Genomic DNA, 127,798 nt, shown 5'->3' with positions numbered 1-127,798 from the left:
GTTGAAACCATACATGTCACAGTGAAATGTTTGTCAAATGGTGTTAATGTGATTGAACCAGTGTGTCAGACTGAAGTGTACATTTATACTTGTGGCATAGTAACAGTATCTTCATTAAGACATGGGCGCACTGGGCTTTGACACTGAATATATGATACAGGTGAGCTGCTATGTGCCAGTTTTTGTATGGTTATATGTCATATTGTATTATTTAATTGCTATTGAATTATCTTCTGCCAAAACAGTTTGGTTTAATGTGGGAAGTGGAGAAGCAGCACCTGAGTTTGGTTTCTGTTTTATAATAAAATGATAATAAAAGGCATCCCGCTTCTGAAGATCATCTTGAGTGTTTTCATTTTTATTACAGGAATAACTACACGAGTCATCTGATATTTTACATATAAAATATCATCAAAACTACATCTTTTAAATTAAAGTTGTTATTTCACCCACTGTGCGACCACTACAATAAAAACGAATCCTTTCTGTCTGCAGATTCTGAAACTGACGATTATAACTACAAACTGTAAACATGAAATAGCTTTATGGCCTCTAAAACTGAAAAAGTTTTACAGAGTAATGACAGACCTGATAACAACACCAGTGATCATTATAAACAGGAATTATGATTAGATCTAACCACAGGATGAGTCCAACAATTTCCAAAATTATTTTGCCACCTCCACGGGACAAGAAACGGCAGTCCAAAGGACAAAGGTCACTCTTTCGAGGATGCCAATGTTCACATTTTGGACAGAGAGGACAGATGGTTTGAAAGAGGAGTGAAAGAAGCCATCTATGTCCACTGTGAGCGACCATCTTTGAACAGAGGTGTTGGTTTAAGACAACAACTGTCTGCCATCTATAATCCAGTTTTGAGTTCCCTCCCCAGACGCCTTAACACCCACTCACATCCTGGGCCATCTGACCTCAGGAAATCACATGATAGGGTGGGGCCAGGTTTCACAATGAACACACCTGAAACTCTGGCTGATTGTGACCTACACCCAGTTTCCCACCTTGGCTCAGGCGATTAGAGGATCATGAGGGGGTCCTTTTGTCCCTCTGTGGGGGGTTACTCCCACTAGGTTTATATCTGGGACTCTCCACCATTTGACCTTAGAACTGAAGAAGCTTCTCGGATGAGAGGTGAAACGTCTTCAAGCAACTTAAAGAAGTCCAGACGCTTTTCTTTGCAAGCTCCTGTGACCTACACCCATTTTCACACCTTGGCTCATGTGATTAGGTAGAGGATCATTAGGGGGGCCTTTGTCCCTCTCAGTGGGAAACTCCCACTAGGGCTTAAATCTGGGACTCTCCACCATTTGACCTTAGAACTGAAGAAGCTTCTCGGATGAGAGGTGAAACGTCTTCAAGCGACTTACAGAAGTCCAGACGCTTTTCTTTCCAAGCTCCTTAGATCATACTGTGATGTTACTTATCATGTTTTTTCATTGGTCCATGATCATCGCTTATGGGTTTAAGTCATTTGCAAATCTTTTTTATTATTCTTGTTTACTCGGTTCTATTAATAATTTTATTTGTGTCCACTATGTTGTTTTTTGTCTTCTGTCCTAACTTTACTCTTTGACACTAATGTCCATCTTTCTGTTTAAATGTAGTATTTGTATTTGCTTGGTTGTCAAAACACTTTGCACCCAGTGTTTTTAAAGATTTTTAGATAAGTAGAGTAAATTATAGTAAGTTACTTTTATTAGTTTCATTATTGTCTTGTGATGGTCTCCATGTCTCCCTGGCTGACCTAGTTTCAGTCCATGTGTTTGTGTTGCTGTCTCTCCCTCTCTTCTGTCTGCCTGGCCCGAGCTCATCTTGGCAGTTCTCACCTCCCGCCCGTGGCCCAGGCACCTGGCCTCATCAACCACCTGCCGTTGATCTGTCTGATTGCCCGAGCCGCTATTTAAGATGGCGGCTCAGTGTTCCTTGTTGTCGTTTTGTCAACTAAAGCTCATTAATATCCTCCAGCACATCAAGCAGTGCTGATGTCATTAGTCAAATGTAATCACAGAGGGAGTGATGTCTGCATGCTCAATGAAAACATTCCCTTATGCAATCACTTGTAGCTCTTTTCAATCACATATTTGATTGTCACATTCTACAAATATCCTGTCACTGTAAACTAACATGAGATAATATCATTTGGTCGAAATAGTCCCACCTCGTTCAGAGTTATATGAGGTTAAATCATGACTCAACTTCCTCAAAGACGAATGATGTAATGATCTAGCCATTAAACTAAACCAATGAGGTGGTAATATTAATTTTAATAGAGAATCATTTTGGATATTCAGTTTTACGAGTCTGCACCCTAAAGGTATGAATGAGGATTTTTCTATCAATGAGTTTTTGTGAACTGTACCCTTTTTTTATTCTTTTTTACCAGTTACTTTGCTCTGTCAATCATTCTCACACGGGTAATGTTTGTCTATTTATCTATTTCTATTTATTTTTTCAGTAAAAGAGGGAGTAACATTCTAGATGTCTCGTTTTAAGTCTGAATTTGAGAGACATAAATGAGGACCTTTCCACAAATGTTTATCCATGTGATGATGTCCTCTTGTTTTTAAATCTAACTGCTGCACTGACTTCTTTTTTGAATTAAATGTTTTTCTTTGTTATCATTTTTTGTATATTTGTAATATTCCTTTTATGTATTTCATGCATGTATTTTAAGACAGGTGTGGATTATGTCTCCTCACCCCGTCTTCATCATTAATGACTTAGTCCAGTATTTACTTGGGCGTGACTTAACCAATTAACCAATACTAACCCGGTATATGTCAGCTGGTTCAAACCTTGAAAGTAGGTGAAGTTGTGCCAGAAATGTTTGCTGTGGTTAACTCATAACTCAAGTATTTGAGGGTGTGATTTGAGAATGAGGAAGTGATGGAGTAGAAAAAGATGGTGGTGGTGATTAAAATAGCTGTGGTTTTAAAAGAAGCACATATAAGCTGTCCCATGACCAAACACACAACCTTTGAAAGTAAAGACAGAACATTTGTACACTTTCAAGACACAAAAATGATAGAAAGTGTGCGTTTATATCTGTTTACAATCTTTGTTTAGTGACTTTGTGCGGAACAGCTCACTTGTCTCACAAAAGTATTCATGTTGTACCATCTGTCTGACCCTCTCTTTGTGTTCATTATCAAAGCCAATTCATTAAAATTCAAGAACTGAATTATGAATCACATTTAATACACACAAACAGCTGGAAGAAATAAACACAACTCGATCTGCTGTTTGTCAAACCAGGATGACACTAATCTCGCATATTAACTCTTACAGACAAATCAAGCACATTAACAGTTTTCTCCAATATTTCTGCACCAGGGGAGAAAATTTGAAAGTAAAGACTAAAAACCATCACCAGGTTTGATCGTTTCCCTTATTTGGTTTGAGATTTCATCTTGAGTGTGGATGTACAAGTGTGTGTCAGAGTGTGGTCACAGTGGTTAGCACTGCCTCCTCACAACAAACTATATATCATCAAGTATACGAAACTAATTGTTGTCTACATTTATGGTTAAAATGTGTCTTAGTACTTAGAATGGTCGGTCAGACTAGTTTGCCTTTGGCTGTTTGTCTCTCGGGTGTTTGGCGTCCAGTGTTGTTTCTTGATTGTTTCTCTTCTCTGACCTAAAACTTTGTTCCCTCATCTCTCTCTGTCCTTCCCTTTTAAGTTTATTTTCTCACCAACCTTATTGCTTCTTGTTGATAAAGAGGAAATAAGTGGTTTAAGTATAAATAACAGGAAGTGTGTGGCACAGTGTGACAGAAATAGACGTTTAGTACTTTCATAGAAAATTCTTTTATTGCGAGGAGAATCAGTTGAGTCTACACCGTTCTCACATGCAGCCTGAAACTCTGACTTCCACAGAGACATGATGCAATTGATGACAAAAAGATAATAATGACACATCCCCCACAGTCTGTATTTATTTCCCAACTTTACATCATTAACAGCACTGTAAAAACAAACTGGTGCAACTGCTGATGATCTCAATCCTGAAAAGCTGGTTTGTGTGTCAAACTCACAACATCACTTTTGATTGTTTTCATGTTATGTGGGACTGCTGACCAGTTCACTCCCTGAGTAACCGCCCACTATTCTGACTGGTAGAGAACGGTGGATCGACCTGTCCATGTGGTGACACAGTTAGCTTCGTAAGTATTTGTGCATCACGTTTTTTGTACTTTTGTCTCTGTAAACCATCACATTCAACTGTAAATATAACAACAATTAAGATGTGATTGAAGAGCAGACTTTAATTTGACGAAATTTCCCCGTGTGCCTCATTTCCATTTTAGTATCAGCTTAAATTCACCTCCACTAACTGTGCTCTGAACTGGTTTAAACTCTGCATTGGGCTGAATGAACTGTGTTCAACTCTGTGCATGATACCACAGCATGGTATAACACATTATCTCAGGTCCATTGAGACACAATGCATTTCACTGCTGATGTGAACCGGTAGATAATCTGGCAGAAGTCTAAGACCCCCGAACAGACGAATACTGTCACAAAAATGTGAGACTTTCATCTAAATAGCTTGGTTTAAATCCCGAAACCCAAAAGTAATCACATGATTCCTTGCTAATTTTTAACAATTTTACAACAAACATGTTCCTCACAGAGCTGATCTTTTTTTCATTTTCATTTTGCCTGATAAGTGGAGGATCTACTTCACCAGTCTGTGTGGTTCGGTCACGGTCAGGTCGTCTGGACACTTGCTGAACTTCACAGCAGAATACTCACAGGCAGAGGAGCTGGGTTGGAGTATCACACTGCCAGCTTTTTCAGACCTCACTTGAAAGTTGATGGCAGCGTAATGTGGCGAGGCAGTGTGGTTTATGGGATTATTGGCACTGATGGAAATCGAGTTCACTGCATTTTCTGGGTTCTGGAGGTTCTCCTGTCTCTCGTCACAGATACAGTCCTTCAACAATAAGCAGAAAATGAGTTTATGTCTAAACACTATCCATAAAAATTGTTCCTATGTTGCCAGAAACAAAAAATATGCTTTTTTTTTTACAATTTTTTTCTACTATTCAGCCTTGAATAACCATCAGCTGACATTTTTTTGTCTTGTCGTGAAGTCTGAAATGATTCCAAAATTGACGTTTTGCAGACATTGGAGAGTTTACATTGTTGTCTAGACTCACGTCTTTATATTATGTTTATAATGAAAAAATAAAACAAACAGTTACAAGAAGAGTGAGAGATTATTGAAAGCTAAATCACTGGGGAGACTGAATCTCACAACCTTTTTCCACTACAACCTATTCCACTGACCTAACAGCACAGCAATTATAGGATTATAGTGTAACATGATGACTTGGAAAGTCCAAGTAAGCAAAGTTCACCATGTAATAAATAAGAATTTACAATAAACCTGCAGAAATGTCACAAACATTAAGAAACAACTTTAACATCCGTCTGTCGACTGTGTAGTTCTTGCTTCATAAGGAAGATGACAGAGCCTTTAGCTGTCAGGCCCCTCTTCTGTGAAACCAGATGAGGGCTGGATTAGGTGACCCTCAATCCTCTCCCAGTTATGCTGCAGTAGGTGTAGGCTGTGGGGGTGATTCCCATCATGCATTGAGTGTTTCTCCTTCAGTCAGCTTTCTCACTCACTATGTGTTTATACACTTCTTTGCACTGAATCATTACTTATTATTACTACTCATTGTAGTTCTCTTCCACAGCATGTCTTTTGTCCTGTCTCCCTCCCCTCACCCCCAACCAGCTGTAGCAGATGATCTCCTCTCCCTGACCATGGTTCTACTGGAAGTTTCTTCCTGTTAAAAGGGAGTTTGTCTTTCCTACTGTCGCCAAAGCGCTTGCTTATAAGGGGCCATCTCATTGTTGGGGTTTTCTCTCCATTACTGTAGGGCTTTATTTTAATATAAAGTGCCCTGTGGTGACTGCTGTTGTGATTTTCAATTCAACTCAGTTTTGATAAATAAAAGTAAAAAAAGAAATAATTTCATCACGAACCTCTTTGACATGACGTCCTGCTGCACCATTTCCTAAAATAGCAACCAAGCAGAATTATTTATTAGTAGTTCATAGTTTGGTTTTAATGTAAATCTGGTTTAACTACGAATTGCCAAAGACCATTAATTTAATGAAATAAAAAAGATATCTTGAAACTGCGAACATTCTTACGTTTGTAGATGAGGATCAGTGCTATCAGAAACAGCAGGAGCACAGCTACAGACACAGTAACACTGATGATAACCTCTAAGCCATCTGTAAAATAAAAGAAAGACCAAAGAGAAAATATTAACCCACAGGTTTGTTTTTTTTAACCATCCAGAAGGTCTCTGTTGAGGAATTTTACAAAAATAAAGTTTGAAAATATTAATAATGTAAAATACTCTAAAAAAAAATATTGAAAACACTGAAAACATTTCAGAGTGATACATTAAAAAAACAACATTTTTTCACAGCTTTTTATAAACTGGACCTCGACAAAATACTTAAAACATGTCTTACTTTATCCTTTAACGTCACAATAAAGTTATTTTAAAATGATCTTCAAATGTTTCTATTAAAAGAAAAATGTTTTGTTGCAAACATATTTATAATTTCTAGCATTCTAGCATGAGTGGAAAGGGGCTGTAGTTACTCCAGTCTTTAAAGGAGGCGAGCGTGACTTGATATGTAATTATCGTCCAGTTTCCATACTCTCTGTTCTTTCAAATGTGCTTGAGAAGGCTGTGGCAGCACAGTTAATTGATTACTTAGAGACTAATCAACTGCTTCATCCAATGCAGTTTGGTTTTAGACCAAAATTTTCCACAGAAATGGCAAATTGCTATTTTGTTGAAAATATTAAGTGTAATCTGGATAATGGTAAAGTTGTGGGTGCAGTGTTCCTTGACCAAAAATAGGCTTTTGACACTGTCAGCCACGACATACTTCTTTCCAAGTTGATAAAATTTGACTTTGCAAAGCAAGCAGTTGATTGGTTTGAGTCCTATCTTCACAAAAGAGAGCAGTGTGTGAGGGTTGATAAAGAAAAGTCATCCATGTTGGAAAACAGAATGGGTATTGTGATCCCAATGATCTGTACTTGGCCCATTGCTATTTAATCAATCAATCAATCAAAGCTTTATTTGCCACATGCAGGTTGTCCTGCAGTGAAATGCCCCCCCCCCCCCCCCCCCCCCCCCGACCTTACACAACACAGACATCACATGGGGATACAAGTCGGAGATCGGTAGCATTACAGAAAAACACTGAAATGTACACTACAATGGGAAAGTACAAGAGGGAAAAAAAGAGACCTCTACTCATGCTGTGCTTCCATGGTAGGACAGCACGAGAACAGGAAACAAAAAAACTCCTCTGCACAAAAAGCACATAATTGTCCACAGCACAACATTGTGAAAGACATGACAAGCCACAGGGGTGGGTGGGGGGTGAGGAGTAATCCGAAGCGAACACAGCAGCCGCCCTGCACAGCGCTACCATTCCAGCGCGGCACACAGCCCCGCCGTGTTCCCCCGCAGGAATCAAGCATCAAAGGCGTTTGGAAAGGGAGGGGGATGAGTGTGTGCTTATCAGTGTAAGTGTATGTGTGCATGTCCATAGTTCAGCTGAGACAGTGTCCTTCGCCCTGCCAGGCTAAGTAAACAGTCTACCAGCCAACCCAGGTGGCCTGCATGGAATGGGAAGGAACAAACTAAACACGGGGCCGACCGTGGCTCAGGGGGTTGGGAAGCGCATCTGTAACCGGAAGGGCGCTGGTTCGATCCCTGGGCTCTCTGTCCTGGTCGTTGTGTCCTTGGGCAAGACACTTTACCCTACCTCCTACTGGTGTTGGCCAGAGGGGCCGATGGCGCGATATGGCAGCCTTGGAGAGCCGCGAGCTTCGCCATACTTGCGTTCTGTGATGTTGTCATTTCTTGTGCTCAAGGAGCCGATTTCTGAGAACTCACGGCAGTGTGCCTCCCCGAGATGTCATCCAATTTGCGCCCAGAGATGTTATTCTGGGCTAGCCCTTTCGAGATGTATCCAGTCTGCAGTCAGAGATCTTATTCTGAGTATTCACAGCAGCCGTAGCCTCTCCAAGATCTTATCCGTGCTGCACTCAATGAGCCCATTTTGAGAAACTCATGCCTCTTCCCATCGTTCCAATCCCAGCGGGCAGCCCTGTGGGGGTTTGAACAGCCGGTTCCGCTTTCTTAATTCTTCGATAAGTCAGGGCCAAGCCAGCTCCGATCAGCAAGAACCCTGTTATCATGGTTCCGAACAGGTAGATATCTTCAGCACTCAGGCTCACCCGAGCCCAAACTTCTCGTTGAGAAAGGGGTGTCAATTGCATTTAGGGAGCAGTTGATCCAATCCATAATTCCTCTTTTAGGTTTTAGAGAACAGACTGTGAGAGAATGTTCCAGGGAAAAGTAGTAAAAAACACGAGACAAGACAAGGACATAAGCAGGGAAGATAAGGGAGAGGAGAGGAGAAAAGTGCGACCGCCTTCGCTGAGAGCCAAACGAGAAAGTTTGTTTATAAATGATTTGCCTGCCAGTTGTCCAAAAGCTAGCTGCCAACTTTATGCAGATGATGCAGTTATACACGTACCAGCTAAGTCACCTGGTGAAGCAGCAGACACCTTATCGACACATCTAAATGATGTCCAACAATGGCTGGAACATAATCATCTTGTATTGAATAAAGAAAAAAACAGTTTCTATGTGTTTTTCTATTAGGAAACTAAGTTCATCTGATGATTTTAAAATCAAGTTAAGGAACAAAGAAATAAAAAAGGTCAAAGATTTTAAGTTTCTGGGAATAATTTTAGATTCACATCTTAAATTTGACAAGCATGTAAAGAAGATTTCTAAGACGGTCAACGCTAATCTGAATTGTTTTAAGTTGATTCGGCACTATATACCTAGTTCAGAGGCTCAGTTATTTATGCATTCTATGATATTCTCTCATTTTTCATATTGTATGACAGTTTGGACCCAGGCAACACCATCTATAATTCAGCCTGTGGTGTCCTTATATAACCAATCTTTAAAAATAATGGATAAAAACTCTGTTCGGTGGCATCACTGTCACATTTTAAAGAAATATAATCTACTTAGTTTTAGGAGTTTTAATCATTTATGTTTTCTTAAATTAGTCTTTAAATGTATAAATAGGATGGATACATCCAGAGACAAGATAGTAATCGCAAGGTGAACGGCAACTGCAAGCTATTATATTGCAATATATTTACAGATAAAACCAGCAAGTGAAATAGACTGATTGACATTGTGTACAACACAGAGAGCCTCATTCTGACACTGTTGTGTCTCCCTTCCCAATTGAATGGCAAATGCAAGAGGGGATTCAAAGGATAAAACATGGACTAATATAAGATCTATTTGGTCAGTCAGCTTTTTCCATAAAGGCGTTGCCATCTGTGGAACACACTTCCAACCAAAATCAAATTGATTACAGACATCAGATCCTTTACATTGAAGGTTAAAGTTTGGTTAAAAGGAAATCAGAGATGTAGCCATTTTAACTAATTTTAATATTATTTTTAATTTATTGTCTATTAACTGTAATTGTATTTATGATGTCATTTGGTTTTATGAAAGTGTATGCTTTATTGTAAAATGTATCTATTTTGATTGTAAGCCCAACAAGGGACAATTGTTGACAATTAGCAATAGCTATAAACTTATGTGCGTTACATCAGCTTCATGTTTGTACTTGGACTATGTTAAACTGCACTGTCCCTTTTAAATAAATAAATTCAAATTCAAGTTCATTTTTGCAGTATCGGGAGTAAAGTCCCTGCCTTCTGTGTTCTTATCGTAAAGCTCTTCAGTAACATGGAACTTCTTCATTTACATCTGCACTATAACATGTAGTATTTTAGTCATGCCCTGATATAAAATTGAAACATAAGAGGGTGAAGATGTGAATTACTCACCTTTAACCTCTAGATGTATTTGTTGAAGAGAAAACTCTTTGTCACCTGATTTCACTCCACACCAGTAGACTCCAGCATCCTGTGAGGACACATGACTGATGGAAATGCTGCTGCTGGTGTTTGTTGACATGATTCTCCAGTTTGGCTGCGGAGAAGGGCTTTTTGGTAAAACGTTCTGACAAGTGGAGTTATCCTCTTTGCAGAAAAAAGCGGGCTTGTATTTTCCATCAGGAGAATCACAGGTGATGGTGGTGTTATTATTTCTGTATGCAGTTTGATTAAATGGTTTGGGGCACCCATCTTTATCTAAAGGGAAAAAAGAAAACCAAGATAAAACACAGTAAAGTGTGTATCAGATATTTTACTCTTCATTACATTTATCTTATTTAACATTGCAAATAAAGTTTCTTTTATGGGACCAAAAAACCCACAACTTCGTACCAACTTCAAATTCTGTGTCTTTGGATTGTTTTCCGTTGCTGTCGGCATTATTAAGCTCCTTGACGATCAACTTGCCAGGGTTTATTTTGTTTTTTTGAGGAAGATTAACAACTTTTTCCATTTGAAATCTTCCATTTGTTTTTTGATTGAAGATGAATTTAACCCACTCTCCTTCGCAGGGTGCTGCTTCTGACATCCGCTCACAACCTAAAGACAAATATTCACATCATGTCAGATGTCAAAAGTCACACACAGTTATTTATTTTAATGTCTCTTATTACATTTGTTTTAAATGGCCAGTTTGATCTAAATTAGTTAGATTAATATGAATGCATAATTATGGTGTATGACAAAACATACAAGTGTTTTATTTCTTCTTGTTCAGTTTCATTCTTTGTGAACAATTTTGAAATGTTGTGTTTTTGTGTTGTAGCCGTGCCTTTTAGCTCGATATATAACAAATGAATTGCAAAATGTCTGTCAAGGTTCTCAGTCATCCAGGTCATTGTAGTATAAGGAGTTTGGAAAGAAAAGCGTCTGGACTTTTCTTGAAGATGTTTCATCCGAGAAGCTTCTTCAGTTCTAAGCCAAGCTTCATTTGAAAGCCTGATGCTTAGCCTCGTCCACCCCAGCTGTAAAACTCAGAAACCAGTCTTACTTGTTATCATCTATCGTCCACCTGGGCCTAACGCAGAGTTTCTGTCTGATTTCTCAGACTTTTTATCTGATTTAGTTCTGAGCTCAGATAAAATAATTATTGTGGGTGATTTCAACATCCATGTAGATGCAAAAAATGACAGCCTCAACATGGCAACATTTGGTTTCTCTTCATTGGCTTCCTGTTAAATCCAGAATTGAATTCAAAATCCTGCTCCTCACATACAAGGTCTTAAATAATCAGACCCCATCTTATCTTAATGACCTTGTAGTACCATATCACCCTATTAGAGCACTTCGCTCTCGCTCTGCAGGCCTACTTGTTGTTCCTAGAGTATTTAAAAGTAGAATGGGAGGCAGAGCCTTCAGTTTTCAGGCCCCTCTTCTGTGGAACCAGCTTCCAGTTTGGATTCTGGAGACAGACACTATCTCTACTTTTAAGATTAGGCTTCAAACTTTCCTTTTTGCTAAAGCATATAGTTAGGGCTGGACCAGGTGACCCTGAATCCTCCCTTAGTTATGCTGCAATAGACATAGGCTGCTGGGGATTCCCATGATGCATTGAGTTTTTCCTTTCCAGTCACCTTTCTCACTCACTGTGTGTTAACAGACCTCTCTGCATTGAATCATATCTGTTATTAACCTCTGTCTCTCTTCCACAGCATGTCTTTATCCTGTCTTCCTTCTCTCACTCCAGCCGGTCACAGCAGATGGCCCCGCCCCTCCCAGAGCCTGGTTCTGCCGGAGGTTTCTTCCTGTTAAAAGGGAGTTTTTCCTTCCCACTGTCGCCAAAGTGCTTGCTCATAGGGGGTCATATGATTGTTGGGTTTTTCTCTGTATCTATTATTATAGGATATACTGTACAATATAAATATATATTTGAGGCGATTGTTGTTGTGATTTGGTATAAATAAATTTGAATTGAATTGAATTGAGTTCTAAGAGCAAATGGTGGAGTCCCAGATTTTAAGCCCTATGGGAGTGTCCGCAAGGAGGTCATGGACACCTTATTGATCCTCTACCTAATCACGTGAGCCATGGTGTGAAAATGAGTGTGGGTCAAACTCCAGACGCTTTTCTTTCTAAGCTTCTTAGACTATTCTCTGCAAAATGATTTAATAAATTAATTTATGATACTGAAAATTTGCTTTGAAGATTCACAGTTACTGTTTTATATTTCCGAAAAAAAGCACAATAATAAAAGTTTTATTGTCTAACACATAAAAACAACTGAACTGTCTCTTTACTGAGAGGGATTTTATTCTCTCAGTATTTTAATCTGTCTGCATGAACGCATGCTTCTGTAAACTCATATAGTTATCAGTTATAAACACAGTACAGAAGCACATCACTGAAACTGTACTGACTATATAGAAAACTGTACTGGAGGCAAAAATGTATGTTGTAATAAATGTTTCTATAACATGATGTCATAACAGTATAGCAGCGACTAGCATGTAATACCAGATATGATGTGGTAGAAACCTTTTACCTGCCATCAGTGAGAGGATGAATAGCAACAACTTCATCTGTTGTTTTTGGATGCTCATCTTCAAATCTTGATTGTCTCCTGAGCTCGACTGATGTTAGTGAATTTCTGTCTGTCCTCACCGTGTTTTACTTTTAAAAAGAACTCCTCCCACCTTCATATCTCATTACTTTGCGTCAGTAAACTAGATGTGGTTTGAGTTTAAATTAACAGGAAGTCCACAAAACAGGAATAGCAGTTCAGAAAATGACTTTATGAGTTGTAACATGAAGTAAAGGCTTTTTTTGTTTGTTTTGGGGGATTTTTTTAGTTGAAATCTTTATTTAGTTTTTAACTGATACAGTTTTTACTGGGGCGTGGGAGAAATGAAGACAGTGGTGGTGATGACTAAATAGAAATTAGGAAAAGAAGCTGACTCATGCTTCGCTGTCTTTATATATTTTTAATAGTGTTGCATCATCAATTTAAAATAACAGGATATGACTCACATGATTTTGCAGTACAGTCTATACTAGAATGACTCTGAAATATTTGTGTTGTAAATATGCTTTTAAAAACAGAATTCAGTGATTTTCACAGCTGTTTAAAACCTGTGTTGCATCACATCTTTTCATGTTCAGCAGGCAGGATAGGACCCAAACACAAGAGGGGAAAACTGAGAGAGGCAACTTTACTGCTGTAGGTATTTCAACACTAAAAAAATCAGAAAGCATAACCAAAAACTAGGAACAGACTCTGAACTAGCATTGAGAAAACACACACAGCATACGTGTTGGGAATAACGCCGTTACTTTTTTCAGTAATGAGTAATCTAACTAATTACTATTCCTATCATTACAACGCCGTTACCGTTACTAACAAGAAAATGCGGTCGCGTTACTATTGTGATCAGTTTACGGCACCTTATATCAGATGTAGCTGTAAGTAATCTGGGCGCTACAGCTTTAAGCAGCTGTGCGCGCTCCGGATGGCAATCACTTTCTGGCAGGGATCTCTTTTTGGCACAACACCTGGAGCTAAGAGGGCAAAACAATCACATGAGTGCTGCTGCTTGGCTGAGGAAGAATAAAGTAGTCAGTGTAGTTCATGTGTTGTCTTGTGTAATTAGTGTGTAGTGTTGTGGATAGTTTTGTGTTGTGTGTCCGAACAATGAGGCGACTGCTGTCTCCAGGTAGAAACAGGAATGATAGATCTGCAGGTATCAGGCTGTGATGTTCTCCTTTAGTGGACATAAATTTTTGGAGTGGCACAAATAATTTGTGTGGCATCTTATTGAATGTAGAACAGCTGATTGTTATGTAAATAGTTTGAAATGGTTATAAAAAAAAGGGTAAAAGGTAAATGGCTGCAAATAACTTTGTGGTTTGCAAAACTTGTGCATATGATTTTAAAATTGACCATTTATATTTGCATTTAAAGTTATGAAATGTGATTCATTAAACATGTTTGTGGTTGTTACAGTAAAAAATATAAGTTTCTACTCTGATTTTTTATGGCAGCAGCTACTAAGTTTTAATATTACTCTTATTACTCTTTTTGTGTCACAAAATAAACTTTTAAGATATTTTCAGGCAAGAATGCAGCTGTGTAAACTTCAAATATCTTCTCGGTTTATCAAGATATCACATATTTGCAAAAGTGCTCCGAAGTTCTCCTTGATAGCTAGCCGGGAGCTCGAGGGTCACTAGAGCTGTAGGGAACAGCAAACTCCCTGCACATCGTTTTCAGGCCCCACGCGGTCTTTCGCTACTCAGTGTTTCCCCCTCTTGGTGTCCTCTGCCTTGTTTAGTTATGAACCAGTAGTTTTGCCCTTCTGCATTCTGTTGTGTCTGAAATAAGTCAAATCACCAAATACATTAATTATTTTGTCTCAATAAACAATGTTCAGTTCTTCCAAGCGATCTCTTTTTTTTTTTTGAAGTGTATATAGTCTTGTCTCCCCTTTGACCTCCTGTTAGACTCTAATGTTGATTTCATTGCTGGGATCTCTAAAACCTGCTTTATGGAATTGCTTGTTTTTCTGTTTTGCCACAGATTTTTAGGTTGTGTTTTCTGAGGCAACCAAGAGCTCAATGCTGCCATCTACTGTATCCGCTGCTCATTAAAAACCTGATTAAAAGGAGAATAGTAACAAACTGACAAATTGATTCTAATATCACAGACAGAATACTCGTGCAGTTCGTGTTTTCTTAATGAAATGTATGACAAATATAAAACTGACAAACAGTTGTTGAATAAACATGATAAATTATCCCCCCGATTAAAACTGGTCACATTATAACTCATAAAACTGCACCGTAGACAGACGGACAGCTTCCAGGCGGTTTCTATGTACAGCAGGGGTAAATTATCTCTTACAAAGCAAAAACACTGATGTAAACAATATGTCCGATACACACAGCACCGTGGATATATTTAAGCATGAAAATATTGAAGTCAAGCAAACTGTTTAACTACTACTGCACACATTTTCGTGGTACATGCTGGAAATGATTTAACATCATTTACTGACTGATACAAAAAATGTATTCCAGACAACCTCTTCAAGATATTTTTCATTGCTTAGAGGAAACATTGTGCAACAACAGTATATATATAAACATAACTCATAGATCATAACACAACTGAAAGCAATAAAAACAATAGAAAGTGTTGAAGAGAGAGTTCTGTGCTGTAAAACAGAGGTGCACATTGCACTTCAGACACATCACTTTTTTGTTTCTGTGCACACAGGAATCCTCATCTTTACTCTTGATTCAATTCACTTTGACTTTTATAGTCCAAGGGCGTAGATTTGGTTTTGGCATTGGTGGGGACGGATGATTCAACCACCAAACCCTGCCCTGTTTGTTCTTTTTTTCCCCTTTCTGTCTTTGCTTCTTGATAACAAAAGGAGAAATATACTTGCCTACATATGCTATTCTATATACTTTTAAACCATTTAAAATTACAATTCATAGTTTTGGTTACATGGTTACAGACGATCTTAGACTGAAGTGGGACAAAGAACATAGGAGTGGTATATACATACATGCATATATATATATATCTGTGTGTGTGTGTGTGTGTGTGTGTGTGTGTGTGTGTGTGTGTGTGTGTGTGTGTGTGTGTATTACATATGGCTCCCTTAAAAAGTTCCCTTTATCACACAAGGGCAATGGAAAGAAGGAAAAAACATTTTTTTTAACATTCAAAATGAAAACACAGCATGAAACATGAAAAAAAAACCCTCTATATCTTCTTACACTCACATGTACTCTTTTATTTACAGTTTGTCATTTTAATTACACTTACAATGGCAGCTTCACACATCATCTGGTCCTGTGACCATGTGTCAGAACAGGATGCCCCACCGTACTAATACTGCTCGACAGTGACTCGAACATCTTATAGGACTGAAATTTGATACTTTTTCCAACACTCTGATTGGTTGGCTCAGTTCATTTCACCTGTACTGGGCATGTTGTTGCCCAGCAGCAATGCTGTGCTGTAGAGAGTTAAGTTATAAATAACAGCTAATTCTTTTGATATATTATTATTCAATCCAGATGCTTAGGATACTTTCACATTCATTGTGGTTAAAGTCAGTGGCTCTAAGTGTGGATGTTGTGTATCGTACCACAGTGTGGTACAAAAGCACTTGACCTCTTTGTTGGCTTCTCCTCCTGTGAAAGAGGCAGGTCCGTATCTTCCTGATAGGCTTTAATAATAATAATAATGGATTGGATTTATATAGCGCTTTTCAAGGCACCCAAAGCGCTTTGCAATACCACTATTCATTCACTCTCACATTCATACACTAGTGGAGGCAAGCTACAGTTGTAGCCACAGCTGCCCTGGGGCAGACTGACAGAAGCGAGGCTGCCATATCGCGCCAATTATCTTCACGGGGAAATAAAATCTAAGATCTCAGAACAGATCAGCACCAAAACACCATCACAAAATCACTGTGACTCAAACACTAAATACATTATTTTTATTCATAAATCTGTTATATTCTTTAAATAAATGATCTCATTTTCTTAGCTTGTTGACTGTTGAGTAGAGCGGCTCCTCGGTCGGCGGGTACAGTTGGGTGTCACTCGAGTCAGTTCGACATTTGGGAAACTTCACAGTAGAATATTCACAGGCAGAGTAGCCGAGTCTGACTGTCTCAGCAGCAGCTTTATCGGAGTTTTGAAAGTTAATGGTAGCATAATGTGTTGAGGGCACAGGGTTTGGAGAGCTGACGGTGGCATAAATTGTGTTTGTTGCATTTTCTGAGTCTGGCAGCTGGAGGCGCTCCTGTATCTCCTCATAGGTACAGTCCTTCACGGGAAGAATGAGAAATTATTATTTTTTTAAAGCAGTGTATTTGATTTCTTTACTGAAGTAATATGATCATTATTTTTGGTCATGTGAGAGAACTCTGACTACACAACTGTTGTGTGTGGAAATAACATTTACATGTCTGTTTATGGTGAAGTCTTTGCTTTCTTTAAATCCATAAACTTCATTTCACTTCTCAAATATCACGTTGTGTGTCTCCTATATGATATATTTAACTGACATTTGTTATTGTAACAACCATCGATTTATACAGGAAAACAATGACTATTAACAAGGTTGCCCAAACTTTTGCATCCCACTGTAGATTTCGGGACATGTATTCTGTAATCTGTAGTGGAATACATTTTAAAAGTAACCTTCCCAACACTGGTTATGCTGAGTTGGTTATGTCTAAGGTAAGACAGTAAACTAAAAACTAATGACCATGAGCTGTGATTGCAGATGAAAGAACGAGGTTAAAACTGTTCCTGATCAGTGACATGCTGCCAACAGCGCCTCCTTCATGTGAACATGCTGACACCTAGACTGGGAAAGTGAAACCAGATAAAGAAAAGAGATCCTGTGCACGGTGAACTTCGGATGAACACACTGGGAAGAAAACGAGGTTTTGATCTTGTTTGCCGCAGAAGTGTTGCACAGTAAAAAAAAGCAACATTTCCACACAAACCTCTTTGGTACGGCATGCTGCTGCACCATTTCCTGTGTTTTTTGAACGTGAAAATCCTGTTAAACAGAAAACAAAGACAGCAAAACATAAATGAGCAGTTTATGTTTTGGATTTAAGTGGACATTTACAAAGATTATCAGCTTTAATGAAGTAATGTCAGGATACTTTTGCTGCTGTGTTTTTAGACAGTGTGAGATAAGGAAGTACATGAATGTGGTTTGTGGGTACAAATTAGCATATCTAGTAATGTTGTGCAAACAAACAGTAACTTACGTTTATAGATTAGGATCATCAGTATCACAAAAAGCAGCACAGCCACACAGACGATCACAGAAATGATGGCCTCAGAGACGCCTCACAAATAAAACGGAAACATATTCAGCATCAGTTAAAAAGAAAACGTTTGTGACGCACACATTTCTATGCTGAGGAATTTAAAGTGAATTTTACTTAAATGAAAAAGTAAAAACTAAAACAAACTAAAAGTCCTCTCTCACCACGTGTCCCAGCAGCTGCAGCTGCAGCTGTAGTCGTCGCTGTAGTCGTCGCTGTAGTTGATGAAATGGTAGACGTGGATGTTGTTGGTGATCCTGAAAGAAAAATGAAGGTCAAGGAAGTTGTAATTATGAAAATGTTTGAAATTTTTATTGATTTTTATTTTAATTAATTTGATAAATAAGACAAAATGTGTCGGTTTAAAAAGTTTATTTTCTTCTTTTTTGATCCTTCTGTTAAAACAAGGACCTTAATAATACATTCTAATCCCAAATTTGTGTCAGTAGTTATTAAAATTGACCTGATCCAACTTTTACCTATGGTTTATTGTCACAGAGACAAAAACACACAATTAATGCAGCAGAAATTAACTGCATGAAAAAACCCGATTAATGCTGCATTTATTTGAATTTAGCATCCTGCTAATGTTCATAGCTTGACATCACGCTTTCATAGCTCATTGGGACACTTAGAACCGTTGATAATGATTCTTCACACTTGTGTAAATGTCTATCTTTCCTTTAAGCCCTGATCTCGAAGCTGGAACCGCAGATTTTTAGCTTTGGTTGATAATTTTCAGACATCACAACTCAAAGGGAGGAGCAGGAAATGAAAACAAATGCAGCAGCATTGCTGTAGGTACTCTGTATGCTTGGTAGTCTGTTTTAGAGTAATGGGACTGACTTCTAAAAGTGGCTGATGAAACCATACAGAGCCTGTTAAACTGATTCTTTCGCAGCATATACAGGACTCACTGCAGGTCTCACAGGTCTGCAATCAGAGCAGACTGAAAGTTGTGGAAGCACACAGATTTAAGATTCTGTGTAGTTATTTTAAAGTTAATGTTAAATCATTTTAGTTGTACAATCTCAGTCCTTAATGACACTAAAGGTTATCAGCTGAACACGCCCACGTTACTGTCTTAAAGCTGTTTCTGTATCAAACCACTTCCTCTCATGTAACGTTTTCCTGGTTTGCTTCTTTACATAAAATTAAAGGGTTTATTGAGTTTTTATTATCAGATATCAGAAGTCTTCACTTTAGAAGACTTTTTATTGGCTGAAATTTAACAGGACAAACGTATGTTGTTATTATAGATAAAGTTTATGTGAATTATTACTGCTCTGTAATATCCTGTACATTGTGAACATGTCAGATAACACCCACAGAATAAAACAGCGTGACTCACCTACAGTCAGGATCAGTCTGTTGCAGATTTGTTGGTTGTCGTTTTTCGCTCGACACCAGTATGTCCCGCTGTCATCTGCTGTTACATTTCTTATTGTAACAGTAATATTTGTCCTGTCTTTATCATTTATGTAAAACTTCTTGTTCTTATCAGGCTCATTGGTCGTTACTAGAGTTTGACATATAGATGGATCGTCTCCCTTACAGATTGATTTTGAAGGTGAGGCCTTCTCTTTGCATTTACACCAGTATGAGAAGTTCTGACCAGCAGCTGGTGATCTTGTGAAATTAGTAATATCTGTAGAAAACAGAAGAACGCAAGTACTTGAAAACACTGTATTTAGGCATGCCTTTAAATAAAATGGAAACTGCAACTGAGAGGGATGTGTCCTCTCGCCACTGCTCTACTCCCTCTGCACTTCAGACTGTGTGGCCACCCATGGCTCCAACACCATTGTGAAGTTTGCTGACGACACAGTGGTGTTGGGTGCCATCTCCAACAACGATGAGGCGGCCTACATGGATGACGTGAAGAATCTGGCATCGTGGTGCCAGGACAACCACCTCCAGCTGAACGTCAGCAAGACCAAGGAGCTGGTGGTGGACTTCAGAAGGAGTCAGCACAGAGACTACAAGCCCATTATCATCAATGGAGCTCCAGTGGAGAGGGTGCAGTCCTTCAAGTATCTCGGTGTCCACATCTCCTCAGACCTGACATGGGCTGCCCACATTCAGGTCCAGACCAAAAAGGCTAGGCAGCGCCTGTATCACCTACGACAACTGAGGAAGTTCAGGGTCTCTCCAAAGATCCTCAGGATTTTCTATACAGGCGCTGTGGAGAGCATCCTCACACAGAACATGACATCGTGGTTTGGGAACAGCTGTGTGAAGGACCAAAAAGCTCTCCAGAGAGTGATCCGTACAGCAGAACGCTGCTGCCGGATTGCTCTCCCCCCGCTTCAGGACACCTACACCAGGAGATGCCGGACTAGAGCAGCGCAGATACTGAAGGACCCGTCCCATCCTGGCAACAAACTCTTCCAACTTCTGCAATCTGGTAGAAGGTTCCGCATCTTCCGGGCAAGGACAGAGAGACTCAAGGGGAGCTTCTATCCCCAAGCCATCCGGGCCCTAAACTCACACACCCGCCCTCTCACATCATCTATAATTGACTGAGACAGGACTCTCTTCCAGACACTAAACCAAGGCACAATGTACATTTCAATTCCTTTAATTTTAAATATGTTTATATTGTCTATCCTGTAAAATAGTCAGATGTCTATTCATATTAATGTACAGAATTCACCTGCTTGCTGCTACTACTGCACATTCACCCAGTGTATATACTATATGTATGTATATATATATATATATAATGTTCTTCCCCCCCCCACACACATTTTTGCACATGTCGAGGAGCGTGTCAGGCTGCATTTCACTGTGTTATACTTGTATAACTATGCATGTGACAAATAAAGAACCTTGAACCTTGAACAACTGGAAGACATTACGAGAGTTACTCACGTTCCACATCCAGTTGTATTTTCTGGAGCACGACCTCTTTTTTAAATTTCACTCCACACCAGTAGACACCTTCATCCTGTGAGGACACGTTACTGATGGACAGGATGAAGTTTCTGTTTGTCTTTGTGAAAGTGAATCTGCTGTTTGACTGTTGAGGAGATAATACCATGTTCTCACAGACAGAGTTATTGTCTTTGCAGAAAAAAAATGGTTTGTTGTCTCCTTCATAATCACATTTGATCGTGGTTTTAGTTGTTCTGTACGCAATTTGATTAAATTGCTTCAGGCATACGCTTTTCACTACAAAGGAAAAAAGGTAGATTGAGCAAATAATCAAATGAAATACATTAAGGTGTATGTCATATGAATTATCCAAATTATTGTATTTGAAGTTGTAAATCATTTAATTTTCATTAAATTTGCCTTTTACTGTTAAATGCAACTTTAACTTATTAAAAATGAAGACTTGGAGGAGAAAATCATTTAGTAATTAGACTTGTTAGACTTTTGCTTTCAGGCTGGAGAAAAAAAGTAAAACTAAACTAATTTTGTGTGTTTCTTACATTTGACATTTTTAAATTAAAATAAGCAAAACTTCAGATATAAGATGACTGGATTTTCAAAAATGAAATTCTTACCAGACGGTTTCTCTTTGCCAGATGAATTCTTGCACATTTTCTTATAGGATTCCTCACTTTTAAGTTCCCTGAAGACCGCCTTTGGGATTTGGTTGCTTTCATACTTTACATAATGTGTTTCTTTAGTTTTTAGTGTCTTGCAGGTGACTTCAACCCATGTTCTGCATTCATTCTGTTGTGACATCTCACAGGCTGAGGACAGATATTTACTTCACCTCAGTCACTTAAAATAAATCAGGTTCAAACAAAACTCTAAAGACACGTTCTAACACAGTCTGTCTGCATTAGTACATCAATAAGATTAATTAATACCATATTATTTGATATTATCATATATCAATAATAAAAACAATAAATCTGAACTTTGGCAACTGTATTTGGACTTATTCCATCTTTTTCTATAATTGTGATGAGGCCAAACATGTCTGATGTGACTTTTATTGCATATTTTTAATTAGCTGGATAATTCAAACCTCCAGGAGCGTCACTCACTTTTAATTTTACTTTCACTCCTGCATTACAATAAAGTGCAGAAAATCATAACGTATTATCTGGTTATAGCTTATGTTTGTTAAGTTGAAAAATGTGCCGTGGTTAAAAAAGTGGAGCAGTGAGTCTGTTAAGCTCATGTTCAAGATATTCAAAGAGAGCTGTAGCCATACGAGCTGACAGGATGTACTGATTCAAGCTACTTGCTTAAGATGCAGTAACAGATCTCTCTGTCTCTAATATCAGTAATAAAGCCATAGTTATAGTTTTTACCTGTCAGCAGGAACATAATGAGCAGGAAACTGCTTTTCATGTTGTTGGTCCTGAATGCTGAAGTCATCTTTAAGAAATTGAAACTCTGAGTTCTTCTTTTCATGTCTGGGGTGATGTGGTTGTGTGCACAGCCGTGTTTCCTCAGTTTATATTTTGGGCAAACTAAAAGTAACCCTGCCCCCATCTTCCTCTTCCTCGCCGTGTTTCTGCCTCAACCTAACACTCTCCACGAACTCCTGATTACTCCTCACCTGCTACTGTTGACCAGACTGCATGAAAGACAAACTGCTTGAGTGCTGTAGTTTTATGTCATGATACGCTGTGTGTGGCAGGCAAAGACACACACAGCTAGAGCGAGATCACAAAAAAGTTAAAAATGTGAAGACATGAAGACAACGCACATTATTCTAACAGACAGGAAGCAGCAGGTGTGGCTGGTGTTAATCAGCACTTCCCCTTTCAGGGGTGTGACCTCTCGTCTGCTCTTCTCCCTCTACACAAACGACTGCAGTTCAGTTTGCAGCCGTGACATGACAGTTATCTGACTCATTAGCAATGAGTTTGCATACAGTCGTGGGTTGAACAGCTGGCCTTGTGGTGCAGTTAGAGATGATTATGCTCAGAACTCGAAGAGAGATGACAGGAGGAGCCGTTGTCCCCCATGAAGTTACTTAACAGCACTGTCTGCTGTGGAAACCTTCAGGTTTCTGGGATCCACAGTGTCCTAGTAAAATATACTGCAATAATCCAGTCTGCTCGTCCATCACTGCATAATTTGGATCAGCCATAAAACAGGACAGTGAGCTCTATAGAAAGAAATTATTGAAGCAGACTTGCCCTCAATTCAAATCCAGTCAGGAAACAGGCAGGCAAAATCATCGCAGAGCCCTCACACCAGGTTCTGTCCAACTCCTCTGCTCTGGCAGGTGCTACGCCAAAACCAGCAGACTTCTGTATGGGTCCTTGCACCATTCCATCATAACTATACTATACGTTCATTGTTTATAAAATTAAGTGCAGGATTGGCATATTTGATAAGGCTGATGCAGTCTGATTAAGCGTCACAGGTTTTACAGCAGCTGGGGGAAGGAGACACAGGTGGGCACGTTCAGACAGTGAGACAGGGTAAGAAGCCAAACGCAGAATGAGAAGAAGTTTTAACAAATAACCATTAATGACATTGGAAAACATGAAACATGAATTTAATTAAATAAATAAGAAAATAAAGCCCAAAGTAAACAAAGAGAAAACATCTAATAATAAGCAAGAATGCAAAGCTCCAAAGAACTAAAAACCAGGGACGACAGCAGACGTGGAGAGAGTTTTTATTACAAAAAATGTGTTTTTCAGGACAAGCAGGGTCATGGTGTCCTACTGTATTTATAAATCTTAAACAACAATTAAACTAAAATTGTTGTTTATAGATTTCAGTCTGACAGCACCATCCTCTGTAAATATGTTGTATTGTATGTTAAGTCTTGATGTATTCAGATGCATTGGTGCAAACACTAAATATTGTTTTTTAGTCTTTAAACACATACAATTTGTAATAAACTGAGAAGACCACACGAGATGCAAATGCAAAACTTTTTTAATAGCATCATCAGAAGCTTTTTTAAATTTTCCAAATCAACTACAATACAAACTGTAACTGAGAAAGAAAAGAACAAAATAAAAAGGTACAATCATTAATATGACGATGAAGAAGAATTGCTTAATTAAAAACATGAATGGTTTCATCCTGGGAGGAAACACATCCCATGGGGGTTGTGTCAGGATGGGGATAAAAAAAAAATGGCAACCTACTTTGGAAACCCTTTGTAACAAAGGAGCAGCTGAAAGTAGCATCGACTGAACCTGACGTCATGGCGACCATCCACAAAAAACAGAAACAAAGGTAAAAAAAAAAAAAGCTGCGAACAGGCAAGTAAAAGTGCACATTTGGGAAGTAACAAATGAATAATAATTTTAAAAATAGCATAAAAAGGTTCCTGGTGCAGCTCTAATTGTCACGGTTCTGGGTCATTGTGACCCAGCTTTTTCTGTTTTTCTAAATATATGATTTGTTTGGGTTTTTGAGTTGTGCTGGTTTGATTTGGTATTAAGGGTTATTCTTAGTTTTGTTCTCTTTACTTTATTTGGTGTTCTGGCCTCCAGTTTAAGTCACTGTCTTCTCTGTTTTGTGTCATATTCTTCATGTCTCTCTCAGTGTCAAGTTTGGGTCCTTTTTTCCTGCCTGCCTGCCACACAGCCAACCATGACACTAAGGCTACGTTCACACTGCAGGCGAAAGCGCATCACGATACATATCCGATGTTTTAGGAAGCGACTGCTGTTTGACGGTCATGTCGCATTAAATCCGTCTTTTACGTCACTGACACAAGACAGACGCTAATTATCAGCCCCGGAGAAGACACCGCGAACGCTTCCTGGCCATCCAGTGTAGATGTCAGTGAAACTGTTGGGAAGACAACGTGAACATTTTCTTTGTACTGTATAATCTGCAGATTCTGACAGAAATCTGCAGCTATCCTTTGAAGCAGCGCTCCTCTAAAACAGAAATAAGGATCATTATTAGGTTATTTACATTATTATGTAAATAACAAAATAACTTAAAGTAAAAATTGGGAAATGTAAAGTCCGAAGTCTTTATATTAAGGCCATCAGTCAAACAATATTGTTTGCTCTGGGTCTAACCAGAGCGCGTTGTGTGTGACGTCTTCTTTTGCGCATGCGGCCGCTTTGAGCGTTCACACTAGAGCGCGTTTGCTGTCGCATTTTATTTGTAGTGTGAACAAGCAGACAAAAAAATCGGATTTGATCAAAAAATCGGAATTGAGCATCAAGACCTGCAGTTTGAACGTAGCCTAATATCTTTCAGTAGATTTGCTGGTTTGGATCAACAGTGGGGGGCAGATGCCTGCTCTGTCCTTGCTTGTCCAGGTAACTGTGGGTGGCAAACACACCATGTCTTCCCTTTTCTGGCCTATAATAGGCTTGCATTTTTTAATATAGTGCTGTGAACAAGTATTCTGCCATCTTTCTGATTTTTCTTTCTATTCTTTTAATGTTTTTTTGCATATTTTTTACATCTTACATTTTTCAGATCATCATTTTAAACAATGGCTTTTTTATTAAGAATATTTCCTTCATACATATAAACAAATAGAGAAGAGAAGGATTACAAAAGTGAAATAAAGGAAAAAAATATAAACGTAAATAACATAGGATCTGGCAAAATAATCACATTCATTCCCACCCAGGTCACTGCCCTAGATCTGTACAGCTGAAAAGTTCTTATAGATTTTGGATGCATCAAGAAAAGGTTTGAAATTTCCCAGATCATCAAATTTTAATAGCTAGAAAGCAAGCAGTAAATAGAGGAGCAGTCAGGACTTAACCCTTCTCAGTGCCGCAGTGGCATTGCAACGACAGGGAGTAGAAATTGTCAATTGAAACTCTGGATGGATGATTTGCTGTAGACTTCGTATCATGCTGGCCTGGTTTCCACTGACTACAATCTGTATCAGAGTCAGCCTCACCAGAGATGTTTTAAACCTTGACTTTGGATTCATGCATGAAGAAAGCTGGGTTTGTGGGGAAGTTGGTAGTGGCATAAACTGTTTTCATTGCAGGTCTTGTGACGGACTTCTGGGAAGACTCGTGTATTGCCTCATAGATATTATCCTAAAAAATGACAAACACAAAAAAGGTTTATATCCAATCTTAATAGTAAGCATTACATGTACTAAAGACCTTAAAAAATGGAATTGCTCTCTATCACTAAAACCTGCTAATTACTGCCCAGGTGCAAATCCAGCTCAGGGGCTTTCAGGAGCACTGCAGTTGAAACCGGCATCACTGTAAACATAACCAGCACCCCATTCTCTACGACCTGCTGGAGCGGGGGGGCTAGGAGGAGGAGTTGGCCGTCCGACTGCGGTCTGGAGTGTGGGGCCTTCCTGCTGCTGCAGAGTCGGGGCGGTCTGCCTCCCCCCACCGCAGGGAAAAGGGTAACACCACCTGGGTCTGGGTGCAGTTCCCCCCTCCAGGGGCGGGGGCACCTAGACCCGGTTTGTAGAGTACGCTTGGGGAGTGTGATCGTGTGTACAGCGTCTCTTTATGTCTGTCTCCACGTTGGTTGAGTGTGGAGTAAGTGCATATGAGAGCATGAGGGTGGGAATGGATGTTTGTGTCTGTGTGTGCCTGTATGTCTGTGTCTATATGTCAGGTTGGGTGTCAGGCGCCACCTCTCTGGGGACATCTCAGGCCCTTCAAGGTTTGGAGGCCTATCTCCCCCTACCACCACTTCCCCTGCCAGTGGCAGACGCCCTCAGACATCGGTGCGTTGGTGGTTCTTTGTGTCCGGGGATGGGCGTCCAGGTACACACCGGCTCACTCCTTGGCGGCCGCTTATCGGGGCCTGGAGCCTGGGGCTCGCTCGGGCCACTTCGGAGGTGGGGTGCCCCCGGCCTCTCGGCCTGGGGCTCGGTCACTCAGGCACGGCTGGCTGCCGGCGGAGCTCACGGGCGCGTCACTGCAACTCCCCCTGGCTTCTGCTCCGCGGCTGCTGAGTGAGCCCTCATCTGGGACTCTCCTCAGCTCTTTCTGGGACAGTGGCGCGGCTGCCCCTCTGTTGGTCTTCCTTGGTCTGTTGTGTTCTGGGGGCCTCTGGATGTCTGGAGTTTTGATCTCCTCCATACCTGCTTCACGCCCTGGAGGACGGGGCTGTGGCCCCCCCCCACACCCTCTAGCAGATCATTACATGAAGGAACCTTTTAAAAAAACAAAAAACAAGCACGTCCATGCTCACAGGTGTACACACGGGTGACCACACCCACAAACTACACCCTTTTTGGCTCCTACCTCAAAGCACACTGTGTTCTGTTGATCTTATGTGCTGCACAATAACGTTTAATATTTAGTATTTACTGTCATATTCCCATATATCATTGTGATGCTGTTTATTCTATTACTCTTGTTCTCTTCTGCTTGCTTTCTTTTTTCTTTCTCAGCAGGTGATCCAGGTGATTGATATATGCTTTTTTTTTTTCTCTGCCCGTTCTGTTAGTTTTTGTCTTTTGCCCTTCTCCCCCGTCCCTCTTCTCAGCTGTTTCTCTTTCCCTCTTTCTTTCTCCCCTTCTTTCCTCCAGTCAAGTCTGTCCCGTATTCAGCAAGTGAAAATAAAATAAACAATAAAAGGTGAATCAAATGGACCATTACGGCAAGGCTGGGATGGTCAGTTTGGTAAAGTAAATCCGTTGGGCATCTTTCTTTGCCTTTAGACAACAATTCTGATGCAAAAGAGCCAAACGGGACAGGCAAAAAAAAAAAAAAAACATAACCAGCAGCAGCCAGAGACAACAACATGTATGTAAACTTGATTTTATATTTGAGTTTCTTGCAAACAGGTTTTCACTAAAGTGCACACACTGTTCTGTTAAATGCCGTATGTGTAAACCTGATTTAGACTGGTTATGAAATTTTACTGAAAAACAGTTTTTACACGGGAAAACAATATATGTAATAATAAAGTAATATATATATATTTATTGTAATAATATTGTAATATATATATTACAATATTATTACAATATATGTAATAATATTGTAATAAATATATGTATATATGTATATATATATATATATATATATATATATATTAAGGGTGCAAAAATACTCGTATCGATATATCGATACAGTGCTTTCGGTTCGGTACGCATATGTATCGAACAATACAAAATTATTTATTTATTTTATCAACTTTTCTTCTGACGATGCTGTCTGTGTTGAGCGCTCAGTGGATCTGCGTTCCACTACTCCGCCTAGGCTACACTCTCGAGCGCAGATCCACTGAGCGCAGTGCAAGCTAGAGACAGAAGCTAAGCTTGTTGCAACATGGCAACTGCCCCAACGCTACCCGAAATTGAACTTCCCCCATCCTCATTTAAATGTGGCGTTTGGAACTATCTTGGTTTTCATGTGAAGTATGACCCTGAAGGTAAGCACGTCATGGACAAAAGTAAAACAGTATGTTGGATGTGCCATGCAATGCTCAATTACATGGGTGGGAACTACTGCATTAGCGCCGTTTGCTCATTAGCGTGTTGACGCCGTCTAGCCCCACGCACGGGGCGATCCGCGGTAACTTGTTAACGGAGATTTGCCGCGTTATGGCGTTAACGTCATTTCAACGAGATTAAAGCTGACAGCACTAGTGGGAACACAACGAATATGACTGCACATTTACACCGACATCATTCTAGTTAGGGTTGCCAACCGTCCCTTAAAAACGGAATCGTCCCGTATTTAGAAACAAAAGTACACGTCCCGTATTGAGCTAATAAGGGACGCACTTTGTCCCATATTGAGCTAATAAGGGACGCACTTTGTCCCGTAATACAGTGAGAATCAAAAGTAGTCTATAAATGTTAATGGAATTAACGGTTTGTTTGAAAACATAATTCCCAGCCCCTCTCCTGCTTTGTGACCAATGAGCTGACAGCACACTTATGACAATTCGAGTATGACAATTCAGATTACCGCTCATCTCATTGGTCGAGGAAAGGTCGCTTGCGGAGAAAATACCGGAAGACAACAGATGACCACAACAAGAAGCATGGCCAACAGGGAAACAAACGCCGACACTGCGGTGCACGTCTCGGACGACAGTACACCTAAAGCTGGGCAGACACTGCGATTTTTTCAGTCACGTTATTCAGCTCCTGCTCAAACTGCACAATTGACTCGCAGGGGTTAGAAGTTGGTAGGTCACGATGCAGGTCTCACACTATACGGCCCGATGCTCTGATGCGACCTGAGTGCTCACACTGTGCCTCCATAACATGAAGGTTATAACAGAAATTCTGTCGCTCTCTCTCTCTGTCTTTCACTCACACAGACACACCACCACCATCAACTTTGCTAAATTGCTAATGAAAAACATGATCAGGCAGCTGTGATTGAGCAGCAGTGTAAATCCAACTATTTTCACGGTTGTTGTGGTCGTGATAATTTTGTGATGCCACATCGAAAAGGCTCGGATGAGCTTTCCAAAGTTCTACAAGTTGTGCCTCCATCGCTTGTGTCCAGATCACACGCCGCACAGCCGAGCTGCTCCGTCTTTTTCACCGACGTTTACCTGTTTGCACGTGAGCAGTGTGAGCGGCTGTGGTGACACCCTCACGAGCGATTGATGATCGGGAGCTGCTCGAGTTGTTAATCGCTTCTCGTTACCCCACGTATACTACACGATGCACGATGAAGGCCAAAATCGGGCCGATCACCAAATCGGTCGCACGACTCAAAAATCGTCTCAAAATGGGCCAAAAATCGCACAGTGTGAGCCCAGCATTAGAGCAACAATGTTTGTTCCCCTCAGAGAAAGAAAAAAAAGGCTGCAAAAGTACAGGGAGGAATGGGAAAAGGAAAACACCTGGCTGGAAAAGTGCACGATAACACCTATAAAGCGCACTTCACTGTGTGCCGGCGCACTTTTTCCATAGGCATGCTTCTAATGGTGGGCACATGAAGAACATGAGAGGCGTGAAAGCTCGGGGAACCCTTAACCAATTTTTTGTCCACCAGGCCACGGCAGAAGCAGATATGGTATGTAAACATTGGGGTTATTATGGGCATGTGCAGTGAATATCAGCGCTATGTGGCCAGAAGTGTGATAATATAATTTATTTTGTGTAATAAACGACTGCAAGGATAGATGATTACAACAAATAGATGACTAATACATAAAAGTAATACATAGATGAATAATGATGATGAGTTAAGATGTGTAATCATGGGAACAAGTGGGTTTACAAACAGGAGCAGCTGATTAGCATTAGAAAAGCTGAAATAATACCTCAACTGAAGCCAATTGTACTAAATGCACTATATGTGCACAGTTACAAGAATATTTTTCGTTCTATTGCTTTCTATTAATTTATATAATTTTAAGTTAAGCAGGACAGAGTTCTTTTAAAGAAAGATTTACTTATATTCTCCAAAGTTAAGCATGACAGGCTTCTGTATAAGAAAGAGACCTGTTTTATTCTGTTAATGTTGTCATTTTGAGCTAAAAATAAATGGCTAAATGATCATTTGTTTCCCATATGGTCATATCACAAAGAATATGCATCTGCTTAAATCAAATTCAAGTCAAATGGTTAAAAAATAATTTCACACACAAAAAAAAGAGCTACCACACTGGGAAGGGTGAAGACAACTGGGTTGCCCGGCCCTGGCCACGAGGTGTCCCTTATTTATTTTTCAAGGAGTTGGCAACCCTAATTCTAGTGCAAAGACAAGTGGAAGCAGAAAAAAACAACAAGCACGCAGGCTACAAACTAAACTTTGTTTAATATGCTGCTGAGAATATAGCCCAGGAGAAGCGTATAGTATAGATTTTATTTTGGAAAGAGACATTTCTCTGTAATAAACTCTCTTTTCCAAAGATGAGTGATTTCTCGATCAGATAGATTTTTTTTAATCATTATTATTTTGTTGTTTTAGCAACATTAAATTTAAAAACTGTACTAAAATATATTATATTAAAATATATATTTCTAATTTTAATAAATGACAAATTAAAAAGGCATGAACCTTTTTTGTATCGAAAAAATATCGAACAGTTACACCAAAGTATCGAACCGAACCGAACCGTGAATTTTGTGTATCGTTGCACCCCTAAGAGATATATATATATATATACAGTGGGGCAAAAAAGTATTTAGTCAGCCACCGATTGTGCAAGTTCCCCCACCTAAAATGATGACAGAGGTCAGTAATTTGCACCAGAGGTACACTTCAACTGTGAGATACAGAATGTGGAAAAAAAATCCATGAAACCACATGGTAGGATTTGTAAAGAATTTATTCGTAAATCAGGGTGGAAAATAAGTATTTGGTCAATAACAAAAATACAACTCATGTTTTGGGGCTGTCGCCGAGCAACACGGACTTTCAACTCCCGCCACAGATTTTCTATGGGGTTGAGGTCTGGAGACTGGCTAGGCCACTCCAGGACTTTCAAATGCTTCTTACGGAGCCACTCCTTTGTTGCCCGGGCGGTGTGTTTTGGATCATTGTCATGTTGGAAGACCCAGCCTCGTTTCATCTTCAAAGTTCTCACTGATGGAAGGAGGTTTTGGCTCAAAATCTCACGATACATGGCCCCAATCATTCTGTCCTTAACACGGATCAGTCGTCCTGTCCCCTTGGCAGAAAAACAGCCCCATAGCATGATGTTTCCACCCCCATGCTTCACAGTAGGTATGGTGTTCTTGGGATGCAACTCAGTATTCTTCTTCCTCCAAACACGACGAGTTGAGTTTATACCAAAAAGTTCTACTTTGGTTTCATCTGACCACATGACATTCTCCCAATCCTCTGCTGTATCATCCATGTGCTCTCTGGCAAACTTCAGACGGGCCTGGACATGCACTGGCTTCAGCAGCGGAACACGTCTGGCACTGCGGGATTTGATTCCCTGCCGTTGTAGTGTGTTACTGATGGTGACCTTTGTTACTTTGGTCCCAGCTCTCTGCAAGTAATTCACCAGGTCCCCCGTGTGGTTCTGGGATCTTTGCTCACCGTTCTCATGATCATTTTGACCCCACGGGATGAGATCTTGCGTGGAGCCCCAGATCGTGGGAGATTATCAGTGGTCTTGTATGTCTTCCATTTTCTGATGATTGCTCCCATAGTTGATTTTTTCACACCAAGCTGCTTGCCTATTGTAGATTCACTCTTCCCAGTCTGGTGCAGGTCTACAATACTTTTCCTGGTGTCCTTCGAAAGCTCTTTGGTCTTGGCCATGGCGGAGTTTGGAGTCTGACTGTTTGAGGCTGTGGACAGGTGTCTTTTATACAGATGATGAGTTCAAACAGGTGCCATTCATACAGGTAACGAGTGGGGGACAGAAAAGCTTCTTACAGAAGACGTTACAGGTCTGTGAGAGTCAGAGATTTTCCTTGTTTGAGGTGACCAAATACTTATTTTCCACCCTAATTTACGAATAAATTCTTTACAAATCCTACCATGTGAATTCATGGATTTTTTTTTCACATTCTGTCTCTCACAGTTGAAGTGTACCTCTGGTGCAAATTACTGACCTCTGTCATCATTTTAAGTGGGGGAACTTGCACAATCGGTGGCTGACTAAATACTTTTTTGCCCCACTGTATATATATATATGCGCGCGCACACACACACACACAGACATGTATACATACTTCTTTGTTCTGTGCCTCTCCATTCTTTCTGTGTTTTGACCATGAAAAACCTGACAGAGAAAAATAAGAAAGCATAAAGAAGTGAAAAACATTTTTCTTTACCTAACAAAAAACTGTCCAAACTGACAGACTTACATTTGTTTCTTTTAATTTAATTGACTAATATATGAACCGCTAAATGTGTCTGACTACTGAAAAGTAAATATATTTTAGATACTTTATACATGACTATGTTAGAATGGGCATTTTAAATTTATATTTTACCTACATTTGTAGGTGAAAACCGCAATAACCACAAGTAGCAGGAGAGCAACGAGGACAGCCGCAGTGATGACCACAGTTAAAGGAGAACCAGCTGTAAGACAAAAATCAGAAAGAAATATCACAATAGAGCTGTAAACACAGACATGTCTGCTAGAACTGTCAGTTTAATAGAATTCACATAAATATGCTGACAGACTCTTTTAATCTATCAATAAGAGCACTTTCTCACAGGGACCTGTCACAGGAGGTGTCTGGGTTGTAGAATTGGTGGCTGGAGATGAAGGATTCAATGATGTAGTGGAGGATGTAGTGGAGGGGTCTGGGTACACAAAAGTATGTAAGTTGTGCATTGAAACAATAGTAAATTAACAAGCTGCCATTATTACAGATAAATTAACAATATTTAGTGAATTTAAAAAAAGTTCATTATTTGGAAACATCGCTGCCAAGTTTAGTTTCTTTTTTCATGAGACATAATATATAAAATACAATGAAATGATTGTACCATTTTTTTACTGCCTGTATTTATTTCAAATGTATTAGATGACCATAATAGGGATATCATCTCTGAGTTACTCTCATTACTTATAGATCAAACATTAGAAAAAGGTAGAGGATTTTGAAGCACGAATTTTTGTCTCACATAGATTATTTGTTCACATTTGGCCATTTATAATGAGCTTTCAATAGCAAAGAATAGTCCGAAAACAAAGGTTGTGTGTCTGAAATGTCCTGTTTCACTCTTTGTTTAAAGATTCTAAATAACATTTAATTTGTATTCTTCTATCAAATATACTATATGTTCCTCTTTCTTCAACATTTGTACACAAAACTGTTAGATTGTCAAGAACGTCAACAAAAGAGAACCAATGCACTCATTGCACACACTGTGTGTGTGTGTGTGTGTGTGTGTGTGTGTGTGTGTGTGTGTGTGTGTAAAAAGAGATGTGCTGTCAAAAAGAGAAGGCAAAGAAATGAAACAAATAAATGTTAAAAATGTAAATAAAAGACTAAATCATTCCCTGCAAATAATTAGAAACTAGTCAAACCCTTTGACCAGATTATGCAAAAAAACCCCCAAAAAAACCCAACCCTCTACCTCGTACTGTAGGAGTTTGACTATGACTGATGTGCATTTTAATACATGAGCAAGACATGAAAACATGTGGAGCACATAAATAGAAACACACATACTAGATTATTTTTCTCACCTTCAACCTCCAGTTTTATTTGTTTGAGTGAAACTCTGTAGCTTCCATCCTTTGATTCCACTCCACACCAGTAGACACCAGCGTCCTGTGAGGAAACACCACTGATGGACACGTTGAAGCCTCTGTTGGTGTTTGTGAGTCTGAATTTCCCGTTTAACCTCTGACCTTTTGTTGACAAAATATCCTTACAGGTGAAATTCTCCCCTCTGCAGAAAAACTGGACCCCGGACTTGAAATCAACATCTGGATAATGACACTTGATGTTAGCTCCTCTGGTCACAGTTTGAGTAAATGGCTGCTGGCAGTTTTCTGTATAAAAATAAAGACAAACCCCCCAAAGCAGGACGATAAAGTATTTGAATGTCATTCATTATATCACAACATGTAACTTGTACTTTGTCACACACTACTTTAACATTTTTAACTTTCTCGTGTGCTGACAAAGGTGTGAAACAGATGAAGACACGAGCAAACTGTGAAATTTCCTTTCAAAAGTCTGAGATGTAAAGTAACTTCTGAGATTAAAAAACAAACAAAGTAATGTAAACATGCGTTTAACCTGTAATCTGTAATAAATCTTTACATTTCCAAACTATGATTTATGTTGTGTGATAGAAACAAACTATATAATACCAAAATACAGGTGAGGAAATCTGATTTTAGTTATTAATTTCTTGTGTTGTACTAATAACATCAACAACAACAATAATAATCACATTTCTTACCATAATCCAATTCCTTTTTGACAGGAGATCTGTTTGAGCCTTGATCAAATTCACATCTGTACGTCCCAAAGTCTGCTTGTTTAAGATCTCTGATGCCCACCATCAGAGTTTTATGTTTTGTATCATGGTACAGAGAAAATCTGCCTTTATTGTCCCAAACATCCTTCAGAGAGCTTCGTAAGCTTGTTCTATTGGGAAAAACTACATTGACGTGGTCATATTTTTTATTTGCTCCAGGATATTTGCAGATGAATTGAACCCATCCTTGTTTGCATGCCTCCACTTCATCTTCATCATCACCATCGGCACCACGACCTGCAGATCAAAGACAAAAAGTTGTTTTGAATATTTTTAGTATTTCTGATTTGAGAGAGATGATGTTGCTACACAGTCGTCACTATGAGTAAACTGCATGTTGAACTTTTCCAACAGGTTTGTGATTTTTGCTTTTTGAAAATTGGTCAAAACCTCTTCTCTCAAAACAATAGAAGATGGGACGGTCTCTACATCAGAGGTGGGCGAACTCCAGGCCTTAAGGGCCGGTGTCCTGCAGGTTTTAGTTGTGTCATTGATCCAACACAGCTGATTTAAATGGCAAAAAATACCTCCTTAACATGTCTTGAAGTTCTCCAGAGGTCTGGTGATGGACCAATCATTTGATTCAGGTGTGTTAAACCAAGGTGATATGTAAAACCTACAGGACAGCGGCCCTTGAGGCCCGGAGTCCCCCACCCCCCCTGTACATATTAGAGACCAAACCTCTGCCCTGATGGAAGAACCTGATTCAATCATTAGTCTGATCTTTTCGTATTTTTGGTCTATCAGGAAGGCTTTCATTTCATGTAGATGCTCAAGGTCGTTAAGAGTGGCACCACTACTCTCACAGCACAGTTCAACTTTTTTCCAATTTGCTCATTTTTCTGATTATAAGACTTCTAAACCTCCAAGTCAGAGAAATGTTTGAAAAAATGAATCAACAAATGAAGAAGAAAACATTTAAATTAATGTCCAGTTTTTGCAGATGACCTTGGTATAAAGGTGTTGGGATATTCACCTCTGAGAAGATTGGCAGCTCTCTTGGGTGTTTTCCACTCATGAATAATCACTCTAAATTTTGAATGATGGACTTCAAATTGTATGACTTGAAATAGTCTTACAAACCCTTCACAAATTGATGGGCAGCAGCAGTTGCTTCTCTAAGATCACTGCTGATGTCTTCTCTGAAATGACGTCATGTAATAAATCATGTGTCGTTGTTCATCTAAGGCTGTTTATACCTAATATTAAGACCTTTCATTATGTTGTGACATGTTAACCCTTAGGATTTACAGAATCTAAAATTTAAAGCTTACTTTGTTTTTATCATGACTGTAAATGGCAACAATTTCTGGTCATCATATACATGAAATTATTATAATAATGAATGTGTAATATTACTAATCAGTAGTCTTACCTGTCATCAGCGTGAGGATGAGCAGCAGGAGCTTCATTATTTTGGTCGTCTCTTTGAGTCCAAACAGTGCGCTTGTTCAAGCGTCTCCGCGATGTCGTCTAAAACTTTATAGTGCCACTTTGTTTCCAGAAAAAAGAGGAAACTGCTAACGTCATGATTATCTAAAAAAGGATATGAAATATGTAGTTCTTCCTCAGTGTCTATATGGTTTTTACAGAATTACATAATCTAGTTTAAAGTTAGACTATGGAAAGAAAACAGGATGTGACTCACTTTAACTCACTGCCCATTGCACAAAAACACAAAACCACAGCTTGTTTCATCAGCTGTTATTTTCAAAAGTGTGGTACGAGTGGCAGCTGAGTGCAGTCTCACTTTGATTACGTGTCCACACACAAACTGAGCTAAAGAACCCGCTTTATGGATAATAACAATAATAACAACAACTGCATACAAACATAGCAAAGCATCGTTTCGACCTTCTGTTTTTGTGACAATACTTTTTAGAAAATGAAAAAGTTGACCTACTACTTGACCCAGTTCTCTAAACTCGTCATTAGTCATTGTTAAATCATGATTACTGTTATCGCAGCAGCACAACTCACAAAAGATGATCCACAAAACACTTTACACTATATCACAGGGCCAGGCTATGAAACTAAGTGCTAAGTTTAGACCACGACTAGTAGACCTCCCAAGAATACATGTAAAGGGTTTGTTTACTCATACTAAGCTCATTCAATTAAATAATAATAATAATTAAAAAAAAACGATGCTGGGTCTAGTATGTTACTATTATTACTTTTTTGGAGAATGCAGTAATTTAACAGCTTACTAAGTCAGTAATACACTACAATTACAATTATTTTGCTACTTCTATTACAGGGTACTTCAATTAGCTCCACATGGGCAGATAAAAAGGAAGAAGAAAGACATCAGTCGTGCTTTCTTCTTCCTGTGTAGTTAAGGTACAATTAGCTGACTTCAATTTGTAGCATGTGTGTGTGTGTCTGAGATGTGACAGTGGCAGGACCTCCTGCTGTTGGATCTCTGGCTGACACACCTGTGATCCATCAGTTTATCTTCCTGTTGTGCACTTATGGACGAGCGCTCTGTCAAGAGCATCATCAAATACTTCCTGAGATTCATCTCTGCAAAGAAAACTCACCAGCCTGATCTACCCACTCCATAACTCAACCTCCACCATTTAAGTGGCTTTTTAACTTTTGCAGTAAATCCTTAAACTTGAATGATGCGTTTACTTCCACCTGCTGCACCAGCCTGGGAACCAACAGAAAATTGTACTGACACAGAAATGGAGATAAATGAACAACGATTGAGTGAAGAGGGAGAAAGTTTGATCAGACTAGAAATGGACTGTAACAATATGTTACTAGCGTGTGTGAATGTTTGAAACTGGGCATTACTGGAGTTTAATGAGTGAATAGCATCTGTTGCACAAGACACCATTAAAGAAGCATCCTACAGGGATGCGCGGACCAAACAGTCCTCATACGAACTCCACAATCACCAGCAGATCGTGTAGATTGTGTTGAAACCTACAATTTAAACCCATCTGTCATAACTAATACTACGCATAATTTTTCCTGACAATCCTCAGCGGGTATCTTGGCTGTGTGGACTAGGAGGGACACCCCCTTTTTTCATGCAGCACTAATGGCTTTTGGCCCATGTCATGGTTTTGGAGTCTGATAACATACATCATCTGCTCCAAGGGAAACATGGAACAATGGCTGAGTGTGTATTTATGGTTTACGAGTGTGTTTGCAACCTGTGTGACTGCCAGCCAATCTGGAAAGAAAACATAGATAAGATAAGAGATTTTATATGGTTTGGGGTCCTCAGAGCCAAGTGCTGTACTACACACACATGCAGAGCTGATTGGTTTATAAAGACTCTGGCTGTGATTTATTGGTTATTTATGATCTGCTGGTGAGAAGAACAATTACAAGGGATGTCTGTTAGAGTGATGAACAACAGGCTATAAAGAGGCAAGCAAGTGCATGCATGATGATATGTTTGTTTTGTTTCTATTTTTTGTTCCTGTTACTATTTGGCAGTAAAGTTTCTGAGTTTATTATGTGCTAAAGCCAGTCCTGACATTAATAAATCAACATTCAAACACTTGTTTTATTAACCTTTAGGTGCTGTCAGCATGTCCTAAAATTTGCAAAGTGTAAATGTACATGAGTATTTTCAGGCCATGCACATCGGTCTTTGATAGTCCCTAAACTAATTCCTTTCTGTTGAATCATGGTAACGGCCTCCTTTTTGAGAATAATAAGTACCTGGAAAGTAGGTCTGTCATTAAGCTGGGATCTTCTACACACTTGAAACATCACCAGACTGAATGGCTGTTATCAGTGGTTATCACTCTCATACAAATTACCAGTGGGCACTCCTGTTAACTCGTATGGGACTGACAACCTTCTTGCAGATTGTTATAATCCATATATCCATCCATATAATCAAAGCCTACTTTTTCCTAACCCTGTACTTTTTTGTCAAAACCTAGTGCAGTACTTTTGGCCTAAATCTTTACAGCTTACAGTTAGGTGTGGCTCAGGTGACTCTAAACCTTTGCTGCTATAGGTCGACACTGCTGTGGGACTTTTCATGATGCACTGAGCACCTCTCCTCTATTCTCTTGCTATTCATTAACTTTTCTTTACTCTCTCCTCTTGTTTGTGTTTTGTCCTGTTTGTTGCAGCTGTTTCATACCATGAAAGCTAATTAAGTATTTCTAAGGTCTAAACCTAAAGCAACAGTCTCAATAAAGTAAACTGTGGTTGGAGACTACAACAATAACATTATTAAGACAGCATGCAGCGAACAGGGACTCTTGTTGCATTTAAAAGTTTTGCTGCTTCAAAGACAGGGATCAGGTCTGTGACCACTCACAGTCAGTCACCATCTTAACATGCAACAATGCTACGATGACAAATCGTCAGTATATTACGCAGCCCCTCTCGCTCAGTTTTTGCATTTGCGCTCGCTCACAATGTGTTGCTCGCGCTCTCAACATTTCTGCCCGTGCGCGCTCAACTCTTTGTGTACGCCGTTATAGTTGTGCCACAAAACCAGCCAATCACAGACTTGGATGCAAAAAAATCTGATTGGCTGTTTTGGTCTCCAATCAGCTCGAAATGACGAAATGCAATATCCCAGAATCCATTTCGTCCAAAACTCAAACGAGGCAGTGGTGGAGGAACACAGAGTGGCGGAGTTTGAAATATTACTCTTTCTGGGTCAAAAAATAAACTTTTAAGATATTTTCATGCGAGAATGGTGCTGTGTAAACTTCTAATACCTGCTCGATTCATCAAGACATCACATAAGTGCTCTAACGTTTTCGGAGATGCCTGTTACCCACCAGTTGACCGGGTGGTCACTCGGGTTAAACATAATATAAAAGGCTGAACTGACAGAAAAATCACCGACTACACCACCAGGTATTACAGGAAAAACCTTAATAAAGCCTTTGAACTAAAACAAACGCTGTTGCAACAGTGATGTTGATTTGTATCACCTTCATGTTTCCAAACCGATATCATGAGCAGCAGCTTTCTGTGGCTCCAGCAAACATCAGCTGATACTAGAAATTAATTTTAAATAAATTCTAACAACAGCTGATCAAACTTGAACGTGCTGCTGTTGTTTAGCGCGACATCCGCTGGTTTCCTGTTTCTGGCGCAAAGTGGGAGATAAACAAACAAGAGAGATGATCAGCTGATCATTGATCAGTTTCATGATTGAAGTAGCAACAGGAGAGGGAGGGGGAGAGAATGAGAGAAGAAGAGGCAGCTGAGCAACGTAAGGACAGAATAACTCCAGCTTTGTGTCTTTTTTTCATTCTAGCTGAACTACAGGACGAATCGCGTTCCTTTTCCTCTCAATACAGATGTATTTTAATTGGTCCAGCCCAGAGTTGATCATGACCAATTGGCTAATCCACCACCTTTCATTGTTAATACCATTACAAAGACAAACAAACATAAAAATGAAAAATCACCATCAGTCCACCAGGCAAATGCCCGGTATGCCCAATGGCCAGTCCAGCTATGCGGTCAACTGGTGGGTAACAGGCATCTCCGAAAACGTTAGAGCAATTATGGAAATATGTGATGTCTTGATGAATCGAGCAGATATTAGAAGTTTACACAGCACCATTCTCGCATGAAAATATCTTAAAAGTTTATTTTGTGACCCAGAAAAAGTAATATTTCAAACTCCGCCACTCTGTGTTCCTCCACCACTGCCTCGTTTGAGTTTTGGACAAAATGGATTCTGCGATATTGCATTTCGAGCTGATTGGAGACCAAAACAGCCAATCAGATATTTTTGCATCCAAGTCTGTGATTGGCTGGTTTTGTGGCACAAATATAATGGTGTACAGAAAGTATTGAGCGCGCACGGGCAGAAATGTTGAGAGCGCGAGCAACACATTGCGAGTGAGAGCAAATGCAAAAACTGAGCGAGAGGGGCTGCTGTTGTGTGTGTGGATAATAGCAAACACTGAAATACATTTTTTGCACACAGGAAATTCACTCAAATTCAGCTTTTCTTCACTCAAAATAAATTTCTCCTCAAAATGCAACACTTGCACCTGCAAACCTTTTTTACGTGCGCTCAGAATAGTGGCACAAAAATAACGCCATACTAATGGCGACTAAACCGTTTATGATAATACAGTGTTTAACTTTGATAAATCAAAGTTGCAAATACAAAGTTGCTGCAGAACTGCAATTTAACTGAAAATACCACTCACTATGTGCTCAGCTGTCTTCTTTTATATAGGAATATAACCAGAATACAACCAGAATATAAACAGCTGAGTCCCGTCCCCTACTACAACGAGACATGCCACAGACAAAAAGCCTTGATTACTGCAGACTGATTCAGATTGATTGCAACATGTTCGGCAATTAACACACCTTGTTCATCTGAACTACTTGCAATTGATCACAAAGCAGAAAAATATTTTTTCTCAAAGAGACTGACATCCTAGTTTTACTCTGTTGTGACTGAGCCATAAACAAGTACATTTGGTTCCTGAAGCTAATCAACCAGTGAAAAATGAAAATGAAAACAGTTAATTTTGTAATTTTGAAGGTTGACAGAATTAACAACATCCAAAAAGTAACAACAAAATTAAGATCGGCAAATTAAGACAACTATTAAACGGATAAAAAGCATGAGAAAATAATAAAACCAGTTCATCAAACAGTTCAGGCTTTTCCACTATAGTACAGTTACTATACATCTTCAGGCTTTTTTCAACACTAATTGTGAAAGAAAATGTGCAGAAGAATGATTTACAACAGCATTAACCTTTAGGTTTCTTTATGATTGAAGAGCAAATGTCTATGTGCTAAGATTGTAGCATGAAGCACTGCGATGTGTTGAGAGTGTGTGGTGAAGTTTGATTGATGAGGGTTAATGTTACCCTGCAGTTTGGGGAGCTGTAGTGTGTTTACACAAGGATTTAAAAGCCTGTCAGGAACCACCGGCTGCAGGTTGACCTCCTACAAATTCCTCTCTATAACTGTCAAACATACATTTACCCTGCCCACATGTCTAAGCCCAGCCACTGACTGGCCACAGAGCCAGACACTCTGAAAACGAGGATGTGTTAAATTCTTTATTAATAATCCACCAACATCTTTCCAATTATAGAGATTTAATTAGTGAATTACCACCAGTCGCTTTAAAACTCCTTTTTAAAACATTTTCCTGAATAATTAATTCGCTAAGTGACCTCGTTAATCTTCATAGCTGCTGTTATCACACATTAAATAACTTCTATGATACAGTTAGAATGAAGCAGATAATGCTGTATAAACATGATTATCCCAGTGGTGGGAAATCTTCCTCAGTTTATGACAAGTTTTTAGACTCTAAAAGGTTTTTCTGAGGATGTAACTGCAGTAAATTCCACTTTTTAAAGGAAAGATATGCTTTTACTCCCTCACTGAAAGCATTCCTGTCAGAAACACTGACGGTAGGAGATATCATAATTTACATGCTACTGTACGTTAACAATGAGACTGCTTCATAAAATATCACATTATTATCTCTTTAAAGCTAAACAGAAAACACCCCAGGGCAGTTTTATTTTACATTTTGAATTTTCTGTACCACATAACTTAAAAAAAAACAGACCATTGAAATGATACCTGCTCATGGTCAGCGGTGTTCAGTTGGTAACAATACAATGTTTTTTGAGAATCATACTGATGTTTGGTTAACTCTGGGCTGAAGTGGACCAAATTTGTAGGTTGGATCATTTTTTCATTGAAGATGAAACAGATTTTCGGTCTCCTGTTGATCTTCATATTGAAATTGCATCTTATCAATCTCTTTAAGCTTGATTTTAACTTTGGCACTTCCTTGAATGTAGACCTCAGTTTTCTCTGCAACTTCAAGGCCAAAACACTAGTTGTCAGTGGAGTTTCTCTCTTCAAGCTAATCAGTTCTCCTCCAATTGATTCAAAAATTGGTTGAAGAAAAAAAAAAGTCCTTTGGAAATATACAAGATAAAACAAGAGCACTGAACAGGAAAGCCGCGGTCAATGTGGGCTGTGCTGATGCAACATGTAGTTGATTCAAGCGAGGTACACGTCAGCTTACGGCGCAAGTTACAGTTTGGGATTTTAAAAGTTGCAGTTAAAGCGTATCACAGCGGCAAATGTAAATCTGTTGTTAGTTCTTGGCTATTTTCTGTTATAGACTCACACAGTCAAGTCGTCGTTCCTTTGAAGTTAGCTTGACGTCCTTGTAGTTGGTGTATTATAATGTAAAGCACTTAATTAGTGAGCAGTTATTGTGTGATTGAGTGTATGAGTAAAATGTGTCAACCAGCTAAAACTGAATATTCACATAATCTGTTTGATTTTCTTGATTAAACGGTGCAAACATCAGATATGTCTGGATATGGATTAAATACACTGTGTATCATCATGCTAACTATCATGCTAACCTTCTAATGATGAAATTTAAATCACTGGGACTCAAGCGGACTTGTGGATATGAAAAGCATAATCCCTATTTTAATGATTATATATTTCTCCTACCCTTTATTTACAATAACTTAATTCAATCAATAATAAACTGAATTAACTGACGAAGAACAGTTCCCATAGGCAAATATAATTAGTGATATGTGAGAATGTTCTTCTGCTACATATTCAAAGACGGCTCCTATTTCTCACCTCTTTGCTCTATGACAGAAAATCAAACTGTCATGGCGGCTGTGTGGCTGGCAGAGGTAGGACCTAAACGCAGGACTTGGAAGAGAGGGAGTAAACGAATATGTAGTTTTATTAAACTAAAGAACAAAATAACAAAAAAAAAAACTAGGAAGAATCAAACCTTTAAGACAAGAAGGAAAAAATATGGGAAGAATATAACAGAAAACAAAGGACAATGCAGACAATTTATACACAAGGAGGATAACGAGGGAACAGGCCAAGGGTGGGATCACAGCTGACACTAATCCAGAGAAATTAGACATGGGAAGCAAAAGCAACAGAATACACAGGAGACCATCGAGTAAAACAAGAAGTAACACACACTTGAAAAAACAAACTAAGACACACAAGCTTGACACTGAGACCAAGGAGAAACAGACATGGAGACATGACCGGGGAGACTGAAGGAATAACAAAACACAGAGAAGAGACTAGGACAGACCAGAAATCCACAACTATAAATACAAACTCAGAGTCACTGGAAAATGACGTGTTCAGAAACTAGAAGATGATTAACTCATACTTTCAAAGAAGCAAACAACAAATGAATTCAAATTCAAATTCAAATTTTTATTTGTCACGTACACAGTCATACACAGTACGATATGCAGTGAAATGCTTGGACAACTGCTCGTGACCTAAAGAGAACAAAAAAGGAAAAGGCTATGAATAAGATAGGAAATAAATATGAAAAATTAAAAAGGGTAAATTTAACTAGGAAGGAATAAAATATAAATTAAGGTTAAAAATGAAATAACTGTACAACACAAATTAGAATGAAGGGTAAATTTAACTGGGAAGAATAAGATAAAATATATAAATTAAAGTTGAAAATAAAATAACTGTACAACAAAATACACAATATAGAACTATATAAGAATGTATGAAGAAATCTAAATATAAATAAATATATACACAATAACAGCAACTGTACAAGTATTAACCGGAAATGAAGAATATAGTGACCAGTGTTGTGCAAAACCAAAGTCCAGAAAGTCCAGTGTGTGTGTAAGAACCATATGTGTGGGTCAGTACTGTGTGGTGGTGTGATTGAGAGACCGTATCGCCTGCGGGAAGAAGCTCCTCCTCAGTCTCTCTGTGTTGGTCTTCAGGGAGCGGAATCGCTTTCCTGACCTCAACAGAGAGAACAGTCTGTTGTTGGGATGGCTGAGGTCCTTCACCATCTTCCTGGCCTTGGTCCAGCACCGCCTGCTGTAGATTGAGTGCAGGTCAGGGAGCTCGGAGCGGATGGTGCGCTCAGCTGACCGCACAACCCTCTCTAGAGCTCGTCTGTCCTGCATGGTGCTGTTCCCGAACCAGGTTAAGATGTTTCCCGCCAGGATGCTCTCTATGGTGCACGAGTAAAAGTTCCTGAGCACCTTGGAGGGCAGTTGGAAGTCTCTCAAGCGTCTGAGGTGGTAGAGACGCTGTCGGGCCTTTTTCACCACGGTGTTGATGTGACAGGACCACGACAGGTCCTGCGTGATGTGAACTCCGAGGTATTTGAAGCTGTCCACTCTCTCCACTGGGCACTCGTTGATGACGGGGGTCTGGTAGTTCCTCTCCTGCTTAGTGCTGAAGTCCACTATCAGCTCCTTTGTCTTACTGACGTTTAGAAGGAGGTTGTTCCTCTGGCACCAGTTCTCCAGATTCCTAATCTCCTTCACGTAGGCCGTCTCGTTGTTATCAGAGATCAGGCCCACCACGACGGTGTCGTCAGCAAACTTGATGATGGTGGTGGAGCTGGTAGTGGCCACACAGTCATATGTGTACAAAGAGTACAGCAGGGGGCTCAGAACACACCCCTGGGGGGCTCCAGTGCTGAGAGTGGTGGAGGCTGAGAAACAACTGAAACAGGTCAAAGACCCTGGACCATGACAGAAACAGTTCATAATGCTTACATGTAAACAAATATAAGACACAACAATACAGCAGCTTAAAGCATATACATTTTACTGCAGTGTCACACACAGATCGACAGACGGATTGGTGCTGCAGCCGCAGTGATGTGGATGCTGCACCGGTCCGTCGTGATGAAGGAGAGAGCTGAGCATAAAAGCGAAGCTCTCAATTTACCGATTGATCTACGTCCCTACCCTTGCCTATGGTCATGAGCTGTGGGTAGTCACCAAAAGAACGAGATACAAGCGGCGGAAATGAGCTTCCTCCGAAGGGTGGCTGGCCTCTTCCTTAGAGGTAGGGTGAGAAGTTCAGTCGATTGGGAGGGGCTCAGAGTGGAGCCGCTGCTCCTCCACATCGAAAGGAGCCAGTTGGGGAGTTTCGGGCATCTGACAAGGATGCCTCCTGGGCGCCTCCTGGGTGAGGTGTTCTGGGCATGTCCCAGAAGGAGGAGGCCCCGGGACAGACCCAAGACACGCTGGAGAGATTATATCTCTTGGCTGGCCTGGGAACGTCTTGGTGTTCCCCCAGATAAGCAAGAGGAGGTGGCTGGGGAGAGGGAGGTCTGGGCTTCTCTGCTTAGGCTGCTGCCCCTGCGCCGGCCTCGGATAAAGTGGAAGAAGATGGATGGATGGCATAAAAATGAGCTAGGGTCCATAAAACATCATGAGGCGGCTGCTGTGATTTGGCTGTTATGGGTAACGCTGTGTGGCGAGTTACCCAGAAGAGGGGCTCCGGAAGCAAAGAGTGAAAATAATAAATAGGTTTATTGCTGAAACTCATAAATCACCAGAATAGGAAGACTAAACTATATGAATCAGAATCATAGCATGAGGGACGCTAGGGCTGTTCGATATAACAATATGTATCAGATGATGATATAAAAACATCTATCGTTTGTTTCATGGTGTCACAAAATAAACTGTTTACGGCAATATTTTTTCTTCACGCAAGTCGAGCTGCCCGAGATTCACAGAATTTACAGAAAATGTTAAATTTTTGTGATTTATATCATTATCGGACAATAAATGTCTTATATCGGGATATGAGATTTTGTTCACATCGCACAACCCTAAGGGATGCGCATCCTTCCTCATGCAACAACAAACAGCAGGAGATGGACACAATATACACACTTAGCAGGTAACAAGCAGAAAAGACACAGTGAGGATAAAACCTGGAACATCACAGATGATGAGACAAGTAGAACTAAACACAAGACAAGAGAGTGACAAAATAAGACAGGAAGGTCTAAACACAGAGATGCAAACCTGACTAAGACACAGAGACCAGACCGACTACATACATGGGACATTAGAGAGGATACAGAGAGATGAGACAAAGACTAACAAACATGGAGACACGACTTCAAAGAGACACAAACGAACAAAACACGGGGAGATGACAAACGGAACAGGAAGGGAGCTAATAAACCTCAAGTCATTTATTATTAAATTAGAGACATAAACTAATACAACAGGAAACTAAAAGCAATCAGGAAAAACCTCATAAACGCCAAGGAAACCAAAACATAATAATAATAGACTAGAAACAAAAGCAGTGAAATTTTAAAAACTCTAAATAGTGGGCCCTAAACCCAAGACCGTGCCACTAGTGCGATCTAAATAAAACTGAATTGGATCGAAAGATTTTTTTGTAATGAATTTATCGTAGCAAAGAAGACACAAACTATCCATTCATCCTGTCATCAATCCATTCTTCCATCCAGTTTGCATGTGTAAAACCTTCCCTCTGTTATTTCCTTTAATGAGTCAAAGCTTCTCAGGTTGCAGCCTGTCACTGTTTTTGCAGGTGCTGACTGTTAGAAAGTGTGCAGAGGATCATCACCTCGTCCATCACAGCATCATAGTACCAGCAGGTTCAGACATTATTCCACACCCTGCTGACTGTGCCCGCCAGTCACTGTGTGGACACACGGTATTACACATGCTGCAGTGCACAGTGATAGAGCTCCAGACATACTGTTACTCTTTTTATATGTACCGTTCCCCTGTCCTTACTTTAGGATTAGTCTTGTGTTTCAGTATCAGTTATGTTTTTGGTTATTTCCTGTTTTACTACAAGACTATTTGTGTCCTGCATCTTGTTGTGTATGCAGGTGTATCCTTCTACCTTCAGAATATAAAAAACAGTCATGGGACAAAGCTTTAATAGAAAATCAGTGGGCATTACTCTTTGAACAACTCCTCCTTGTAATCCAAAAGTTGCTTTAATTAAAACTGACCTTAAAGATAAGAATATTGTGATCTTTGTTAGATTGTTACAGATGTTACATTTGTTAGATTTGCTACATTTGTTACATTTGACATCAAGTGTTGGGCTGTAACAAAAACCTTTTGTGGTGCAGCTTTTTAATTGGCATCACTTTAAAATGAAGATGCAAGGAATCATGTGTCATGTTTTGTGTTTTGTCCCCTTTACCTCATCTCCTTTCACATCACATCCTTTCCTCACCTCCTCCGCTCACATCTCCGATGGCATGGACATTTGATATTTATTTGCTTACTTTTAATGTTGTCACTTTACCTCCCTCTTTCTAGCACCTTTTCGGGGGTGAACTGGTTCTACAAGAGAAGAAAAGCCTGAGGATTACATGGATTACTTGTTACATGTTTAATATGATCATCCTCTAACTGTATGGCTATATAACAGAAAATAAGCAAAGATATAATGCATTCTCTTCAAACAATTTCACTTCATCTAAGTAAGGACTTAGTCTTTGATTCAAACAAACACTCTGAAGTGCAGCTTTTTCTTCCATTTAAACTTTTCTTCGTGTTTTTGGTGTAAGCGAACACGTCTCCATCCTCTGGTGCGGTCTGTTGTTATTTGGCATTGAGTGCTGGATGTGGTAAAAGTGCCCTGCTGTTGTTTAGGTTTGTGTTCAGCTTTCCTGGCTCGAACATAAAATCTTTGGCTGTGTGCTGTCTCTGGTACCATTACACTGTGTGCCATGTTTGCCTTAACAACCAACATCATCTGGACTTGTTGTTTTGTGCCTTTGAGACCTTGGCCTCCCTCCAGTTCATCGTGCCATGTAGCACAAAGGACCAAACCCCGTTAAATGTGGTGCTGGCAGAAACGTCTGAATGTCCATCACCTGGTTATTAGACAGCAGCAGGTGGAGCTGCTACAGTAAACTTAAATGCAGTGTTGTCACAGCTGGTAGCAACAGCTTTAATTGAGTTCTGTTTAGATTCAACCTTTCCAAGCAATGTGAGAAAAGCCATGTGTTTGTTCATCTGCAGTGATTACAAGTGTGTTTTTTTCTCACACAGTAGAAACAGCAAAGATTGGCACTGAAGGGCTGGATTTTGTGTGCTAATGTTTGTGTCAAAAATAATCAGATATATGTTTTACATTTTGAAATGTACACTTATGAACCTGATGTAGACTTTAAACATTTATATATCCTGTCTATAATGCTTGTCTATTTTTTTTATATTTATACTTGATACTTTACAAAGTTCACCTAAAGTGTGAAACATCATGTTGGATTTTTATGGATTTTATCCCTTATTGTCAGCTAAAACGATGAATTCTGTAGAAACACATAGAAGATGAAGGTGTTTAATTTCACATGAATTCAGTGCAAGTTAAAAATTTTCTACTTGTTTTTTTAAATAAAATATCTTAAAATGTATCTGGATAGTTAACTTTAACCAAGGATACAGTACTATAACACATTACTGTAATAAATTTAGCTGTTATATTACGGTACTAATCAATGAATAAACAATTATTCCTTTGACAGTTGGATAGAAAAGGAGGATCTTTAAACATGCCTTCAGTAATAATCATTTGAGCTTAAATCGTGTGATGTGCAGAGAGATCTATGACTTTTGAGAAGTGAAAACAACGTGATGCAAAGAACAAACTGTACTCAATCCTGAAAGAACAATCTACACCTGTAAATATGACATTAAAGCTTGAGAGACACCTACGAATGCAAACAATTCTACAATCTATGATGCTAATAGAAAGCTAGCAGTGAGGTGGAGCGTGTGCCAACTCCAATTGAAGCTTGTCTATAAACAGGTGACAGAGAGGCTCAAATTCACTTTATTTTCTACTCTGACTGAGCAGTCGCAGCATTTTATTTTTGAATAAACATTTAAATCACACACACATACAGATGAATGCATCTGGGGTTCAAATGCTTGTTGGTGTTGTTGTGTATTTGTTGAATAATCCAAAAGTGGATGATCTGATATCCTCGTGTTGGTGTTGTTCCCAGACCATCATGAAAATGTTGTTCCAGGTTCAACATTGTAAGTGACCAATCACATTGTTGTGACGTTATTCCTTTGCGCGCCAAGCCATTCGTGCATTTATGAAATTCCAATGTTGCAAGGACAACATCAATTCTGCTTACTGTTTATTAAAGGGTTACGGTTAGGGTTAGGGTCAGGGTCCGTTGATCGTTGATATATCAGATCAACCTCCAAAAGTAGTCCAAAGAGCAAAGCAAATTAAAGTAAAGTATAGCAATGCACGGCGTGTAAAAAAGCAAAGAATTATATCTCAAACATGTACGAGTATCACTGAGTCACATTGAATGACCACTCTAGTGACCAGTGGTCAACTACAAAAACAATCATCAACAAGTTCAATTCAATTCAATTGTATTTATATAGCACCAAAACACAACAACAGTTCAAGGCACAAGTGAATCAGGTTATAACCAGACGGAGCTCCTGATGTCAGAGACTTGGAGTCTAACTGTATTAATTGGAAGTTAACTTTGTGCCTCATCTTTGAATTCTTTGGCTGTTAAACATGCAGAAATACACAGAATATTTAATCATTCAGTGCAAATGTGAAATGCACGTCATATTTGTCTGTTCTCTTCTCTGTTGGGCAGTGAATGATCCTCCAGATCGTAGTAAAACTTCACAAGCGGCAGGATGCCTATTCTCTCACAGACTCATCGTCTGAAACCTCGAGACAGGAAATCCTCCGCTCTCCTTCTTTTCTGTCTCTGTTTGCCTGAATCTGTGTTTCAATGAATCTTTTTGTCTCCACGGCTCTCCTTATTTTGTCCAGTTTTCATTTGCCCCTCTGTCGCTTTATCTCTAGTAATCTTTTCTGGCTCGATAAATGGATGGGAAATAACATAACTAAATGATGTGAGATATTTAAAAGTACATCAAGTAAAATCAAAACAAAGCATTAAACGTGTGATGCGACTGAGTTCATGGTGAAGAAGTCAAACTACATTAGACAAAAATAAAGATTATCGCTGTTTCTTCTCAAACATGTAATGGAAACAGCATTATGGTTTTGTCCCAATATAGATTAGATACACAAAGTCTTCATTTTTGGCCCAATCGGTCTCTGACAAACATCATCAGAGAGTCGGAAACACTCAGTCATGAAAGCTGCGACAACATGACTAAACTACCAAACTTCATGCATCCAATAACACGAAAGGTCAGAGAAGAAAGAAGCCAGACCAACAAATAAAGATAAACATGAAGTTTATAAAAGGGACAAAAAGGAGACTGGAAAGATCTCATTTCTCCATCCGTCCCCACAGAGAGAAGGTGAAAGGGCTGGTTCATGACTCATGTGCCCTCTGCTGCCTCTGATATCAGCCTGAAAAAAGTCCAGACGAGTAAAAGCACGACCCAGAGTTGGACAGGACAGGAGTATCTTATAGCATGTTGTTCCAATCTTCTCCCCAAGATTTACTGGCTCCACAAAAGTTCCCTGTATGAGATATGATCTGATTTCAGTAACTTGACAAATTTTCCACTGACAGTGAGGAACAACCTTCCAAGCTGACTCATCAAATTTAGTTTACTTATTCACCGAGGGAGGCTTTGTAGTTGCGTCATGACATCCATGTCTACTTCTTTAACGTTGTTAAAATAATGAGAAACAGTTTTTCCAGAACAAAAGATGCATAAAGTAACCTTTGTTTAATCCGAAAGTTTTGTATTGACTGCTGTCCTTTCATTTCCTGTTTTATTTTGTAATCTTTGGTTCTCAAGTTTCCTGTTTAGTTTTAGTTCTTCTCAACTTTTTTCTAATTCCTACAGGGTAAGCTTTGTAGACACTTCCCCTTGGAAGTTTTCCCCTGCTCACAGAATAAGCTGCTGATTTTGGAAGGCTCAGAAAAGCAGCTTGGCTTTCTGAATCAGTAAAAATGCCCAAGCCTATTGTTCAGCGTGAAGCTGAAGAGATCAGGGGAGGAAGTTTAGCAGAGTAGTAGCTCAAACACGCTGGTGAATTTTCAAAATAAAAGACCATGTACAGACTGATTTCTCTGGTTCTAAGGCTCTTCCACCGTGATTTGAAGCAAAGGAGGAAACAAAACCACACTGGAGATCTTATATTTACAATGGCTCCTAAACATAAAGACATAACGACACAGTCAGGGTGGATTGGGACACTGTCATTTTAAAGAAGAAAAGCTGCCATTGCTGCCTTCACCATCTGAATATGGAACTTCTCAAACTGGAGGTTATTAGAACGTTGGGCATATGACTGGATTTACTGTACCTGAGGGAGCTGGGGCATGCCCTGGTCATACCACACACAAAAAGGAGAGCTGGAGAGATTTTACCTTTGCATCTGAATCATAAACATGAAGCCTGGCTGCTCTGCATGTAACATGCCACCATGTCACCGAGTATTGCATGAGGTAAACTGGATGCTATAATTGACTGTTGTGTCTGATTATCTCAGTTGTTTTCAGTCAGTTCTGTTCCGTGTACGGCCACAGTGAGAGCTTAGTTTACACCGCTGGTAATAAGTCAGTCTGGGCAGACGGGGCTGCCCTCTGTCACCGACTCTAGTCACAATATTTATGGGCAGAGTTTCTAGGCTCAGCCAAGGTTTGGAGGGTTCAGTGGTCTCAGGGTCTTATCTCTGCTTTTTTTTGCAAATGATGGCTGTGTTGGCTTCATCAAAAGACGACCTCCAACTTGCAGTGGGGTGGTTTGCAACTGAGTATCAAATGGCTGGGATGAGAAATGGTCCTCAGCTGGAAAAGGATGGAGTGCCCACTTCTGTTCAGGGATGAGTCGTTTCCCCAAGTTTCTGAGTTTAAGTACTTGCTTAAGTGCCTGTTTAAGGTCTTGCACCCAAGTGAAGGGAGAGTGGAGTGAGAGATTGACAGATGGATTGGTGTAGCATCTACAGTAACATGAACACTGTACCGGTGTGCTGGTGAAGACAGAGCTGATCACAAAGATTTTATGATCTCCAGGTAGTGATTGAAAAAATAGTGCCCTCTCTCACTGTCCCTCTCCCCTTCTGTTTTTCTTTTCCTTCATCTTTCTTTCTCCCTTTCCTATCCCTCAGTCATGTCTGTCCCGTCTGTAACAACTGAAAATAAAATAAAATAAATAATAACAACAAAGGTCGATCAAATGGACTAATACGGCATGGCCGTGATGATCCATTTGGCAAAGTAAATCCATTGGGTATCCTTGTTGGTCTTCAGACAACAATTCTGACGGCTAAAGAACCAAATGGGACAGGCAAAAAAAAAAAAAGAAAAGAAAGAGATAAGGTGAGGAGTTTGGTCATTTGGGAGGGACGAAGCCAAAGAAGCCAGCCGAGGGGACGAGAAAGCCTTCAGGGTGAAACGTTTTGGACAGGGGCAGCGGGAGGAGGTAAGGAGGTGGGGAGACCCCAGGGCAGACCCAGGACATGCGGGAGAGATTAGATCTCTGGGCTGTCTGGTTGTGTGTTTGTTTCAGTTATTTTATACTGTGGTTAAAATGACCCGTGAACAGGTTTCATCAAATAACTCCAACAAATAATGTTTACTTGAAATTTCTGCAAACTAAGAGTCAAAGTTTAAGTAATAAAATGGACTGTAGATGGGATAGAAGCTGCAAATTGTATTATAGAAAAGTTTAGATTATAATTTTATGATATATGCAAATGAATAGTAACTTTGTAATAATAATAATAATAATGAAAGATGGCATTACATAACTTTAAGAAAAAATGAGATGTGCTATCATTTTTATTTTTCTATCATGATTGTGTCTCACAGTCAATTATTCTTGGGGTCCTGAGTAAACCCAGTCTGTGGTCCAGTATGTATGTAAAATATGTCAATAATAATAATAATAATGGATTGGATTTATATAGCGCTTTTCAAGGCACCCAAAGCGCTTTACAATGCCACTATTCATTCACTCTCACATAGGATGAGGGTTAAGTAAAGATCAGTGTCCACAGTGTTTACATTGATTAAAAGATCTAATCAGTATGTGATAAGACGTACTGTTTGGAGCAGATAGTGAGACAGAAAATCAGTTAGCAAGTGTAGCACCAAACTCTGATCAATACAAGTGACACGAAAGAAAAAAACAATCAGGGTTGTGCAGATGTGCTAATTCTCAGATTTGCATGCTCTGAATAAACCGCCACAGTACTTCCTCTCTAATAACTTAGTTTATTATTTAATATTAAACTGAAAGCAAGAGCAATTTAGGGGCAGGACAGTATGTATCTCTATTATTTTTCACTGACTGCGATCACACCACATATTGAGGATAATATAAGGATTATATGAAACATCATGCTTTTCAGGGGTATTCATCAACCATTAGCATTTTTTAAAGCTTTGTTTGGGTCAGAGTTCATCACAAATAAACAAAATCTGTCCATGAATAAATGAGAACGTAACAAAAACCTGTACCATACATGAGCAGACAGAAAAGCAGATGAAATAAAAGAATGAGAATAAGTGAGACCGAAACAATCCCACAATAAAAAACATTTTCCTCTTAAAACATAAACAGAAATGATGCAATTAGAGGACTCTTCTATGTTGTGCAGCTCTGTGCACCAGGCTCAGGGTCAGGCCGGGCTGAAAATAGGACTGCTTTATGTCAAAATAAATAACTTGTCAGTGGTAAGATGTTGGGAGCAGCTCTTCATCTTTGCAGAAACACAGTCTTCAAAACAGAATCATTCAATCTTTGATCGCCTAACGCTGAGCTGCCATTCTAAACCTGTTTTGGAGGCTTCATTCTCTCGTAGAAATCTGTTTGTCTCGTGGCTCGTATCAAAGAATTTTATCTGCGTTCTGCAAAACAGTTTGTCACTGTGCAAATAAACTCTGTAACTGACAGCGCACATTGTCCCGCCACATGTAGAGCTTGTGTTTCATCATCCGGGGACAAAGCCATCAGTCTGGAACTAATCTTTGTATGTGGTTCCATGTGGACAGATGAGAGGCGTTGAGGAGGTACATCCTGCGACTGAGAGAGCGTTTCAGCTTTAAGTACGTAGACTGCGTGGGTTTCCTTGGCCTCCTGATGTCCCACGATGCCCCTGAGCATGGTTGTGTTTAGTGGACAAAGTGAAATGTCTCTGGCTGCCAGCTCCGTTTGAATGACCATACAAGGCATCAGGATTTTCTTCAGAACTGAGAGATCAGTCAGGAAAGAAGATTACAGGAGCCTCTTTTAGATCTCTCTTTCTTCTTCTATCACGTTCTTTCTCAGTGTCTTTTCTCTGTCTGTCAGCAGTTAAGTTTCTTTTCAAACTTTGTCTTTCTCAGCATTTGTATTCCTTATCTGACTCTTTTTCACTCCCTTAATCTTCACATTTCTTCTTCTTTTCTGGCTACTTCTCACTCTTTCCTCCCTTCCTCCTTTCATTTCGTCTCAGCCCACTAACAGAGAGAGGGTACTCTAACAGACCTCCCTCAGGTCTCCTGTCCGTCCACTCCTCCCTCTCCTCCTCCGTCCTTTCTCTCTCTCCCCCCTCCTCTCTCCCCTCTTCTCTCTCTCATTCCTCCTCTTCTCAGCCAGCGCAGATAAGAAGGGGGCAGAGGCAATTCCCTTCAGCCACTTCTAAAACTGGAGCCACCAGAGGAAGAGTGGGAGTACAAAGATATTTAGCTCTTCAGCTTCACAGACTGTTTGGACACAACTGCTCATCATCTTCACATTACTTCTGCTTTTAAATTTGTAGCTTTGGGTTCTTCCATTTTTTTTGCAGAGTGGATCTGGATCTGCACCTGATACCTTAAGGAAAAAACATGCAACAGCTGATCAGTTGAGCTAATATATGAGCCCTAAAAAGTCTTTATTACCTTGAAGAACCCGGCCTCAGAAAACACGATTACGACCAAACAACGAAGACAGAGGAGGGAGGAATCCTTGGACATCGTCACCATAAATGAAGGAGACCATTCAGTGTGAGGCCAGAGATGCTTTCGGCTTTCTTTTCCAAAAACTGTGATTGAAACAGAGGAGATCAAACTAACGACAGACTGTGCTGACACTCTTGTTCATATCCTGCACACAGACGTTTTCCTAAACTTAATCGGGGTCAGAGTGTGAATGAGCTTCCTTTGACCCTCTTCTGCACTGAGAAATAAACAATTTCATATAATTAAAGAGAGTGTCATGAAAGGCTTAAGTCTCAGCCGGGGGTTGCTGGTCCTTCTGCTCCTTTGGACTTTGTCAGCTGTCATTGATGCAGGCAGCGCAGAACGAGGAGTATCTGGAAGAAGGAGAGGAGGAAGTGGTGGCGGCGCCGGCGAGAAAAGGAGGAAGTTGCACCGCATCCAGCACGGCCAGTGCAGCTACACCTTCATCCTGCCAGAGCTGGACGGATGCCCCGGTGGAGGGTCGCCATCACAGACGCAACACTATGGTGGCTTTCAGGGCGGGCCGGGTGTCGTTCAGAGAGACTCGCCGCCTGCTGACAGCGAATGGTCGGCTCAGAAACTGCAACACCTGGAGAGCACGATGGAGAACAACACACAGTGGCTGCAGAAGGTAAGACACAAACTGGCTTCTTATCTTTCCATTAAAGGTCACGTCAACATAAAGTTACAGATTTATAACAGATGTTGAGAAAGGGAAAAGAAAACTGTGTTTACGATCCTGATTAACTCGGGAGAAATGAAAGTATTCACCAGAAAACATCTGTAAAACTATACAGGAACTTTCTTTTCTTGTGTTTTCCCACAAATACCACAACATAATACCAATGGGTACATTCATAACAGTGGAATCAAAATAACACGGTGATTAGAGACTGCAAGTATCAAGAGAATGTGTGTGTGTATTTGTGTTACCACATATGATGATGGGTGTGTTATCATGGAGCACTGAACTCTTTGATAGGAAGAAAAGCATGAAAACCATCCAGTGAGTGGTAATGTCAGAGCAACTCGGGATTCCTCCAACACACACCGCTCGAGCTCCAGCAGCTGTGTGATTTTCAGCAGAAACCGTTTAGGTTTTGGTGTGTGGTGATCTGTGGGCCAGAGATCAAAGTTCCAGGTAATCACTCTGGGACATGTGGTGTCTGCTTCCAATCAGGAGAAAAACAATGAGCGTGTTCCCTTCTGTTGTCCTTACAAACTACAATTCTGTCTAATCTAATCTACTTTCAGCTGAGCTTTGGTTGCGCAGTCAGCGCTGTAATTGAGCACTTGTAATGCCATTGTTCCTCCATTACCTCACGTTTGTGCTGCAGGATTGATGCAGAAATCCTTGAAGTATGATGAAATTAAGCATTCATCCATTACATTTCTTATCATGTTACCACTTTCCCAGTTTTTCTTTCATCACAGATCATAGCTTTGGTCTTTTTCAAAGTACGGGCTGCTGACTGAATCATCCTTCTGAATCATAGGACGCAAAAAGTAACTTTACATCAATACATCATAAAATTACAAAGTCAACAATACAAATCAAGAGAGAGAAAAAAGTGAAATCTTTAAATCCCGTGGTAAAGTGAGGGTAACATAGGAGGATCTACAGGAGGGAATACTGATGTGCACATCAGAGGTAATGAAGAGGCTTCAAAATCAGAAGCAGAATCTTAAAATGAAGCAATATTTTGCAGGCTTCCAATCAAACTGCTGGAGCACAGCAGTTATATGTTCAAGAAATGGCATAAACAGTTTCGAACAATTTGAAGTCTATGGAGACTTTTGTGCAGTAAAGCAGAGAGGACAGAATTACAATAATCAATCTAAGATGTAACCAGCACATGTACAAGAATAGCAGTACTGCTAGCTGTGAGGGACGGACACAACCGACTGATATTACATAAGCAGAAATATCCAGGCTGTGATTATTGATATGTGTTTCAAAATTTAAGGTGGTATCGAAAACTCGACTGACATCTTAACCTGGGATGAAGGAGAGATCAGAGAACTGATGATACAAAGAGAATTACCCAACCAATCGTTTACAAAAAGACTTTTAGTTACAACAAGAAGAGTCTCTGTCTTCTCACTCTTTAATTTAATATGCTTCTTACTTTGGTGTTGGTTCCTAATCTGCAGCCAACAACATTCAGATCAGTGTTTGTGCCAAAACTGTTGGAAGCATCAACACTGGTAGCCACAGGAGGGCGGACCACAAGAAATCCACCTCTGCATGCTGCTGATTCTCAGACCTTAACGTGTGGATTGGTTTTCTACAGTTGCCGTCACAGCACCACTTTGGTGGAAAAGAGGATTAAGACCAACTGTGCTCAGTGGAAGGTCAGCCTGTTCTCACTTGGGCGACCGTGGCTCAGGGGGTTGGGAATCGCATCTGTAACCGGAAGGTCGCCGGTTCGATCCCTGGGCTCTCTGTCCTGGTCGTTGTGTCCCTGGGCAAGACACTTTACCCTACTTGCCTACTGGTGTTGGCCAGAGGGGCCGATGGCGCGATATGACAGCCTCGCTTCTGTCAGTCTGCCCCAGGGCAGCTGTGGCTACAACTGTAGCTCCCTCCACCAGTGTATGAATGTGAGAGGGAATGAATAGTGGCGTTGTAAAGCGCTTTGGGTGCCTTGAAAAGCGCTATATAAATCCAATCCATTATTATTATTATTATTACTCGCAGATTTGACGCCCTGCGATACTCACAAGGTGCTTTTTGGCGTTGAAGCTGTGATGTCATAGTGAGAAAAGTCTTGTTTCTAGTATCTTGAACGGGTTCTGCGGTCGTCATACGATTACTTTGCAGGTTGCGTGTTGTAGCCGTGTACTCGCTGCAGTGTGCTTTTTTATCGTGGTGTTGTTGTTCCTTCAGCCTGCTGCAGAGTACAGTGAACTTCACACTGAAGTGAAACTGAGTGTTTAAAAACCGTGAAACGTGTTTACTGCTGACACTTATTTTTAGCTTTGTTTTTTCCCCATACTTCCCCCAATTTGTAAACTCTGCTGTTCCTCTCTTTCCTGTTCTGCCCCTCTTTTCAACCAATCAGCTTTTATCCGACACACCCAGGTCGAGCTGCATGGTGTTGGGTTTTTGGGGCGACTGCATTTAAGCATTTTAGAATCGGTTGCGTCCCCGTTTGTGTAGGTTTTATGCTCTATACTGAAACTATGTTAAATGCATCATCTCTTTCAGATAAAATGTAATAAAGAAATCAAAAGTAAAAGTGAAACAACACAAAGCTCTCAAACTGGAAATGAACTGCAAACTCTTGGTTGCACAACACTGATGAACTGATACGGAGAATGGATGACTGAAGAAGTTTCCTTTGGTTCCCTTATTCAAATATACCAATCAAATCAATTTCATGTACTTACACAGTTTGTATTTAAATCTGAGCTGTAAATTTTTTCATCAATCTTCTACCCAAATATGAACTGGATCCCTTTAAAGACAGACCACACAGCATCTTCCTGGGTTTACCTCTCTCCTCCATCACCTCCCCACAGTTAAACCTCCAGTCAGTCGCCTGCTGATGTGCAGATTGAAGTGATTTGGCTGCAGCAGGAGATGTTGATCCATTAAATAAGATTAGCTAAAGAAAACATTTCTAAAGGGATCTGCGTGCAGGGAGTTCCCATTCATCATCATTAGAATCATTTAAAGCTTTCGTAGAATGACAGCAGCTGCATGAATAACGCTGCTGTCTTGGCAGATTTATTTAACTTTCTGAAGACGTTGGCTGCATCCGTCACGGCCACCGCAAAGATGAAATGTGCTGCTAATTCTGTGGAGAGAAGAAAAATCTGCGACTTCCTTAATGTATCACAATTCACATAATTTTCAAACAGGCTGGTATCCTAATAAATTTAGGAAGTGACTAAAGAGCCTTAAACTTTGGCCTGCTTAAAAAAAGTTGTTTCAGCTGGCTGTTAGTTAGCATGCTGATGTGTCAGACGCAAAACCAAAGTGAGGTGGTGCAAATGGTCTCGAGGAAAGAGCCGCAGAGAAATGGAGGTGAAATTGAGGTAAGTAGTTTAGTGAAAAGAGGATTTTTGTTTGGAAAACTCAAACAAAGGTAGACTGTCTGGTTCCCAGTAGCAGATCTTTGAGTTCCAGTCTTTTACCAGAACCACCATCCTGCTGTACTTCCAGAGTAATCCTTAATATTCTGCACTTTAACATATGTCATAATTTCACCTTTATTACTATTTATTGATGTGAGAAAGTTAAGCAAAAATGTTATTTAGCACCAAATTACTGACGTCAGTTGTTGATTTATAACTAGACTGTCAGATTTCAGTCTTTGATACGTAGCAATGATCAGATGCCTTACCATCACCTTGGCTAAGAATTTAACTTTGGTGGAGTAAGTACTCGTGGCTTTGACAATGGTTGCTCCATGTACACTGACAGCATTGGTTATTTCCTTATTTGACAGAAGCCGGTGCTTTATCATGTTATTTCTAATCATTTCAGAGTAATTTTATCTATTTTAATTTATGCTTCAAACATTTTTAGGGATGCAAAGAAACTCATTTCAGAGGAAAACCCCTAAATATTACTGGAAAAGGTTTATCAAGCCCACGCACATGTTAGCAGGTTTTTCCCGTTCAAACAGAGCACATGGCTGAACTCTCAATGACTTTATCTCCACTAAATCTGCTTAAATCATGTCAGTGACTCCACTGATCTTTCCTCAGTAGATCATTTCCCAATATCAGAACCCTGACTGCCAAAACTAGCCGAGCCTCTGAAACAGACTAAAGTCCCGTGCATGTGCTATTAAGACTTAACGGGAGACGCTGCTTTGTAGCTGCCAGCTGATCGCTGCGTACACTTTAGCAGTGGTATTACAAACTGTTTAATGTTTTCAGAACGTTTGCTGCACCTGTTTTTAGTGAACAAATGTAAAATGTACTAGTGCCAGTGTATTTTACAGTTGCATGGTTGGGCTTTTTTTATTGGCGCTTTATTATTAATATTAGTGTTATTCTTTTAAAAACGGTTAAATCCATTTTTCAAAGCCAGCTGAACAAAAAGAAATAATTGGAAGAAAATGAGTAAAAGTGCCTGTGCTGAAGAAAATGCCTCTTTTTAGAAGCAGGGATGTGGAAAGATCATTTCTCTGTCAGTTTTTTCATAAATTGTTTGGGGTTTTTTTGGTGGGGGGGGGGGGGGGGGTGTCACCTGTGTTGTGCACTCTTTACGTGTCTTTAATGGTGGTCACGTGATCAAAATTTGCACCTTTGCAACCTGCTGGAATACCAAGGGGTCTTTGAATCAGATTTCCTCATTGTAACAGTTTAAAGCAGATCTGCTGCGATTACAGTGGATACATTAAATTGTGGCTTTAGATACATTCCGGTGTAAATGGAGCGACTAAGAGTTTTATCGTTTCTGCTGCCCACCATAGTTGAGTGTTTCTTTTTTGTTTTCGTGGTAGCTGTTGGAGGGATGGAATTGCTTTCTGGAAGGCTGTTAATCTGACTGTAAATTCAGTGTTTCGTTGGATTAACCCTCTGAGAGTTTTCCAACGTCTTCAACGAGGCTTGTGTGTGAGCATGTGTGTGTTTGCCACCCACAATGTTAAAGCCCGGAGGAGACTCGGGTCAAGTCCACAGCTGAGGTCTGCAGCACCCCGACAGGAGATCAACAGTGACCTTTAACCTTAGGGGTGGAGTTAGGGTCAGCTGTTGGGATCTAATCGGTGTCTCACTTAAGAACATCGGTGCAAGCTGTCACCTTCACCTCATCTGAGCTTTAATTCAGTTCAGTTAAAAGATAATGTCTCCACTTTCTTTCTTCTTTGCTGACTTTGTCTCCGTTTCTTGTCCTCCCTTCAGAAAGATAAACCATCAAAGCATCAACGAGTCAAAGGTTCAGAGTTAAAGTAAATTTCCTAATCATAAATTAATCCTTTGAACAAACAGATTTTTATGTTGTGCATTGAAACCAAGACTTTGAAGTTGGTGTTAATTAGAAACCAATACCCATTCAAAAGTATTTAAAGTCTCCTGCAGAAGAAAACACTAAATCAGGTTTCAAGAGAACAGATAATTAAGTGCACAGCAATAACGTTTAAGTTTTTATCTACAGAAAGTACAGGCAAAAAAACAAAAACAAAACACTGTCATGAGTAGAAAAGGAGGCACATTAGCTAAAACACAACCTAAAGTGTCTTAGCCCTGCACAGGAGCAGCGTCCGTCCTCCTCGGCGTTGATGTTCTGGGCCACATGGACCTTATTGCTGACTTCCAAACTATATAATTTTATTTTTGAATGATGGTGGTGATGGCTGCTCACTGAGTCCAGTGATGGTCACTCTGCTTTGGACTAACAGCTGAATATAAATGATGGCCATTGCTGCTGTGAAGTGCATCCATCCAAATGCTGATATTTTTCTTTTAATTTGTCACCTTCCTGTAATAACATCAGTGTTAAGTTGCATACAGCCGAGGTTTCTACTGAACCACAGCTGTGTTGCTTCTAAATCACAGAGCTCGGTCGAAGCACAGAGAAGTATCTAATTCCCCCAACCCTCTTAACTGACGCACAGTGGACTCACTCTATTTGTTCAACTCCTTCTCAGTATTTGTGTATTCAAAACTCCTCTCTCGGGGCTCAGGAAGTCACAAATCAAAACCTTAAAGCTGTGGTCTGTAACGTTGGTTAGATCCAGACTGCAGAAGAGGCAGCTGCTCATGCAGTGTTGCAAGAAGATGAAATGGCATCAGTGAACAGCTGTGAGCCAACAAACCTGACTTCACCATGCCACAGCAGTGGGTCATTGAATCTGTTAGGTAGTCTACTGTTCTGTTATAACAGCCACACCACAAACAGAAACTGATTTAATTACAATTTCTCGACCAAACGGCAACTAACTGGTAAACGTAGTTGTGACCATTATCATTAGCATTTCCACTGGCTAGCTTTAATGGTATAAATGAAGAATAGAGATAAATAGTCTTGCTGTTTTGGTCCTCTATATCTTTTAGACGTCTCATCCTGTAGCCAGACTGACTCCAACTCTGTAGTCTCGGACTAGACTGGGACAATCGTGGCTCAAGAGTTGGGAGTTCGGCTTGTAATCGGAAGGTTGCCGGTTCGAGCCCCGGCTTGGACAGTCTCGGTCGTTGTGTCCTTGGGCAAGACACTTCACCCGTTGCCTACTGGTGGTGGTCAGAGGGCCCGGTGGCGCCAGTGTCCGGCAGCCTCGCCTCTGTCAGTGCGCCCCAGGGTGGCTGTGGCTACAATGTAGCTGCCATCACCAGTGTGTGAATGTGTGGATGACTGGATGTGTAAAGCGCTTTGGGGTCCGTAGGGACTAGTAAACTCAGGGCACTCACTAGTGATTGTGTTGGAAATGCTGCACAGAGCTCTGGCACCTTCGCTCTGGACCTGGCTCTGTTTTCTGTTTCCGTCCTGGCAGAAATTATGGATCAATCCTGAAGAAATATTAATGTAGGACCTTCAACTTAAGCTATCAACAGCACTAATTATAATCAGTTTGAATGAGCAAACTGACCCAGACAGAGCAGACTCTGACACAACAGCTCTGGTTTGAAGTTTACTAACGTGGTCTCGAAAAGCAAATTCAGGTTGCTTCTGCAGGTTGCTTATGAAAAGTTAACTTTTATATTTTATTACTGTTTTATATTTCTGTGAAACAATAAAGAACAATAAAATATTTCTTGAATCAGGTATTGTACCTAAAAATTCTTCTTATGGCTTTTATTTATTCTTTAATCTTTTCTATATGAATAAAATAATGCACACTTTTCTTTACCGGCAACAGTAAACTGCAAATGTGTTTATCTCAAGTGTTACCACTCACTCAGACGCTGTTTGGCCTCTGCAGCCGTTTGGTGGTTTTCTCAAAATCTGGTCTGTAAACAGAAGTAAGTGAGGTAGTTAACAGGGGGCTTGTTTAGTTTTCTGCCAAATGACTGACTTCAAATGAAGCCGTGCCTGAGAGACGAAGAGAACGAAACAGGAAAGCCACTGTGGTTAGATCACAGCACGGTTATCAACTGCTGCCACTACCATGCCATGCTTTGATGTGGTCAAAGGTTCTGCTGATGATAACCCTCTGCAGAGAGACTAAGCCAGAGCAGCAGCAGCTATGAAAAATGTGGTGGGATAAGACGGAGAAAGTTTGATTTTATAGCAAAGGATAAATATTTTATTAGTCATGCTTCACTATATGAGCCTGAGGATTGTCCTGGAGCATAAAATTATGTTTATTAAGTCAGCATGACATCAAATGTTATTTCAAAATACTCTGCATTTATGGAAAATATGAATTTTTTATTGAGAAATTGGCTCAAATTAAAATACTTCATATGGCCTCCATTATGAGCTGTTTTACAGGCCAGTTTATGATACATGTCTGGAGCACGTAGCTAGTGAATGTTTCCATTAAATTTAAATAAATTATTAGAAACATTTTATCAACAGCAGCACACATCTTTGCAGAGTGCTCAAATACTTCAAAGTTGGGAAAACAAACTCTTTATATGCGTATAAGTATGTAAATGTGCAAATAAAGACAAAAACAAAAAGTTGTGTCAATTAGTTTCCAGATATTTTATCCCGTCATGAACACCTTTAAAAGAATATCTGCATAGTTGTTTATGTTTGTTGGTAAATATTTAGCCTTTATTCATAAAAATAAAATAAAATCACAGCTTTTGAATTACTTTAACAATAAGTCAAGATTTGACTCACAAGTAAAAATCCAAAGAGAAAATCCAACCTGGAACTGTGAGCTGATACATGATCAGATCATTGATCATGATCAGATCATTGATCATGTAGCACGTGGCACCCTGAGCTATGGTACCAGTGAGATGGGTTTCCAGCCCAAATCCGACATTCTCAGTGTGAAGTGTGCAGTGTGGGCACTGTTACTCAAAAACAGTAACATATTACACATTCCGCATTACTTTTCTGTACTGCAGTGCGTTACCTAATTACTATCCAAAGAAAGTAGTTTGTTACACTACTCTGTAACTTACTTTACTTTTTATGGCATTACTCAATAAAATAGCCTGAAACGCACTGTCAGATAATGACACTATTAAGAACCTAATACAAGTAATAACATTATTGTTATTGTGATGTCATTACTCAAGCCAGTATAGTTACATTACTACTGAAACATGTACAGTAATGTGTTACTTTGGGAGACATTATACCTGACAGTGCTGCTGTGGAAGGCCAGATTAAACCCAACCAGTCTGATAAACCTGACACACCCACCCACTTTTGTCCCAGTATGGACTTTTTGGCCCCGAGCACAGTGACGCTATCTATCAGTGACCAAAGGAGACCTGGTGTGTGACTAGACCCACACAGGCAGAATCTGATGGTTATCTGACGCCACGGGAAGAAACGCGCCACACTCAGTGACTCTTTGTCGTGCTTCATTGAACAACATGTCTGTACAGTTTAAAGTGTTTTCTGAACTCAAAACATGTCCTGGACGCACAGCCAGCGGGGTAATAACAAACTACACTGAGGAGCTTTCACGAGTACTTTTTGATCTTCGCTCAGAGAAACACCTGGTCTTTGAGCTACTGCCCTGTGCTCCATCATCCTTCACAGCCACACATCAAACAGCTCTGAGCAGACCCCACTGACAGCAATAATAACAGCGTAATGACCCCCATTATCTCCCAGTCAGCCTCCTTCAGTCTAAACACAACTGCTGACAATTCGGCTCTTATTGAGCTGCTACTTGTTCCTAAATACATCGTTAACATTACAGCGATGTTGAAAGACTCTTATCTGATCTTTTAGAGGACGCAATAACAAATATCTCAGAGGAAGTAAACGTTGCTGATAATCGATCGATGATTCTGTGCTTTAACGTCATAGTTTCAGTTTGTGGTTTTAATCTGAGTAATAGATGAGACATCAAAGACTTTGTGAGGAGATTAACCCTCCTGCCATCCTTTAAAAAACTCACACCCATCACCCTAGGGACCATTCTCAGCCACGCCATAAAAAGACCATATATCCATATTTTATTCCACTTTAAATTAGCCAACCTTGTAAAACTACTTCTCCCTGAAATATTCATGTAAAGTTTTAATTATATTTTCGTTGTTTTAACCCTTCAAATCCCAGTGTTATTACATGAGCGCCCTGTGTTATAAGCCCCAAAAACCAAAAAACGAAACTAAATATTTCCACAAAAAACCAGTTGAAGTAATATGTGATTGTCATTATAAGTAGGCCTTTAGATGGACCAAAGATTGGCACCAACATACATTTTGACCTGCCATTATTTTTTTTGCATTTTTTTGGCAATTTAAAAATTAAAACTTCAAGGCCCTGAGTCTTCATTGACATCCAAGAAAAGAAGAAAAAATAAAATCATATGATGATAATTTGGGGTTGAAAAATAGCGTTTATAATGGAAGTCAATGGGCAGAAAATGGTCCCCAGGGTGATGGGTGTGGGGATTTCTGCTGCTCAGCCATTTTAGGCTGATTTAAGGAATTCACACTGGAATATTAACATTGACAGGTAAAAACTATCCTGTGGCAAGTTTGGTTATATTCCACTGAACACAGTGGAAATGGCAGCCATTTAACACATAGCAGTGGCACAAAAAGGTCCCAAGAAGGCAGGAAGGTTAAGTTAGAATATTCAGCAGCAATGGAGTTTTTTTATGACCTCACTATTATTGGATTTGTATGACCAATATAGCATATTTGTACGAGGGCTGCAAGAGTATCAAATTTTCACTTCATTGTATTGTAGCTGATAGAACTAAGAACATGAATACTTTAAAGATTTCTATACAAAATGTGAATCATATTAACAATTTGACCGTTGCTTGTTTTGTCCATCAGTCCATTTTCTTCGTGTTGTCCAATTCAGGGTTACGCTCAGCTGGAGCCTGTCACAGTTGCCATAGGACAAGGATGCTAACTGATCACAGCAAGACAGACAACCACACACCTACAGCCAGCTTAGAATCAGTAATAAGATAAGATAAGATAAGATAAGATAAGATAAGATAAGATAGAACTTTATTAATCCCTCGGGTGGGTTCCTCTGGGAAATTCGACTTCCAAAAAGCACAGCAACGACCGAAGTTACAATTAATTATATATTAATTAATTAATTATATTATATAATAATTAACCTTACATGTATGACTCTGAGCTCACACATGGGGAGAACATGCCAACTCCAAGCAGAAAGACCACAGCTGACCAGTGGACTCAAACCCACGACCCTCTTGCTGTGAGGTGATGACGCTGACCACTGCACTACCGCAAAGTCTTGTGGTTTGTCTTTTCTGGCAAATGAATAATTCTTGAAATGCGAGTGGAAGGGAGTGGAGGGAAACCCTTTAACTAAAACTGTTCAGATGTTTACGGAAACAACAATGTCTCGATTATTTATGATATTATCATGTGTGCTATGAAAACAAGAGCGCTCAGAGAGAATAACTTCCCCTGAAGGGTGAAGGCTATACTCAAACTGTTTTATGCTGTCGTCAGCAGAAAAGATGTCAATATTAAAATCCCCGATAATGTGCGTTATTTTCCTAGACCATTACTGCTGATGTCAGCAATGTTACATGGATATCTAATGTGGTATATTCATATTTTTGTGTCATTGTCATTGTCATTTTAAGACATGGACACGTGTTGTCAGGCTCAGGAGAGACTCGGAGGCAGACCGTCTTAAAGTTTCACAATTTATTTACACACAGACACTAAGTGCAGATATATACAGGTGAGGGGGTACGGGAAGAGGGTCTCCGGGGAACACTGGCACAGGAAGGGGACACACGGGGCTATGTACACAATCCTTCGCTGATGCTCAGGTTAGCTCGGACTCCGGCTTTAGCTCACCAAACAGCGGTCCTCAGGCTGACGAGAAATCTGGCACAGGGAGGAAGAACAGGTAAGCTGCGGCACGAAAGAAACTCGTGGAAAAGCTCAGACTTGCAATGACACTGACGAGTGTTACACAATAATCCAGCGAAGAAGCGTTCTCGGCAGCCGCCTTAAGAAGTGAGCGTGGTGATGAGACGATTGCTTGCAGGTGTCTGAGCCAGGGGCTGGAGTCGTCATGACTACGCCCCAGTAGAGCGAGAGACGCAACACAACAGAAACACTTGTAGCCATACAGAGTCAGCCGAGAAGGCACAGGGTCATGACACGTGTTGTGTTTTTGGGGAAACTTTATGGTGTCATTGTGACATCATAGAGTGATGTATTGAAAAAGTAAAACGCAGGTTGTACAGCTCTATCCATGCTCTTCCATATGATATGTTAATCTATATGGTTTCTTGAAATGTATCATTTAAGGTCAACTTTCTCCTTGGGTGGTAACAGTGAAGGTCAAATGTTTATCCAACCTAGGTACTGGTGTCTCCCGTGGCCTAGTATTTGGAGACAAAGTATCTGAATTTCAGGAGCGGGATCACGCCTCCAAACACGCTCCTTTTGGTTTTTATCTATACGTCCCGCCAGTTCTACAAGCTGTTTGTTCAGGTTTATGTGCTCCACCCTCCCTCCCCTTTTCAATTCTTTAACTTCTTCACTTCACTTATTTAATACATGTGGATCTACCAGGCCTGGGAACCACCGCCAACCCCCCTCCAGGCTTTCCCCAAACCGCAGCTCAATTCATGTCCAAGCCCTTTATCGACTAAAATGCTCTGTTGTTGGTGTCGACCATCACACAAAACAAACTGACTAAATGACATACACCTTTCCTTCAGGAGGAAAAAGAAATCTCTAAGGATGACATCTGGGACCTTGAGTTTGCAGAATACGATGTTATTTTGTCAGATCACTTCTGTGTCTCATGATTATGCACAGGGTTTCCTCTGGTCTTGTTGTTTCAGTTGCGTTTTGGTGTCTCAGTGATAATAACCGTTTTAGAGAGCAGCACTAACATCAGGAGGATGGAGCGGTGAGTGTGGCCTGAGCCCAATTAGTGACTATTTGAAATCTTGCCGTGGTGTTCTGCCGTCTGTCTTCACATCTGTGCGAAGGCCTCAGATTAACAACTTTGGGTTCTTGTTTCCGACTTTGCTCCCCTGTTGAGAATAATTGGGAAATGATTTTTGTAGAATTGGCTGCAGTGATGGGAATCTTTGGGAATGCTTTTACCACAATGATGTATTTGATTATGCTTTATGGAGATCTGCAGCAGGGAGGCGGGATTGTGTTTGGGTCTTTCTAAACCAGTTAATAAAAAGATCTGACTGCTGTGCGCTGGCTGAAGCGCTCGTGGTTCATGATCTGATAGTGTAAAGGCCAGAGTCTCAGAGCAAAGGGCCTCTGTTATACACTTCTGTGTTTGTGACATCGACACCAGGATCTCGACAGTTTAATAACAGCAATCACCAAACCTAAGAACAAAATATATCGTTACTTTTTTTTTCTTTCTAAAGTTTCATCTTATTGAGTTTATGGGATGTAAATCAAATGAAAAGAGACAGAGTTGCACAATGTAGTAAAACAAGGGCCAGAATAGCTATTAAAGTAGAAATTAGAAACATAAAAAGTGGTAACAGTGCAGGAAATGCACTCACAGGGGATGAGGCTGTGGTCATGAGTGGGAGAGTGTGTGTTTCTACTTGTGGGTGTGTGGATTGTTTATTGGCATGAGAGTCTGACATCAAGAGAGGCATCATTCAGAGTGACTGCTACACTGAGCTTAAAAACTATGACATAGTGATACATGGTCCCTCCTGAATTTTGCAACATACTGCTTGTTCTTACTACTTGTCATATATAGTGACATGAATCACAAAGGCAGGTAAACAAGGGTATGGGTTTTCACTGGAACACAAAATTGGCAGTTTGGAGTTCGTCAGTTTGTCAAAATTGAATCATTTTTGTTGCATCGCCTGGTACTTTGCACAGTATTTGTTACATGCCTACGGTTAAATGAAAGAGGAAAAGTTGAACAGAAGGCAGGGGGCTGTGCTGTTCAACACGAACAACTTCAGAACTAAATTCTGCAGATGTCCAAACTCTTCTGGAGCAACGAATGCCATTCTTTCCACCCTACACATGATCGTCCACAATTTCAAACTTGATGTAATTTCAGACTTTCCACACCTGCACTGTTAACGTTAAAGCCGGTTATTTAATATCGATCATCTGATAACAATAACTTAAAGCAGCAAATTAGAAGGAAGAGAAAAAAAAGCACACAGGATGAAATGTGGACTAAAATACTTTTGTGAAAACACAACAGTCATTGGCCAGTTTACTGCAGAGCCCAGGTAAGGTGCAGACGTTCTTTCCTGTCAGACAGTTTAAAAACAATATGCTGAAATTATGTTGTTTCCGTGCACTGACGCATATCCACGTTGCCCACTGCAGCTTTAAATAAGAGGATGACTCAGTCTGTTAAAACCCCAGTGATGTGTTTCCTATAGAAACTATTCTGCAGCTGAATGCCATCAGCAGTTACTTAGTACGGCAGCAGGAGAGGGAAAAATAAACCTTGAGCATGTTATTAATAACATAATATTGTTTGGTACTTCTTGAAAATGTCTGCAAGTCTGACACCTGTGAATATACCGTCTGAGCCTCTGTCAGAAATTGTTTGATTTCATTACACAAATGTACCTGGAGAGAATTTCTGAATATTTTGGTGCTGATATTATGTTGGAAATTGTGCAATCCTTTTAAATGTTGCTCAGCATTCTGTAGTTAGCCTCCAGGGACTTTCTCTTGAACGCTCTCTGGTACATCTTGCTGTTGTTGTCTGATACCTTTACTGTGTATTACAATTTGTGCATCTATGAGTATATGAGAAGCATAAATTCAAACTTCACATGTTGAATCGCAGGTGACCCACAGTGCAGTTTTCTGGGTTAATGTCTGTAATTCCTGCATAGGCCTCACTAGAATGAATTTGGTTGCAAAGCAGCGCTTCACCTAAATCCCCCATATGACTGATTTGGTCACAGTCACTGCTAATTTGCATGCGAGACATCAACCTGTCTGTCTGAAGTCAGACAGGTAGTGACACTGTGGAATGAGTGACGCAAACAGAAAACAAAACCTTTTCATACCTATTCCTGGTAAATTTCACTGTTAAACGATCTGCATTGATTCTCTGTAGAGAAATACACAAACAAATGGAACCATGCTTATGTAAAGCATGCACTGGCTTCCATCCACTGTTGAAGTTACTGTCTGCAATATGACATTAAATTTAACTAGTAGAGTGCAACAATGGTTGCTACAGCTATTGTGGCTCAGAAGCAGGCCCTTGTGTTGTGTTTTACCAATTTTTGCATTGACATGATTATAAAATCTAAAGTAAGTCATTACATGCAACATGTGGCTGCTACTGCACATATCTGTTGTCATGTTTTCAACGGCAGCAGGTCAAAATAATCGCAGCTGCTTTGTGACCACATGTGGCCCATTTTCAGACCTGGTTACAGACGACTTTAACCGCCCCGTGAAGAAGGAAAGGATGAAACAGACTCACTCGGGGGTTTCTTTTTAGTGGGAGCCAATTCGGACATCTGTATCACTCCCACTGATTGTCGTACTGTTATCGACACAGTGAATCTTACTGGCTGCCGGAGACACACTTCAAACAAGCTGGCAGAGATGCAGAGGGAAGGGAAGAAAAAGAAAATCGTTCATTCAAAGGATTCGAGTAACAGTGGCAAGTTTGTTTGTTCTCTTCAGAAGAAAAAACACATTTTTTTAATCACAGAATGAAAACTCGCAGCTGAGTAGTTCCTGAACATTTTACCATCTTTAAGAGTTTACAAAGTTTACAAAGTAATACTTCCCTTTCAAAAACATTAGTAAACCTCATCCTGTTTCAACAAAGAAACCACAAAAGCAAGATGTCATCAAAATGCTGTTAAATTATTTTTACAAGATTTCGCTTTTTTGAGCTTTTAAATAATTTGTGCACAGTTCAAAGACCATATTTTCATGGATAATCGTTACTTTGCTGTTTTGAGCGAAGCATGAATGCGTACCTCAGCTGGAAAACTGTGGGAGGAACTGAAATCATTTGTCACCGGAAACCAAAGATAAAAATAAATAAAATACATCCATCTGTCTTTGTCATGTCTACTTTGAGTTTTTGAGCAGGTGACATTTTGCCCCCCTTCAGACTTTTAGAAATAAAATCGGTTTTAGAGTTATCAGAGTGAGGATGCATTTGTCAGTGGATGTCATCACAAAGATGGCAAAGCAATCATGAGAATATGTTTGCGCCTCTGAAATACTGACCATGAAGGATGTATTTTAATCAAAATATAAGTACTACTCATCCAAATCAACACCCCACTTGCTCGTGCCCCAGCAGCACTGTGGTTCTGTGGTTCTCGAGACAGAACAGATGGACATGATTTCTTGAATTATTAGTAAAATATGCATTCAATATTTCCCTGACCTCCTACATAATGCTGTTCTTATTCGTTCTTCATAACAGCAGCTCTTCTCGTCATGTGTTTCACGTACACATGCTGTCATGAGTAATAACAGTTCATATAGAAACCAGACTGAAAGGCAGAAAGCAGCTACTTCCTAATGAGACTGAGATGATGACATTAATAGATGAGCTAAAGGAGGAAGTCCGTGCTGTTATAATGTCCAACACAGGCCTTTGCTCGCTGTGGAATTCGGATTTGACTTAATGGCGTCTTGATTCAGCTCGTTGTCATGATAAAACACTACAGTTTAAAAGTTGGAAGAGACAAAGTGGATTAAAAGGAGGGTAAGTGCTTAAAAGAAACAGAGACAGCGAGGAAACAAGGGAGGGGGAACTGAAGAGGAGGACATAGTTCAGCACTTTCAGACATGTCGCCTATTAACTCATGAATCACAACAGTGAAGCCAAGCAAGCACGCTGGGGGGGGGGGGGGGGGGGGGGGGGGGGGTGACGAAGATACAGTCAGCAGAGATAAATGTAAGGAGGGGGAGGGAGGTGAGAGGAACTGTGAGACAGAAACAGCGAGAGGGAGGAAAAATGCAAATACATTAATACAGAGTTGCAAAACCAATTTTAGGTCAATATTTTTCTGAGAATGTGGAATAAAAGATGTAGTTGTTCTATATTTAAAGATTAGATGCTTATGATTTCAGGGCCTTAGGTAATGTTTTATTGATAGTTCTCAAGAATACAATAAAGTCTAGAGAGAAAGAGTTCTCAGTCTTCAGTCAGGGTCAATAAATAAAGGTAACCATTTAGTATCAAGTGTCTGTGTCTGTGGATTTCACCCAGACAGTTTACAGCACGGTAACTACTCCACCATTTGCTCTAATTATGGCCACATCTAACTCCAGAAAATATAGGTGGGGGTCCTAAAGTGGAGGATTCTCAGAATCCAGAGATGACTGGGAAACATCGCGGTTGCAGTTCATTCTATCTTTTATATACAGTCTATGGCTACTCATGCATTGGATTTGTGATAAGTGTTTTTTAAATTAGAATAAAGTGTTTTGAGGCACTCATGACTTCTTTATACTTTTCCCCCAAAGAATTCGACCTTCTTTCTACACAAAACAGGAAACCTATAAGAATTAATTTCTTCTTTGAAACTGTCGGTGCAAAGAAGTGTTGGCTGCTGGAGACACACTTCTAACAAACCTGCAGAGATACAGACTGAAGAAGAGGAAGAGAGGAAAATCATTTATTTAAAGAATTATAGTAATAGTGGCAAAATGTTTTCTTTTTGGGAAAAAAAAACACATTTTTTAAATCGATTCAATTCAATTTTATTTACACAGCACCAAATCACAACAGCAGTCGCCTCAAGGCGCTTTATATTGTACAGTAGATCGTACAATAATAGATGCAGAGAAAAACCCAACAATCATATGACCCCCTATGAGCAAGCACTTTGGCGACAGTGGGAAGGAAAAACTTCCTTTTAACGGGAAGAAACCTCTGACAGAACCAGGCTCAGCGAGGGGCGGGGCCATCTGCTGCGACCGGTTGGGGTGAGAGAAGGAAGACAGGATAAAGACATGCTGTGGAAGAGAGACAGAGATTAATACCAGATATGATTCAATGCAGAGAGCAAATTGCAAAATTTAAACTCAAAGCTTCAGTTTCTGGAAACTTTGCTGACACCAAACTCAAATGCAGCTCAGTATCTTTAAGAGATACTGGACTGGATGTCTGGACTAGCATGACTTGTAAACTAGATGGCGTTTTGCATATTCTTTAAAGGCCTGCTTTAGACTTGATTTTAGGGATAAAATTAGAGTTAGGTTAAGGCAAGTTTTAGGAACTTAGTTTTGAAGGTTAAAATTTGGGGGTAAGAGGCTAAGGAATGCAATTATGTCATTATTGTGTCTTTAGGAACTTTGTTACTAGCATCCATCCATCCATCCATCCATCTTCTTCCGCTTTATCCGGGGCCGGGTCGCGGGGGCAGCAGCCCAAGCAGAGAAGCCCAGACCTCCCTCTCCCCAGCCACCTCCTCCAGCTTATCCGGGGGAAGACCAAGGCATTCCCAGGCCACCTGCGAGATATAATCTCTCTAGCATGTTCTGGGTCTGCCCCGGGGCCTCCTCCCAGTGGGACATGCCTGGAACACCTCACCCAGGAGGCGCCCAGGGGGCATCCTTGTCAGATGCCTGAACCACCTCAGCTGGCTCCTTTCGATGTGGAGCAGCAGCTGCTCTACTCTGAGCCCCTCCCGGATGGCCGAACTTCTCACCCTATCTCTAAGGGAGAGGCCAGCCACCCTTCGGAGGAACCCATTTTCTGCTGCTTGTATCCGCGATCTCGTTCTTTCGGTCACTACCCACAGCTCATGACCATAGGTGAGGGTAGGGACGTAAAAAAAATTGAGAGCTTCACTTTTACGCTCATCTCTCTCTTCACCACAAGGGAAGCATCCGCATTACTGCAGCCGCAGCACCAATCCGTCTGTCGATCTCCTGCTCCCTTCTCCCATCACTCGCAAACAAGACCCCGAGATACTTGAACTCCTCCACTTGGTCTTGTCCCTGACAAGACCAAGTGGGAACTCTACCCTTTTCCGGCTGAGGACCATGGCCTCAGATTTGGAGGTGCTGATTCCCACCGCTTCACACTCAACTGCGAACAGTTCCAAGGCAAGTTGGAGGCCATCACCTGATGAAGCCAACAGGCCCACATCATCTGCGAAAAGCAAATGAGATTCTGAGACCACCAAAGTGAAAGCCTTCCGCAACTTGGCTATGCCTAGAAATTCTGTCCATAAAAATTATGAACAGAATCGTGACAAAGGGCAGCCCTGGCGGAGCCCATCACCCACCGGGAACGAGTCTGACTTATTGTCGGCTATGCTCTTGCAATGGTCGTATAAGGACTGAATGGCCCGTAGCAATGGGCCAGACACTCCGTACTCCTGGAGCATCCCGGTCGAATACCTTCTCCGAGTCCACAAAACACACGTAGACTGGTTGAGCAAACTCCCATGCACCCTCAAGCTTCCTCGAGAGGATAAAGAGCTGGTCCAGTGTTCCACGACCAGGATGGAAACCGCATTGTTCCTCCTGTATCCGAGGTTCAACTAACGGACGAACTCTCCTCTCCAGAGGAGAGGTTACTAGCCTCCAATTGCAAAAACACCCCATTTGTTCCCATTTCCTTAGTTGAATCGATGAAAAATGCCAAAGACAACACAGTTTGACAGCCTAAAATTTTATTTTTTTAGTAGTAACGTGATCCCAAAGAGCTATTAGCTGAAAACTAATCTCAAGATGGTATGCAGTGTGTGCTTAAAAAATTAATACAAGTGGAGACAAATCAAGAAGAAGATGAACAGAAACTGAAGTCATGTCCTTAAAAAATAGGGAAAAGTTCAAGCAAAGGCTGACAGATTCATCTGACAATGGCCTTCCTTGAAAGGCCATTGTCAGTGAAGACTGAGGTACACAAGAAATGGACAGAAAATCAGTGGTTCAAGTCATTGTCAATATGTACAGATGAAGCCAGAAGAGAAGTAGAACAGAGAGCGTATAAAGCCATCTGTAAAACATTGCAGAGGCTCTGGCATATACCATCTGGAAAACCTCTGATTGATTATCAGTCTTAGATTGGAGCCCAGATCGCAGCTTTATTGAAGCAGTGTGGGACCGTCCTGACACAGAACGGACCAAAAGGCAGAAACATTGAAAGAAAAAACAGCTTTGAATGTCCTTCAAGAAGCTTGGAGAACTATTACTGAAGACTGGCTCAGAGAGTTAAGATTAAAGGTGGTCAAACCAAATGACTTTCAAGCTCGTTGTAATATAACAAAGTTTACTGTATTTCTGTTTGTATGTTTCAGTAAATCCCTACACCTGTTTCCAAGAATTGAGGTGAAAGACTTGAAACTTTTCCACAATCCTTCCGATAGAGGTTTGGTCTTGTTGGAGGCAAAGTCAAGATGGCCGATTGGTGTCATGCCTGGGTGTAGATGGACTTTCACTGCATTCTGTGTTTTGTTTAAAGAACCAGAAAACGTTTTCCTCTCCAACTCCAAAATCTCACTTCTCTGTTTAGTTTTGACACCCTTTTTTCACATGTCATGTTTGGATCATTGAGATTTGTGAACAGTTTTGTTTTAAATAGACTGATGAGCTTTAGAAGCTCATCATTCATTTCTGTTAGGGCAGGATAAACATTCCTGCCTGATCTAATACTTCACAAGTTATCTGAAAAGGAGTGATGGCAGAAAATCAAAACGATTTATTCTCATTTAAAACTTCTTGTGTATCATCACTAACATGTGTATCAGAGTGAAGAATTCTTTTGAAGATTACACATAAATGTGAGTTTTACGTTATAATCTAATTCATGTAAAAGGAAAAATATTTAATATTTAATATGTAATTCTCCCTATCAAATCTTGGAAAGTGTGTTGTGCCATAAGATGTATTAACTATATATCAATAAATAAATCAGAAAATCCAATAAAAAAAATGTCTATGTTGCGATGAGAATATACAGGGTTTCTTCTCTATCAGTTTTTCAGACAGGCAGTGATAGCAGCACTTTACTGCAGAGCATCACTTCAGCCGCAGCCTCTTCGTCTGCTGCACACCAGCTGCTTCACGTCTCAGTTCAGAGCCGAGACAGAGCTTTTATTTCCTTGGAAGTCAATCTCAAACTACAAGTATCCACAACACCTTTTTTTAAAACCATCTTTCTCTGCTTCAGATCAAACTCGATGTCGCTGCTATGCAGACAGACAGCTCGCATTACCTTCTAATTTAATGCTGTCAACGCAAAGCCATAAATTTCCCTAAAAGACAGTTTGATGAGTTCAGTCAATCAGGAGGACTGACTGAGAAAACCCACTGCTGCTCCATATCGAAAGGAGCCAGTTGAGGCATGCACCTCAAGGATAAGGTCTTCTGGGGTATCCCACCAAGAGGATGGCCCAGAGTAGAGATCAAATCTATTGGCTGGACTGGGAACGCCTCAAGGTTTCCCTGGATGAGCTCAAGGAGGTCTGCGCTTCCCTGACTTAAGACCCAACCTGACTTCAGATAAGCAGGAAAAAATAAAATAAAAATGTTTTAGATATTAATTTGTCATAACATAATAATAAGGGGACTTTAGTAGTAATGTTTTCATATCATATCTGAGTGTTTCTTGGTTGTAGACTTGTTGGTTAGATGGTAACTTTTTTGGGGGTTTCATTGACTAAGAAATTAGTGGCCAGGAGCATCCCTAATATTAATATTTCAATACAAGATCTCCTTAGAAGTGTTTTTTTATCTAACAGTACTTCTGTCAATAATCTCAAGTGTTACACTTACAATTTACTTGGATCTATTTTATCAGTTATATTTTATTATAATTTTGTTATCATCTCAGAGACAAACGCCATCTAAGAGTGAATCTTCTCTTCTCTTTTGTAGAGTGCTATCCAGTTAAACATGGCTCTTCTTCTCTTGTGTTTTCGCTAAAAAGTATCCAAGTAATTAATGTGATTATTGTGACTCTAGCTCTACACGCTTGGTCTGCAGATGGTGGCAGCAGTCCCTGTTCCTGGTGGGCTAATCCAGAACCTGCACCAGATGTAGCGTTGGTTCTCTTCAGGGCAGAACAAACAGACAGTTCAAAGTATCTGCAGAGAATAATCTTCGTTACGGTATTTAATAATAATGACTCCAATGCTTTCAGCCAAATAACTGGAGCGTTATTGTGAAATATAACCAATAACTAGGGCAGCCTAACCACCACAGAGTCAGCATCACAAACACAAAACCTATAAATGAAACTGTCATTCTTATCAGGTCACAGTCAGACTGACCTGCAACAGTAGGAGTAGATCTGCTGGATGGTCACCAGTTTCATTTCTCGAGCAAAAATGGGAGCTGTTCTTGTTCGTGCTTGAAACTATAAACTATGAAGACTTTCCACTGTCGCCATTCTGCCTTTCTCACTTGTGTTTTTCTTTTTCTGTGCATCCCCATTACTTCTGGTTTATGAATGACCATAAATCCTGCATAAAAAATGTTGCCACTGACTTAGCTTATAGTAGCTGCGGGGCACGTGCAGTATGGATGTTTAATCATACAGGCAACACGGAGGACTTTCTTTTGGGGACAAAAAGCATGCTTTGCACAAATCGTTACATTTTAGGGTGGCAGCTAGATTTAGGATCGGGGTTAGTGATTACTTGGTAATTATGGATAGTTTCCAAGAAATTACTCTACTGTAAAGTCAATATAATGTACTCTGAATTGAGGGGAACACAACTTTGTGAGTGTGTGTTGTTGTTGTAACACAGTGAGTTCACAAGCAAATCCATAGCATAATTCTAGATAATTTCTCCGTGTTATGATCCGCAGCTGCTTTTCGTTTCACTGATTTTTACAAAAGCTCTGAGACTTTTTAATAGCACTTAAGTAAACCCAGATACCAAGATAAGTTGCAAAAACACACACACTTTTCTTCTAATCAGCTGATCTGTTGCACAATGAAGTACTCTGATTACGTGCATGTATGAAAACAAAGTGAAAATGCACCAATGTACGGTCTCAGTCTCTCACACAGACATGCAAATGTGTTGACAGATGAAGCAGGTTCATAAGAAACATACACAAACAGTAATATAAAAGAATAAGAACGGAAAAGGTTACACAAAAATGCTGCACGGATCACACGCATGGACACACACAGCTCTCATCAGCTGCTGTGATTCCCTTTGGATGTCCTTTTTTCTGACGTTATTTGTCAGTTGGCTTTTCCCAGAGAAAAGCTGCTGCCAGCACAACAGCTGGAAAACAAACAAACCAACAGTCAGCAACTTTCCCATTACTGCTTCCCATTAGATCTGTGTGCCTGTCCGTGTGTGTGTGTGTGTGTGTGTTAGATGAACAGGGGTATCATTAAAAAACATTTAATCTGATCCATACAGTGTTTATGTGTGGCATTTGTCCTAAATTATTTATGGGGCGATCGTGGCTCAAGAGTTGGGAGTTCCCTTGTAATTGGAAGGTTGCCAGTTTGAGCCCGGCTCGGACAGTCTCGGTCGTTGTGTCCTTGGGCAAGACACTTCACCCGTTGCTTACTGGTGGTGGTCAGAGGGCCCGGTGGCGCCAGTGTCCGGCAGCCTCGCCTCTGTCAGTGCGCCCCAGGGTGGCTGTGGCTACAATGTAGCTGCCATCACCAGTGTGTGAATGTGTGGATGACGGGATATGTAAAGCGCTATATAAATACAGGCCATGTACCATGTCCTGTAAGTTAAACAGTGTTAACATACTGGCTGTGTTTGTAGTGCACCGGTCCATCCTGAACTTTATGCAAGTGTTACATTTGTGTGATTTATTTACTTACTCTACACACTTTTATTTACAGTTGCATTTCTAGTTGGCACCTGTTGTGCTGATAGTGTTGAAAATTGAATGTACATTGTTGGCACTTGCGTGGATCATCTGCGGCCAAACAATCTCTCTATACCAGACATGAATTGAGTACTTGGATCAGGAAGGATGTCTGGATCCCATTAGTCTTTGATATTTTCTTGAGAAGCTCAAGATGATGTCTTTTTAATTTTATTAGAATTTGTTAAGGTATGACTCAAAATGTCCAATTTTGCTCTGCTTCATTATGGTAAAAAAAAAACAATTTTTCCAAAAATTCCTGGATCCAGATCTGGATTGACCTCAAAAGTTAATCATGTCTGGAGGAGGTTGGGCCAAGCCATACCTCCTGTAGGATTTCCATGCAAATCATCCATAACTTTTTGTGGAATTCTACTAACAAAGAAAGAAAGAAACTCAACCTCTGTGGAGGATGTAAAAAAGAGGTGGTGAGTGACGGCAGCAGGGTGGTTTAATTAAGCGACAATAATTTCATGTAGTAAGACGGTGCTGTAACAGTGAGTGGGCCATGTGTAGGGATGGGTACCGGTATCCGGTGCCATTATGGCAGACCGAAAAGCAGCGCACATTTCGGTGCTTTATTTCGGTGCTTTTTCTTCCTGAGATGTCACACACTTTGGATTCTAGCCAATCATTTTACGTTTCCGAGGATAGTAGGCAGGGCCAGGTACGTACGGTCTTTCAGAGCAGAGCTACAGAATGCCCAAGGCGAAGCAGTCAAAGTCTGGCTGTACTTCACAGCAAAACATGCAAACTCAGCAGCCTGCAACAAGTGCTTTAAGGCGATACTATGATACTGTGCAAAGGAGTTAACACCTCGAATCTGATGAAACACCTGGCGACGTATAGCATTTTGTTAAAAGCCGAGAAATGCGCCGTATTTGATAGCTTGCTGCGAGATCTCACACCGTGCACGTCTACTGCGCGTGGGTTGCCTGTTATCAGACCCGGAGTTAGCACCATCCCCCAATAACGTCTGTGAAGGTTCTCAGTCATCCAGGTCATCGTAGTCAAAGGAGCTTGCAAAGAAAAGCGTCTGGACTTCTTTAAGTTGCTTGAAGACGTTTCACCTCTCATCCGAGAAGCTTCTTCAGTTCTAAGGTCAAATGGTGGAGAGTCCCAGATATAAACCTAGTGGGAGTGACCCCCCACAGAGGGACAAAAGGAAGGGACAAAAGGACCCCCTGATGATTAGAGGCTTAAGGTTGTTTGTGTGTAATTTACGTTGAGTAGGCTAACCACGTTATTACATTAATGCATGTAAGGTGAACTAGCAAACATCATCATAGCTACATGCGGCTGTCTTCTTGTTTGATGGCAGATACTCCCTTCACCCTGGCCAAAAAGGCTAAAATGACCAAAGAAAAAGTGGAAAACAGTTAAACATGAGAGGTTTTGGACAAAGTTTGTGTTTTTTCCATTGTTTAAGCACTGCTTCCAGTCAAGAGTGATGCCATAAATCACCTATAGCTGCAGAAAAGGCTAACATTGTTATCTTTTTACAAAAAAACAGCTAAACATGAGAGGTTTTTGGACCAATTTTGTGTTCTCCATTCTTTAAGCACCAGTTTGAGCACCGTTTAAGCACCATCACCGTTTCAAAAGTACTGGTTTGGTACTGGTATCGGATAAAACCTAAACGATACCCATCCCTAGCCATGTGACAATCCTTCAGTTCGCTCTGTGAGACAAACAGCTGCTGTCTGACTGTTCATCCATGTCAGCATTCATTCACTATGGAGGTAAATACTGAGAGACTCCAGTCACATTTAACATGTTGACCAGGCGCCTCTCATACCTCTCATAGACTTTTGCATGTTGTATCTTGTGACATTGGCTCCTTATGTGCCCACAACAGCAATGATCTGAGTTATTGGTCCTCTTAAAAGACCTCCCAGCCCATTGTTCCTTCAGTGGGCTGGTTTCAGTCATAATGCAAATGTACTGTTTATAAGATTGGGGAAACCTGCAGTCAGCTGAGACTGAAGAAGTCACTTGGTTGAGTAACGAAACGTTTCTCCCACAAAACGCTACGTCCAGATGAACAGAATCCACTTTTTGGAGAGGTCCTCTTAAAAGGACTTAAAAAAGTAGGTTTAGAAGTTGGAGGTTTGGAGGCTGGAAAAGGCTGCAGATCATCTACTGTTCAGTTCACTGAGTGTTGTAATTTCCTTTATATTTACTCACAGAGTTTTTTCTTCGTATTGACTTTTAGGTTTCTCTTTCACTCAGCAGTTAAGTTTAGACCTCAAGAGTACTTGGCTAAATTTAACCAAACATCGTGGTTTGTGTTGAAATTTGTGGCTTCACAACGCTGAATGCTACATAATGACCGTTGACCAGTGCGTGTAAATGTGATGACAGGGGGTCCATGTACGAGTGTCAGAGAGATGCCTGCTTGGTACACTTGGGCTTAACAAAAAGAGGAAAAGGTAGAGCTACTCTGTGCAATTTTTAAATTTTGAAACATGAAATTGTACCGCTAACTGTAATGGGTCATTCACATGGTCCATTTGTCTTAACGGACATTTAATCTAAATCGATCGGTGCAGTTGCAGTGAGCGGTTCACCACATCTTTATTTCGGAATATTTTCATGATTACAACTTTAGTTGTTTTTGCTACTGAACATAAAAACTGTGGAAATGTTCTGTTACTCTGTTAATTATAATACTGACATGATGGACTGTTTTAAAAGTCACAGAAAAGTTTCGTTTGTGTTATATGAACAATGTGAAGTGAGATTGTTTGATTAGGTGTCAACTGTCTCTCTAATGTAAATTTGTTTGCACTTTCTTAGAGGCCTTTTTCATCTGTGCACAGGACTCGCTGATGTTACAGGATAAAATAATGTTTGTTTTATTTTCTGTTCGTTTATTTGCGGCATTTGAAGCTGAAATGCTGACATTTAAAGTCACAGTTAAATCTTTCAGTTTAATTTCAAATTGGCACAAACTCTCTCTCTGAGGCTCAGACAGGTGGCCAAGTTAAACAAGAAAACGATGCTGTATTTAATCAAGATTTAGAGCAGTGCTGTGGGTGAAAGTGATTTTATTTGAAGCCGCCGGCCAAATATGTGTTTAAATGAGTGAATATCAGTCACTCTGTGTAATAATGCACAAACAAAACGCTATCAAACACACACAGCCTGCCAGCTCTCGAGATGGACACCGATATTTCATCGCTGACGTCTTTTGGAGTGTTTGTGTTGTTGGAGTAATACAGTACGTGCCATTTGTGTTTGTAATGATTATTCAACCTGTCACTGAGCACTTAAGCTACTGCAATTAATTCAGTCCACTTAGAGCTACGTGCTGTGTGACAGTGCCAGCTGCAGCAGCAGCGAGCTCTTTATTCGTCTTTCATTAAGTCCAATTATCTAAATCGTAGATAATGATATCGAAAAGATAAGACTAATTTTACAGGTTCCCAAAGGTGACCTGGGGAGATTGAAGTAGAGGTGGAGGCTGGTGAACAACGAGAAAAACTTACTAAAGGCTTTAAATTAAATGCAAACAGGTGGTTTGGCAATCACTGACAAGTAACGTAATTCTATAAGACATTATTTTCTTAGTAAACTTAGGAGGGAATAGCTGATTAAGTTCTGCTGGGAGCATAAAACTCTTCCATGCAGCTCCAGGGCGTCTGCACAGATTCTGTCTGCAGGACTCCATTTTTTGTCCCACGTACATATCAGACAAAAGCAAAAACACTCAGTAGTGCGAAGCGCAGCTCGGGCCAAGATGATGGGAAGTCAAAAGGCTGCATAGCTGAACTTTGGAAGGATCAACAGTTTCCCTCTGAGTCTTTAGGCAGCGGGTTACCCAGGTCTAGCTGGCTGCCACCATTCACTCTCCACTGCTTGGATGACTCTTCGTTCCTGCGGCAGGTCAGACCTTGTCAGCCGTCTTTAGGAGACAGACGTTGTTTTTAAAAACACTCTGACTCCTTAGAAGATTACTCCAGCTCCCCCTGAAACCTCCAAGTGCTGCTCAGATGTTTGTTTGATTTTTATTTGAGTTGTATTTAAAGTTTATGGAAATCCGCTGAAAAAAAAAAAGCACAGCTTTTGTTAAATTAGTGAAAAATCGTGGGATTAAATTTTGAACTATAATAAATTATTGGCTCAGGGGGTCTCCACCTGTTCTCATAACAGGGCGTCAGATACTGTCAGACATGGTCCTGGTGCCTCGACGCACCAACGTGGAGCGAAAAAGGCTCACATCGGGGTGTTGCATAGGAGGCGATTTAGGAGGTCCGATGTTTGTCAGTCATCATGGTCATCAAAAATAATATTTCTTGTGTTATTTATTCTTTAACATTGTTCAAGTTTTAAAAATTTGCCAAACCAATTTTAAAAATGTTTATTGATTAATTTAAAAAAATATTATTTTTCTGTTTAATTATTTACTTTGATTTGATTTTTGCAGAACAGTTTTACAATATTTGCATCATTTTTCTTACTCTGTGAAGGACTTGAGGCTGATATATGAATATGGTGAATGGACTGATTCTTATATAGCAGTTTTCTACTCTCCTGGAGTACTCAAAGCCACATTCACCCATTCACACAAGCACTGTGTCTATGCTTTAAAGTGCTTTCTAACTACCATTCACACACATTCATGCTCCAATGGATGCATCAGAGAGCAACTTGGGGTTAATATTTTGCCCAAGGATATTTAGCATGCAGACTGGGGGGAGCCAGGGATCAGTAGATGACCTGCTCTAGAGCTCTAGAGGTAGAGCAGGTAGAGCAAATAAACCTCAGTTGAACATTTGTGTTACTGTTGAATCTAATGAACTATATGTTAAATATTCAATCCCCTGATCTAATATTTGATGCATACTGGTAATGAACACTGGATCACATCTCAGCAGCTGTTCCATCGGTCCTTCTGCATGTTCCTCGCACTTTAAAACATCTCATCAGAAAATAATGAGTGAACATGCACATACTTAGAAAGATGTGCATGTTCACACCAACTGTGCTCTCATAATCACACAGACATCCAAGGACACTGTGGTGGGACTGAAAAACCATTAATTTGCCATTACTCTGGTTTTCTCAGGGGGTCTTTTCATAAACATTCACTGCTTTCAAAATGTCTTCACCTCCCTGATCCAAAGAAAATGTTCTGTTGAGTTGAGAAGAGACAGAGCGCAAAGTGCACCACACATTTAATCACGTGCAAATAAATATTTGTGAGATTTTCAAGACTGCGAGTGTATAATGTATAACATAGTTAGTTCAGTTTATCATGGGGGAGTATATATAATTAGATGATTTAATGTTAAAGTGGATCAAACAGTGTTGACATCATGTGGCGTAACACTTCCAGGAACAGGCGTTATTTCGACTGTACATCTAACCGACTCTAATCAGAGTTTAATCAAACACAGTTAGACGGGGCGTGTGTTTATTCCAGCACAAACACTACACACACACTTTAGGCTGAGATTTACTGTCCTTGACTTTGATGTGACCCCACCCCACCATGTTCACTTAACTCATTCATGTTGTTTTAGGGGAAGGTTCAGTGTTGCATGGTCCAACGACTTTAGTGCTGATTCCCTCCACTGCCCCAGACGTAGGCTAATACTGTACATAATATTTATATGAGGGTAAATCACACAGGTTTCCATTTCAAAGGCTCATTTGGATTCACGACATAATCTGCTGCCACAGATGGGCAGTTTAATTGCACTCAGCAGGTTCCCATCAAGCTAAAGCTTTGGTTGAAACTTCACCATTATGGAAGTGACTAAAAACTGCTGTTCTTCATGTGGCCACTTGAGGCTAGCTAAAAAAAACCCTCAAATCTCATAGATTCCCATGATAAACACGTTTATATTGTGGTACATAAAATGATTTTGATGATTTACTCCTGCTAATTTGCTGCTCTATGACAGCTGCACAGACTGTTTTTAGTCTATTTGTTTGGATTTTGTCAAGTTAGGTGTGTGGATGCCATTGTTTGCTGTGTGCCAGCACAGGAAGCACAGGAATTGTTTGCTGTAGTAAGTGGACTGAACTGGTAAACTGGAGCTCTAGACTGTGTGTTAACCCTTTTCCACTGAGATGTTTTCACACATTTACATCAATATGTAAAACTCCAAAACTGCTGACCCAAAATTGTGGTTGTGGGAGTTACAGGCAGATGTGGCCTACAGATTTACCAGCATGACTTTCTTCTAATTAATATTGCCCTGACTTGTATTAGATAAAACTAAAGAATATTTGGTTCTTAAATCGGTTGAAATGGTTGTAGTTGGTTCTCAAAAGGCACCAAGGCAAAACTGACTCAGCATAGAGACGCATAGAAGTAAATGTTTACAATGGAGTACACCAGAACTGCATCAGTAGGTAAGAAGTATTTGGGGTCTTGGTGTGTTTTGGAGCATTGTTAATGCTAATATGATGTTTGAGTTTGGAACTAAAATGTTTTTATTTTGGTTTTAGGCAGTGAAATTCTAGTGTGTCCGTCTGGTATTTAGTACTTTTTAGCAGACATCTCCTTCTGTACATAGGCTGTGAATGCAACTTGATAACCAAGGTTGCTATCATTCATTGATAACTTAGCACTCCACCCTGCATAGACCACAATCATAAGATTCTCCCAAAAAGTTGATTCTGCAGTGGGAGACTAAGAAGAGTACTTCTCCCTACAAGACATGGTGGTGTCCAAAACACAAAACCTCAAAGCTTCCAAACTGGGGTCTAAAACCAGTTCAGTTAAGTCCATCCATCCATCCATCCATGCATCCATGCATCCATCCATCCATCCTCTCCTGCTTATCCTTGTCAGGGTTGTGTCTAGGTGGGAGTCTATCCCAGCTACCATACAGCAAGGGGCGGGGAATGGAGAGCACAGGAAGAGAGTACAAAACACAAACTGAGGGAGCAAGAGGACAAAAATGCAATGGCATGGTGCAGGTATAGAAACATGTGTGGAGTGAAAAGAGGTGAGTGGAGAAGAATTTCTCACAGCGTATCACGATAAGACCTGCAGCAATCTGAGCCTATAGCAGCACAACTAAGGAATGGTTCAGGGTCACCTGATCCAGCCCTGAAAACTAATGGATGATATCATGGTGGCTACCTCCATTTTTTATATGCAGCCTGTAAATTACATGGATATGATTGTAAGTGTTTCATAAACCCAGTTAGATGCTGTTCCTGGTAGAAGCCAGATTACTGTAGCAGACCTGTAACCTGGTTCGGTCTCGCAGGGTCAAGCTGGACTCGTTGCCCTATGCTTGACCGAGTCCAAAAAGCCCTCTGCTGTATTCCTAAACTCGACCGGGAGTTGATGTAAAGCTTGTTAAATACTTGATTACTCTGGTCAAACAAGCCAAATGGTCCCTTTGGCTCTCAGATGTCCTCCTACGCATCTGTGTTTGGCTGTGTCCTGCCTGACTTGGCTGAATATAACAGGGATCCAACAGGCCTGCAGTGATCACTGGTTTATCAGGTTTTTGGCCTCAAAGGCCAGTTTTTCTGTTATTAATGTTGTAGTGCAAGCTGTGCACACATAGTAGAGCTTTATTGTTGAGATATTAAACGTTTTATACAGATGTCTTCGTTATAATATTCAGAAGGTTAAAAAGAGTCACATTCCCTACTTAATGGCAAACAGAGAAATGAAATCAGCTGTAATTACAAAGACATTTGTTCCAGTGAAACCCAGAGACTGCACATTGTCAGCTAGAGTGTTTATTTTTACAGTTTAACTCACAGAGACCATTATAGCATCACAAACAAGCAATGTGGCACCCAATGACCGAGCAGGACTCGGGATCCACGCTGAGTGAAACATTTGACCACACAGCTGATTCACAATGAAACATGCTGTATGAATGACATTTAGCATGCAGGGCATTTGAATGCTTAAACCATATTTAAATAAGTTATAATCCGTGATTGTGAGGGTGTATAAAGGCTTTTATGTAAACTGTTAGTCGCAGACTGCACGGACTGTGATGTTTCTTTATTAGTGAGACACAAACCAGCTCAAACCGACATCCAACAAATCCGGGGGATGAAGAATATTTCGGTTCATGTGTCATGTACAGCTCAGTTTGATTTCAAATGTGGTCGGAGCAGTGAAATCATTGCATACTAACCTGTAATCAAAACCCAAACGCCTCAGATTTCTTTTCTTCTTCCCGTATGAAGATGTACAAATACGTGTCCGCTTTCAAATCAGATTTAGTGAGAAATATGCGCTTCAAACAACACATCTCAGTTTTTCCACACGCAGCCTTTTGTGAATCAATAAAACATGTCATGATAGCTCCTCTGTGCTTTCATCGCCGTGCTCTGGTGTGGTGTGGAAGGCTGTAAGACCGAGATGATTCAGACCTCTGGCTCAGATGAAATTAACAGTGCAGACCGCTCTCTGTCATGGTGCTGGGTTTTGTGTAAAGTTTGAGTCTTTGTTCCTGTTTTCAGTTCATTTAATATTCTTTGTTGTGTTTCTGGGTGTTTACCTTTTTCCCAGCATCCCCTGTGTTTGCGTCTCTCGTGTTTCTCTGTAGTCGTTTCCTGTTTCAGTTGTCCTACCTTTGTCTTCTCATCGCTGCTCTTCTCTAATTGATTGCACCTGTGTCTTCTTCTTCCTTCCCCTGCAGCCCTCAGCACAGATCTAATCCTGTCTCTGCTTCCATAATCTTTCACCCTCCCGTGTCCATTAGTGTCATTGCTCACCTCCTGTGTGTTCTCCTTTCTATTCCCTTTTTTGTCTTTTTTCCACCTGTCACCTTCCTATTTGGCTACATTGTTTAAATAAATTATTAAATAACTTATTTGTCCAGAAGTGCAGTTGCAGCCTCTGAGATTTTAAAAACACTCACAATGATTCATTCTTTGCACTATAAAGCTTCTTGCTGCAGAATTTGGGGAAACAAGCTACTTCCTCCTTTTCTACTTTTTTCACAGTTTCATCAGTGGGCTGGATTTGACCTTTACGTGAAGCAGTTCACTGTCTGACCAATCAATCAAATGTCAGACTAAAACTAGGAACTTTTGTTATTAACATCAAATTCTGAAATCAGCTTCCTCCTCACTCTCTCTCATACACAACTGCACAGTCACGATGATTCTTGTTGGGGCTTTTGGGACTAAACGGCCACATATTTTAAGCTTGCGTTGAGTCATTTTTTTAGTTAAGGTGGTCTGATGCAATTGATGTGAACGTGATTCCCTTTACATAAGCCACACTAACAGAAGGCCTGCCTATCCAGTACAGCAGCCTGTACATTAACATATATGCGTGTATATTACTGAAAAGGCTGGTAACTGACTTTTAATAAGTGTTTTTGATGAGCAACAACATGACTGAGGTGGCATTACTTCTGTATTATCAGTACTTTGGCTCTTTTGCTGTGCTGTTGGCCAGTCACTGTTTGTTTATGTGAGCCTGAGAGAGGAATCTCAGCCTTTGGCCCGCCGCTGCTCTTTCCCTCTGAGCAGCCGGGTCAAAGCACTCAGGCCCAGTTTGGGGGAAGCCAGCACCATCTGAATTGCAAAGAAAACATCAAATCTACTTGAGGCTCAGTCCTGACTTTATGATAACACATAATTAATCGACTGGAATCTTCTGGCGCAATCAGCTGTGGCCTTAACCCTGCACCTCTGTGTAATTACAAGCTAAGGATGGAGAATATGAAGTGTGTTCTGGGGGGGAAATTGTTTTACTCAGAGTTGCTCCACATGAACAAACAACTGGGAGGAAGTGTTTACAGCACGTCTGGGTAGAACGTTTTGTGTGTTGAATCTCTGTGCGTACTGCAGGATACTCCGTTTGTTGATTTGCTTATGGCACTTTCTGGAATGAAAGCGTTTGTCTAGAGGGAAAACAAATACTGCAGAGAGGTTCTGTGTCTGTGTTTCAATTTGTGAGGCTCTCTGGGGAGGTAGCGTCTGGACATCAAGTGGACATTCAGCCCACAGCAAAGCGTCAGGAAGCCTCACTGCAGGATTAAAGGATTAGTTCGTCCAATCATAGCAAATGCAGGTTTTCATGATGTCAAACCATCACGGATTATGAGACGGATGCTAAAGTCAAAGAGGACAGAGTCTAAAAAGATCAAATTGAATTATAAATATTATCTGTTTTATGTGACAGTAGGTCAGGTTTTACAAAATGGGTTCCTGTGGGTACTATGAGAGTACCATCAGAAGGTTGGTGGTTGATGGTTCGATCCCAGGCTTCAGTATTTAACATTGAGCAGGTAGAAACAGAGACATTGTGAGATGTAGCGCTAACGAGTCCTGAATGAACAAAGCATCACGGTTGCTGCTCGGTTGCATGCTCACAGTCAAGGTTCATAACATTTTCACTTGTTTGTGTTAGGTCTTTCTAATCGATGTCACAGTACAGGTGTAGGTCTCATGACTTCATATTAGCATCATGATGACCAAGTTCCCTTGTGGAAAATTAACAGGTTTATGAAGCCATGAACTACTGAATGAATTTTGTTTTGTTTGTTTTAACACAGACTTGGTTTGTCATTCCAGACAAGCAGTTTTTCTGTCCTGGTGATCACTAAAATGAAACTATTCTCTTTATTTATTAAAAATGGGCTTCAGTATATGTGCCAATTTCCAAGAGAGCTGGCAAGTGCTTAAACCTCTTGTTATTCTTATCCTGTTGAGACAGATACCCATCTGACTGATGAAATTGTTCTTACTTTTGCAAGTGTATGACTCCATGGAGCGTAAAAATTTTCCATCCACCCATTCTGCTTGTCCAGGTTGCAGGATGGCTGGAGCCTATGCCAGCTGTCTTAGAGTGAAAGGCAGGGTACACCCTGGACAGGTCGCCAGTCTGTCACAGGGCTAACACACAGAGCCCTCACATCACCAATTAACCTGTGGGAGGAAGCCAGAGTGTCCAGAGAGAAAAAGCACAGGGGACATGCCTGACGGTGGAAAGGACCTTCTTGCTGTGAGGCAGTCTCAGGCACAAGACTCTGGTTATAAAAGTATGAGGCTTGAAAACAGCAGAATGGCTCCTCTCTAACATGATGAAGTTTACTTTCTCTCTTTTTACATAAAATAAGGTTGATGAGAACCAATTGCTTCATTTTTTCTGGCTGCAGTGCTGCTTCGTGGTGTTTGGGATACATAACCAAACATTCAGTTAATTTTTCCTGTGGACACAGCGATGTTTGTAACTGAGATGGTTACGTTTAGTGGACTAAGGCTGCAGCGTCTCAGTTCCTGCAGGTCAGCAGTACAGGTGTATTTCCTCCACCTTAATTTCCTTCCTGCAGTTTTAATGAACTGTGTGTTTGTTGTCTGATGTTATCGAGATCCTGCGAGCAGGTGAGGACTTGAGATTGTCATCCTTTCATAAAGTAAACACAGTTGCTTTTCCATGGACCAAACGACCACCAACATCTTAGGAATAAAAAGAATAAACAAGATATCTAGGCATAAACAAGCATATGAGACGTCAGCACAGTGAACACAGGGATGCACCAGTACTTCCTGCAGTGTTATAATACACTGAGATCCTTTTTCAACTCAGCTCTGATAGGCCAGCGGAAGCTAACTGAGGACTTTTTCTTTCTGAACCATTTTTGAAATCACAGCCGTTTAGTATAAGAAAATGAATTTTACTTCTAATAAAATTATACTTTAAGTCATACTGTGTTTATATCAAATCGGTCGCACATTATTCCCAATCTGTAGTCCGTAAGAGTAGCATTAATTTGAACTATTCTCTGAACAGATTTGAAGTCCAATATCAACACAGGAACCTTGCAGAAACAGTCTTTACTTGTAGAGTGGTGAAAGGAAACGGGACGCAGCTCGTGGTGATGAATGATCCTCGTTTTGTATGTCAGCAAAGCTTCTCCATATGAAATGGTATCAAGGGAATTATTGGATACCTGTTATATTATAAAATGCATCTTTGGTGTTTTTCTATGAGCTCTGTGTGAAATTCTTAGTTTTCTTTTTTAGTTTTTTTTTTTTTAGGCTGCTAAGTTTTGCTATTTCAATAGAAACGAGGGGACGTGCAAGTACTGCCCTTTCTGTGTACAAACATGGTAGCAGAAGTAAACAGTCTGAGACTGCAAACCTTCACCTTCAGCCTTAAAATTCACTCCACGCCATGCACAAGGACATAAAACGGATCAAATGACTTTTTCTTGAATTATTCTTCAATTATCGATATGATGTTTTTCATCGTTTCTCGTACCAATTTGTTAGAGTTGATATTTGTGAAAACATAGTGCAACGGAACCATTTTTGTTTTAAATTACAAATGTTAAAGAATAATTCTGGTTTGGATTAATTCCAAAAAATAAATCATCTCAAAGCCGAGCCGGGCCCCACTGCTAGTGGAATTTTTTAAGCAAATCCAGCCAACAAATGGACAAACCAAACTGGTCACATGACCTCCTCTGTAGCTGTAGATTACTAAGAGAACTGCCCCCTCATAGTCATAAAGGGCTGTGGTCATTTGAGGTTGCATTTTTTCATGTATTGCTACCTAAATAATAATCTGTCCCGCTTTTTCCTGTCTTAAAATGCTGTTATGTGCAGTACAATTTATTAGCATTGAGCTTTTGGGGGTTACATTCGTACGTGTACTGACTCTACAGCCTCTTATCTTCTGTAGCATGGGCTGTTATCTCACACTTTAAATTCATGTTCGGTTAATGCAGTGCACAGACATGCGTCCGTGTTTTCTTCGTATATAAATTCCTCGACCTTTTGGCTGTGACAGTAATACACAATACTTCTGAACTTCTGGATATGAGGCAACATTTCCTCCTGTGGATCATTTCCTCTTCCTTTCACAAGATGCTTTCTGCCCCAGAATCTGATTTATCACAGCCTCACCTCATGCGTCCTGCAGAGAAACCTTCCTCATGCTGTGGATTGTAAATACACGAGTCTTGTTTAACATCCAGAGTGGATCAACATATGTCCAGTGTTGCATTTAAGAGCACACTTCAGGCTCCCAAACTGTGCATAAATCTGCTGCTGTTAGAGAGTTTGAGTGCTTTATAAGCATCAGCCACACTCAGATAGCAGCTTATACAGAAGAAATATTGAACACACATGAGTGGCTGTGTGGGTTGCGGTCTGCCTCTAGAAACTTCCGACCTCACATGATTATACGTGCAGCTGTCAAAAAGATTTGTTCAATTTAGGAAAAAAAAGTTGTAAAAACAGAGTGAAAACTTCTCTCACGTGAAGCTGAAATAGCGTTCCTCTTTTATTGATCCCTGAGAGTTTCATGATTCTGATTTCAGTTGATGGTTTTATTTTTTGTTTTTCCACTTTGTGTGAAGGAAATTTGACCCAGCAGGACGCCGACATATGACAAAACCATCAGTGAGCTCTGTGGGGTCTGAGCAGACGTACTCACATCTTCTAAAGAGAAAATCAACTAAATACAAATTCCAGTGTTAGTCAAGAAGCTTTGTTCAATTATTTAAAAATCAAAGGCATAAAATGACAATGTGTTAAAAAAAAGTATTTCATTTCATTTCACTGAGCTAAAAACAATGTTTTTAGTTTAAACATCACCAGGAGAAATCACTGCAATAACATGTTTGTTGTTCTGAAGTTATGAGACCATGACCTGCATCGCATGACTGAAATCACACAGGTCTGTATTACCATAAGTCAGTGAGAGCAAATCATTCAGTCTTGATGTTTTACCTGTAACTTTGCACCATAAAACGTTCCATAAAACTAGACTGCATTTTCAATTATCTTACAAGGGAAGTGTATCTTCTGACAACAAAAAAAAGTCTTTGGCGTAGGTTAAACGTGAGAAGGCTGAAGCTTGAGCCCCATGTGAGACGTGGGATCAGACTGGAGGTGAACAGAGGTGGGAGGGCTGTTTTCCAGCCTGGCTGGACGATCATGGTGATGATCGTGGTTATTATAAACAGAAGTTAAACGACAAAATTACAACAATAACTAAGAGATAAAGCATGTAGCTGGTCTTCCTACCTACAGTATGCAGAGATGAGTTTCTGGATATCCACTGCATTTCGTTTACAATATGCCACATGAGCAAAGTCAGACCAGTATATAAAACCTACAAATGCATTTATAACATTTATTCAGACGAAGGTTTGAGAACAGCTTTTGCGAGTTTCCTACAGTAGAATTTGAAATTGGCAGGTAGAAGGAAATGTCCTCAAATCAAGGAAAAGGTAAAGTGGGACTGTTGCAGGTACGCTGTTCAGTTAGGCCAAGAAACCCAAACTTCTTGGACAAGATCAGGTATATATTTAGGTTGTGTTATATCACACGACATGATTCTGAAACGCTGAACTTACCTGACGCACCTCACCGAGGAGGTTTGAAAAAGGCATCTTTTCTCAAAAGCTAACATCGTCTGCATGGAAAGTCGTGTTTTAGGAGACAATGGCATTGTGGGTAAAACAAGACTGTGTAGTCAGCATGAGCAAAGCAATATGCGAACAAAGAGCCCCAGCGATTAGGTTGTGACGGGCATTTGATCTCCACAAAGTGCTGTTCCAGCACATGAAGCGCATCACAGGGCAAAACAAACAGGCTCAGGTGTCTGCCTCAGCTCCAGTTTTGAGCTGCTGACTTTAAACATCCCTGTTCAGCGTCTCTAGGAGACGTTTTTGTGGCGCAGAGCCAGAACTTGAGACCCGGTGCTTTATGTGACAAATAGGCAAGAGGAGGAAAGCGAGCGAGAGAAAGACTGTAAGTGAGATTTATGGTCTGTTCAAAAGGCCACCAAATTTGTTAGTGCAGCAGACGGGCTTTTATCAGCTGGACGGGGATAAAGTATTGTGTGTGTGTCCCACTAAGAGATTGGGAGTGAGTGGTGGTTCCTTTTGTTTTCAAATCCCAGTTTAAAAAGTCATTAGTCACCGTACAGCTGAGAGCTGCCATAGTGAGCGTTGCCGTGGAAGTCGGCGAGCCGAGGGCAAAGGGAGGACAGACGAACAGAAGAGATGAAGAAGGAGGAAGAAAAGGATTAAAACAGGCACGATTACTGTGAAGTTTGGGGCAGAATGATGGAGAGAATCAGGGTGGTAGATGTGTGAAAGAGCATAAAGATGGGGAGTGTGACTGAACGGGGCTGAAAGAAGAAGTAGAAAGAGGGGGAGTAAGAGAGGGAGAGATTCCCAGTGACTCGTGGCTGAGCGCCAAGCTGACCACAACCACGCAGGGCTTCTTGGAAAATCTCTTCTTGTTCCCTCTCACTCCGGCTCTCTCTTTCTCTGATTTTCACTGAGCAACCAGAAGCACACTAACTGCACACACACACACACACACACACACGCACGCACACACACACACGTATACACACACACACACACACACACACGCACGCACACACACATATACACACACACACACGCACGCACACACACACTTGTATTTCTGTCTTTGTGAGGACCATTGTTAACATACTGCATCCCCAGCTGCTTATACTAACTTACTGAAAACATGATTTTTAATGGTGGAGATCTCTGTCCCTCTGTATAACGGGGTCATTAACTCTCCCTGATGAATACTGTAAATCAGCTAAAAAGCTGATAAACTGCACCTCAGGATGAACGTATGCTGTGTGTGTCGAACCATCCCAAAGTACACAAAAGGATTCGTCACTGAAATGCAATTCATCGCACAATAAAGAAGACCTCGCGCACATCAAGCACATCAGGTAGACCTTTTTTGGTGTAAATCACTAAAGTACGACAAATACCTCGCACTGAGAGGGGGTCCTGCTGCTGCTTTCCTTGCCTCAGGCTTCCCATGTAAGGCAGGGAGGTCCCAGAACAGAGAGCCATCACCAAATAAGAATCACTGCTGATGGAAATCGCCATCGTCTGCTCACTGCAGTGTTAACTAAATTATAGATGGGCTGTTAAAATCCTTTTTTGGTGTTTCGAACTTGTTCCTTGTTTGTTTCATTTCATACGTCGCTCTCTCTGTTTGTCTTTGCATAAATCCACAGATTTTCTTTCTCACTAAAATCATTAAAAACTTGGCTCACTCCCACTGTCGCTTTGTGAGGAGGGAAAGGGAGCTTTGTGAAACAAATTATATCACCCATATTCTCTATAATGCATGCAAATGTCAGGCAGTTTGGTTTAGTGTAGCCGTTGTGTTGCTTAGTGTTTTTGTAGGTGTTTCATATGTGACTTGTTTTGCACCGAAAAATAGGAGAAAGAATTTGGCTCTTGTGTATTTTGCAGTTCGTATTAAAGGGTTAGAGACGTGTGTCACATTTGTTCTTTTATTTCATTGTTATAAATGCTAATAATAAAGAAAAACAGGATGATTAAACGTTGCTAAAGCTTCGGTGAAATTTGACCAGAACATGATCCGAATCCATCTGAGAGCAGCAGAAATTCACAAACGATGACTGAAAGCTCCTGTTCCCAACAGAGAAAGCAGAAAGTGTCCTAAAGCTTATCCACAAGTGTGACTCTGCACTGCGTTACACTCACAGAGGTCAGTCATGGAGTAGGAGGGTGATGGAACAGAATGGGAGTCTTCTTCTCTTATTCCTTTCCTATTTACTTTGTTTCTGAAACGCATGAGGCAACGCTGCTCCATCAGTTAGAAACATTGGCCGCATCCACTGGATTAGCATGCGTAACCATAAACATTTGTTACACTACACAAACCTGAGCAATAAAACTACGTCTGCATTCTTATATAGTTCTTGGAGGATCAGCCAGAATCCTCTGAAAATGTTCACACTCCCCAGATCTCAAATGGTCCCTCCAAAGACAGATGATCAAGTACACAGCTGGCCTGTTTCCAAGCATCACAACCACTCACAGGCTGAAACATTCCTTTTTTATTGCCCTACAAATGAGTGAACACAAATTTTTATCTGCTCTCCTTCCACGGTTCTTAGGGGACAGCAGGTAGTCAAAACCAAAGCCCCGATCGTAATCAGACGTATGAAAGTTTTTAGGACGTGTGGGAGTACATTTTGCTTTCTTCTTTCATAGTCAGACTGCGAGGACAAACAGGAAGGATAGGAGAGCGTGAGGGAGAGGGCATGAAAGACAAAAGTCTTGGATCAGATTCAAACCCACAACGTCTCAGTTACATGATTAGCACAGCAGACCCCCGAAGGCCAAATTCTGAGCCCTTATTTGCAATTCAGTCCTGTCATTTATAAACTCGTAAGTCAGCAGCTGTTATCGCCAACAACTCAGCCCCACATCCTCAGGTTCTCTGCATTTCCCATTTCTGCAAACCACACTTTGATTTCACACTTGTAAACTTTTATTCAGCATGTGTTCACAGTCCCAGGTAGACTGTAACGTGCTGTTGTGGCCAAACAACAAATGCAAACTTCAGCTGCTCCAGAATTTTGCAGCAATTTCAGAATCCAGTAAAATGTAATTAATTTAAAGCATTCATGGGATTGGTTCCTGATTGCATCCCCAAAATCCCCCAGATCCCTTTATGAGCCCTAACGCAACCTTCAGCAGATTTCCTCGGTCATTTCCTAACCGGAGCCAGAGCTATGAAGCCCCTCTAGGGTCAGCTGAGAAAAAGAGAGGCATTTATGACTCTTGGTTTATAAACTGTGCTTTTGGTTTTGTAATTCATGCCCACAGATTTGCAATCAGAGGCCACAAAGACAGATCATATTTCTTCTCTATCTTACTATGTGCATGCATTTATATACTGGAGTCCATTAGCTTTTGTTTTCTCTCTCGTGTCGACCATCTTGGCTCTGCTGGAAGTTTCTCCCTGTTAAAGGGAGTTCTTCCTCCCCACTGTCATAAGTGCAGCACACCGCTATCATCGGGTCATTAAACAACTTGTCTAAAGGTTAGTGGTTGTCAGTCGGTGCAGTACGAATAAAGCTGTGGTGCAGTGGTTAGCACTGTTGCCTCACAGGACTCAAATCCATGTTTCTGTGTGGAGTCTGCATGTTCTCCCAGTGTCTGTGTGGGTTCACTCTGAGGCACAGTCCAAGCACATGCATGTGGTTAGGTTAACTTAACTTAATTCTTAACTGGTGTACTCTTCTCTCAGCCTGTGGTTGGATAAGGATGTGCTGTAAGGATGTGTTGAAAAGCTCCGTTCATTGTTCTGTCCAGAAAGAGATCATGTTCAAATGTGTGTGCGCTGATTATTCACATGAAGATGTGATTTATGAACCAAAAGTTTACTTGCTGTCTACAAAATATTTACTGTTTTGGAGCTGATCATATAGATAGAAAAGGGGATAGAAACACCACACTATGTTTTGTGAATTTATTTCTGTTTTATTTGTGATTTTAATTTTAGGTTTATCTGAGATTCTCCTGATTTTGTGTCACTGGTTGAAAAACTAAAGATTTTTGTAGTATTTCTTGTACTGTTCCTTGAGTTAATAAAGATAAAACTCCAGCTACATGCAGCACAATCTGATCTCTGAAGAGTCAATTTTGCCCTTCAGCCATGGCCAAGATTTTTTTAGAAAACCCTACAAATCAGGTGAACGTGATGCAGATCGCCCCGTGGGTGGGGCTTCACGGCGTCAATGCATTAGCGCGGTTAGCTCGTTAACGCATTAGCGCCGTCCAGCCCCACGCACGGGGCGATCCGCGTTAACTTGCTAATGGGGATTTGCCGCATTACTGCGGTTGTGGTGCTAACGTCACTTTAACGAGATTAACGCTGCCAGCACTTTTGAAAACCTGAAAATTATTGGTGTTTTTCTACGTTTCAACTGTAAAAATACTTTAAACTTGCCAGATATTTCCACTGTGGTGTTTTACTGACGAGAACAGAGCGACGTTCGGCTGCTCACTTGTCACAAGGCATATTTGAATTTTCAGAGTTTTAAGACTGGATGCCTAACCCGATGCAAACAGGAAGGGTTTGTGTCTCTGCCTGAAACCGAATGACGAACAATTTGCCTGCCAAGACATTATGTAAATCACTACACTATAGGACAGACATACACAAGAATATCAGCGTACTTCAATAGAAACCCTGCAATAGTTACTGACTTCAGACTTACAGCCATTAAAGAGGCCCAAACTGGACCCTTCAATGGGCCTGCTGGGGCTCCTGGGCCACATGTTTGACACCCTTGTCCTGAGAGGACAAAACCTCTGCGACCACAGATCAGCTCTCTGACTCTTTCCACCATTGTTTGCCGTCTCCACCGAGGATTGCAACATCCACAACCGCAATCACTTTTCTTCTTGCTCTACCAAACTAACATCAGCCACGCCGTCTATCATCCAGCAATAAGTCCGTCATCGAGTGGCGCCCATCCAGCACCATCTGTTCATACAGGCTGACGGTGACAACACTGGTCATTAATATTAAACACTGACTTTATTTGTTGTGATAGTAAATAGATTAGGACATGCAGGTAATGTTACAGACGTGCCTTTCAGCGCCTCAGATGTCCATCTTGTCCGTGCAGTTTAGCTAATGTTCAGCACGGTGAGTGCGGAAATAACAGCTGCTGTCGCTCATTTATTTTCCTACACCTTACCTGCAGCCATCACAGCCTGGGCTCAACTATAACTATATTCTATGTTTGCATTCTTCTGCTGCTTTTGAAACCCTCTATTTTACATCAGAGCATTAACCCCTGTGGGCTGTCTTTATATATGAACCAGACAGTCACGCAGCAGGACAGGTTCTGGCCTCGAAGCGGAGCAGCAAAATCCTCTTTCCCAACCCGTTGTTTCTCCCCCTGCTGTGTCTTTGCCCTCTGACGGGCCTGGCAGATTCTTGTGCTTCATGAAGCCTCTACAGAGTCCACAGCCATGCTTGCTGAGGCTCTACTGTCCCCTCGCACTTTAAAAACTAACATCTGCACAACTTCACACTCACACATGCGCACACACATCACTGTGTTGACTTAGCCCATCTGGTCCAGATTGTGTTGAGATGATTGAGATATTTGTCGTAGCTCGTTTGCGGGGGTGTAGCGGTGACCCGGTAGGCTAACTGAGACGCACGGTCATGTGTGTATATGTTGTAGATGGATTTACTTACATGCACCCACTCGCTCGTTCACTTTGCACACGCAAGCATTCAGACATATTTTCAGTGCTGTGGATGTAACACACAGCAGACAGTTAAAAGGTCATTAAACTCTAATATTTAGGTTAGTGACACAGTGGAGGGTTTCATTACACAGACACAGAGAGCTGTGATGCACTGCGTGTCAAACAGGAAGCTTTTCTTTTGTTTTCTTTTTTATTATCTTATCTTTTCTTATCTATTCCTGTCATGTGGGTGTTTGTTTTGCAGCTGGAGTCATCAGTGAGTTATCCTGGCTGCGATTTGATCTCCAATGACAAAAATTCCAAGTAACCGGTGGTCTGTTTCTAAGAAAAGTTACTAATGCTGGAATTTTTTGCTGTATTTAAAGTGTGTGTCATGGTCCTGGGTCGTTTTGACCCAGCGTTTTGTGTTTCCTTGAAGTTCATTTTTGTGCTTTGTGTTTATTCTGATTTTGTATTGGTTTAGGGTTGAACCTGTAGTTTGGTGTGTGTATTCAGCCCTACCTGTGTCTGTCCTTGGTGCTCTGTTCATGTCCCCGTGTTGTGTTGTAAATCAGTCTGTGTGTTCCTGCTTTACTTTGAAGGCTCATGTTCTGGATTTCCTATTCTATTTTGAAGGTCTGTGTCTGTTGTCATTGTGTTCAGCTTGTGTCCTCCGGTCCTCATGTGTATTAGGTTCAGCTGTTCTTCCCTCCTGTGTGTGATTACCTGATTACCTTGTGTGTGTGTGTATATTTAGTGGGTGTCGGTCTGTGTTCATTGTCGGCTCGTCTGCGTTCTATGGTGTTCCTGTCTCTGCGTCTCTCTGCCCCGCACCCCTTTTGTATGGTCTCAGGTTTGTCATTTAGTTCTCCCAGTTTAGGTTTCTTCAGTTGTTTTGTCATGCCTCACTGCCTGTTTCTGCCATTGTCACTTTGTAAATAAACATCACTCGTATCATCAGTCACTGCTGCATTTTGGGTCCTCCCTTTCCTCCACACCACACGGCTCACTCCGCCAGCCGTGACAGTGTGGCTATTGAGACATCTGCCCGTTCAGACTAAAACACTGCCATGAAATTTAGCACAGACGGGAACGTTGTAGTCACAGTGAATGGCATCATTTCTGGCTTCTGACAAATATCATTTTTGTATGAATCACATACCTTTATGTGCCATGCAGCCCTGCTGTCCACCAGCCTGCTGACTACAGGATGTTTTTGTAAACGTTGATCTCAGAAGAACCCACAGTTCAGAGTCTCGGCTGAGACGCTACCACATCGTGCAAACGTCTTCAGCTCGGATGGATGTGTATTTGACGGTTTACAGTTTTGCATGCAGTTTTGAAAACTTGGGTTTGAACACACCTTTATTCTTGTTTTGTTGCATGACTGCACGATGGTGCTCATCATCTGCTTGGACATCTGTGCTGCTAGTTTAAGAACACTCCTGTTCAGAGCACCTTGCTCTTGCTTATCTTTGGTGCATGTAGGATCCTCTAACTCGTGCCAAAATGGTGACCCTTTATCTTGAATTGTATAAGAAGTTGTAGAAGTCAAAGTCATGGGGACGAACTCCTGTAGAGTAGAGCAGTCAGGATTGGATGCAGCAGTAAAAGCCTGTGGTGAGAGTCTCTCACATCCCCGGTTTGTTCCTTCCAGCAAATTACATGAGCTCTAAACCTGTGATGATTCACAACATGAACATGTTGAGTCAGTGTGACACAGAATGTGTTTTTGGGCAACTTTGAGGTCCGTGGTGAAGCACAGCCGAGCTGAAAGCAGGTCAGAGATGCTCAAAGAGCTGAACATGAAGGGGGAAAGTTGTAAACTTGTTTCTGGTGAAACATATATGTGTGTAAGAAATTGGTCCATGAGATGACAGTGGTCTTTTTTGGGGTGTTTGACATTGAAGAAAAACATTTGCATAAATAATCCTCGCATAGAAAATGGTTCCAACTGTAGCCTAAAGCCATTACTGGGCATCACTGCACCAGGATCTGTGCTGTTTGTGTTTGTCCCATGCCTGGTGCAGTCTTTCTGTTGGTGTCCTGTGGGAACAAGATTCAAAATAACTAATCTGGCCCCACATCACCACTTTCCCACTCCTACCTCTTTCATAATTTTAGACTTCCCATAAAAAGGATTAAAAGACACTCAGGCTTGAGTAGAGAAAATGAAAGTTAAAAATGCATCTGTTTTTCATTCAGTTTTCTTCTCTACAAACTGAGCGCTGGAACATGAACTGTGTGTTGAGCACATCCATAAATGTCTGCTCTAACAAAGATGTCAGTGCAACAGAAGAGTCGCTTAAAGACATTGTTGGACAAAGTTTGAGTGATTTAAAAACTGCTGACAATCACATCAAACACATTTAGACACTTGTGGCTTGCATACATTCCCTCCATGAGATTTTTGAAGGCCTGACAAATTTTGCAGACAGTCAACACAAACACATAACAGTTTGTTAAAAAGGGCTCAAGTGAATTGTCATCCCCTGGAGATTTTTCCATTGCACTCTTTGCCTGGTACCAAAGCAACTGTGAGGTCCACGCCAGATTTAAAAGAAACCACAGTGACCCTGATGGATGAGAGGAATGAATATACGCTCTCATTCTTAGTAACTTAGCTGTAAATCCACCTTTTCCCCTCCTGTAGTCACCTGGGCCTGGACTATGAAGTATGATTAGCAGGGTATTCAGGTCCCTTTAGACTTAATCTCTCATTTTTACCTGTGATAAAAGTTCACTTTAGATGCTCGAGGATATCACTCATACAGATGCTATAAAGACATTAACAGAATAGTTTGGTGTTTCCAGGTGTGTCTGCAAACAGAAGTACTGACTTGAAAATGACAGCATCATTTGCATCCCACCTGATTACACAACAAATCTTGACTTTAACTAGAGATAAAGCTGAAGCACATGAGGAGTCCCACCTTGGATATGTACGTGGCCAGAAATCTCGGAGTGCTCAGACGTGCTTTAGAGATCATTTCATTTTTTTGCAATAAAGTATCTGAATTTCAGGAGCGGGACCACGCCTCAAAACCTCCGGTTCTTATTTATATGTCGCACACTTGGACGAAACGACACTTCCAGGCGTGCATGAGATTGGAATCATTTCTCTTTACTTGTTCATTTGCTCTGCAAATACACAAACACAAGCACTTTGGTTCATCGTGGCTGCACTCTGCAGGCTGTCTCTGCACTAAAACACACAGGACCCCCAAGCTGTCCCATCCAGCGCCTGCATGAGCGTCACTCATGGGAATCATCATTAACTAAATTATTCTAGCTGGAATGCCAGTGAGCACAATACGTGTCAGAAATACAGTAATAAAGACCTGAATGCACCCAGTAACAACGATAAGCACCCCAAACACATAACATTCACATACACCAGTTCCCCCAGTTCTACAAGCTTCTTGTTTTCATGCCCCACCCTTCCTCCCCTTTTTCAATCATTTCACTTCTTCACTTCTCATTAGTACATGGGGCTGTGTCAGGCCCATCCGAGGCTTTTTCCCAAACTGGAGCTCAATTCATGTCTAATTCCTTCACCTTTGTCTACTAAAAACACTGTTGAACCTAAAAATGAGTTCAGCTGGTGAACTACATGATTCCAAACTCAGACTCATTTGTTCCTCAGATGTGACACATCAGAGGCGTGTTCTTGCTCGTTGTCTTTTTATCCTCAGCTGTTCTTTGGTGGTGGTTTGTTTTGCAGCATACAAAGTTATTGTTGCAAACAGGACTAAGGCAGCCTGGTTGAAAAACCTGTGAACCACCCTCATTCCTCCGTCTTCCTAACACAGACCTTTTCAGTCTCAAAAAGAGGACCGTTATCTCCCAGGGACCAACAACAAATACCAAAAAGGCTCTTAGGGATGAAGAAGATGTCCTAAATGAAGTATGTGGAGGTTTGCAGACATTTTAAAACATTTTTATGTTTTTTTATTTTGCTTTCGTGTCAGTGTAGAATGTGAATGTGGAGACCTGAAGTGAAGTATTGGCGTATAAAGGTCAGGAGCTGTTATCAGGAAGTGTAGGTGCAGGGATGAAAGTGGAGCAATGAACTGGTCTGTGAAGTCTGGATGAACTGCAAGATTCAAATCAGGGGTCAGATGTATTTTTAAATTTGTATCAGGGACGTGGTGAAGTTACAACTTCATGTTAAGGGGCTCTTCAAATTATTAAGTCCAATTGTAAAAGTAACACTTTATAACCTACCACTCCTGTAATCGTGAGGGTGTTATTGTATATTCCCTTAGAGGACCATGTGCAAAGCATCTTCTTGCTGCTCTGGTGTTTTTGAAAGCACCTGTCAGGAGATGTGCTAAAGATGGAACATATGAGGCGTGGGGAATGAAAACAGCACACTGTGGTTTTTACAGCTTCGGACAGGTGAAAAAACACGACAGCACTTACAGATGATTAGCAACTGACAGGAAGACGGGAATGCCTTAAAGTGCGTGTGGTTAGTGGGACACACGGGGCATATGAATTCAATGGAAAACACATTAATGAGGCAAGTATGGAGTCTGAAGGTTTCATCGTGTGGTAGCTTTCACAGCTCCGCTTTTACAAGAACACGACTCAAAATGTGCCTTTAGGGGGTGACAGCAATAATCACCAGGGGTCCACGTACAGTAAAGTCAAGTCTGTTATTTATATCGCACATTTAAAAGTAATAGGAGCTGACTGAAAGCAGTTTCCAGTCTGGGTACATGAGCTGACTGACACATGGGTGGTGTAAATGAGAAATACAGCGAGAGAATAATAAAACATGACAACTGCAACCTCAGACTGAGCTACAAGAAAGAAAAGGAAAAGAGGTGCATGTGAAAAAATTAAAAGATGCCAAACTGAATAAATATAAAGTAAATAAAAGAATGCATTATTTTATTATTTCCTGGAATAATTTCCAACTATTCATCAGTTTTCTTATCCACTTCAGGGTTATGAGGGGAGGCTGGTGTCTAAGCTAATGACAACAAGGAATACTTGATTTATCCTAAAAGCTGGGAATGGGGCTGTTAGAGTGAGAGGTGGGGTCATCATGGTCACCAGTACATCAGGAAGACCAGCACAGACCAATTACACTCAATTTACAATGTAAAATCTCCAGATAACCTAACACGCGTGTCTTTGGACTGTGGGAGGCAGAACAGAGAACCCGGACGAATCCCACGCAGACACGGGAATCCGAGCACAGACTCCAGACTCAAACTGAAGTGACGGTGCGGCACAGAGCCAGCCAACGCCTCATAAACAAAGACATGATTTTACTTTTACACACAAACCCTCTTGCAGAGTTTGATGAGATGTTTTAAGGTTTTTTTGGTTTAAATGTGGCTGTTTTGGGAAGCAGTGACATGCGTGTGTCCTCTCATGTGCTCCTCGCTGTCCTCTCATACACATTATATATTTATTAATTATTGAACAGCAGCAATTTTCCGTTGAGCTTGTGGGAAGCAGCTGTTGTTAAGGAAGCATCGGGCTCTTTGTTTGGGAAGCTCGTGTTGGAAGTGTTCGTCTTTATGGGTCGGATGTTCTCAGGCACAGTATGGACTGACAGTGACCTCTTAAATTGGAAAGTATGTTATTATTACTGTCACATCATTTTCACATGTGCATTTGTGTAAAAATAAAACTACAATGTCGTAGTGCAAAGTAGAAGTATTTGAATAGTTTATATTGCAGCTACCTCAGAGGTCTGCAGAAGATCCTGACTGGCTGTTCTGTTTTACTTTTAGTGACTAAATAAGAATATTTATCAGATTTTATAGTATTCAGTTGTTTGATGGTGCGAGGTTCTGGAAAGGCAACGAAACACATTGAATAGAGCTATCTTGACCAAATGTCTCTTTGCGTTGATGGCTTTCATGCTGAAGGCTTGGAGGTAAAGCAAATATGGTCCATAAATTGTGTTTTTAATCTCAGGTTGAATATTGCTGTTAAACTGTCAACTTTTGCCGCACGTGCAGGAAAAACTTGGTTTCCTCTTAACAGCAATTACGGTTTTTAACTTTGTCATGTAACTATATTTTTAAATTCTTTGCTTTGCCCCCACTAAGCCTAATCTGATTTTTTGTGCTTATTTGCGTTGTGTCACGACACTGTGGAGCTTCATAAGGAAATGAAATTCTGTCCAGACTACCTTTAGGGATTCCTGTCTGTATCAGAAAGACCAGCATTAGCAGGTGTCACACCTCAGGCACAACCACTGAAAAAACTTCACTCAGCAGCTCATCACTGCACAGATCTTCACAAATAAAGAGAGTTTATTTAAATTTATAAATGTTATGCAGTTATCTAAACAAAAAGTGATGAAGTATCCGGATTATGATCCTCTGCACGTGAGACCCTGGAGTCAAGTTCATGCATGAGGCATGCACAGAGAGCACAGAGGGGAAAGAACAAAAGTTGGCGAGTGCACAAAAAGAGGAGAGAGCAAAGGTCGGGTACCACGCAGGCAGATATATTTGCCTACAGTGCAGCAGTGCTCAGAAATGAAGCCTGAGGCTGTTGGCTCGTTCTGCCGGTTTATAAAGTTCTGATTTTCAGCCAAAACATCTGGCCGCTCTAATACTTACAGGCACGCTGCAATAATATAACACGATCTGCAAGTGTGCCTTTCTTATCTCCTGTTCAGCTGGATCGAACTCAGCATGTTTGTCCAAGTCAAAATATATCATTATGTAGGCTAATAGCTGGGAAGGTCTGAATTAGAAGAGCCATCTACGCTGCAGTCGTGGATGACAAACAAACACTAAAGTTAAATATCTAAATGTCTTCTGTTGCTTTTTGTGTGTGTGTGTCTATGTTTGCACAGGGTTTACAGTCACTTCTATAGAAAACTTTTAATCTTTTCCTGTACTCGTGAATTTCTGTGCTCACATGCTGGTAATATTTCCACATTTACACTTGGTAATATCGTCATTTTGCTACCCACTGGCACCTGCAGTCTTATTTAGCTTTCAGGCTGGTCAGCACAGCTTTCCATCCGTGACCTCAAACAAAAATTCTGCTTTGCAAAGAAAATCTTCCTCCTTATAAACAGAAACCAGCGGGCGATGTCAACTAAACACCTTGACTGGACATTCAAGCAATCATTCAATGTCAAATATTTGCTTAACAGAAGTTTTTTCGGGGTTATTAGGTGAATCACTCAAGCTTAAAACGATTGTGGTCATGGGGAAAGGAACTGTTGAGAAACAGGACTTAAACCCTCGTTTTTGATGCCGAGCTGACCTCCAAACTTCACATTTCACTGCACTCAAACGTCACACTGCTTCCTTACTCGGCACTAAAGATAAACACAGAGCTGATTTTAGCTGTTTGAGCAGAGGGGCGGCGGCAGCCATGTTTCAGTCCCTCAGCGCACCTTCGCATCCTCAGCTGCCAACTCAGACCCCGACACACTCCAGCGACGCACGGTGCACTTGTTACCCCAGATCGCTATCGGTGCTACTTGCCTGTGCTTCAGTGTAATCGAGGCTGTTTGGCGACCCCACCCCAGCGCCCCCCCCCCACCCACTCTTCTCCCCTCTGTCCCCTGTGAAGTCACCCAGAGGGCCAGATCACAGCAAAGCCAACATGTGGTTTGAGTTAGCGTCTCAGAAACCAGCCCTCCATACGTGGGGTTGTGTGCGTAATCCCAGGGCTCGCTGGTCAGGCTCTGCTTGTGTAGTGTGCAATTGTGAGCGCAGAGCTAATTGTGTTTGTGTGTGTGACTCTTTTTATAAATATATGCCAGGTTTTGTGAGTCTTAAAAGGAAGTACTATTTTGCGTGTGGTTGTATCCTCACACAGGAAGTCAGCATGCTCTGTCTCTGGGGACTGAACAAAACCAAGAACTAATTTTAAATCTCAAGAGTATTTAGTCGCGCTCTCACACATAAGCCGCATATTTCTGTCCATACTGTGTCTGTTTCGGCCTCTCTGGCTCTGCTGGTTGGACTGCGCAGCAGCCAGGTGGAGGTTTTGGCTTTCATCAAACTTTTATCTGCACGACATCTCAGGAAGCAGAGCAGGAGGGAGAAATGAACCGGCTCGTTCCAGCTATTTTCTCCTTTGCTGATTATTTGATTAAGTTCTCGCTGAGACAAAGCATCAGATTTTTCCCCTCTCTCTTTAGTCCAGGTTAGCTCGATTTACTCTCTCACACTAAAGTCCCTAAGAAAGGCCATTCGAATTTGTGACCGCTCCGATAGGCATCTCCCCACTTGTAAAATCATTTTCTGATTGAACAGAGCGATGCTTGTTCAATCTGAATCCGAATTGAAGCAGACTAAACATAATAGCACTGGAATCACTTTAATTGGTTAGTGAAAATGAGTAATAGTGGCGTCAGCATGCGTGAAGAATGATGAACATGATAAGGTCAATCAACCAGGATAACATCGGCAGCTGATGGGAATAAAAGCATGAAAACATTGCTGAAAATCAGGCGGTACTTATCAAAAATGAATCACCTGTCAGTGTTTAGCAGTCATAACAAGTGAGTTAAAGCCAGAGTCTGAAGCACTTTTTACACATGAACTCGTTGGCAGCATCAGGAAGGAACAATTTTCCATTATGGAGAGTATTTAAAATGAAAGAAAATTTATTATTGACACATAATCAGGGGCATAGTCCGGGTTATCAAAGGTGGGGAGGGATCCATAGGAAATCATAAGATTTGTCATATATGCATACACATGTTTTAATGAAAAGGGGTGATGCAAATATTAAAATGTTGATACGAAAGGTCTGATAATAGGTAACTAAAGCTTTAAGATAAACAGCATGGAGTGCAATAATAATAATAATGGATTGCATTTATATAGCACTTTTCGGGGCCCTCAAAGCGCTTTACATTTCCACTATTCATTCACTCTCACATTCACACACTGGTGGAGGCAGCTACAGTTGTAGCCACAGCTGCCCTGGGGCAGACTGACAGAAGCGAAGCTGCCATATCGCGCCATCAGCCCCTCTGGCCAACACCAGTAGGCGGTAGGTAAAGTGTCTTGCCCAAGGACACAACGACCGAGACTGTCTGAGCCGGGGCTCTTTGAGCCACGATCGCCCCCAATATTTATGAAATACTGTGGAACAGATGAAGAAAATAGCACAAATACTTAAATAAATTACATTAAACTGATTTCAGGAAAGTCTTTAAGGAAATGTAATCACTTACACTACAGTCCTATCCATGCTCTGCCTGGTGATACTGGTCTCTTTTTAAGATTAATAGTACTTTAGCCAATGGAACTGGTGTCTCCAACTTGTCTTTTGTTGGCATTTGTTTATCATTATATCAAAAACTAGTTAATTTAGTTTGATCTAAAGTCTAATTTTGATCAGGGTTCATGTTTTTTTAATCATTTCTTGAAATCCTGGCATTGCTTAAACCCATGTTCATAGATTTTGTCCATGTGCTCGACCCAATCACCTGCACACGATGCTCATGTATGCTGATGTATTGACTTGAGCACATGAGATTATCCCTGCGATTCATTTCTTGATTTTTTAGGGAAATACAGACATTCATGTGCTTTTCAAGATGAAGCATCAAGCTGATTTTCAGTTTAGGCAAAGTAAATCTGTTTTCTCTCCAAACACGTTTTTTAAAAATATCTGTGCAAAAATGTGATAATGAAACACAAAAGAAACAATGATGCCAAACCACAACTAACTTTAAACACTAGTTAAACCTTTGAAAAATGTCACTATTGGGAATAACAAATTAGGTTTTGCAACGAGACCCCTGCAAGAAAAGTGATCTACACCAGAGCCAAATGTGCTCTGGGCACTCTGGCCTGAACTTTGCTCCGCTGGTTACTGGCCGTCCCACTGGGACCAATCTGTTTGTTGGTCCAGCGGTATATTTATCAACTCCTTCTTCTCAGTGGCACTGACATCCTGAGGACGTGGAGACTGAGGCACGAATGGATGGCTGGATGGATAGATTATTTATTTGTCGGGGTTGAAGATTACAGCATGGCAGTGCGAGCTGGCACGGGTTGATATTCCCAGAGATGGAGAGTCCTGCGTCTTTATATACCAGACCCCCTGACATGTTTTATTAACATGTTTGATTTGGTGAACTTGATACACTGAGTGGGTGGCTTTCCAGAATAAAACAACTCACTGCTGAACTGTGGAAAGACTCAGCACAAGTCATTTTATTTTAGCTGTGACGTCAAACTTACTCATTAGCTTTTCATCACATACTCGTCTTTTCTGTTTTATTGGCTCTGTGTCTTTTTACCCATGCATTGCCCTGCACCTGTACGAACACTCGTGGGTTCCAGATGATGAATCCCAGTGATTGCAGCTGAGACAGACACTCAGCAAATACTGAATAGTATACTGGGATAACACCAAAAATGGCAGTTTCTCCATCAGTGTCCCCAAAGAGCAAATCAACAGCAAAAATGAACAAGTCGTCCACGACTAAGTCCAAGTTAGTCCAGTTCAGGCTGTTAAAGTCTTTAATCCAGCAGAAATGTTGTGAAAAGACAAAAGTGAAGCGTTTATGGGAGGACACTCGCCAACATCGTGAATGTTTTCTGGGCATTATAAAGGACTAAAAGTGGATCACGCCAAGTAATAAAAACAAAGGCTCTTAAACTGTTACCCTCACAGATAATAATAATATCGGATCCTTTTCTTAAATAAACAAAAAGTCCAATATTTTAATTTCCTTTCATTAGTTGCTTTTGTCCTTTTCTAGGACGTCTAGGACTAAAATCTGATGGTGCTGCGTTCATATTTATGCAGAAATTTGCAATATTTCAGCTGCTCTGGATCCTGTGGGTTGAACATTGGTTCCTCATTGGGTTGGCTCATCCTACAGGGTTTCAGCCTCAGTCCTGAGTCACTGGCTTGAATACTGTGTGCTGTTTTTCTTAAAGCTGTTAGCATGCTGATTACCACTACAAACTTGAAATACTGGAAGGGTTTGTGGTTGGAGGGTAGGGGTTTATAGAGCGTGCAGGATAGAGGACATGTTGTTCTCTTGCTGTATGATCCACAATATTCTAATTTCACTGTACTATTGTACGAAGTATGACTGTGCAATAAAGAGTTATCTTATGCTCCCGAGTTTGGGCTCACTGATCTCATGTTTCTGGCCAAGAAGCTTGTTTTAATGCATCCAACTAACAGCTCCGTGTTTTATTGGTGGGATGCAGTTTTATGTTGGAATGCTGTGTTTTTCCTCCAAACACTTCTCATTCCAAATCAGAAACTTTTAATCTAATTTAAACACAAAACATTGTTCAGCCTTGTTCACATGACTTCAGCAAACTGCAGAAAGGCACCAGTGATCTTTTTAGAGAGCAGAGGCTTTTCATCTTGATGCTCAGTGTCGTCTTGGTTCTGAGAGACTCATTTTAGATGCTACAAGTTACTCCAGGGCAGGCTTGGCCAACTCCAGGCCTCGAGGGCCGGTGTCCTGCAGGTTTTAGATCTCACCCTACACACCTGAATCAAATGATTAGTTCATTCCCAGGCCTCTGGAGAACTTGACATGTTGAGGAGGTCATTTAGCCATTTAAATGAGCTGTGATGGATCAAGGACACATCTAAAGCCTGCAGGACACCGGCTCTCGAGGCCTGGGTTTGGACACCACTGCTCTAGGGTCAGCTGTACTATAACACACCTCATTCTTGAAGGGATCTCTGTTGTCATTAAAATCGTTTAGTTTGAAGTCAGTCTGTTTGATTCTGGGTGGATGACTCCGCTGTGATGACTGGATGTGCACTGGATGGATTTCTTTGTGTCTCTTGTTTTACTTCTCATCTTCCTCTCATATAACAGACTCTGACACCTTGTGTTTCCCTTTCGTTGAGTGCAGTTGGAGAACTTCCTTCAGAAGAACAACAGGCGTGACGTTGCCAACATGCAGTCGCATGTCGTTCACAACCAAACGGCCACGATGCTGGAAATCGGCACGAACCTGCTCACGCACACAGCAGAGCAGACACGCAAGCTCCATGTGGTCGAAGCAAAGGTAAGGAGCTGCCAGTGAACCTGTCATCTGAAAACAGACTTTTGTGAGTTTATTCTCTGTTTTTGTGTCTCATCAGGTCCTAAACCACACATCTCAGATAGAGATAAAGCTTCTGGAGAATTCTCTGTCCACCAACAAGCTGGAAAAGGAACTGTTACTGCAAACTTCAGAGATCAGCCGGCTGCGAGATAAGAACAGGTGGGAAATGGTTTTGTTCTGTCAGCGTCTGCGTAGGTGGAAATGAATCATAAAACCAATTTAAAATCACTCTGAGTAAAGACAACAGCTAAAAGGACTACTTTTTCTACAATCGAATGCTTGTACCGAATGCTTGTACACGGTTTGTTCTGACTCAGAATTGGCCTTTGGGGGACATTTGATTAACAAAAACATCTGCTGTCAGTTAATCGAGTTAATAAAACCTCGGTTAACAAAACTGGTTAAGAAACAAGAATAATACAGGAAGGGATTGAAGCCTCTTGGAGTGAGGCAGGATTTCTTTTTTCTGTAGAAGAACAACTCGGCAATAGTGAAGTTAGCACATCACAACCTTTAAAAGCAGCCAAGTGATCATGTGAGACTGACATCATACGCTTCTACGACAGAGACATGTCGCAAAGTAGCCGAACCTCATATAACCTCCTTTCTAACACTAATAAAGAGCACAGCTTGCAAAAGGAACATCATATTGTATTCATTAAGACTCCAGCTAGCAGCTGACCCTATAAAGTCACTGAGGTCATAGATCAGGTTAGCCTGAGGGTAGTTTTCCCATGCACTTTTATAAAACTAGACTTCTTTTGGCGTCAGAGAAATGAATCTGGGTTTGAGGCACTTCAGCACTGACTTTACTCTCAGAACTGGAGACTATGTTTATCTTTTATATACTATGACCTCATCAGGATCCCAATGTTATATTTTGTCAAAACATAATGAAACTGATTGGATAATATGTGTATGACTGATGAGCTTTTCTAGTAGCTATTAATACATTTTTCGTTGCCCTCATAAAAATAAAGCCATTTTTTAATGAAAATGTAGCTGAAATATATCGAATCAAATGTTCATTTATGAAAATGATCATTAAGAAAAAATAGGTTTGCTGTAAACTGAATGTATACCAATCAAGTAAATTTAATTTTATCAGATTACATTAAATTTTATATTTTACATTCTACTTCTGTTATAAATTACATATAAAAATGTAAATTTTTTAAAAAGCAAAAGTCAGTATTTTGGGTGTAAATCTTTGTTTCAAGTGTTCCTGAAATCAAACAAACAAAAATATTCTGACTGAAGGTTTTACTTGTTTTATGACAAGTTTGGGTAAAAAGGTGGATTTATTTTGCTATTTTCTTAGTATAGTTAGTAGAGGTTTTGACAGACGTCAAACACATTGTGTGTTCTTGTATTTATTACAGGTGGTCTAATACATTTAATAAGCACTGTATATATAAGCACTGTATATTCACCTGTTTGCAGTTTTATGTATTTGGAAGTCAAGTATTTATTTTTTCATGTTCAGATGATGTCGTTGGATCAGGCTTTGTGTGCTCGGTGCTGCATCCCCCCGTGGGCTCCTGCACTGGGGCTCCTGCACTGTGCTTGCTGGGTCTTTCTTTCTTTTTTTCTTTTCCCTCCCCCTGGTCTTGTCCGTTATGGTTGTAATGATCCAAAATAAAAAAAATACCAATAAAATTCTAATAAAATGTGACTGTCAAGTGCACCATTATAACAAATGCCGTAATGCTCCACTTGTGAAAGTAAATCTGTTTGGCATTCAGAAAACAGTTCTGATTGCTACACTGCCGGACACGACAGCGAGAAAAAAAAAGACTGGAGAAGGCTTATATACATTATTTTTTGCAGTGCACACGAGGTAGCTGACAGATTTAGCATTCCTGCTACATACTGGATCTGCTTCTAGACATGATGTCAAAATGTTGCTTCTTCAACAGCGTGCGTCCATGATCAGCCTCTTTAATAGTGGCATATTTCTGAGATTTCCCCCGAGACAGATCAACATCTAAAACATATTCTGTTGCAGTCTGACAGGGAAAAAAGACGAGCAGCTTATCAGTGACAACATCTGAAATACAAGCAAATCATCGCAGCGACGTAAATATGTCCTCAGCTGTTACTGCAAGACGCAGAAATATTTGGAGACACAATATTTTTGTCATTTTTCATTGTGAGGTGAACTTGGACCGTGCACTGTGCAGTAAAACATGCAGAGCAATTATCGAGCATGTTTACAGTAACAGACAAACAGAGTGCGAGTGTGTGAGACTGTGGTGCAAGGGGACCATTCGCTGATGATCAGCCACAACATCAAAAGCACAAAGAAGTCGATAACAAATCAGTAACATTGATCATCTCGTTATCGTGAGATGTTCTGCTGGGAGCCCATCGTCCTGGCTTTCATGTGGATTTTACTTTGACACGTATGAAGGAAATAAGGCGATGAGACCTTTCTAAACAAATGTAGGTGTCATGTTTGGTCCAGATACAGAAAATGGGAAACCAAACCAGTCTGACAATGCAATCAAAGAAGAGCTGATAACATGTCAGATGACATGATACAGATCTGAAATCTGTTAAAGTCCCAAGTTGGACTTTATCCAGCTTCATCTTCAAACTGAAGCCAAAGTAGATTGCATCACTGAACACATTATTAGCAACCGTGTCTAAGTTTGTGTCAACAAAACTGACGTCTTTGTGTCTTTTGTGCCCGATTGCTCCTGATTTCTAGGAGTAGAGACTTCTAGAATCCTGAAACCATAAACACCCACACAATACATTTTTGGCTCGCATACTTTTGAGACCTCAGTAAAACAGCTGTCTGAATCTACAAGAGTACATAAACTTTGCACACACATTTTAACACACACATTCACAAACACCACTTCACTCATGCTGCACAAACCACAGCGATCAGTGGCTCCCCATCAGTCCACACCACATTAGCGTTTCCCCGTTCATGTGCGGGTCAGCATGTTGAAGTGATCAGAAGCAGAAGCTGATAGCGTGTTTCAGCTCCTAATGTGACCAAAGTCTCACCTGCTAATGTAGAATAACATCAGTCATCGCTGTAAACGAGCTGCATGATACAGCATGATGGTGGTTCACGTCTGACTTATGTCAGCTACACCTCTCAGAAAGTGGACGTGTGGTTGTAAGATTCATATTCACGTATTACAGAACTACAGCAGAGTATTGAAGCCTAAATCTTTTGATATCAGTTTACTTATTTATGTAGAAAGTGTGTAAGAAATAAGTGTTTACTGTATACTACTGTATACTAAATTAAATTCTATTCTATTTTATTTATACAGTACCAATCACAGCAGCAGTCGCCTCAAGGCGCTTTATATTGTAAGGTCGACTCTCCAATAATACACAGAGAAAAACCCAACAATCATATGACTCCCTATGAAATACCACTTTGGCGACAGTGGGAAGGAAAAACCCTTTTAACAGGAAGAAACCTCCGGCAGAACCAGGCTCAGGGAGGGGCGGGGCCATCTGCTGTGATTGGTTGGGGTGAGAGAAGGAAGACAGGATAAAGACACGCTGTGGAAGAGAGACAGAGATTATTAACAATGTTAAATGACATTATGTGTCAAATTTTTAATCTTAAAATCTAAAAAACTGCAGAATTAATGGTCCTTTGAATCAGCCTCAAGAGACTGTATGGTTGGCTACTTAGCATGCTAACACGCTAATCTCTGACGGTAAAGACACGAAATCTTATTGTGGAGCATTTAGCTGAGTGTTTTGTTAAAAAAACAGATGTTATGAGTGAGGCGTGGATCTGACAAAGACACTACATCAGGGGTGGGCAACTCCAGGCCTCGAGGGCCGGTGTCCTGCAGGTTTTAGATGTATCCTTGATCCAACACAGCTGATTCAAATTACTATATTTAAAAGAAGTGTTCTGATAATGGCTGCCAGCAGTTAGTGTGTATTCAGCATATTTTCACCACATAAGTCACTTAGATGGAGCTTATTTGTAGAAACATTTAAAAGAAGATAACATTTTTCCACTGGACTCCTGCAGACCAACGCACTCTTAGCGAGTTTGAACTAGAAGTTCAGCCACTTCGAGTGTCCCACGTTCCCCTCTGAAACTCCTGCCACTCCTTCATCGGGTTTCATTCATTTGGCTCATACTTTGTTGACCCAACTGTGGGCTGGAGTCTATTTTCAGCAGCTCTACTGCTGGTTCAGCTGCACAGATAACGAGAACTGTAGTCTGATCTGGCACCAGAAATGATGGTCGCAATATTAATCTTTATTTCGCTGCTGCAGCTTCGCTAATGAGACGGAGTAATTCGGGAGGTAAAGACTCCGCTCCATCAAAAACAGAATAGAATATAGTCTTTCAGACCACCTTAATGTTTTTATCAAGATTTTGCTGCTCCTGCTCTTCACTTGGATGTAATTTGAATTTCTCAGGAAAGCCTTCATTTCTTCCTCTGTCCTATGCTGCTTGTTTGCATGCATGTAAAGCTATTACAAGGGTAGAAATCGTGACTGAATAAAGTGAGCTGTTCCAGAACCCTTCTAGTTTACATTTTGGTTTTGTAAGTGTGGAATCTCCTGGGCCCTTTTCCATTATTTCTTTACAAGTGTTTGTGTAACACCAGGCCTGCAGCACTAGAAAGGCAGCTTTTCTCTTTGCATCTGAAAAAGAAAGAAAAAAACAACCTGCACAAAAACTTGATCTCCCAAAAAATAATATTAGTCCTCAGGTTTTAAAAGACTCATACAGACAGTGGAATTTGTGCGATCTTGCAAATATCACAGAACAATTACTGACTCACATCTGAACTGTGAGGCAAACTGCGAAACCGCGTGCAGCGAAGGACACCAGCATCTCTTATGTTTAAGGAAGCTTCTTATTTCTGTTGTGATGATATTACTGAGTCTCATTTTTCCTAGTACAACAAAAAATAGTGTGACAGCAGAGTTTATAACAGAAAGCCTTTGTATTCACATTTCCAGATATGAAAAATTTAAATCTAAGTGCAACGTATAAGAAAAAATATAGCAGAGGAGCAGAATGAGAAGCATGAAGTGATGGACTCTGTATGCAAACCCAGTTAGGATTTTCAGCCTGTGCATCACCCAAAACCCTCCATCACCACAGTTCAACATGACTCTTGATAAAACTATTAAAACGTCACCATTACTCTCGTCCTCTGACGGGATGACTGAGACTGTTATTCATTCAAGAATAAAGAAAATAAACTTTTGTCTAAAGTGAAGTCTCGTTTTATTTCCTGAGATTTTCTTCTGTTTTTCTTTTTGTTGCTTTGTTTTGCACTTTAGGGCCACCGCAGTCTAACCTGGTTAAAAGCAAACAGCATGCATAGAGCTGATAACACACATGAGTCAGAAAACTCACAGCAGAGCATTTTATTAACTTTGTTGGTTGTATCATCAAAACACAAAGATCTACTTTGTCTTTGACTTGTGTAAATTATGCAATCAAAGCATTTTTGCAGTTTCTTTCGTTTACTTTATGGGAAAAAGCTCTGAAACAAAAACTGTGCTGCTGTGAGCTGAGTTGTTTTTTTCTTTTGTTTCAGTCATTTGGAGAGCAAAGTTCAGATGTTGGAGTCTAAGCAGAGAGGAGAGCTGGAGGACATGAGGCAGGAGAAGAATAGACTTCAAGTTAGTAAACCTTTGTAATTTTATATATCACCATCAGAAACATTTTTAAGTTTATGAAATCAAATATCAACATGGATTTTTGCCTCACATGATATTTGTAAGCCCAAGTGGTTTAAAAACCACAAGCTTCTAAACTTGAGTGATAAATGTTAATTATAGAGTTTTAAGCACGTAGATGATGATTTCACTGCTGTAATCTGGGCTGTCTTGGTGAGGGAAAGTCAAACATTACAAGAAATGTTAAAATCTGTAAAACTGTTAAATCATTAAAAGTAAAAAGTCAAAGTAAAGAACAAAAAAGTACATTTTCAAGTCTGTGGGGATGTAGAACCAAAAAGCAGAAAATGCTTAAACAGCAGTGAAACTTTTTTCTGGCTCAGTCCGTCATCAGGACTCAGATGGCGGCCATCGAGTCTTTAGAGAGGCGGCTGAGAGTCGCCAGCACCAACAACACCGCCCTGCAGAGACAACAGACGCAGCTGATGGAGTCTGTCCACACGCTCCTTAACATGGTGGCTAGTACTACAGGTACACACACACACACAGGTACACATGTAGTATTTTTCACACAGTACATTTATATTTCTCACAATCTTCTGGCGTTTTGATGTAGCAGCTCCTCCCAGGAGCCAGATGTGGAGGGACTGTGCAGATGCTTACAAGGCCGGTCACTATGTGAGCGGCCTGTATCACATCTACATCGGCAACAGGACTGAACCTGTGCAGGTAACGCCTCAACAGCAAACATGTGCAGTGTTGCAAAGGGCGACTCAAATGGCAGCAAGTCAGAATTTTTTTTTGTACATTAAAATGTTTATAAAATGGCTTTAACAGGAGTTTTCTTATCAAACTCCTTTTTTGTCATGTTTCCTGCTAGCTAACAACTGCCCTTAATAATCAGCTTCAACGATTATGTTTAAATGACCTCAAAATGTTCAACAGAAAGAGAAACTGTCTTTATATTCAAGTGTCTTTGTATTTAGAATAATGTGATTCTAATAGTTACAGTTAATATAATTTAAATCATCATTGGTAGTTAATGATCAGTCATTTCTGTTTCTCCCCCTGAAGGTTTACTGTGACATGGAGACGAGTGGTGGAGGCTGGACAGTCTTCCAGAGACGGTTTAATGGCAGCGTGGACTTCCAGAGGAGCTGGAGGGAGTACAAAATGGTGCGTTTGTGTCACAGTCACCAGGATTTATCTCAGTCCCAAAGTTTGAGTTATCAGTGTAAAGAGTGCTCCTCTTATGATTCTCCCTGCAGGGTTTTGGGGACGTGTTGGGCGAGTACTGGATGGGTAATGAAGTTTTGCACCTGCTGACCAATCAAGGTGTCTACTCTATGAGGGTGGAGATGATGGACTGGGAGGGAAACTCCGCCCACTCCCACTATGACCGATTTACACTGACCAGTGAGCGACAGCAGTACAGGTACAACCGCAGTCCAAACACACACAGAGACAGTGTTTTACTTTAATGTTTTTAGAGTTTATTTTTACTATAATAATGAAAATAAAAAGCTGCTGATTACATCTGAAGGCGTGTATAACATTCAAACTTGAACAGACTAATATTGATTGTTTTGGAAATACTGCTGTGTTTAACTCTGCGATTTATTTTCCTGCTATTAATTATAATTAAATTGTTAATGACATGGTGAGACCACAGATTCATAAGCCCCAAAAATGATGTCCTGAAATTGTTGATCTTGTCAGCTGAGGAAATGAGATGCTGCATTATTCAGAGTGTCTGTGGGGAAAAAAACTCTTTATAATTTATTAGTTGTGAAAATTGCTGTTAATTTGATGAAAACTGATAACACTGCAGCTCAGCTTGGGGAACTGTTTTTGGCATGCTTCAGTGAGTGGATGCACTCGTCTGTGATTGTGTTGAGCAACAGAAAGATTTTCACACAGCTTTATAAAAACACCTTATGGAATTCCATTAATTCCATAAAGCCGGTCCCATGGGTGGTCAGAATTCAGTGAATTCCATAAAGGACCAACACACTTGGTCCTGCCAAAAACAGAGTCACCAGATGGTGATCCGCTGGATTAACTGCCTCATAGATGTACTGTAAATACGTCCTGTCTACAAGAAAAGATTAAATCAGTGTTTGTTTCATCAGATCCTGTCCTCCTGTGTGTCTCCTCTCCCTCAGGTTGTATCTGAGAGGTTACAGTGGCACAGCAGGGAAGCAGAGCAGCCTGACCACCCACGGGTCCGGCTTCAGCACCCGAGACAAAGACAACGACAACTGTGAACACTGCAAATGTGCCATGATGCTCACTGGAGGTAGAAGCTTTTCTGTTCGTCAGCAGTTTAAAGCAAACAAATGAAATAAACGAGATTATGTATTGGAAATACTCCATAAAGTTGAGATACTAAGATATTTTTGAGAAAATAGAAACACTGCATGCATTACATGGACAAAAGTTCTGGGTCATCCCACCTACAGGAGCTGCTTGGCCATAAACGTGGGGCCTTTTACGCACTCTGTGACCCCGCTCTGAAACTTTACATGCTCTCACACTTCATGGCTGAGTTCCTGTGATTCGTAAACACTTCCACTTAACAACACAACTTACAGCCGGTCATGGAAGACCTAGGAGGATCGTGGAGCCATGTTTGAAACCATGGAGTATGTTTCAGTGAGCTCTTTAGAACAAGCCCGTCTTTCACAAATGTCTGTAAAGGCATAGATAGGTACATGATTTTATACACCTTTAGCACGTGGGCTAAAAACACCTGAATTAAAAAATAATAAGGTTCAGTTCAAATTTATTTATAAAGCACAAAATCACCGCAACAATCACCTCAGCATTCTTGGATGTAGTCTGTGTGTTGCAAAGACACAATTTGACTTAAAACCATGAAAACCATGAAACAACTGGATACATTTATTGAACGTTTACTACTGACATAACAAATAAAACACACATGATGATTCACAAATACATTGTTTGCTGTTTGCAGATCAAAATTAGCAGTGTTTCCCCCCAAAGTTCTGCTCTTTCAAACATCTGTCCCCATCATCTTTCACTGCACCACCCTTCATCTCACACCAACGCCAAGACAAACAGCTCTTTAGACTCCCCTCGATTGGCTGTGAATTAACTTAATCGTTTCGGCAAAACGTCAAGTCCTTTGAGAAAAAGACGCCAGTGGTCACCATTAGACAGTGAGTCATTTAAAATCACAGCAATTTACTGAGTGAAAGAGAAACGGTGACACAGACGAAATAAGAAACCGAGGGGAGTAACAGTAAGGAGAGAGACGAAGAACAGAAACATGTACAGCTACAGTTTTCTCTCACGGAGAAATTTCAGTCAGACTTTGAAAATGACCCCCAAATATGGAAATAATATAAACTTTCTAAAAGAAAAAAAAACATCCTGAGATCAGGAATGAAAGTATTATTTTCGGACACGTGTCACTTATTTACAAAACTGAGAAACAGATCCCAGTGGGTCCCCCTGCTGACATTTTATTGCTTTTATAGTCACTGTTAAAAACTTTTTATGTTTGTCAAACATTTCTAATTGTGTGCAGGCTTAGAACAAACATAATTATAAATCTAAATGGAGCTTAAACAGAAATGTGTCCTGTTCTGTGTCCTGTACTGAGGAAACTCTACAGATATGAGTCTTGTGTGATTATTTCAGAATGACATTCTCAGTACTAAACAAATATCAGAGAGGACATGCCACTCACTCAAAAAGCACTAGCTGTATATCAAAGACGGCAGCCACAGTGACATCACACACTGGTTTCTAGACTCTTTAAAACTTTGACCAAAATCAATGCAGGGAACTGTTCTACTTTCTATTCTTCCCTTTCAATAGAAATTAAGTGCAAATTGGCTTTAGGGCAGCAGAGGGCGCCTGTGAGTCAGTGACACTGACTCAAGTGGCACTTCAGTATTGTGGTGAACATTTATGTGTGTGAACATATTTATTGGCAAGCTCAGTTAGCAAGCTGCTTTCAAAAACTTTATGGGTGCATCACAAAAATACAGATATCTGCTAATATCTGCTCAGGGGATTGGGAAGCTCATCTGTAACCGGAAGGTTGCAGTTCGATCCCCCTGCTGTCTCTGTCCTGGTCGTTGTGTCCTTGAGCAAGACACTTTACCCTACTGCCTACTGGTGTTGGCCAGAGGGGTCGGTGGTGCGATATGGCAGCCTCGCTTCTGTCAGTCTGCCCCAGGGCAGCTGTGGCTACAACTGTAGCTGCCTCCACCAGTGTGTGAATGTGAGAGTGAATGAATAGTGGTATTGTAAAGCGCTTTGAGGGTGCCTTGAAAAGCGCTGTATAAATGCACTCCATTAATAAGTGCTAAAAAACAAAGAAACAAACAAAGCTCAAACTTCTTTAACCATCTATTAGTGCAGCTAACTGCACAACAAGACACAACCTAACAAGCAGCAAACTAGCAGAGTTGCGACAACCAGCACACCTGTCAATCAAAGAAACTGACATTTGAAAACATGGGTTACATATTTATGGTAACTCGTCACAAACGTGCTCTGTAATGCTATAAAGAATTAATGAGCACTTTGGGAGCGTAGGTCCGGGGACCCAATCACAGTGGATGAGACGCCGTTCTTTACCTGTTAGTAGATTTTCACAGATCATTTCTGTTTTTCAAAGCAGAACTTTTCTTGTTTTTATGCTCATGTTGTTTTAATGTTTGCAGCCTTCATCTTTGTCTTTATGGTAGTCAATGCATGTAGTCGATAGACGCTTTGAAACTCACCCCACGTGATGCCACTACGCCAATCAAATGCTTTATTCAGAAAACTCAAAGGAGGAGACGAGACGTGAGACGAGGGATTTAAATGTGACTTGGTTCACACATGAGAGGTAGTTAAGGAAAAATAAGAAAAGGGAAAATCAAACTACACTTTTTCATTATTTTAAGTTGAGCACTTTTTTGAAAACAACTTTTTAAAAAAAAATTTTAATTTATTTTTTTTAATACAAACTTTATTTTACTTGAAACGATTAAAGACCCACAGTTCATTATAAAAATATTAGTAAACATTGTTGAAATAATGTTGAGTTGTTTTCTCTAATTGGACCTAAATAAAAACATCTGGCAGGTTCACATTAGCTGTCACTCCTCCATTCAAAATATGCTTCAAGTGCTCCTAAAGTAAAATTGTACCACTGCAGTCTGCTTGTTTTATTACTGCATTAGTGTTATTAGTTGGCTTTTGTTTCTCACTCCCTCTTGCCTCCATCAGGTTGGTGGTTTGATGCCTGCGGTTTCTCCAACCTAAATGGTGTGTACTACTCCATCGGCCATAACATCAGGAAGCTTAACGGCATCAAGTGGCACCACTTCAAAGGTCCCAGCTACTCTCTGCGCGCCACCTCCATGATGGTACGACCCTACGACTTTTAAAGGCACCTTTCACCCTCCACAATGGTTTGATCCAACGGAGCTTAAATACCACAGCGGTATCGACCTTCAACTCCTCCGAAATACCATCCTAATGATAGCAAAGCTTCAAAACAATGGCTCCCACCTTCACCACCATCATGGTACAACCCTAAAACACCTCTTGGATATGATATGGTACAGCCCTGAACTGAGGAAATAGTGACTTTAAAACAATAATGGTTAAAGTCATGTGACTCGTGAGGACCTTGTTTGTTACATGTCTCCTGGACTTGTTTTCATAACCAAGGATCATATTGAGGAAAATAAGGGATGGATCATGTAAGAACATATCTCGTCTGCTTGAAATGTGATTGTCCTTTAAATATGATGATAACGACACACATTTTCAGCCAGTCTGTGCTGGAAGCTATTAAAATGGTTGTGCTGGTTTGTACACATGAGAAGTGCCAAAAGTGTTCACCCACACAGCCAGCCAGTCGCTTGAGACGTGGGTTGGATTGTTGCTTTTGGGTTGGAAAAGGTACACTCTGTGGTACTCAGTCACTCCACCCCGGCTGGTACAGAAAGGGTGACTGAGGGGTTTCCAGAGCTGGAGCATACTGGCAGCTTCACGGTACTTTCCTATATGACATTTGAGAATGTGTTTAATGGTAAAAGGCATGAATGTGGACCCTCATAGCTCACCTGGTAGAACAGGCATCGTTCTACCAGGCATCGAGTTCGCTACTGTAGCCTGGGCTGCCCCCATTAAACTGTCACTGTCTAATAAAGACTGTAAATAGGAATAAATAATATTATCCACAAATCTGAATTGAAATCTGTGGCTAGCATGAAGGTATTCACCTACTTTTTTAGGAGGGAATACGAGATTCTCTTTGATGTTATCAGTGTGTTTATAGTGCCACTATCTATGACCGGCACCGAAACACAGACAAGATTTAGATAGCTGATGTCCGTGTCTATGGGAGGTGCTACGGCCTCTGGCTGCCATATCACCTTCCCATGGACCCAACGTCTGCTTCTCAGATCTGTTGAGATGAGGACAGTCTGCACCAGCACAACAATGGAAAAGAGGTTTGAGTGATTGGCTGGTTTTTGGTCTTTGGTGAGCAATTGCATTACATGTGCCATGTGGAAGCACTGCAACATGTTAATCAACAAACCAGATATTTCACAGACAGTGATTGTTTGTTAACAGATATCAAAAGACTGGAGAGACTGCAGATTTCTGAAAATGTACTTTCCAGATGGTACACAGGGCAGCAAATTATACAAACCCATCATTTTTGTAGTGTGATTGTGAAACCTCAGCGCTAGTGTTTTGGTCCCTGCCATATTGGGCTCTTGCAGCCAGAAGTAGCCATACTTGGATAAAAGGGTGGCGTTCTGAGTTACCAATTCCTGGAAATCTTGGTGAGGAGCTTCATCTCTCAAACAGATCCCTGCAAATTGCTAACACACTATTCAAATACTAGAATTTCACTCATCAAAACTGGAGCGCAAACTTTTTGGACAGCCTTCACCCCACAGCACGCCAGGCTATTAGTCAGATAATTGTCAGATCAAAACTGCTCCAACAGGGAGCAGGATGGCAAACATGATGCAGCGACTCTGAGCAGCAGCTCTATGACAGCTCGCAGCCACAGCAGCCTGCAAGCCTCCAAATACTGAAAAGGTGAGTTAGCAAAAAATATTTACAACCTTGTTTTTGTTGTAAGGACTGAATGACCTCTATGAGTTTGTCCTGTGATTTCTGTTGCTGCGAGTCTTTCTACAGAAAACGTCTATGTTTAAGAAAACGTTAATATAAGGCGAGAAAACAAGCAGTGAGGATATTGGAGTTTATTACACGGACAGCTTAATACTGAGAGATATGTGACTGAGCAAAGAGTGGAGTTGGCTTTCACAACCCACTTTTACTTGGACTGTTTTTAAAGGAAGCCAGCGTTTCCACATGTTTATCAACAATTTTATAAACGTGGACGCTAAAGCTGGTGTGACTGCCAGAACATGAATCAGATCAAACTGATGAAACCTGAGAGTCACGTTGAGGATTGATCTGATTAGCTGGAACAACATCAGGAGCCACAGCGGATGATGTCCAGCAGGAGAAGGTGATTTTCTTCCCACTCACCTCCTTTGGGCGGTGGTGGACGGTCCATCCTGGGTCCTCGTGTGAGCCTGGACGTAATTGTGGGACGTCTTAGATGCCGAATCAGCACATCTCAGATTCTACTTACCGTGCACAGTGTTGATTGAAGCTTGTGCATCATAAATAGAGAATCATGCAGAGGCACGCAGCTGGAGAGACCCTGAACGCTCTGGTTTTCATTATTGGTCAAGAAATAATGGCAAGCAGATTGAGTTTTTTCATGAATAAGTAATCGCATGTTTGCATATGTCAACACTTAAAGAACTTTACAGGAAGAAAGGAGGCAAACAAAACGCAGATCAACCTTTTTCAGCTGTTTTTGTTTTGAACGATGAGCAAAGAAAAGAATTCAGTGAAAGTGAACTACACGCCAGTGATTTACCAGATTCTGAAGCAAAGTATTGTTGCTATAATTATCTTCCTAATACGAACAATATTGTTTTTTTGTCTCTTGTTGGTCTCTGCTCTTCATTACTGCACAAAAAAACAAAATTCCCATCGCTCTCATACAAACAATAAATGATTTACAAGATATGATTTTATGATTTCTGGTTGTGAATTTCTCATTTTCCGTCTCATGAAGGCGCTTTCAATCTGTGGGCCCCTGCAGCCGGGCAACCAGATAACATGCAGTGAAACTGAGGCTCCATTAAAATTGTGCAGTTGATACATTGTAGCTGCGTGAACTGCAGCATCTATGGTCCACTTGGTGGTAACATGCAGTGAAAACATCATATTGATTAACACAAGGATAATGTCTCTGCTGAATGAGATCTAATGGGCTCACAGTGGTAATGTGCTAGTTGCAACAGCTATCAGTCTGCCAAAGTAAACGTGTGTGTAATAATCATTTAAACACGAGCGTAAACTCAGTCAGTTCTGAAGTTCTCTACTTTTCACGCCGTTTAAAATTCATCAGAGTCCAACATCAGCAGAGCAACGCAGACACACGAGAGCAGAGATTCAGCACAGGATGATAAATCAAGCTTAAAATGTAATTATATAACTTATGTTCAGAAAATAAACACATGTTTTAATGCTAGCAGGTTGACATTTTTGTAATTAAAAGTCAACTTGGGTCATGTTTTTAATAAATAAAGGAAAAATGTTGTAGGAGTGTGGGGGCGTGAACATTTTTGGCTTCTGATGGGGGAGGCACGCCAGAAAACGTCTGAGAAACACTGATGTCATTCTTCTCATCTGTCAGACCGTGCAAACACACACACACACACACACACACACACACACACACACACACACACGTAACAAGTTTTACATTAAACCATAAGTAACTGACACTAACTAAAACAGAGCTTGGAAAGAGGCGTCTGTCAAGAATTTCATTACAGCTTTCGTATCAGTTTTAGATTTGTTCTAGGTTGTGTGGGTGGGTGAGAAAATTCAATCCCGTGTCTTTGGTATTTGGTATTCAGGAGATGATTCTAACATATATATATAGATATATAGATATATATATGAACTAATCAGTTAACTTTTTTATGACACATATATGACACATTTTACTTTTTAAAAACATTTGAACATGTTATCACACAAACTACAAGAAGGTTAAATCTTCATTAAATTCAGTTACTACGAATTTGTGGTGGTTTGAGGCAGGAGTGCACTCTCAGTCAAACACCAAAGATCACAAATGAAATTCTTACCTGATCTCGTCTCCAGCAACCACAGCATTTCAGGTTTATTGTCATTATTATCATTAAAAAGTTAATTATCCCGACTTATTATTCTTGAGGAATTTGTGAAGACCATTAATTTGTTTGCAGTTTTTTGAAGTCTTTTAATGAATCCTTCTGATGTCATGGTCTTTATGGTCTTAAGATGCACTTTACAGGAGTGAAGCTGAGGGCGGGTGGAGTGTGTGGCTGGTGTCTCTGTTTTGTACAGGATGTTGTTCTGCAGTGAGGCTCGTTTAACAAGTTTCACTTTTCCAGGGTTAAACCTGTTTTTTATGTACTGCACACATGTAGTGATGCTTGTCCACTTAACACTGAACAGCCTGCAGCTGTACAATAAAGTATGTTATTAAAAACTGCTTTCACTGTGTGATGTTCCTCTTTGACCTGAAAGCACAATGACAGTAAATAATATTTTCAGTAAATACTTACAAAGATGTGCTTTTACATCTTATCATTTTAGAATGTACAGACTTTTGGTACTATGACCACTGGAATCTGTAGTTTAAGAAACTTTTCTTTGCAATTGAAATAATGTTGTTTTATCTCAATCCTGCATTTACTGAACTTATAGATATTAAATAACAACTATTTTTTGATAGATTTAAAATTAGCCTGAGAAAAATATCATTTGCATCATTCGTGTTTTTCAGGTTAGGGTAATAATCTCTCATCTCACATCAAAAAATATATATTATTATTCAAATTTCAGTGAACAGTTTAAACACCAAGTGAGAACAAACAAAATACAAGTAAAAGAAAATAAGTAGAGAATTTAAAATGCATTCTTATGGTTCATTAGTAATAATAATAATAATAATAATAATAATAATAGTAATAATAATAACTTACATAAACTAATGAATGATAAAATAAATGAATGAAGAACTTGCAGCCTTCTTAAATAAAACGTAAGTATTATGTTATTCTGATCTTATACTATAAATTGCTTTTCTGTTCTTATTTTTATTCATTTATTACATTTAATATTTATATAGTATTATACTACACAAGCTGTTAGGCTCCACAGGTGAACACTTCTTGGTCGCTGTTCTGTTTTCTAACCATTCTGTGTTGTTCTGCCTCCCTCTTGTGGTCAGACTGTGTTACTACAACAGCTAAATTTTGGTCAAAGGATCTGCATATCCTCCTTCATTACATCCCTAAATCTTTTCTGTGGTCCTCCTCTTTTGCTCCTGCCCAGAAGCTCCATTTTCACCATCCTTTATGTAATATATCCACTAACCCCCCTTTGCACATGTCCAAACTATCTCTGCCTCTCTAACTTTAGCGGTGTCTCAATTCAGGGGCTGCATCGTTCGGAGGACCCAGGCTTTGCGGTCTATGTGGGCCGGCTCCTCCGAAGACCGAGAAGGCTGGAAGTGCGAGGCTGTGAAATGGGATGGTCACTGCAAACAAGAAGAGGCTCAGAGCAGATCCCTGGTGTAACCCCCAACCCCCAGCATGAATCCATGACCTGACACTCATAAAGCACACATCATCACTGTGTCACTGTCCTCCTCATACATGTCCTGCACCACCCTCTCACACACTTCTCTGCCACTCCTACCTTCCCCATAAAGTACCACAGCTCCTCTCTTAACATCTGTTTTCTCTGATCCACAAAGACTCAGTGAAGCACATTCTGATCAT

At 40.6% G+C, this 127,798-nt stretch overlaps 3 protein-coding genes across 5 annotated transcripts; 1 reads left to right on the top strand and 2 right to left on the bottom strand.

The window, feature by feature from the left end:
- Nucleotides 1–16,394: 16,394 nt before the first annotated feature.
- On the bottom strand, nucleotides 16,395–22,270 carry LOC113021631 (uncharacterized). The gene is made up of 8 exons (XM_026166332.1): nucleotides 22,153–22,270; nucleotides 21,391–21,582; nucleotides 20,753–21,052; nucleotides 19,230–19,526; nucleotides 18,043–18,135; nucleotides 17,819–17,899; nucleotides 17,546–17,601; nucleotides 16,395–16,857 (listed from the first exon to the last, which is right to left on the bottom strand). Exons 1-8 carry the CDS (start codon nucleotides 22,253–22,255, stop codon nucleotides 16,564–16,566), a joined length of 1,416 nt encoding a protein of 471 aa, XP_026022117.1. The 5' UTR covers nucleotides 22,256–22,270; the 3' UTR covers nucleotides 16,395–16,563.
- A 2,985-nt stretch (nucleotides 22,271–25,255) lies between these two features.
- LOC113021630 (CMRF35-like molecule 8) lies at nucleotides 25,256–36,191 on the bottom strand. 2 transcript variants are annotated; one of them, XM_026166330.1, is made up of 7 exons: nucleotides 36,035–36,191; nucleotides 34,582–34,896; nucleotides 33,857–34,165; nucleotides 32,875–32,964; nucleotides 32,650–32,736; nucleotides 32,382–32,431; nucleotides 25,256–25,839 (listed from the first exon to the last, which is right to left on the bottom strand). In XM_026166330.1, exons 1-7 carry the CDS (start codon nucleotides 36,069–36,071, stop codon nucleotides 25,705–25,707), a joined length of 1,023 nt encoding a protein of 340 aa, XP_026022115.1. In that variant the 5' UTR covers nucleotides 36,072–36,191; the 3' UTR covers nucleotides 25,256–25,704. The 2 variants fall into 2 exon arrangements, with proteins under 2 accessions (XP_026022115.1, XP_026022116.1); XM_026166331.1 differs by having other exon boundaries at nucleotides 32,881–32,964.
- Nucleotides 36,192–54,973: 18,782 nt separating this feature from the next.
- On the top strand, nucleotides 54,974–125,486 carry angpt4 (angiopoietin 4). Of its 2 annotated transcripts, none has more exons than XM_026166677.1 (10): nucleotides 54,974–55,985; nucleotides 111,051–111,206; nucleotides 111,283–111,404; nucleotides 116,801–116,885; nucleotides 117,266–117,413; nucleotides 117,502–117,611; nucleotides 117,957–118,058; nucleotides 118,151–118,317; nucleotides 119,048–119,181; nucleotides 122,136–125,486. In XM_026166677.1, exons 1-10 carry the CDS (start codon nucleotides 55,611–55,613, stop codon nucleotides 122,294–122,296), a joined length of 1,560 nt encoding a protein of 519 aa, XP_026022462.1. In that variant the 5' UTR covers nucleotides 54,974–55,610; the 3' UTR covers nucleotides 122,297–125,486. The 2 variants fall into 2 exon arrangements, with proteins under 2 accessions (XP_026022462.1, XP_026022461.1); XM_026166676.1 differs by having other exon boundaries at nucleotides 117,499–117,611.
- Nucleotides 125,487–127,798: the final 2,312 nt, after the last annotated feature.

The sequence above is a fragment of the Astatotilapia calliptera genome, chromosome 5 (genome assembly GCF_900246225.1).
Source record: "Astatotilapia calliptera chromosome 5, fAstCal1.2, whole genome shotgun sequence".
NCBI lineage: Eukaryota > Metazoa > Chordata > Actinopteri > Cichliformes > Cichlidae > Astatotilapia > Astatotilapia calliptera.
Note: the sequence above shows the minus strand (reverse complement) of the source record. Positions and strands in the feature narration are given on the sequence as shown.

Coding starts and splice junctions, on each gene's coding strand:
- LOC113021631 (XM_026166332.1), bottom strand. CDS start 22,255: ATGAAAAGAAGAACTCAGAGTTTCAATTTCTTAAAGATGACTTCAGCA. Junction 21,583..22,152: donor CATTATGTTCCTGCTGACAG/GTAAAAACTATA, acceptor ATCTGTCCTCAG/CCTGTGAGATGTCACAACAG. Junction 16,858..17,545: donor CAGCATGCCGTACCAAAGAG/GTTTGTGTGGAA, acceptor CTTCCCGTGAAG/GACTGTACCTATGAGGAGAT.
- LOC113021630 (XM_026166330.1), bottom strand. CDS start 36,071: ATGAAGCTCCTGCTGCTCATCCTCACGCTGATGACAG. Junction 32,432..32,649: donor TGCGGTTTTCACCTACAAAT/GTAGGTAAAATA, acceptor TTTCTCTGTCAG/GTTTTTCATGGTCAAAACAC. Junction 25,840..32,381: donor GAGAGGCACAGAACAAAGAA/GTATGTATACAT, acceptor GTCATTTTTTAG/GATAATATCTATGAGGCAAT.
- angpt4 (XM_026166676.1), top strand. CDS start 55,611: ATGAAAGGCTTAAGTCTCAGCCGGGGGTTGCTGGTCCTTCTGCTCCTT. Junction 118,318..119,047: donor AGTGAGCGACAGCAGTACAG/GTACAACCGCAG, acceptor CCTCTCCCTCAG/GTTGTATCTGAGAGGTTACA. Junction 119,182..122,135: donor TGCCATGATGCTCACTGGAG/GTAGAAGCTTTT, acceptor TGCCTCCATCAG/GTTGGTGGTTTGATGCCTGC.